We start from the raw sequence: 131845 nt of genomic DNA, 5'->3' as shown, positions 1-131845 counted from the left end.
ATTATTATTATTATGTTTTACAGATTAAAGATAATATGCAGCAGAGAGGGTTCGGGTGATCCTGGCACAGTCAGGCTGGTAAGGCTCATCATCAGCTCAGGGCCCTTGCCCCCTCTACACGCAGCCCAGACAGCGAATGGGACTTCTCCCAGGAAACGCTGCCTAGTCGAACCCACCAAGAACTTTCCGGAGAATATGAAGGCTCCCCAACACTGCAGCCTTCTGCATTACCCAGAGTGTCAGAAGGGCTGTACTCCCGGTGGAGAACCCGGGCACTCTCCTGATCTGCGCCAAAGAGATCAGGAGGTACCAAACCAAGGGCACCGAGAACAATGGGGAGCCTGACGACAGTGTACTTGGGATGCAAGCGAGACATTTCAAAGGCGAGGTCCGCATATTTATCATGCTTTTCCTTGATCTTGTCAATCACATTCCTGTCAAAGGGACAGAAAATTCAATGATATATATAAATTCATTGGCTTTATCAAAAAGGACAAGATCAGGTTTGTTGGCTGGAATTCTTCTGAGGCTGTATATGGGCCTATTCCACAGAAGTTTGAAAGCATCATTTTCCATGACGCCCTGGACATGTTCAGGGTCGTACCATGGATGGACCTCGGAGTCAAAGCCACAGGCATGTCGGAGACGGTAGTAAAAGCAACGAGCCATGCCATCATGTCGTTTAAGATATGCTGTTTGTGCCAAGGAAGGGCATCCACTGACAAGGTGTTGGACAGTCTCTGTGAATTCATTGCAAAGTCGACATTTCATATTAATATTCTCTTTAAGAATCACATTTAGGCGATTACGAGTGGGAAGTGACTGGTCCTGAGCAGCAAAAAGGAAGCCCTCAGTTTCACATTTAAGACCAGCCGACTTCATCCAGGCGAAGGAGTCGGAGGGATTGCTATTCTGTTCCACACACTGCATGTACACACGATGCAATGGCTTCTCAGAAAGCTTCTCCACAAAGACCGACTCTGGGCAGACTTGGTGAAGGACTTCACCTGGTTTACTCCCATCGCTGTACCGTCCAGCAGTACATCGCCATCAGCAAAGTCAACCTCAAATTTCAGATTCTGTCCAACAACCTTGGCACGCTTAAAATAGCTGTGGAATTCCTTGCTTTCATCATGAGTCTTCACATGCATCACCAGAGGATCATCCGATAAATAAATATGTGCAAAAGTACACAATAAAATTCTGTCATGAAGAGCCTCCACATTAATCAAACCCGACCTCCAGAATTGATTGGCATATATACACGGTTAAAGAGAGGAACGAGGGTGGTGGGCTCTGTTATCAGACATGATCCTTCTGGTCAGGCGGTCAAGACTCTGGATGTCTTGTTTCGTCCAATCAACTACTCCAAAGGAATAGGAGAGGACTGGCACAGCAAAAGTATTGGTGGCTTTGACCTTGTTTCGAGCATTTAGCTCTGAGCTCCAGATTTTCTTTAAACGAGATTTGTACTCGGCCCGAAGTTTGTCTTGAATCTGGGCATTCTGGAGCTTATCTCGAACTTGCATTCAAGATAGGTGTAGGCCTGATCTTCCACAAGATGCTCAATAACTCCTCCCCCTTGTAACTTGACCGATCCATCATTAGTTACCTTGCCACGTTTCAAATGAAGAGTATTACATTTGTCGAGTCCAAATGTCATGCCAATATCATTCGAAAAGGACTCGACAAGGAGAACCTGCTCTTTCAAATTGGTATCTCCTTTGGCAAGGAGCTCGATATCATCCATGTAAAGGAGATGAGTAAGAGGTGTTGGGGATCTGTGCTGAGGAGGTCCGGGATGGTAACCCTCCTCTTTATTGAGCAGAAAGCTCAAAGGATTTAAAGACAGACAAAAAAGCAAAGGACTAAAGGAATCCCCCTGAAATATTCCCCTTCTGATTGGAATAGATTCCGAAGTCTGCACCTGCCCCAGCGAGTACATCTCAAGTTGAGTCGACCAGCAACTCATTAAAGACTTGAGTAAATCAAGTAGTCGCTCAGGGAGGTCAATACAATGAAGAGACTTCAGAATCCATTCGTGAGGGACAGAGTCATATGCTTTTTTGTAGTCAATCCAGCACATGGAGAGGTTGCGGTGATATGTTTTAGCCTCTTCCAAAATCATTTTCTGTACAAGAAGTTGATCCTTGCACCCCCAACATCCCTTTCTTGCTCCCTTCTGCTCTCTGTAAATTATATCATTGGAAGAGCAGTAAGATGACACGAGGTTTGTCAAACACCCTGTGAATATTTTGTATTGTGTATTCAAACATGTGATAGGGCGGAAGTTTTTGGGATCAGTCAAGTCTCCTTTCTTGGGGAGAAGTATTGTGCGACCTTTGCAGAACCATGGAGGAACATCACCTGTGTCCACAAGAGTATTGAAACAGTGTAGTAATGGTGTTTGGACACAGGGGAACAGTTTCCAATACCGATTTCGAATGCCATCAGGCCCTGGAGCTGTATTTGATTTGGACTTTTTTATAACACTTTTCAGGCAATCTGGTGAGATGTAACAGACAAACGACCTAGTTACCTTCTCATGCATTGCATGGTCATAATCACGGACCCATGGTGCCTCAAGGTTACAGTTGCCGGGTACAGACCACAACTGTTTCCAGAACCTTTCATTGGCATCCATGGGAGGCCGTTTGTCATGTTCACCATCACCCTTTGCTTTCAGTTGCCTGTAGAAGTGCTTTTCATTGTTTCTAAACAGTTTATTTTGTTTGATGAATTTATTTTTCTTTTCCCATTTTTTCTTTCTTTCAGTCCAAACCTTTATTTTGGCCTTAAGGGAATCGACAATTTGGAGAAGTATCTTTTCTTTCGTTGTTTTATATTTCAGTTTTAATTTTCTCCAAATTGCCTTTTGTCTTTTTGACATTGGACTGCCTGATGATCTTAACTTCAGGCACAGCTCTATCCAGGAAATGTATTTTCTAGTTTCCGTTAGTTTTACTTGAAACCGGTTTTTCTTTGGTGTAGTCTTCTTAGTATTGGATGTGTTTTCTTTGGAAACTGTGTGAAGTTCCTCCAAGGTTCGAGCGGCAGCATAGACACAACAATTAACTTCATGTAATGAACAGTCCGATGAAAGTTTCATAGAAATAATATCATTTAATAAATTAATTTCATTTTTGGGAAAAGATTCATTTGTTTGTTTAATAGGCCTCCGATTTTCTAAAGGTATGCCAGATATTTCATCATAAATAGAATGAAACAAAATATACACAGGATTTTCAGAAAGATCTGCAACTGAGGAAGAGGAAGAGTGAGGGTCTGAAATTTCGGGGCCAATTGGCTCTATGCCGGAAGAGTTTCCATCAGCAAGAGGAAAGAGGTTGACACGGACGTCCATTCGAAGTTTTGGGTCTGCTGCCACTTGAGCATTCTGTTCATGCAAAGGTTCCTGACGGGCACCAGTTGTGGGTTGAACTGGCTCACGGGGCAAGAGATTTTTTAAGCCGCCGGAATTGATCTCGGAGATTTTGCTCCGTCAGGTAAGCATACATGGGCATGGCATTGTCCCAATGCAGCTTCAGCGACTTGCCATTGATACGTGGATTTTCAGGCCATCCTGTCGCTCTCGCACACTCAAGTAGTGTGGTTTTAAGGTGGTTTGACCAAGATATTCTTGGTCGGGTTCTGTGCCTTCCCCTGGGGCAAGTCCCATCTCCAGTATGGTTGGTTTCACTACCGGAGGAAGGCTGACTGGGCTGCGGAAGTGAATCTAAACTTTCCTTTTGGCTGTCTGTAACCCAGTGAAAAACCAGCTTCGGGGGGTCAGCCCTAACTGGGTGATGCACGTTTGGTTCAGGGAATATAATTCCCCTATCTAGGCCCACCACGGAGAGGCGTACATCATCAGGCCCTTATTATTATTATGTTTTACAGATTAAAGATAATATGCAGCAGAGAGGGTTCGGGTGATCCTGGCACAGTCAGGCTGGTAAGGCTCATCATCAGCTCAGGGCCCTTGCCCCCCTCTACACGCAGCCCAGACAGCGAATGGGACTTCTCCCAGGAAACGCTGCCTAGTCGAACCCACCAAGAACTTTCCGGAGAATATGAAGGCTCCCCAACACTGCAGCCTTCTGCATTACCCAGAGTGTCAGAAGGGCTGTACTCCCGGTGGAGAACCCGGGCACTCTCCTGATCTGTGCCAAAAGATCAGGAGGTACCAAACCAAGGGCACCGAGAACAATGGGGAGCCTGACGACAGTGTACTTGGGATGCAAGCGAGACATTTCAAAGGCGAGGTCCGCATATTTATCATGCTTTTCCTTGATCTTGTCAATCACATTCCTGTCAAAAGGGACAGAAAATTCAATGATATATATAAATTCATTGGCTTTATCAAAAAGGACAAGATCAGGTTTGTTGGCAGGAATTCTTCTGAGGCTGTATATGGGCCTATTCCACAGAAGTTTGAAAGCATCATTTTCCATGACGCCCTGGACATGTTCAGGGTCGTACCATGGATGGACCTCGGAGTCAAAGCCACAGGCATGTCGGAGACGGTAGTAAAAGCAGCGAGCCATGCCATCATGTCGTTTAAGATATTTATTATTATGTTTTACAGATTAAAGATAAAATGCAGCAGATTATTATTATTATTATTATTTTTTACAGATTAAAAATTGTATGCAGCAGAGAGGGTTCGGGTGATCCTGGCACAGTCAGGCTGGTAAGGCTCATCATCAGCTCAGGGCCCTTGCCCCCTCTACACGCAGCCCAGACAGTGAATGGGACTTCTCCCAGGAAACGCTGCCTAGTCGAACCCACCAAGAACTTTCCGGAGAATATGAAGGCTCCCCAACACTGCAGCCTTCTGCATTACCCAGAGTGTCAGAAGGGCTGTGCTCCCGGTGGAGAACCCGGGCACTCTCCTGATCTGTGCCAAGAGATCAGGAGGTACCAAACCAAGGGCACCGAGAACAATGGGGAGCCTGACGACAGTGTACTTGGGATGCAAGCGAGACATTTCAAAGGCGAGGTCCGCATATTTATCATGCTTTTCCTTGATCTTGTCAATCACATTCCTGTCAAAGGGACAGAAAATTCAATGATATATATAAATTCATTGGCTTTATCAAAAAGGACAAGATCAGGTTTGTTAGCTGGAATTCTTCTGAGGCTGTATATGGGCCTATTCCACAGAAGTTTGAAAGCATCATTTTCCATGACGCCCTGGACATGTTCAGGGTCGTACCATGGATGGACCTCAGAGTCAAAGCCACAGGCATGTCGGAGACGGTAGTAAAAGCAGCGAGCCATGCCATCATGTCGTTTAAGATATGCTGTTTGTGCCAAGGAAGGGCATCCACTGACAAGGTGTTGGACAGTCTCTGTGAATTCATTGCAAAGTCGACATTTCATATTGATATTTTCTTTAAGAATCACATTTAGGCGATTACGAGTGGGAAGTGACTGGTCCTGAGCAGCAAAAAGGAAGCCCTCAGTTTCACATTTAAGACCAGCCGACTTCATCCAGGCGAAGGAGTCAGAGGGATTGCTATTCTGTTCCACACACTGCATGTACACACGATGCAATGGCTTCTCAGAAAGCTTATCCACAAAAGACCGACTCTGGGCAGACTTGGTAAAGGACTTCACCTGGTTTACTCCCATCGCTGTACCGTCCAGCAGTACATTGCCTTCAACAAAGTCAACCTCAAATTTCAGATTCTGTCCAACAACCTTGGCACGCTTAAAATAGCTGTGGAATTCCTTGCTTTCATCATGAGTCTTCACATGCATCACCAGAGGATCATCCGATAAATAAATATGTGCAAAAGTACACAATAAAATTCTGTCATGAAGAGCCTCCACATTAATCAAACCCCGACCTCCAGAATTGATTGGCATGTATAAACGGTTAAGAGAGGAACGAGGGTGGTGGGCTCTGTTATCAGACATGATCCTTCTGGTCAGACGGTCAAGACTCTGGATGTCTTGTTTTGTCCAATCAACTACTCCAAAGGAATAGGAGAGGACTGGCACAGCAAAAGTATTGGTGGCTTTGACCTTGTTACGAGCATTTAGCTCTGAGCTCCAGATTTTCTTTAAACGAGATTTATACTCGGCCCAAGTTTGTCTTGAATCTGGGCATTCTGGAGCTTGTCTCGAACTTGCATTCTAAGATAGGTGTAGGCCTGATCTTCCACAAGATGCTCAATAACTCCTCCCCCTTGTAACCTGACCGATCCATCATTAGTTACCTTGCCACGTTTCAAATGAAGAGTATTACATTTGTCGAGTCCAAATGTCATGCCAATATCATTCGAAAAGGACTCGACAAGGAGAACCTGCTCTTTCAAATTGGAATCTCCTTTGGCAAGGAGTTCGATGTCATCCATGTAAAGGAGATGAGTAAGAGGTGTTGGGGATCTGTGCTGAGGAGGTCCGGGATGGTAACCCTCCTCTTTATTGAGCAGAAAGCTCAAAGGATTTAGAGAAAGACAAAAAAGCAAAGGACTAAAGGAATCCCCCTGAAATATTCCCCTTCTGATTGGAATAGATTCCGAAGTCTGCACCTGCCCTTGTGAGTACATCTCAAGTTGAGTCGACCAGCAACTCATTAAAGACTTGAGTAAATCAAGTAGTCGCTCAGGGAGGTCAATACAATGAAGAGACTTCAGAATCCATTCGTGAGGGACAGAGTCATATGCTTTTTTGTAGTCAATCCAGCACATGGAGAGGTTGCGGTGATATGTTTTAGCCTCTTCCAAAATCATTTTCTGTACAAGAAGTTGATCCTTGCACCCCAACATCCCTTTCTTGCCCCTTCTGCTCTCTGTAAATTATATCATTGGAAGAGCAGTAAGATGACACGAGGTTTGTCAAACACCCTGTGAATATTTTGTATTGTGTATTCAAACATGTGATAGGGCGGAAGTTTTGGGATCAGTCAAGTCTCCTTTCTTGGGGAGAAGTATTGTGCGACCTTTGCAGAACCATGGAGGAACATCACCTGTGTCCACGAGAGTATTGAAACAGTGCAGTAATGGTGTTTGGACACAGGGGAACAGTTTCCAATACCGATTTCGAATGCCATCAGGCCCTGGAGCTGTATTAGATTTGGACTTTTTTATAACACTTTTCAGGCAATCTGGTGAGATGTAACAGACAAACGACCTAGTTACCTTCTCATGCATTGCATGGTCATAATCACGGACCCATGGTGCCTCAAGGTTACAGTTGCCGGGTACAGACCACAACTGTTTCCAGAACCTTTCATTGGCATCCATGGGAGGCCGTTTGTCATGTTCACCATCACCTTTTGTTTTCAGTTGCCTGTAGAAGTGTTTTCATCATTATTTTGTTTGATGAATTTATTTTTCTTTTCCCATTTTTTCTTTCTTTCAGTCCAAACCTTTATTTTGGCCTTAAGGGAATCGACAATTTGGAGAAGTATCTTTTCTTTTGTTGTCTTGTATTGTAATTTTAATTTTCTCCAAATTGACTTTTGCCGTTTTGACATTGGACTCCCTGATGATCTTAACTTCAGGCACAGTTCTATCCAGGAAATGTATTTTCTAGTTTCCGTTAGTTTTACTTGAAACCGGTTTTCTTTGGTGTATTGTTCTTAGTGTTAGATGTTTTTCTTTGGAAACTGTGTGAAGTTCCTCCAAGGTTCGAGCAGCAGCGTAGACACAACAATTAACTTCATGTAATGAACAGTCCGATGAAAGTTTCATAGAAATAATATCATTTAATAAATTGATTTCATTTTTGGGAAAAGATTCATTTGTTTGTTTAATTGGCCTTCGATTTTCTAAAGGTATGCCAGATATTTCATCATAAATAGAATGAAACAAAATATACACAGGGTTTTCGGAAAGATCTGCAACTGAAGAAGAGGAAGAGTGAGGGTCTGAAATTTCGGGGCCAATTAGCTCTTTGTCGGAAGAGTTTCCATCAGCAAGAGGAAAGAGGTTGACACGGACGTCCATTAGAAGTTTTGGGTCTGCTGCCACTTGAGCATTCTGTTCATGCAAAGGTTCCTGACGGGCACCAGTTGTGGGTTGAACTGGCTCACGGGGCAAGAGATTTTTAAGCCGCCGGAATTGGTCGTGGAGATTTTGCTCCGTCAGGTAAGCATACATGGGCATGGCATTGTCCCAATGCAGCTTCAGCGACTTGCCATTGATTCGTGGATTTTCAGGCCATCCTGTCGCTCTCGCACACTCAAGTAGTGTGGTTTTAAGGTGGTTTGACCAAGATATTCTTGGTCGGGTTCTGTGCCTTCCCCTGGGGCAAGTCCCATCTCCAGTGTGGTTGGTGTCACTACCGGAGGAAGACTGACTGGGCTGCGGAAGTGAATTTAAACTTTCCTTTTGGCTGTCTGTAACCCAGTGAAAAACCAGCTTCGGGGGGTCAGCCCTAACTGGGTGATGCACGTTTGGTTCAGGGAATATAATTCCCCTATCTAGGCCCACCACGGAGAGGCGTACATCATTATTATTATTATGTTTTACAGATTAAAGATAATATGCAGCAGAGAGGGTTTGGGTGATCCTGGCACAGTCAGGCTGGTAAGGCTCATCATCAGCTCAGGGCCCTTGCCCCCTCTACACGCAGCCCAGACAGCGAATGGGACTTCTCCCAGGAAACGCTGCCTAGTCGAACCCACCAAGAACTTTCCGGAGAATATGAAGGCTCCCCAACACTGCAGCCTTCTGCATTACCCAGAGTGTCAGAAGGGCTGTGCTCCCGGTGGAGAACCCGGGCACTCTCCTGATCTGTGCCAAAAGATCAGGAGGTACCAAACCAAGGGCACCGAGAACAATGGGGAGCCTGACGACAGTGTACTTGGGATGCAAGCGAGACATTTCAAAGGCGAGGTCCGCATATTTATCATGCTTTTCCTTGATCTTGTCAATCACATTCCTGTCAAAAGGGACAGAAAATTCAATGATATATATAAATTCATTGGCTTTATCAAAAAGGACAAGATCAGGTTTGTTAGCTGGAATTCTTCTGAGGCTGTATATGGGCCTATTCCACAGAAGTTTGAAAGCATCATTTTCCATGACGCCCTGGACATGTTCAGGGTCGTACCATGGATGGACCTCGGAGTCAAAGCCACAGGCATGTCGGAGACGGTAGTAAAAGCAGCGAGCCATGCCATCATGTCGTTTAAGATATTTATTATTATGTTTTACAGATTAAAGATAAAATGCAGCAGATTATTATTATTATTATTTTTCACAGATTAAAAATTGTATGCAGCAGAGAGGGTTCGGGTGATCCTGGCACAGTCAGGCTGGTAAGGCTCATCATCAGCTCAGGGCCCTTGCCCCCTCTACACGCAGTCCAGACAGTGAATGGGACTTCTCCCAGGAAACGCTGCCTAGTCGAACCCACCAAGAACTTTCCGGAGAATATGAAGGCTCCCCAACACTGCAGCCTTCTGCATGACCCAGAGTGTCAGAAGGGCTGTGCTCCCGGTGGAGAACCCGGGCACTCTCCTGATCTGTGCCAAGAGATCAGGAGGTACCAAACCAAGGGCACCGAGAACAATGGGGAGCCTGACGACAGTGTACTTGGGATGCAAGCGAGACATTTCAAAGGCGAGGTCCGCATATTTATCATGCTTTTCCTTGATCTTGTCAATCACATTCCTGTCAAAAGGGACAGAAAATTCAATGATATATATAAATTCATTGGCTTTATCAAAAAGGACAAGATCAGGTTTGTTAGCTGGAATTCTTCTGAGGCTGTATATGGGCCTATTCCACAGAAGTTTGAAAGCATCATTTTCCATGACGCCCTGGACATGTTCAGGGTCGTACCATGGATGGACCTCGGAGTCAAAGCCACAGGCATGTCGGAGACGGTAGTAAAAGCAACGAGCCATGCCATCATGTCGTTTAAGATATGCTGTTTGTGCCAAGGAAGGGCATCCACTGACAAGGTGTTGGACAGTCTCTGTGAATTCATTGCAAAGTCGACATTTCATATTGATATTTTCTTTAAGAATCACATTTAGGCGATTACGAGTGGGAAGTGACTGGTCCTGAGCAGCAAAAAGGAAGCCCTCAGTTTCACATTTAAGACCAGCCGACTTCATCCAGGCGAAGGAGTCGGTGGGATTGCTATTCTGTTCCACACACTGCATGTACACACGATGCAATGGCTTCTCAGAAAGCTTCTCCACAAAAGACCGACTCTGGGCAGACTTGGTAAAGGACTTCACCTGGTTTACTCCCATCGCTGTACCGTCCAGCAGTACATTGCCATCAACAAAGTCAACCTCAAATTTCAGATTCTGTCCAACAACCTTGGCACGCTTAAAATAGCTGTGGAATTCCTTGCTTTCATCATGAGTCTTCACATGCATCACCAGAGGATCATCCGATAAATAAATATGTACAAAAGTACACAATAAAATTCTGTCATGAAGAGCCTCCACATTAATCAAACCCCGACCTCCAGAATTGATTGGCATGTATAAACGGTTAAGAGAGGAACGAGGGTGGTGGGCTCTGTTATCAGACATGATCCTTCTGGTCAGACGGTCAAGACTCTGGATGTCTTGTTTTGTCCAATCAACTACTCCAAAGGAATAGGAGAGGACTGGCACAGCAAAAGTATTGGTGGCTTTGACCTTGTTACGAGCATTTAGCTCTGAGCTCCAGATTTTCTTTAAACGAGATTTATACTCGGCCCGAAGTTTGTCTTGAATCTGGGCATTCTGGAGCTTGTCTCGAACTTGCATTCCAAGATAGGTGTAGGCCTGATCTTCCACAAGATGCTCAATAACTCCTCCCCCCTTGTAACCTGACCGATCCATCATTAGTTACCTTGCCACGTTTCAAATGAAGAGTATTACATTTGTCGAGTCCAAATGTCATGCCAATATCATTCGAAAAGGACTCGACAAGGAGAACCTGCTCTTTCAAATTGGAATCTCCTTTGGCAAGGAGCTCGATGTCATCCATGTAAAGGAGATGAGTAAGAGGTGTTGGGGATCTGTGCTGAGGAGGTCCGGGATGGTAACCCTCCTCTTTATTGAGCAGAAAGCTCAAAGGATTTAGAGAAAGACAAAAAAGCAAAGGACTAAAGGAATCCCCCCTGAAATATTCCCCTTCTGATTGGAATAGATTCCGAAGTCTGCACCTGCCCTTGTGAGTACATCTCAAGTTGAGTCGACCAGCAACTCATTAAAGACTTGAGTAAATCAAGTAGTCGCTCAGGGAGGTCAATACAATGAAGAGACTTCAGAATCCATTCGTGAGGGACAGAGTCGTATGCTTTTTTGTAGTCAATCCAGCACATGGAGAGGTTGCGGTGATATGTTTTAGCCTCTTCCAAAATCATTTTCTGTACAAGAAGTTGATCCTTGCACCCCCAACATCCCTTTCTTGCTCCCTTCTGCTCTCTGTAAATTATATCATTGGAAGAGCAGTAAGATGACACGAGGTTTGTCAAACACCCTGTGAATATTTTGTATTGTGTATTCAAACATGTGATAGGGCGGAAGTTTTTGGGATCAGTCAAGTCTCCTTTCTTGGGGAGAAGTATTGTGCGACCTTTGCAGAACCATGGAGGAACATCACCTGTGTCCACGAGAGTATTGAAACAGTGCAGTAATGGTGTTTGGACACAGGGAACAGTTTCAATACCGGTTTCGAATGCCATCAGGCCCTGGAGCTGTATTAGATTTGGACTTTTTTATAACACTTTTCAGGCAATCTGGTGAGATGTAACAGACAAACGACCTAGTTACCTTCTCATGCATTGCATGGTCATAATCACGGACCCATGGTGCCTCAAGGTTACAGTTGCCGGGTACAGACCACAACTGTTTCCAGAACCTTTCATTGGCATCCATGGGAGGCCGTTTGTCATGTTCACCATCACCTTTTGTTTTCAGTTGCCTGTAGAAGTGTTTTTCATTATTTCTAAAAAGTTTATTTTGTTTGATGAATTTATTTTTTCTTTTCCCATTTTTTCTTTCTTTCAGTCCAAACCTTTATTTTGGCCTTAAGGGAATCGACAATTTGGAGAAGTATCTTTTCTTTTGTTGTCTTGTATTGTAATTTTAATTTTCTCCAAATTGACTTTTGCCGTTTTGACATTGGACTCCCTGATGATCTTAACTTCAGGCACAGTTCTATCCAGGAAATGTATTTTCTAGTTTCCGTTAGTTTTACTTGAAACCGGTTTTTCTTTGGTGTATTGTTCTTAGTGTTAGATGTTTTTTCTTTGGAAACTGTGTGAAGTTCCTCCAAGGTTCGAGCAGCAGCATAGACACAACAATTAACTTCATGTAATGAACAGTCCGATGAAAGTTTCATAGAAATAATATCATTTAATAAATTGATTTCATTTTTGGGAAAAGATTCATTTGTTTGTTTAATTGGCCTCCGATTTTCTAAAGGTATGCCAGATATTTCATCATAAATAGAATGAAACAAAATATACACAGGGTTTTCGGAAAGATCTGCAACTGAAGAAGAGGAAGAGTGAGGGTCTGAAATTTCGGGGCCAATTAGCTCTTTGTCGGAAGAGTTTCCATCAGCAAGAGGAAAGAGGTTGACACGGACGTCCATTAGAAGTTTTGGGTCTGCTGCCACTTGAGCATTCTGTTCATGCAAAGGTTCCTGACGGGCACCAGTTGTGGGTTGAACTGGCTCATGGGGCAAGAGATTTTTAAGCCGCCGGAATTGGTCGTGGAGATTTTGCTCCGTCAGGTAAGCATACATGGGCATGGCATTGTCCCAATGCAGCTTCAGCGACTTGCCATTGATTCGTGGATTTTCAGGCCATCCTGTCGCTCTCGCACACTCAAGTAGTGTGGTTTTAAGGTGGTTTGACCAAGATATTCTTGGTCGGGTTCTGTGCCTTCCCCTGGGGCAAGTCCCATCTCCAGTGTGGTTAGTGTCACTACCGGAGGAAGGCTGACTGGGCTGCGGAAGTGAATTTAAACTTTCCTTTTGGCTGTCTGTAACCCAGTGAAAAACCAGCTTCGGGGGGGTCAGCCCTAACTGGGTGATGCACGTTTGGTTCAGGGAATATAATTCCCCTATCTAGGCCCACCACGGAGAGGCGTACATCATTATTATTATTATGTTTTACAGATTAAAGATAATATGCAGCAGAGAGGGTTTGGGTGATCCTGGCACAGTCAGGCTGGTAAGGCTCATCATCAGCTCAGGGCCCTTGCCCCCTCTACACGCAGCCCAGACAGCGAATGGGACTTCTCCCAGGAAACGCTGCCTAGTCGAACCCACCAAGAACTTTCCGGAGAATATGAAGGCTCCCCAACACTGCAGCCTTCTGCATTACCCAGAGTGTCAGAAGGGCTGTACTCCCGGTGGAGAACCCGGGCACTCTCCTGATCTGTGCCAAAAGATCAGGAGGTACCAAACCAAGGGCACCGAGAACAATGGGGAGCCTGACGACAGTGTACTTGGGATGCAAGCAAGACATTTCAAAGGCGAGGTCCGCATATTTATCATGCTTTTTCCTTGATCTTGTCAATCACATTCCTGTCAAAGGGACAGAAAATTCAATGATATATATAAATTCATTGGCTTTATCAAAAAGGACAAGATCAGGTTTGTTGGCAGGAACTCTTCTGAGGCTGTATATGGGCCTATTCCACAGAAGTTTGAAAGCATCATTTTCCATGACGCCCTGGACATGTTCAGGGTCGTACCATGGATGGACCTCGGAGTCAAAGCCACAGGCATGTCGGAGACGGTAGTAAAAGCAGCGAGCCATGCCATCATGTCGTTTAAGATATGCTGTTTGTGCCAAGGAAGGGCATCCACTGACAAGGTGTTGGACAGTCTCTGTGAATTCATTGCAAAGTCGACATTTCATGTTAATATTCTCTTTAAGAATCACATTTAGGCGATTACGAGTGGGAAGTGACTGGTCCTGAGCAGCAAAAAGGAAGCCCTCAGTTTCACATTTAAGACCAGCCGACTTCATCCAGGCGAAGGAGTCGGAGGGATTGCTATTCTGTTCCACACACTGCATGTACACACGATGCAATGGCTTCTCAGAAAGCTTCTCCACAAAAGACCGACTCTGGGCAGACTTGGTGAAGGACTTCACCTGGTTTACTCCCATCGCTGTACCGTCCAGCAGTACATCGCCATCAGCAACCTCAACCTCAAATTTCAGATTCTGTCCAACAACCTTGGCACGCTTAAAATAGCTGTGGAATTCCTTGCTTTCATCATGAGTCTTCACATGCATCACCAGAGGATCATCCGATAAATAAATATGTGCAAAAGTACACAATAAAATTCTATCATGAAGAACCTCCACATTAATCAAACCCCGACCTCCAGAATTGATTGGCATATATACACGGTTAAGAGAAGAACGAGGGTGGTGGGCTCTGTTATCAGACATGATCCTTCTGGTCAGGTGGTCAAGACTCTGGATGTCTTGTTTTGTCCAATCAACTACTCCAAAGGAATAGGAGAGGACTGGCACAGCAAAAGTATTGGTGGCTTTGACCTTGTTTCGAGCATTTAGCTCTGAGCTCCAGATTTTCTTTAAACGAGATTTGTACTCGGCCCGAAGTTTGTCTTGAATCTGGGCATTCTGGAGCTTATCTCGAACTTGCATTCCAAGATAGGTGTAGGCCTGATCTTCCACAAGATGCTCAATAACTCCTCCCCCTTGTAACTTGACCGATCCATCATTAGTTACCTTGCCACGTTTCAAATGAAGAGTATTACATTTGTCGAGTCCAAATGTCATGCCAATATCATTCGAAAAGGACTCGACAAGGAGAACCTGCTCTTTCAAATTGGTATCTCCTTTGGCAAGGAGCTCGATATCATCCATGTAAAGGAGATGAGTAAGAGGTGTTGGGGATCTGTGCTGAGGAGGTCCGGGATGGTAACCCTCCTCTTTATTGAGCAGAAAGCTCAAAGGATTTAGAGAAAGACAAAAAAGCAAAGGACTAAAGGAATCCCCCTGAAATATTCCCCTTCTGATTGGAATAGATTCCGAAGTCTGCACCTGCCCTTGTGAGTACATCTAAAGTTGAGTCGACCAGCAACTCATTAAAGACTTGAGTAAATCAAGTAGTCGCTCAGGGAGGTCAATGCAATGAAGAGACTTCAGAATCCATTCGTGAGGGACAGAGTCATATGCTTTTTTGTAGTCAATCCAGCACATGGAGAGGTTGCGGTGATATGTTTTAGCCTCTTCCAAAATCATTTTCTGTACAAGAAGTTGATCCTTGCACCCCCAACATCCCTTTCTTGCTCCCTTCTGCTCTCTGTAAATGATATCATTGGAAGAGCAGTAAGATGACACGAGGTTTGTCAAACACCCTGTGAATATTTTGTTTTTGTGTATTCAAACATGTGATAGGGCGGAAGTTTTTGGGATCAGTCAAGTCTCCTTTCTTGGGGAGAAGTATTGTGCGACCTTTGCAGAACCATGGAGGAACATCACCTGTGTCCACAAGAGTATTGAAACAGTGTAGTAATGGTGTTTGGACACAGGGGAACAGTTTCCAATACCGATTTCGAATGCCATCAGGCCCTGGAGCTGTATTAGATTTGGACTTTTTTATAACACTTTTCAGGCAATCTGGTGAGATGTAACAGACAAACGACCTAGTTACCTTCTCATGCATTGCATGGTCATAATCACGGACCCACGGTGCCTCAAGGTTACAGTTGCCGGGTACAGACCACAACTGTTTCCAGAACCTTTCATTGGCATCCATGGGAGGCCGTTTGTCATGTTCACCACCACCCTTTCCTTTCAGTTGCCTGTAGAAGTGCTTTTCATTGTTTCTAAACAGTTTATTTTGTTCGATGAATTTGTTTTTCTTTTCCCATTTTTTCTTTCTTTCAGTCCAAACCTTTATTTTGGCCTTAAGGGAATCGACAATTTGGAGAAGTATCTTTTCTTTCGTTGTTTTACATTTCAGTTTTAATTTTCTCCAAATTGCCTTTTGTCTTTTTGACATTGGACTGCCTGATGATCTTAACTTCAGGCACAGTTCTATCCAGGAAATGTATTTTCTAGTTTCCGTTAGTTTTACTTGAAACCGGTTTTTCTTTGGTGTAGTCTTCTTAGTATTGGATGTGTTTTCTTTGGAAAATGTGTGAAGTTCCTCCAAGGTTCGAGCGGCAGCATAGACACAACAATTAACTTCATGTAATGAACAGTCTGATGAAAGTTTCATAGAAATAATATCATTTAATAAATTAATTTCATTTTTGGGAAAAGATTCATTTGTTTGTTTGATAGGCCTCCGATTTTCTAAAGGTATGCCAGATATTTCATCATAAATAGAATGAAACAAAATATACACAGGGTTTTCAGAAAGATCTCCAACTGAAGAAGAGGAAGAGTGAGGGTCTGAAATTTCGGGGCCAATTGGCTCTATGCCGGAAGAGTTTCCATCAGCAAGAGGAAAGAGGTTGACATGGACGTCCATTCGAAGTTTTGGGTCTGCTGCCACTTGAGCATTCTGTTCATGCAAAGGTTCCTGACGGGCACCAGTTGTGGGTTGAACTGGCTCACGGGGCAAGAGATTTTAAGCGCCGGAATTGATCTCGAGAGATTTTGCTCCGTCAGGTAAGCATACATGGGCATGGCATTGTCCCAATGCAGCTTCAGCGACTTGCCATTGATTCGTGGATTTTCAGGCCATCCTGTCGCTCTCTCTCGCACACTCAAGTAGTGTGGTTTTAAGGTGGTTTGACCAAGATATTCTTGGTCGGGTTCTGTGCCTTCCCCTGGGGCAAGTCCCATCTCCAGTATGGTTGGTTTCACTACCGGAGGAAGGCTGACTGGGCTGCGGAAGTGAATCTAAACTTTCCTTTTGGCTGTCTGTAACCCAGTGAAAAACCAGCTTCGGGGGGTCAGCCCTAACTGGGTGATGCATGTTTGGTTCAGGGAATATAATTCCCCTATCTAGGCCCACCACGGAGAGGCGTACATCATCAGGCCCTTATTATTATTATTATTATTATGTTTTACAGATTAAAGATAATATGCAGCAGAGAGGGTTTGGGTGATCCTGGCACAGTCAGGCTGGTAAGGCTCATCATCAGCTCAGGGCCCTTGCCCCCTCTACACGCAGCCCAGACAGCGAATGGGACTTCTCCCAGGAAACGCTGCCTAGTCGAACCCACCAAGAACTTTCCGGAGAATATGAAGGCTCCCCAACACTGCAGCCTTCTGCATTACCCAGAGTGTCAGAAGAGCTGTACTCGGTGTGGAGAACCGGGCACTCTCCTGATCTGTGCCAAAGAGATCAGGAGGTACCAAACCAAGGGCACCGAGAACAATGGGGAGCCTGACGACAGTGTACTTGGGATGCAAGCGAGACATTTCAAAGGCGAGGTCCGCATATTTATCATGCTTTTCCTTGATCTTGTCAATCACATTCCTGTCAAAGGGACAGAAAATTCAATGATATATATAAATTCATTGGCTTTATCAAAAGAACAAGATCAGGTTTGTTGGCAGGAATTCTTCTGAGGCTGTATTATTATGTTTTACAGATTAAAGATAATATGCAGCAGAGAGGGTTTGGGTGACCCTGGCACAGTCAGGCTGGTAAGGCTCATCATCAGCTCAGGGCCCTCGCCCCCTCTACACGCAGTCCAGACAGCGAATGGGACTTCTCCCAGGAAACGCTGCCTAGTCGAACCCACCAAGAACTTTCCGGAGAATATGAAGGCTCCCCAACACTGCAGCCTTCTGCATTACCCAGAGTGTCAGAAGAGCTGTACTCCCGGTGGAGAACCGGGCACTCTCCTGATCTGTGCCAAAAGATCAGGAGGTACCAAACCAAGGGCACCGAGAACAATGGGGGAGCCTGGGAGACTGACGACAGTGTACTTGGGATGCAAGCGAGACATTTCAAAGGCGAGTCCGTATTATTATTATTATTATTATTATTATTTTGTTATTCATTGATGTGTCAAGATATTGTACACAAACATGTTTTTGATCTGCTTATGTCAAATTCTGTAATGATTTGATTACAGTGCCTATCTAATTTGGATATGTACTGACGTTTGTTTTGCTTCTGAGTATGTTAACATGCCCAAAGACCCTCCATGATTACGTTATGAAGTAATATGCCGACACCAAAACTCAGCTTCAAGATATTCTATAGGAGTCACCTGGCGTATCTTTGACAACAGATATCTGGACCAGCTTTGCCACCCACGGTTTAATACATCACCGTCACAGGGCATTACATCACAGACGAGTGGGATCTAAAATCATGTGTTCCTACCATTAGACGCGTGGACGATCGTCCATGATGCACTTTGTTACAATGTGCAATCTTTTCAAAGAAACTCACATTTGATATTGGTTAAACGAAATGTGCTTTAATAAATGTTCTGATTTTGACAATGGTTCGTTTTTTCTGAATTTAGTTCTCTGCATTGTGGGTTGAACCTCATTGTTACCCCAGTCTCAAAGCTTTTCAAACCCTCGATTTTTGTGTATTCATAACCACGTGTTGCGACACGTGACGCTATACCTCACATGAACCGGTTTCTGCTGTGGGCTGTTTGCGCCAGTGCTCAGTTGAAGAATGTGGCCCTGCATTGACCGATGCTAGTCAAATCATGAGTTTAGGTTTGTGTTTCGTCAAATTGATAACCACGTGTTTTAAGGAAAGATTTCGTGTAAGTTTTCAATTTATTCTTGCGTGAAATTCCATTGAAAACTACCTAAAACAAACACATAGCTCCCACTAACATTTACACTATAAGTTTCGGGTACTCGAGTCCGGGTAGGGTTTTATTCCCCGGGTACTCGAGTCCGATGTTTGCTACCCCGTCAGAGCCCTAGCTTCCTTCCCACTACTTCCTGAGATCTAAGACAGGCGGAGGACAGCGCCACCTAGTTTTCGCTACTGGCCAAGTCCGACAAGTTCTTCCGACTGTGGGACAACTTCCAGGCCGCTAACCTCACCGTGTCCTAGCTACTGAGGGAGTTTTCCAAGCTGAATGGACCGATGGTAACTGAGTAAATCAGATTGTGAAACGGGCTGTTATCTGCTATCTGTTGTTACCTGTTGTTACTGTTCAGAAATATATTAAATCATCTCTCTTGCCATAACACTGTTGTCTGTCTTTTTCGTTTTACGACGCTTCATTTTTATTACACCACAGAACCAAAGTCACACAGTGACAATATTTTCGTATTACTGAAAACAAAAGAACAACAAAACCCCTACATTATCACATGATTATTATCAAAACAATTAAATATACAAATACAAATACATTTATACAAATAAACGAGTCTAGACAAGATACGGGAAAATATTCGTTCACTCTTCAATCACACTTTTCTTGTCCTTAGCTGTCCTTAGTTTCGTATCACTGAAAACAAAGCATAACAACTTCGTTATACACAATCCAAGTAATTTTCAAAATTAGTATGTTTACAACATATAATTATTCAATTTTTTATACACGTCTACGAAATCACCGTGTACGAACCAATCTGGGCTACGAATCCACCGCGTCTACGAACTGGTTCAGCCTACGAAAACACCGTGATTTACCCGTGATCGTTAATACCAATTCAGATGCAAAATCAATTGCCTATACAACAGGATATAGCAAGCGAAAATTCAGTAAGATCAGTCGTCTGCTTGTGACAGGCAATATACACGTAGTTGACTCATATAGACTTATTCATGTAATTTCTAATTGGTCGTTTACATTTAGAACTTCGTGGAATAACAAAGTTCTTCAGTTAATCTCTGAATGGAATCCTCCTGTTTCTAGTCTTTTTACTATTTCCAAATCTGAATTTCAGAAAGCAAAGTTTTGTCTATTAATGTTGGATCATCAAGAATGGCTTACTCAATTATGGAACGATAGAGGCCAGCCAAATGGAAATAAACTTCGTAAATACCGCCAATTTAAGCATAATCTCAGTACTGAGCCATATGTTAGTACTACCATAGATCGACATCAACGCAGTCATCTGAGTAAACTGCGGTGTGGGACCCTCCCCTTACAGGTAGAGTTAGGAAGGTTTGCTCGTCCCAAGGTTGCTTTAGAAGAGAGATTTTGTCTTATGACCTCAAGTGTATTATGCAAGCCGCTTGCCTCACTTATAACTCAAATGTTTTGACGTAGACAAAATGTTATTAAACCCAAGTCGCGTTCTCTTTTGTCCCGCAGATAACAGATCACCATATTTCACTCCTTCTTATTGTGTGCTATTTTAATCATATAATGTGTATTTTAAGGACAATAATCAGTGCCTCGTAGGCCTTGATGGCCGGATGCTCACTTTTACTATATGTGCAATATATTTTATGTACTTTTATTGACGATTTTATTGTAGAGCATGTGACACTGAAATAAAATCTTCTTCTTCTTCTTCTATACTGATGGTAAAATTTGACCTGATTGAATGATATAAATGAAACCATTCAAATGAATACATTGAATGAATAACAGTTTTCCGTGGCCTTCGTGTTTGTCTCTCCAGTTCAGAAAACAATATGCACGTGCATTACATGTTTTGCCCGTGCATGAAGGTAAAATGCTTGCATGTACACATTTCACAATACGTTGTTTCGAGAGTAGTACTGTGCGAGTTGATGATTCAGTAATATGGCTCGCAACCAGTAATCTGAGGCTACAAAATGGCAAACTGTAGGCATGAGAGAAGATGACATGTCCTTGCGGCAGATTGCAAGACGCGTTAACGTCTGTCACAGCGTCATCAGCAAGTTGCTGAAGAAACACTGCAGGAGAGTTGAAGTCAAGGTTGCCGCTGGTCGAGGTCGACTCAAGAAGACTGATTTGATGGATGATAGACGGCTGCTACGATTGGCACATCAGGAACCATTTTGGTCTTCAAATCAATTCCGTCAATGGTGGCATCAAACGACGGGAGGGAATGTGTCACTGGAGCTGGTCAACGCTGAATGCAGAGAAGTATGGCCATGACATCATCGAGAAGACTCTGCTTCCTTTTCTGCATGCCAATCCTCATGTTGCGCACATCTACCAGCACGCCCTTATAGTGCTAGGATCATTACCGACCCTAAGAAGCAGCACAACATTGAATCCCTCAATTGGCCAAGTGTAACTCCAGATCTTAATCCGATCGAACACGTGTGGTGCGCGATTGGTAGGCATATTTCCGACAGGAACCAGCCCGTGGCCAACATTCCAGAACTCAGGCAGGCCGTGCTGGATGCATGGAACAATCTGCCCCTGCTTTTTGTTCGTACACTCATGCTAAAATGAGGAGACGCTGTCAAGAGGTGATTCAGGATGGCGGATACATGCACTACTGATGACCCAGTTAATTGTTTCAAATGTCAATTTTAGTGGATTCCATTTCAAGAAGTTCTATTGTTCCACAAAACATAACAGAGTTGGCAAGATGAAGACATTTTTTTATCAAAATATGAATACCTTTTGGTAGGTCCATTTTGGGGGAATTACCACTATATTTCTCCAATGGAATAAATGATCTTGATTTCAAAAACATACTGTGTTGTGTCGCTGCAGTTACTTTCCAGATAGCGTAGAATGAATTCACTTACCATTTTTGAAGGTCACGTTGCATTTTGCGTACCAAACATGCATCTGCAAGCTTTCGTAGCTTCAAATTTTAGGTGTGGCTTCAAATTTTACCATCAGTATATATAAATAGGAAGCCACGTTATCACAACACTCCCTCGAAGTGCGGCGCAAAAAGTATGGCTCATCGTCGAAAACCCATACGAAATCCCCGGATGTTGAGAGCGGCAACGGTTTCACCAATAGGATGTCATCAACGCTATTTTTGTAGGAAAGACTTGATAGTTTTGTGTGAAATAGATGAATATATCCTTAATCACGCAAGGTAAGTAAAATAAAAAGTTTAAATAACATTAAACAGAAATATTACGTTTTTGTCTTACATCGTCGAAAACCCCTGACACCGGGATCTTTCTTTGGCAAATAACGGACACTTTTTACAAGGTATAACATGCATATGACTTTCATATTTGTCCCTGCAACTAGACATTTTCGAGGTTATCCGATATTGCTGAATATGGCCACAACACAAACCTCTGTAACTACAATACACCGCTGTCAAATATAATTGATGGTGTCCAACCCACACCGCTGTCAAATATAATTGATGGTGTCCAACCCATACTCCTATTTCAGCATTGGTTAGCCCAAACTCGCATAATCGTAATACTGTGTAGTGTGTACTGTATTGTGAGTGTAGTCATTAGTGAGTATAGTCATTCTGGTCAACCATTTCCTGATTTGCCTCCTCGCATTAATAAATGCACGCATTTTCGTTTTGAGGTTTGCACTCGCATTATTTAATACACGCATTAGTTTGTTGATTTACAGTATTATTGAAGGGCTTTGCTCTAGTCTGATCCCTACAGCATTTTTAAACGAGAAATATGGATACAGCGTATGTCAAGGGGTATAGTTTAGAGCACTTGTTGATGGTCATCCCAGGGATAATCTACAGCGTCTTCTATTCTCCCTGGTCACACCACCTGACAGGTTAAGCTTGGTGGAAATCATGTAAGTCTATTGGCGGAGCAAGCTACTGCTTTCACCTTACGTTAACTTATAATCTAACTGTTCAGATAGGAACAACCCAAGATAGTCATGACTATCAACAATTTCATGTTCCACTTACAGATGGTATTCTACAATGTATAACTCTATTTACTGTCATTTCGTTCTTAACACAACATGAAATCACAATACCATATATTACAAAACATTTTCGTTGTCTGCTAAAAATACAACATCATTGGCATATGCTAAGATACCAACTTTGATATCACCAAAAGATACACCCAGCGAAAGTTTATTCACAGCAGAGATAATAAAAATTATGATAGGAACTTCACACAGTTTCCAAAGAAAAAAACATGAAATAGTAAGAACAAAACACCAAACAAAACCGGTTTCTCGTGAAACGTAATGAGAAGAAAATAATTCCTGTATTGAGCTGTGCCTTAAAATAAGATCATCAGGGAACCCAATGTCTAAAAGACAAAAGAAAGAAAAGGTTCTTCTTCAGGTTGTCGATTCCCTAAAGGCAAAATTAAATGTTTGGACTGAAAGAAAGAAAAAATGGGAAAAGAAGAATACATTTATAAAGTAATATACACTATAGAAATAATGAAAAGCACTTTTACAGGCAACTGAAAACAAAGGGTGATGGTGAACATGATAAGCGGCCTCCCACGGATGCCAATGAAAGGTTCTGAAAAACCTTCCGCCCTATCACGTTTGAACACATAATATAAAATATTCACAGGGAGTTTGACAAACCTCGTGTCATCTTACTGCTCTTTCAATGATATAATGTATAGAGAGCAGAAAAGAGCAAGGAGGGGGTGTTGGGGGAGCAAGGATCAACTTCTTGTACAAAATATGATTTTGGAAGAAGGTGAAACATATCACCGCAACCTCTCCTAAGGGCAGGTGCAGAGTTCGGAATCTTTTCCAATTAGAAGGGGAATATTCCAGGGGGATTCAATTAGTCCTTTGTTGTTGTTTTTTGTCTTTAAATCCTTTGAGCTTTCTGTTCTATAAAGAGCAGAGTTACCATCCCTTTCCTATTCCTTTGGAATAGTTGATTGGACAAAACAAGATATCCAGAGTCTGGACCGCCTGACCAGAAGGATCATGTCTGATAACAGAGCCCACCATCCTCGTTCCTCTCTTAATCATTTATATATACCAATCAATTCTGGAGGTTAGTGTTTGATTAATGTGTAGGCTCTTGGTGCATGTCAAGACTCAAGGAATTCCACAGCCATTTTGAGTGTGCCAAGGAATCTGAAATTTGAAGTTGATTTTGTTGACGGCAATGTACTGCTGGATAGTACAGCGATGGGAGTAAACCAGGTCCTTCACCAAGTCTGCCCAGAGTCATTGCGGAGAAGCTTTCTGAGAAGCCATTGCATTGTGTGAACATGCAGTGTCTGGAACAGAATAGCAATCCAAACGACTTCTTCGCCTGGATGAAGTCAGCTGGTCTTAAATGTGAAACAGAGGGATTCTTTATTGCCAGTCACTGAGAACCTGGATCGTTAGTTTAGTTTAAACATATTTTATTCAGAATGTGAAAAGGATCGGGGACAAATTCTTACAACTTATATGACCCCTCTCCAATGATATTTTCAAAAACTAATTACATCACAAGCAATTATTAACAACAAACAGAGGAAGATTGACAGTTCAGGGGAAATGTTATCATACAAAAGGTGTGTAGAAAGAAGACTACTGGAATCGTTTAGATTTTGCATAATTACTGATGTACATTTTTTAATATAATTCCATTTTTATGATATGTCAGATCTGCAAATGTCGTTTAAAATTACAGATAGTGTAATCACGTGCACAGAATTACTCGCACATACATCTTGAATAGCTTTAAGCATGATCTTTCTATGTTGATTATATAAAGAACATTCTAAGAAATAGTGATGAGCATTTTCGCACGGGTTTCCACATGCGCAGGATGGATCAATGATTAGCCCTACTCTGTATGATCGTAACTTAATCTGCTAGCTTCATGATGACGTTGAGTATGTAATATGTTAAATTTTCTAATACCGTAAGAAAAGTACAGTGGAGCTGAGTTATATGATGTTATAATGCTCGATTTAAATTTTGATAGTGAAGTACAATTTCTTACCACTGTAGATAAATAGTTCCACAATCTAATAGTCGATGGGAAGAACAACTCGTGAGAAATTTTTATTCGTGTTCTTGGCAAGCAGATATTGCCTGAATTTCTTAAATAATTATGACTCCTGGAGTAAACGTACTGAGGAATTATTTCTTTTAGGTAGAATGGTCTTTTGTTGTTTTGAATATTATAGAACAAAGACAATTTTCTTATTCTTCTACGCTCTGATAGTGCTTTCAAGCCTGTTTCATAATAAAGTGAATTAAAAGAAGAATATTTGGGAAGTCCTGTAATAATTCTCGCAGCTTCCATCTGGAGCCTTTCCAATGTTAAACTTAGTTCTTTTCCGCAGCCATCCCAGACTTCGCATGCATACTCAAACCTGGATCGTTTCTGATCAGGAGCCTTGAAACCTAGTGTGCTGAGACCATTGTCAGGTCATTATTCTTAGTTTCAACATTTAGCGATTTACTGGCAAACAAGGATAACTTGGACAGGCGCAGAGAACGCTTAAGAGAAGTAGGCAGTGCACGGCAATGTGCAAACCCAGTTGGTTTGTTAAAGGTAGAGCAGATGTAGGCTAGTGCACATGCAGTGCATGACCATGACCATGAAACTGATTCCGCGCATAGCTGCACATGCCTTGCTCATAAGACTCTCACGTGGTCGGTGTAGTACTACACTTGATCGTGGACCTGAGCCCCTTTGCTCAAAATGGCAAGCGCCAGTGTGTGGCACTCCTACATGCAAATACTGGTCAATTGTCATGTCGGTGCTCAACTTATCCTTGTTTGCCAGTAGCTGTCACATGGATCTTGACCCCAAGACTTTAACAGGTAACTTGGAATAAAGTGAATGTTACTTACTCTGTCTAACCCATTCAAAGTGTCTTTGAATGTAAAGTATTATATTGCCCCGAAAGCAGATCTTCACCACTCACTCTTGTACTGCTATCCGATCCTAAAGCTGTAGGTCTAATTACGAAGGTAAGTCACAGCTGCACTAATCATATCAACTCACTGATTTATCTGAATGCTTACAAACCATGCAGTTTTGCCTTTGTTGCAGGAAGATCATGATAAACGTTATATTTCCCAAGAAAAACTCTCTCGAAATAAGAGGTTTCTATGAAAACCTGATCGTTGGATCAACAGAACAAACCCCACAGTACACAACGGAGGCTATCTTTGGTAAGTACAAAAGTCACGATATGGATATTCAAGGATTTTAAAAAACGGTGCAGTAAAGGATGTTTCTAATCTTACCCAGTCAGTAGTATACACAATGGGGCTACGGGACCAGGTCTCTCCCCCCCCCCACCCCCAAGGGCTCAATTCAAAAATTAAGCCTTTCATAAGAATCTCATTTTCGCTAAGGCTACCCATTTTTTCAGCAACCACCAACCCCATTTTCGACCCGATACCAAGACAGGTATGCAAAGAAATTGGCACCAAGGTTGCTCGAACTTCCAATTAGACATATGGAGTTGCTACAGTATACAGGATACACTCCGACAACAACAACTATGGCAAAACAAATCGCAGCAACTTTCCAAGAAATGGGCATTCGATGCAGCAAATCAATCGCACACCACCTCCTACTGGAAAACACGCACAACAACAACCTCATGTCCGATATCTCGACGGTAAACTATCTAGCCGGAAATCTCGGGGAAACCCACCTGCAACCACTCTCCGGTCTTCCAGGCTTTGTCGACGACCTCTACGTGTTTGGCTATCTATCTCACAAAGACATCGTGCAGCACAAAGGAAGCGTCCAGTGTATAAACGGAGAGCACGGCCACTCGAAAAAGATCTTTTGACAACTCCACTGGATACTACACGCCACCTACAAAGAGCATACCGAAGCAACCAAAATGTATGCGACACTTCTCCACATGGTGCAAAAGACGAGTGCAGGAGCTATTGCCAGCACGATCCAAAAGATCGAAAGCGAAACCCGGCAGAAATCGCTACGAGCATGGAAAGCCCAAAACGACGAAACACCTTTTGCAGTCTTCATGGTCAAAGTGGACGTCTCCGAAATCGCAATCGACCAACTCTAAGAGAAATTCTAGAAACAAAACTACATGGCAACAGACTAGGGATCTTCAGCATCGATTTCACCCGAGACTATTCCGGTGTCCTAGACCGCATACAGCTCGTGCAATTCCTCTGTAGCCAACATGGATTTGTCGAACAAGGCGATCTCGTGGAAGCTATTGAAAACAGAAAACCCACCATCCTGTACAGCACCCACTCGGTCGGCAACCATGTTTGCACGTGGGTAGAGACAACAAAGTCTGGCAAAACGATGTGCACCAAGCTGTACAACAAAGTCGTTTGCAACTTCGAAGCCAGAGAAATCCGAGAACCAATTGGCGGCTATCTTGCCAACTATGTGGATTGTCCAAAGGAGCATCTCCGGAAAACCTTTCTCCACCCAGACGTACAACAACAAGGTTGCACTCGCATAGAAGTGTCCCTGTATGCCTGCCAAGACACCGACATGTCCACCAACAGAGCAGAAAACGTTTGCAAGACGTGTTGGAGCGGGTTTCGCCGGCAGGCCACGGTCTATTCGTAGTACAACCACCACCAGCGCAGTGGCTTCATCTTGTAGAAAAGATAGACCGCTGTTTGGTCCTAGCCAACATCCATCTGGCATGGATCCAGACATATTTCTCCCGACAACTCCACACATCAAATGGCAATGGAGACAGAAAAAATGCCAAAACCTGGGCAGAGAAAGATCCGACCAACCTTTCCAAGAAATGCCGAACATAGCGGCCAATCGCAAATTTCTACTCTGTCTACACAAACACGAGGAAGGTCATTGCTGGAGCTACTGGAGTCCGAGAAGAGCCAAAAAGGCACTACAAAAGGAAATACAAATCCATGAAGAACGAGCAGAACTACGCAAAAAGGAGATCGAAGCTCTGCAAGACAGTTTCGCAGAAGCCACAGCATACATCCAAAAACGAAGACAATCCCAACTGCTTGTGGAAAATGCTCTCCGCAATACGGATACAAAGTAGGGGCAATAGCCGGCCGATACGGCATTCTTGGCTTCCGAACCACCAACCGTTCCATACACATCGTCCTCCAATCGCCAACAGGCAAAACGAGCACTGTTTGGACTACTGACGGGCTAGAAAGAGTACTACGACAACACGACTCCTACTTCGAGAGAACGAAGACAGACTGTTTCGAGCAACAACCGTATTGGTTGGTAGAAAAGGATTTCTCTCGAGATGAAGTGTACAAACACACCCTGCAAATCAAGATCGAATCCTCCGAAAGATCGTTCTTTGACAAAACCGGCAAAGAGATTCATTGGAAGAAAATACAGGTAGTGGCATCTCCTATAGGAAAGGAGTACCTGGACGAGCGCAGGAAAATAGAGGAAATAGAGAACATATCGGGAATACGAAGAATATCTAGAACTACAGAGGGCTACGAAATCCATCGCCCAGGTATTGCCGCCCAAAACGCTCGCCATCCAGAAATGTGTAGACTTTCCAGAAGGGATCTATGCCATCCACAGGTTTGCAAACAGATGTATCGTGGGACCGAGCGAACTATCCTGTATCTACAAGCACTGGACGAAAAAGGGGGAGCACCAAAAGACGATATAGACATTCCCGTACACGGACATTGGATGGACAGTGCTGTAGCGGATATAGATCTGTTGACAAAGCAAAGCCCAGCTTTGTGTAGTCTAGGGCCGATTCGCACAACGCCAAACAAAAAGAAGTCTAGTCTTGCCCTAATTGTATAGTTTTCTAGACAGACCCTCCAAAAGCTCGCCTAGTATTTTTGCAGATGCAGTCGCGGGCTTGGGGTTGCAAAGGACGAATGGAGTCATAGACTTATCTAGGCCTGTTTTCGTATTCCAACTGCTTTTCGTGGGATTCGTGGTACGGAAAGTAGGGCACACGCCCGGACGAAAAAAACAAACGCTTGGTTCGTATACCCTACTACAATACTTTTTTTCCAAATAGGCTGCATTCCACACATCGACTTCTCTACTCCATATAGTGGGGATCCCCGGGTTTGGCCTAGGAAACTGGTTTGGGCGTTTCTGTCTTCTCGTCGACCGGCATGTGGGCTGGCGTGCTAGCCGGTGTGCTGTGCTTCCAGGTCTTGTGGACGACCTTCCAGAGAAACACGGCAGCTAGTGAAAGGTAGGTCCACTTTTGGGCCGATTCTACCATCTGCCGCACCTTCTCGATATCCAGGGGCGGTGGGGTAGCCCAGTGGTTCAAGCGTTGGCTCGTCACGCCGAAGACCCGGGTTCCATTTTCCCACATGGGCACAATGTGTTAAGCCCATTTCTGGTGTCCCCCGCCGTGATATTGCTGGAATATTGCTAAAAGCGGCGTGAAACTAAACTCAGTCAGTCAGTCAGTCTCGATATCCAGACGGGTCTCTTCTTGTTCCTCCTCGAAGCTTTCTATTATGCCGTTATTCTTTGTCCTCGTCGTCCTTGTCTAGCCTAGACAAGATGTCCACCAACAACTTTGTGGTTTGCTCCACACGAGCCGACAACATTGTCGCGGTTTGCTCCACACGAGCTGACAACATCGTCGTGGGTTGTTCCACACGAGCCTCAAGCCTCCCCAAGCGGTCGTAGAAGTCCTGGACGGTGGGCACAGTCGACGGTTCTGCAGCAGGCAATACGGTTGTGCTGGAGGTAGACGTCGGATTTGGAGCTATCTCGCCAGCCGGCAAGGAGGTGTTGGTAGACGGTTCTGCGGTTGGCAATACGGATGTGCTGGAGTTCGGATTTGTAGCGGGGTGAGGAAGAAATGGGCTTTGTAGCTATTTGCATATCTTTTGTATTCCATATTTTGCGTAGTCGATTGGAACCGGTTCCAAATCGTTGTTTCGTTTCTTGTGCAGAGATTTTTTCCGTGCATGGAAAACTAGGTAGACTAGTTTGCCTAGGTTCTACCTAGTTTGCCTAGGTTCTGCCTAGTTCGCACCTAGTTTGTACCTAGTTTGCCTAGTCCGCCTAGGTTCTGCCTAGTTTTCCATATAGACAATTGTGCGAATGCAGATACATAGTACAAACACAATGCCTCCGAAAAGACAACTATCGCAAGACCAAGTGGAGGATATTCGCAAGATGCGATGATAAATCTCTGCACAAGAAACGAAACAACGATTTTGAATCTACCCACGTGCAAACCAGGTTGCCGACAGAGTGGGTGATGTACAGGATGGTGGGTTTTCCGCTTTCGATAGCTTCCACAAGATCGCCTTGTTCGACAAATCCATGTTGGCTTCAGAGGAATTGCATGAGCTGTTTACGGTACAGGAAACCGGAATAGTCTCGGGTGAAGTCGATGCTGTAGATCCCTAGTCCGTTGCCTTGTAGTTTTGTTTCTAGATTGGGCAATTTCTCTTGGAGTTGGTCGATTGCGATTCACGAAGACTGCAAAAGGTGTTTCGTCGTTTTGGGCTTTCCATGCTCGTAGCGATTTCTGCCGGGTTTCGCTTTCGATCTTTTGGATCGTGCTGGCAATAGCTCCTGCACTCGTCTTTTGCACCATGTGGAGAAGTGTCGCATACATTTTGGTTGCTTCGGTATGCTCTTTGTAGGTGGTGCGTAGTATCCAGTGGAGTATTCAGAAGATTTTTTTCAAGTGGCCGTGCTCTCCCGTTATACACTAGACGCTTCCCTTGTACTACACGATGTCTTTTTGAGATAGATAGCCATACACGTAGAGGTCGTCGACAAAGGCTGGAAGACCGGAGAGTGGTTGCAGGTGGGTTTCCCCGAGATTTCCGGCTAGATAGTCTACCGTCGAGATATCGGACATGAGGTTGTTGTCGTGCATGTTTTCCAGTAGGAGGTCGTGTGCGATCGATTTGCTGCATCATATGCCCATCACACATATCTACATTATTGTGCGATATAACAATTTGGCGACATTTGTATATCTCATAAATACTGTCAAGTGTAGTTTGTCCTGTAATATAAGAATGTGGTTGTAAATCATCAAGCCGTAATGGTACCAGTGTTGTGGGAATAAACATAAGAGTATCCTGCCCCCTGGTGGCACCCGAAAAGTGATCAATTGTTTACTTGAAGAAATGCTGGACGTTTCCTTACAGACTTAAAGGTCACATAAACCCTAGGGGGTACAAATACATAAATCACTAACTGGCATCGTTATAAATGAAACCCCGTCATTAAAACTACTCATTTCGACTTTTAATTGACTTAAATCGACCTTTTTGACAACAGTGCACAATTCTCACCTGCGAACGAAATTTCAACCAATCAGAGCGGCGCGTCTCTGTGACGTCATATGAGGAATAGCTTTGAGGGCCGATGCAGAATTCATCTACATTTTAGGGGGTAAATTATCTTGTTTACAGGCTTGTATAAACCTGAAATCGTGACAATTGTGGTGGAAAATGAAAGCTATATGTTCTCACAATCTACTGTCATTTAATTTTGTCTCCTGCTTTGCCTAGTTTCCGAGTTACAACTTGTTTTCACAGACGATTCTGTCAAAATCGATTGGTGTCGTTAGGCCCTATTTGTATAATGACTGATCCAAATTGATCCCATTTCTGTGTTTTTACCCTCGATATTTAATCATGTCATGTAAAAAATCTGTTTGTATTCTCAAAACAGTGTCGGCCCATAAGTTTTCACATGCAATACAGCAATTAATACTCCCTTGTTGTAATCCGTGTTAGGTGGTATAAACCTACACATGTTATTTGTCATCATTCACTTGATGGTCAGTTAATGAATTTAGGACAGGTATAATTAGTGGTAACACACTTAGATTACCCGACAGAGGTTCCCATTTGGCATTTCTTGTGTCTGGAGTAAATATTCAACATTATAAACATCTATCAAAGGATTAACCGATAACACGCTGATTGATTAATTACTTTTATCTTATACAGCGTAATTGTCAAAAGGTAGTGTTTATGTATGTAGATTTACTAATCTATACTGAATACACTCTGTCGTGTCGGTGTCTGCGTAAAAACAACGTCCTTCTTTCAAAGGATTAACCGGCAATACATTGATTGATTGCCCATTATTGGCTAACTAATTTACTGTTTTTAAAGAAAGGCGGACATTATGCAATTAGTTGCCAGGTGATGCTATCTTGGGTGACCAATGAGACTATACACCAATACCTGAAAAGATTTATCACTTTCTCGTATATCAAACTGTTAAAAGACACATCATTTGGAACAGTTTTGTGGATATTGATGGATACATTCCTCGAACAAGGTAATGGCCTGATATTGTTCTTATAACTTTAATCTGTTTTAATTTTAATATTTGCATTTTGTTTTTATTCATTTGTCGTAGCATTCAACAGAATCATTGTTTTCGCCGTGAAGTGTAATGAGACAGACAACATACACTTGGGTGTGTGTGCGAATTATGATTCACATTGGCAAACTATAAAATGTCTATATATTACAGTTCTGTTATAAATTCACTATAAGTATCAGCAGATCGTCTGCTTTTTATTTAGTTTCGAAATGCATACAAGTATGATAATAAACTAGCTAGGATTATAAGACCAAATATAAAGACTCACACTGACTAGTATTTACATACTGGTGAGTGGACATTAACCATGTGAATGTAGCAAGAAATTTATCGCGCAGTATTGTGACTTCGAACCCCACCTCGCTTCCGTGGAAGAAATCGTTATGTTATAAGTTGTGTCATGCAAAATCCGTTGGGTTATGATTCCAATACATATTTAACTACGAGTAGAAAGTAGTTTTGATTTTCTAACTTGATGAAAACAAACTATAATCTCATTAATTCTAACAGACTTTACGATTTTCAAAAATGGTTATTTAGGTTTGTTTTCACCGAGTTACAAAATCAAAACTACTTTCTACTGGTAGTAAAATATGTATTTTATTGATGGCCAATAGGATTTTGCATGACATAGCGTATAACATAACAATTTCTCTCCTGGCAGCGAGGTGGGTGTCAATATAATACTACTTACAATATTATTGTTACTTCGACCACAACCTCACTTCCGAGGAAGAAATCGTTATGTCACAAGATGTGTCATGGAAAATCTTTATGGTCATCAATTATATACATATTTTACTACAACTAGTAAGATTCTTTAACTTCCGTGAAGCGATCTGAACAAAAGTAAGATATCGTTTCAGGCTTCCACAACGCTCGCTTCGCACTCACAAACATAACCCATTTAGCACGAACTGCGGGGTCCTGTGGAAATCTGTGCATGGTGACACCATCGCCCGACCCCTAGGAGCAATTGACGACAAAGCAACGATTCGGGCGACGATTTCGTTGGCGGGCGAGAGGAAAGCAGGCGACTTTTTGGCCACTTTTAATCGCTCGGTATTAATTAACCACAAGTTTTTAAAGAATAAATTTGGTGTTCCGCATAAGACTAACCACAAATCTTTCATATGTTATGGTTAAAAGAGTAACAAAAAACAAAGTTTATTGGTTCTTTAAATCAGACGTCATTTCGGTCACCAGTGAGATAGATTTAGACTGGTTCTGTCCTCAGAGCAAGAATGACGCCCTTTGAACCATCGAATAGTGACAAACACAAAGGAACACCAGATGCAGTGATTCATATGTACAAAATGACAGGTACATTTTGTGTTGTCAGGTAAACTGGGAAGGGAGATGGGCTTCTGCCTCGGAGCCAACTTTCTCCTCAGTGTTGAGAGTTGAACATACCAGCACCAACCAACACTAAGTCCCAATAACGCAAAATTCTCCTGTAAAATTGGGCCAGTAGAAACTGTAGTCTTAATAGTGACTCACCCACTTTATGTGATGACGTTTTAAACATTTCGGGAAACCCTGAGTCATACAGTACTCAGATTTCTTGCAGTGGATGGGATGATGATGTTTTTTTATCTTGCCAAAGAAAATATAGGTAAATCTTTTGTTGTGGGAGTTCATGTCATAGGGGTGCTTCTACACAAAAGTTGGATCAAGTTTGTTTGACGTCACAAAATAATAAAATACGGAAGGGTCTGCGACTTTGGTAAAATTAGCAAACTTAAATAACACTTTTGTGTTTTGACAATAGATCTTGTTTGATGGGTGATACACAAGGCAGCGTGTACTTGAATGCCTTGAATTTCTCTTGTGACATCATGTCATTTATATAGCTTGTTGCGTCGTAGATTACAGAATTTCCAAACAAGAGGTGTTAGCAGGCGTTCTGAAAACATATACTTAAAGCCATTAAAAATGCAATTTGACATTCATACTTTCTTTACTCACACTAATTTCAACATATACTGAATCAAAAAAGAAACTTCACAAAATGTAATTTGAAAAATAATGAATAATTTTTCTCTGATGATACATCTATGTATCCGAAATGAAAAAACACTTTTAAACCACAGTTCTAACGGTACTTGCAATGTCACGATTGTCAAATGTGCAACGTGAACATGCCGTTGGCATGTTGCAAGCGGGAAAATCAGTTATTGACATCGCAAGAGCAATGGGATGCAGCCGTCGTACTGTGTATGACTTGCAAGGTCGTCTACAATGAGACCTACAGAGAGACTGGAATCGAGTCGTCTTTAGCGATGAATCCAGGTTTACCCTCAGATTCACGGACGGCAGGCATAGAGTCTGGAGACGACGTCGTGAACGGTATGCCCAATGTTGTGTACAGGAAGTCGACAGATTCGGGGGGCGGAAGTTGCATGGTGTGGGGTGCTTTCTGAGGGAACAACCGTTCCCGACTTCTGGTCATCCGTGGAAACCTCACAGCTGCTGCTTACCGACCAGGTGCTCACCCCTGAACTCGTTCCTTTCATGGGGGCTCATGGCCCAGGTCTACAGTTCCAGCATGATAATGCTCGGCTGCACGACACGAAATTTCCTTCAAAACGCTGGAATCAACGTCATGGACTGGCCATCGAGGTCCCCTGACCTTAATCAAATAGAGCACCTTTGGGATGCACTAGGGAGAAGGCTTCGTGGTCTTAGGAACCAACCTCAGAATTTGCAGGAACTTGGCGCTCCCTTGCAAGAGCAATGGCGCAGAATCCCAAACCACGTGTTCACAAGCATCAGGCAGTCGATGAGGAGACGGTGTTTGGCAGTGGTGAATGCGTGGGGCGGCCATACACGATATTGAACTGAGAAATTTCGCATTTTTATTCTTGTGACTTGACATTCTGTATACCCATGTTTTGGAACGGCGGTGTAGCCTAATGGAACTGATTATGGCACTGTCAGTGTATCGAGTACATCACACAGATCTCAGCAATGAAATAATAACAATTTAACCATCTTACCATCTCTTGTTCTTTTATAGTGCCCTGGAGAAAGAATGTAAAGTTTCTTTTTTTGACTCAGTATATATAAACCTAACTGGCAGATATGTTTTAAGTGAACATCTGTGAATAATTTCATCTGAAAATGTCCAGTCAACAACAACATCAGTGACGCAACGACATCACACAAAGGAGGGGTCACTTGCAGTCAATATCGTGTGTGTCCACCGTGCGCTGCAAGACATGCTCGCAGTCTTTGGGGCATTGAAAGACACACATTTCTCAGGAACAGCTGTTGGATGGTCTGCAGCCTCTGATGGTCTGTGGTCTGATCAAGACACCACCCCCTCCAAAACGATCATGTTCAAGGACACAGTTTGGCGCAAGTCTTTCTCCTTTACGTCGATAAATATGTTGACGTCCATCTGCAAAGGATAAGTTAAACCTGGATTCATCTGAAAAAAATGACATCTGGCCATGTCCTGTTGCCAAGATTGACCCCATTTGCTGCCCATCGCTGTCTGGCAAGTCTGTGGCGATGCAATAAGTTTGGACCACGGTACGGGTGATGACACCGGATGTTGAAGGCACCAAGGCGTCCTTGCACCTTTCGGGCGCTGAAATGACGTTGACTTGTCCCAATTGTCCTCCTTGCCTAATCATCATCAGCTGTTTGGAACCGATTTCGCAAGTGTGAAACTCGGATATTTCGGTTTTGTCGAGCTGTTATCACAGGTGGTGCACCAGGTCGCGAACGATCAGCAACTCTTCCGGTAGCCCGAAAACGTTGTCTGAGTCGACTTACAGTGGATTGATGCACATTAAAGTGCCTGGCAATCATCAAATCTGAAGCACCTTGGCTGACCATACCGATAACCTGATTACTTTCGTCTTGTGTCAAGTGTGGCATTTCCAAAATTCCTTGTGCTTTTACAGGGCCTGGGTGCAGGTAATGCATGTGCACAACGTGTTTCATGAATTTAGTTGTGTTTACGAGAAATGTCAAAGGTTCAGTTTTCAGTATCAAAGTTCATGTGAGAGGAATGCTCCGGGACTCGAACTCGAAATGGGCCAGAATAACAGCCTTTTATCCCTACATCCTCTGTATCACAGGAAAAAATCTGCAATAGAACTTTTGTAAGTTTCAGGACAACAAATACCAATTGCGTTTTTAATGGCTTACAGTATATATAGAGACGCTGATATAACGGCTAGCGTCCTCAGAGTACGCACCTAAAACCATCTGTCATCAAGGCCACCACTTAAGCTCCTGGGCCTAGATTTTCGAAGCTGTCTTAGGGCTAATATAGTCGTAAGTGCCATACATTAACATTAACTTATGACGATCTTAGCGCTAAGAGAGATTCGAAAATCTAGGCCCTGAGTGTTGCTGCTTAGTGTCCATCAGAGACCCTTAATGTGATGAAACCTTGCTACGGAGGGAGTTTCTGAAGAAAATGAAGATAACATTCTGCTGCTATTGAGAGTTTGAGACAAGGGTGATTTAGGTGCCAGTTTTGTATTCAACTGCCAGGCAGTGATTAAGTCATCTCCCTTGTATTCGTCTCCAAAATCGTTTGTGTGACCATCACCAGCATGTTGTAATTTAATCACTGTGTGTGTATATGTCAATTACAATCTCTGCACAATAATGCTTCATATTTGCTTATTTAATCTTAAATTTATCTTAAATCCAGCAGTTCATACTCATCGTTAGTGTGCTTATGGTTTACCAAATGGTTATCCTAAGTGTAGTAATAATTAGTATTGTTTAAAGTGCGACCACGTAGATGTCCTTAAAATATACGGCGGGAATTTTGGTCCTGTAGATTTGGCCCTGTTTTGTTGTATTCCAACATGTGTTTTTAGAATCATGCATCTCGATTGGTCTACCATAGGTGTAAAATGTCCGTTTCACGATGATCTTGACTGCATTACCACGAAATGATACACATATATTCAGGGTTACTTCTTACAACCAGTACCTTGGGCTATCTCAAATTTTAGCGTTGTTATTTTTGTTCCATGTCAGTGTTCATTTTCTGTCTCATATTTAAAAATGTACAGCTTCGACATCTGAAAAACTTGACACTGTCGTGTTGTTGTAAAGAAAATCCGCCATTTTGTTTTTTTAAGGACACACCTGGGTGACCTAATTAAACACCTGTGTCACCTCATTACCCAGAGGTTAGGAATCATCTCGAAGCATGACCTCATAACGTAGGTCACAGCCCCTGATCCAGGCATACACTGGCGGTCCAGGAGTACTGGACCACATCCTGATCCCGGAGGAACTATGGGAACTTATTAGAGAGGCAAGAGTAAGAGAAGACAACCCACTTAATGTGTCTGACCACCATCCTGTGGTTTGCTCACTTAAACTACCTCTACCTCCTTCAGAAGCTGACTCGCAAATCTACCAGAAATATGCCTGGGATAAAGCAGTAGAGAATGGAACAATTACAGACTATACCTACACTGTTTCACATACTCTTTGGCCGACCAACCTACAAATCAAACCAAACGGTGAAGATATTGAGAACCTCTACAACAATATTGTAGAAACACTATTCCTATCCAGTGACATATGCATACCAAAGAAACATTTTAAGAAATTTCTCCAACCTTATAGGAAGGAACCTGTTAAAACTAACCACAAGATCATGATGCAGAGAAGAAGCAGGTAGACCTAGAGGATTGGAACACAAAACCTTCCGACTGCATAAAGAGGCGAAAGATATATTCAGAAACACTCTTAGAATTGAAGCTGCTACTTATGAAAAAGACTACTTCAGAGGTATTGACAGCGCCGGGAATATAGACCAAAAACGATTCTTGTCAATGTTAAGTCAAGGAAAGAAGAAGAAACACATTGCATGCCTTGAAGTAGATGGTACGAGGATAAGGGAGCCACAAGACATATGCAACGGAATGGTTGATCATCTGAAAAAGGTTTACAAAGACCAAGGTGAACTGCATTTTAATAACGTATTTAAAGGAAAAATAGAATCAGAAATAGAAGACGTGAGGAACAAACTTCATCTGATAGACCACAACATAGAGGAAATGAAATCCATCTGTAAGAGCTTAAAGTCTAACAAAGCTGCTGGGTTAGACAGCATCACCCATGAACACTTGGAGTACGGAGGAGAGCATTTGTACTATTGAATCACTGAAGAATGCCAGTAAGTCCACAAGCACAAAGAGTCGTCAAGAGTACTACCTACTGATCAAGTATGAGATCATGCAGGGTGGAGAAGCTGATCAGAAAGTGCCAGACGTGTCTGGCCAAAACTAGCACTTGTACATGGTAAACCATGCCATCAAGGTTCAGTTGAAAGGACGACATTAAAGACATGCTGGTAGTGTGGATGAGTGATAACAAGACTAAAGACTGGCCCATGGGCATCAGATTTGTCCAATTTTCCCAAAACGCTCACCATTCTGGTATAAACCGCACACCCTATGCTGCACTGTTTGGGACCAAAACCCGCATAGGTCCTAATTCCACCTCCCTGCTGCAATAAGTTATCAGCCGACTTGAATCAGAACAAGATCTGCTCGATCTCACAACACTAACTGACACATTGCCTGAAGCTGAAACAGCCCCATCTACATCAGAATCGAAACTAGGTGATCTGATTCAGGACAACACTGAACTGGACAAGCGACAGGAGCTTATTGCCACACACCGTGAAGGAGCCCAAGATTCCCAAGCTTCCCAGGCAGAAAGAATGGTGAAGAGAAGCCGAACTGAACTGAAGGCAGGACAAGAGGGTGACAATGTTGCTGTGCCCATCCCACTTGTGGACCATTGAAAGGGAGATCCAAGAAACATTCTCGGTGTCATAGTAGACAGAGAGGACAATGACATGTATTTCATCGCCACTAAGCCTGGAATCCTCAAGGGAAAATATTCCCGTAACCAGTTCGTTCTCTGTCCCCAGAAACTGCTGACAGAGACAGATGTGAACACAGAGAAAAATGTTTCTGTGAGAGAAGCTGTGACCCAGTCATGTATGTATGGTGGACAGGGGTTTGTGAGGTGTGGCTGCTCTGGACACAGCAAGTGTCAAACAAACAGGTGTAAATGCTTCAAAGCCAAGCTGAAGTCCAATAGTCGTTGCCACAATAGTTTTAACTGTTAAAATAAGGAATGCTGAAATTTGTGATCATCTTTTGTACATTAAGTTATTAAGTGATGTTCAAGTTATGGTCCCATTAATTATGTGACATAACATGTAATTTCGTGAATTATTATGTCAATAAAGCTTGTTATCAAATACTTGTCTGTTATTAGTTACTTGTATTTTCACAACACCATTTCAGTCATTTCATGAAATGACTGGAAAGGTTAGTCATTTCACGAAATGACTGATTCCACAATCAGACTGTAACATATATAAAGGATTACAACTGCCTGAATCTTGCTTAACATGCTCGTGTGTATGTAGGGGAAGGTAGCCTATTCGTTCAAACGTTAGCTCATATCATCATTTTGATTGGGTTCCATTGCCCACAGGTGTCCAAATGGGTGAAGCTACTTTCGAGTATTGCTAGATATTGATAGAATAGTGTTTAATGTTGTTTATAACCTCCCTTCATTTCACTGACAATGTCTCTTTCTTTGTAATGTCCTGACCACACTGAAGCCTTGGTTTCTATTATATATAAAAAATCATTTAACACAAACGACCCTCATGAGACTTGTCCAGATATTGCTTAGGGATGAAAGATAGCAACTTAAACACAACACTAAAATCAAAGTTATCATTGCCTCTTTCAGATAGCAACTTCTTATGTCTTTAGTGTAGACAAGGTAACTGCTGAAAGGTGCGTTTTGCGATTTAGGTAAAAAACACTTCTAGTTTTTGTTCTTTTCTGGAATTAGTTTCAAATTAGGGAAGAGTTTGTGTCCTATAACAAACTTATGAGCTGGAAGCTCTTTTGGGATTTGGGGGAAATTATGCTCCTGGCCCATTTATATTTCAAGAGCATAGATCTAAAATGTCTCTGTATTGCTTCAGGGGTAATTTGCACAAATCTCACAGGCCGGGTTCGAGTGAAGATAATTTCTCGTTCATGGGCATGAATGTTTATAACACAACAAGAACCCTTCATGCTTTATACATATGTATTTTCAGTAGATAAAACACACCTTTAAATGCACTTACTTCTAGCATGTCTGACAACTGATAGTCACCAAACTGTAAGACTGAAGCACCCTTGTGACAAATTTCAGATGAACACAAACACTGCAAAACAGGTCTACCATGATTATTGGAGAAAGATATTCTTGTATAATTCCTTCTTGTAGTTCACACTGCTGCATCACCTTCAGTTTTCTCCAAAAGACCCTGAATCACAACGCAAAACGACCACGTCATGTTAAACCCTCTATCTTACTGGCCCGCGTCTCTTTTGTGTGATAAAATAACATACCAGAACAGATTTTATCTGCTTTACTCCTGTTGACAGTGACTTCCATGACATACAGTTCATAGATTTCCCCAATCATAGCAGCTGTGACAGTGGTTATCTGTGAAAGTTTTCTTAGTGAGATGTCGAAGATCTGAAAACTGCAGAGGATAAACAGGTTCTGTAACAAGATAATTGAGGCTGTTCATGTGCTAGTCCCTCGCCTTGCCTGACCACACATCAACAGCCTTCTCAGGGGCTTACTGCAATCAGATGATACTGCAATGGGATGAGATCAGATTTCTCCTTGTTGACCATCCACTGACCAGGGCAGTTGGAAGAGTGTTAATAGCAAGGGCCCCAAGCTGACTTGTCTGGCTCATAATAGAAGCTAGAGTGATTGAGCGAGTTTAATTTTACGCCGCACTCAGCAATATTCCAGCTATATGGCAGCGGTCTGTAAATAATCGAGTCTGGACCAGATAATCCAGTGATCAACAGCATGAGCATGTATCTGTGCAATTGGGAACCGATGACATGTATCAACCAAGTCAGCGAGCCTGACCACCCGATCCCGTTAGTCGCCTCTTACGACAAGCATGGATCAATATTCTAACCTGGACCTTCACGGGTCATAGAAGCTAAAGATGTTAAGACATGTATCAGTAACATGGTGGCATTTCCAGATGAGCAGCAAAGTTAATATACTTTTGCCATCTTAATGGCTTCAATAGATGAACGTTTGACAATATGAATCTTGTAGAAAGGTTGCATGTTGAAAGTCACAAAAAAACAGATCAATCCTTGAATGACATATATCATCATCCACTGCAAAAATAACCTTACATGTCATGTCAGAAATATTCTCCACAGATATACAAGAGGTACCTCAAGTATCAATACAGTCATCCCTCGCAATAACGCTCTTCGCGATACCGCGGATTCGGTTAAACCGCGGGGTAATCCGTGGCTCCCATAAAAACAAGTTGCCCAGTGATCACACATATTCACGTCATCGAAAATAGCACATCAACAAATCCGCTGTTGAGCTCTGGTTAATCACGTAGTAAACTAGTGAAATTCAGTGCGTATTGCAATTAACAGTGTTTATCGTATATATCCATGTTTTTTAAGATGCTTAAAACATACAGGGTCTTTTTCAATAATAATTGATGAACAGCGAAACATCGTAATAACTTTATCATAAAGACATGCCATCAGCCGAGTACTTACAACGGTTGCTATGATGCAACACACCGCGTAATTGCGCGGGTATACACCGCCATCCGAGAATGTATGATGTCAGAAAACACATTTTATTTGATTAAATTCAATCCCATTTTCATTCATTAAAACTGTTTACAATAACAACGGAGAAACCGTGAGTAAAATGGCATTACCTCATTCCATACAACACCCGCTTACCACATTCGTGAGGGTCCGTTTTTCGCGCATACATGAGCACCAATTTCACAGTTTTCTCAGCAATCACGAACAGATTACAGCCTTGTCATCCATTGACCCCAAGACCAGCGTTATTGACTCGTTGAAGTCATATTTGACAATTAATTGCCAACATTTTGTTTTACAATCAAAGTGGCACGCATCAGCTGGAAGTCAGCGGTGACTTGTCAAACTGTCTCCCTCGTAAAAATGTATCCAGCCAGGTAACCCAAAGTGCTTAGCAATGCTTATTATTATGTTAAATATGTTCGTAGAAAACATGCATTATACTTATCTGATAGCAATATATAAGATCTCTGTTAGAATAACTGCTTGACATATCAATTATTCTGATAATGGAATAGAAATTCTTGAATGTTATATTTTCGGATTGTTTTTAAATGAATCACCGGTACATTGGACCAAAACATCGATGTGTGCCCAGCTGATTGCTATTTCCGGCTTAGTTGAATAACAGGTAGCGTGACAGGAACAACAATTGAATTATCATGTCTTGTGATGTTTGATTGCAAGTTTCATGTACATACATCTATTTTTTATTTACAAAGTTTTTTCACCTCCAACAATACGATATAGTTTTGACTGGGCACAATACACGAAATAGCAGTTTTGTTATGTCCATGGAAAATACGATTTTACTTGGCCTTTGTTCCGCGTTATGTAATCGTTACTTATAACGCGGGTGTCTAATAACGCGGGGGGTCATCCATGGACCCCAAGACCCGCGTTATGGCGAGGGATGCCTGTATTTCATAAATATGTTGTTGAGAAAGCCTGACACAAGCTCATACTGAGAAAGTTTGCTTGGATTTGTGCTTGAAAAGACACAGGGTATGAACTTAGACCCTAACTGTTTTGAGCAGGAAACCTTGTGGGGGAAAGAGACATTTCAAATTATTGTTTTGGGTTCTTCAAAGAGTTATCTGAACATGTTCTACTTTTACAGTGCTAGTTTGATTCATTTTTTAGCATACATTCAAGTAAGGAGATACTCCAGTCTGCAAGCTCTAGGAAGAACATCAAACAATTGCCCACATCATTCTGAGGTGCCCAAAAACTTGATGAAACAAGGACATTTACTAACATCACACTGAAAGAAGTCTTCAACAACAACACATCATGAAAAGATAATTATTAAAGATGGAAGAGAGAGGATTCATGCAAGGGCCACAGCTGCCAGATGCATGTCACCACAACAATAACCAGTAACTTTTACAAATTCTGCTAGCTACAGGTTACTGATGTGCACAATCCAACAACAACAGTTTGTTTTGAAGGATGTTCCTTCTTTAATGACTACATCAACATAAGAACTGAAGTACACAATGACTATGACAATGTACAGATTACATTTCATACAGTTAAAACATCTTGGATCTCATTGACGAAACATTACATTCACCATGACATGAGATATCAATGATTTTCCAACATAAATGATAATGTAGTAATATCGATAATCGATTTTGACAATACATGCCACCTTTAAACTTCTCTATAGCCATGATAGTTACTTTACAATTTCTTCCTGCAGCTACAGATTTCATACCTTGGAAACATCAGCCCGATTCCTTGACAGCGAAGTATGAAACATTTGCAATAGCATACACACATTTGACATTTTGTCAACAGATTTCATGACTCGTAAAACTGTAAAACCAAAAGGCATTTCTTGACATATATGGATTCATCACATTGCTGGGATAACTAAAGATGACACAATGTCAGCATTAATTTTGTAGACAAAGTCAATGATAAACATGTTAAGCAATATTTTGAGATTTTTCCTCCAGGTAGATGCACAGCAATCACACTGTTTGCCAGCAGTGAAGCCTATTAACAATGCCATAAATACACCCTATCACTTCAAATGATTTTGAAATAACATGCCACTTCATTTATGTGCAATGTTTCACAGTATATACTAGTAAAATATGTATGTTGGTGAATCAGAGGTCACTCAAGTCTTCTGCATTAAGCCTTGTTCTCACAGTATATAAGGGAGGCTGCTTTTTCTGACACACTGAAATAGCACTTTCCTTTATCTTTTGTGTAAGTGAACTTTATAAATATATGAAGAGAAGGACACTGTGCTAATGGTAAATATTATGTAGAAATGACTGATGGATGTACAATTACAAACTGATGATGGAGGACTCCTCCTCCACGCTGCTGTGTAATGCTTCAAATGGGTCAGCGTGAGGCTGCCTGAAACATACAAACCAACAACAATTATCCTTTTTTTGGATGGCACTTGTTGGCTTTGCTACTACATGTATATATATAGAAAAGGGATCAGTAAATTAGAAATCAACATCCTAAACATTTATATATAGTTTCAGAACACATTCCAAGCTTTTCAATGTCCTTGTCATCAAAAACAACCTTGACTGAACAACATAGATACTGCTGCATAACATATCCAGCATGTTACCTAGTATAAGTTAAACTACAAAAAATGCATGAAATAAAACATTTTATTTTAAAAATGAAGACCTGGTACACAGATTTGGAACTGACTAGCTTTTTGGAAATTATTATTTCACTGAAAGCAATGAGACACATCACATAGTGTAAGAGCTGCTAACAGATCACAGCAGGCTAGCATCATGAAGTAATAAGTCATACAAAAATCTGTTATTCGTCAAGCGATATATTAGGATTCAAATATTAGGAAAATATAAATATAGAATATTAGTTTCACCATGTTCTTGCAATAGCTTAGAGAAAGACTCCAGTCAAAAGTATTAAAAACTCATCTCACAGACATACTATTCAAAATGGTACAAGTTATGACAACATAGTTAGGGCTCCATGCCTCCAGGCAAGGAGACCTATTGTAATCGTTCGGATTATTAGTGTTGTACAGATTAAAAATAGTATGCAGTAGAGAGGGTTCGGGTGATCCTGGCACAGTCAGGCTGGTAAGGCTCATCATCAGCTCAGGACCCTTGTCCCCTCTACATGGAGCCCATACTGCGAATGGGACTTCTCCCAGGAAACACTGCCTAGTCGAACCCACCAAGAACTTTCCGGAGAATATGTAGACTTCCCAACACTGCAGCCTTCTGCATTACCCAGAGTGTCAGAAGGGCTGTGCTCCCAGTGGAGAACCCGGGCACTCTCCTAATCAAATTTGTGTGGTTTTCAGATGATTTGAACAAGATATTCTTTGCCGGGTTCTGTGCCATTACTGGAGGAAGGCTGACTGGGCTGCAGAATTATTATTATTACTTATTCCGCCGATTTTGTACCAAACATTTGGCTCCAAATCACTTACAAAAAATCACCCAGATGCCCACGGAGGTGAAGATATTCCCCTTAAAAATCTCTAGGCTCTTGGCCCAATAGGAAAGGGCAGATAATTCAAAATTAATTCCAAAAGTTCAAAGTTTGACAGTAAATATCTCAAGAACTAATTGTTCCAACTAGTGGTGGTCCGATTAATTGAAATAATCGAAGATTGGTCGCAATGACTAAACAACCAAGCAATCGATCATGTTTTCTCATAATCAAACACAAAACAATTCTGGATTACTAGTTTGCTTTAACAATATTTTTCACAAGGTTGGTTTTGTCTGTTACATTTCATAAGCACTGCAAGCTAGTTCCAAGTCATGATTGAATTTATCTTAAAGACTCCAGGACATTTATGTTCCTAACATGCTAGTCATCCTTTAAAGATGTAAAATTTGCAAAACACTCCAAAGAACTACATGTTTTGTCTTTGTTTTTGGTGCATTAACAAACTAACCAGGAAACTTTGATAAATGATGCTAACCAATTTTGGCGATGATTTATCGGTTGTAATGAACCAATCATCAATTATGAGATTTTAACCAAATCCCAACACTAGTTCCAACACTTCCAAATCTCTTGTGCAGATGCATAATCAAATTCCCAACAAGTTTGCCTGGTGGGTCAAGTTGCTAAAATGTACCGTTTGGCAGCTATTTTTGTTTTCAGTGTTTGGCCATGTTCTTCAACATTTTTCTGAGTAGTTTGCCCCCAAAACGGATGATCAGCTGCAGAGCTTCTAAACTTTCCATATCTAATGTCCAATAACCATTGTGCAAATTGTGCACAGAAAGTGCCAGGATGTGCCTTCGATGGCCGCCATACTGAGTGCTACTTCCGGGCCAAAGTTCTCTTCAAAAACTTTCCAAGACTTCTTCACGATTCTTTGAAAAGCAAACTTACCAAGTGCAAACTGAAAATAACTTCTAAGGAAACAATTTCGGGTATGTGTATGATAGCGGAGTTCCTGGTGATTTCAGAACACTAATTGTTTTGACTGTAGACCCAAGAACAACTGAAATACAGCCTGTTAAAGAGGGAACTATTTCTTCTCCAGACCTATTTAAAAGACACATGACCCCGCGACCTTGGCTTTATTTCTGAGATCCGCTCTAGAGTCCAAAACGTGTTCTGTGTGTGCTTTCGACAATTTCTTGACCTCAAATACACTTGAAACATCTCTAATTTCAAACCAACCGTCCGACAAAACTTTGTGTATACATTTGAACTACCAATACCGAACACCCAACTCCCAAACACCCCAACCCCCCTAATTGCATCAATATAGCTCCAAAGACAGAGGGACAAGTAAAATTCGATTTTCCTTACTACAGTTGCTATCTTTATCGGTTCTCTACAGAGCACAATCAAAGTTAGCTGTATCGCAAACGTTTGCTGATCATTTTCTGTTCTGTGGTGCATGTTAAAAATTATCACTGTTTCGTACATATCTTTTCCATGATTGTTAGTGGTAATTGAGATAGCCGATGGAAGCGATAGTAAAATCTACCAACAGCCCCATTTTGCCCGCTTTACAATGCCGAAAGATAGTTAAACTGATTAAATAGTCATTGAAACAGAAGTAGTTGTTACTAGTTTTATCGGTCATTATTAAAACAATCAATTAACCAATATCAGTTCGAGTGTAGAAATGGATGAATATTTAGGTCTATTTTACACCAGTTAAACCACCGATGAATGGTGGGTGCCACAGTAGGGCAGGACACGTTCATCACTCATTTTCAGTTTATTACAACATCGATTTTCCCTTTACATCAAATGAGTGAGTGAGTGTGTAAGTTAATTTTATGCCGCACTCAGCAATATTTCAGCCATATGGCAGCAGTCAGTAAATAATCGGATCTGGACCAGACAATTCAGTGATCAACAGCATGACCATCAATTTGCGCAATATTGGGAATCAACATGCTGAATTCTTCAGTGTTGCTGTGACCTTGAAAATTTTGTGAAGGTTACCAAAATCGACTTGGCCCTGTGCCTTCCCTATATGAAGCTTGGTCCCAAATATGAAGAAAATCCAGTGAACGGTTCTTGAGATATCTCGCTCACAAAGGTAAAACATTAAAGTCCCATTGTGACCTTGAAATGAAGGTCAAGGTCACCTAACCTGACTGGGACCTTTCTTGTACCATGATGAACCTAGGTACCAAGTATGAAAAGAATCTAGTCAATGGTTCTTAAGATATTCCAATTTGTACGCACGTATACGGGACAGACCAACCCTAATACTATTTCCCCTGCTTCGCCTAAACGTGCGACGGGGGATAAAAATGTCCTGGCCCCGATTTCTTGAAACAAACTTAATTTCAAACTGAGTTAAAACAGCTGAATTTTTAACTCAACTGCATTTTTTAAATAAAAAAGCCCAAACAACTTAAGTAATCTATCCACCAAACTCAAATTGTCTACTATGTTTGAGTTTAATATCGATTTTAGTTCATTATGGGAAATGCATTTTTTCAAATTTGAGAAGAAACTCTAACTTAAGTCGAAACTCAGACTTAAGTTTCTTTCGAGAAATCAGGGCCTGAGCTCATTACCACAGTCAGTCCTACTTAGTGAGAACTTCCTTCATGACAATGATGCAGCCTTAGATTATTGGCGCCATTCCCTCATAATAGGCAACAGCACCTCAGATAAGCAATATATCAATTTCATTGCCACTTCAGATCAAGAAATTTGTGGATTATATCAATTTTTATGATAAAATTAATATTTTATACCATCTTCAGATCAAGAAATACCGCATTTGTGGACCAAATAAAATGTAATTTTAGCTATGATAAAAGTTAATATTTTATACTGTATCCTGACTCATGATTATTTGCTTTCTCATCCTCTCTTCGAACGGTCAAGTGGAAACTTGAATCCTTTCAATTCCCTTGAAGCGAACGTACAATCACTCACCCTTTATTACCTCCCCTGGTTTCCCTCCAAAACCTGGCACGTGACCTCCCATGCCTTGGTCCTCACTCACTCCGAAATATGCCCCACTCAGGTCTACAGGGAAACCCGTGTGGTGAGAGGGGACGGTTGGGAGGGCTTCATCTCATGAGTCCGGGTAAGTATAAAATATTAATTTTATCATAAAAATTACATATTTTTCCTTATCCTGACTCATGATTATTTGCTTTCTAAATCCGACGGATAGGTGGTGGGTCAGCCACCTACGGGATTCCCTGCATGATTGTATTCACGTCAGCGTTCACTCGATTTACCCCCTGGGAATTTTCTTCATCTGCGGCTAACTTCAATATTATCTTGATGTTAATTGGGGGACCACCTTCTTATACATTCGTATTAGAAGTAAACTTCTTAAGTTTTGTGGATTTAGTATACTAGACGTTGTTTTGTCTAGATATTCTGCAACGATCCAATATGTTTACAGTAAGAACATTACCGAAACTGGTATCGCAACCCATCTGTTAAGGCAAGAACATTACCATAACTGAGTCTATGTATCACTCATGCGCTGTTTTATCTAGTAAAACAGGGGAACATGGACTCTTAGCCGATGGCAATGGAACAGTTGCCTGGCGTCAACGAGTCTGAGTGACAAGGGTGAGATTCTTCATCGTCTGGCAGGCATAGTGAGTTGCTGCACTACGACTAGAGGTCCGAATTGATGTATACCAAATTCATCTTCCGTGGAGATGTCTCTCAGGTAGTGGTTAGCGAAGACAGTGTCTGACTTCCAAAAACAGCCTTCCATTATAGATGATATTGAGCAGTTTCCATGTAGGGCGAGTGTCGAGGCCAATGCTCTTACTTCATGAGGGTTAGATGCTCTTGGAGGTTCTAACCCTGCTGCTTTGTAGGCCCTTAAGATCACCGCTCTGATCCAAAAGGAGACCGTAGTACGGGAGACTTCTACCGTCGTAGCGAGTGATAGCGGGATAAATAGATGCTTGAACTTCCTCCTTCTCGTAGCAGATTTCTGCAAGTAGATTTTCAGCGTTCTGACCGGACATAGTGATAGATCTTGAGTGTCCTGTGGACCCAAGATAGTTGATAATGCTGGAACGTAAAATTGATGATCCGGTTGTCCCGGCAGCTGATTCTTGGCTATAAAGTCCCATCTAAGGCCTAGATGGACTGCTTCCCTTCTTCCTGTGTCGAATTTCGTACGTCTGAAGTCAAGGGCGTGTATCTCAGACATCCGAGCTGCAGTAGTCAAGGTGAGGAGGAATATCGTCTTTTGAGTTAATAACTCAAATGTCGTCTCTGTCAGGGGCTCATATACCTCACTTATGAAGTGCTGTAGTACTATATTGAGGTCCCAAGCTGGTGCCCTGAACTTCTGTTGTTGATTTTCTAACTTGAATGATCTCAGCAGGGCTATAAGTTCAGGCACTTTGGTCAATTTCACCCCTGTCTTTATGGTGATGACCGAACTGATCGCTGCAAGATAAGTAGACAATGTGGAACCCTTCAGATGTCTAGTGGACCTCAAATGACACAAGTAATCTGCTACTTGTGGATTAGTCGCTCTTCTGGCCGTGAACTTATGTTGAGCAGCATACTGTTCAAAACTTCTCCACTTGTCCTCATATAGATTACGTGTAGATCTAAGTAGAGCTAAGGTTACTGCCTTGGCTGCTCTAGTGGAATATCCTCGACCCTTCAAGCAGTATGTGATATGTTCCATACGTGTAGCTGGAACGCTTTTGGGTTGCCGTGTCGCTGCTTGGTGTGAGGATGGACGAGTAGATTCGGTCAGTCTGGGAGTCGTAGTACAGGTTTGCCGTGAAGATCTATGAGGTCTGGGAACCATAGTCTTGCTGGCCAGTAAGGCGCTACCAAGGTCAGTTGTAGGACCCTCGTCAGGTTGATCTTGCGAAGTACTTGTGGTAACAGGATCGGTGGAGGGAAGGCGTAAGCCTTCATCCCTTCCCATGATATGGCTAAGGCGTCGACAGCCCATGCCAGCGGGTCTGGCACTGGCGAGACAAATGTTGTCACCTGATTGTTGAAGCGAGTCGCAACCAGGTCTATGTGAGGACAGCCTAGTTGGGCTGTTATCCACTGGAACACCTCCGGATGTAACTTCCACTCTGTGGGAGATGGCCGTACTGGTCTGGATGGAGCGTCTGCTAAGATGTTCTTTGCCCCTGGGATGTGGCAGGCCCTCATCTTCAGGTTGATTTTGTCTGCGATGTCGAATAGCTGGAACGTCAGTTGAAGCAGCGGCGCTGATCTTGTGGGCCCTTGCAGATTTATGTAAAAGGCCACCGTGGAGTTGTCTGTGTGTATCATCAGTACCTGATTCTTTAATTGCGCCGCCCAATGTAGTACTGCTTCTATTACTGCTTTCAGTTCCAGCTGATTGATGTGCAGACCCTTCTCTGTTTGTGACCACCGCCCTGCCATAACTTCGTCGTTGAGATGTGCCCCCCAACCTTGGAGGGAAGCATCCACGTAGAGATGTCTGTTGTAATTTGGCTCTCTCAAATAGGTTCCACCGCAAACATTCGACTTTATTGTCCACCAAAGCAAGGCTTGCTTTAGATGTTGTGGGATGGCAAACTTCTGGACATCGTCTAGATGCGCTATCAGGAACCGTTGTAGCGGACGAAGTTGTAATCTTCCTCTGCGGGTGAGAGCCTGTGCCGATGTCAATAGACCCAAGATTCGCTGCCACGTTCTCAAGTCTAGTGGATTGTTGAGAGCATCTGGTATGCACGACTGGATGCTCTGCCATCGGTCGTCTGGCACCAGAATGTGATTTTCTGACGTCAGGAATCTGATGCCTAAGAATTGTAGATCTTGGGGCGGCTCCAACTCCGACTTTTGATGATTCACCAGCCAGCCCAACTGTGTCAATAGGTTGATCGTAAACTGCAGTTGTAGTTTGAGTTGATCTGCATCTTGATGTGCCTGGATGCCGTCGTCTAGGTAGAAGGCACTTCGTACGCCCCTCTGATGGAGATAAACGACAATCGGTTTGGTTATTCGCGTAAATAACCATGGGGCCAACGAAATTCCAAACGGCAGTACCTTCCATTGGTAATGACGACCTTCGAACAGGAATCTCTAGTATTTCCGTGATTCTGGATGTATTGGTATATGCAGATAGGCATCTTGCAGATCTATGCTGGCCATGAAGTCGTTTGGTCAGATAAGATGTCTCAGCTGAGGCAGAAGTAACATCTTGAACTTCTCTGGTTTCAACAGGTAATGCTTGTTGAAGCTCTTCATATTGAAGATTAGACGGAACTTCTCTTGGGAGTTCTTCTTTGGTACCAGGAAAATGGGAGAATAATACCCGGGCGTCAGTCCGCGTTGATCGACTACCTCTACTGCATCTTTTACCACCAACATCTCGATAGCTTCGGTGAGCTTGTCTCGCTGTAGTTGCAGGTACTTGAAGACCCACGGTTGATCTGTCAACGGTGGTGTCGACTGCAACTGGATGCTGTAGCCCTCTCGTAAGACTTCTGCGATGTAATCATCCTGTAGTATTCTCCAATTTTCCCAGTATAGTCCCAGACGTCCATCCACGGATGACGGTTGTAGCGGAACGGCTGGGGCGGGACCTGTCGCTCCGAACCTTCTCTTCAGTAACGGGATCTTCTGCCACTGCTGGAGATCCTGCCTGACCTGAGTAACTTCTGACGTTACTGGGACGACGAAAAGATCCCATGTTGCCTCCACGTGAAGTCGCAAACTTCTTCTCTTTGGCTCTCTGAATACCAGAGAAACGGGATCTTAGTTGACTACGCTGAGTTGATTGACGCACCATGGTGTTCATCAGCTGTACGGACTTGATCAACATCAAGTCTTTGGAGTCTTGAGATACTTCATGTGAAAACTGCCGGATGCCGCCGTCAAACAGGGTAGGCACTGCCAAAGGCTTCCTTAGTAAAGGTTTGGTGTAGACATCTGGCCACGTACTGGAACTCAGCAACCCTTGTCGACGTAAAACGGTGATGCCCGCCGATGTAGAAGCCAAGTGATCAGAGATAAATTCATGATCTTTGCGCTGGACCACTAAGGTAGACTTGATCATCTTTTCTTCTTCCGTCTTAGGATTCTTGAAAGCGTACATCAATGCTTCGTTGATGGCTCTAGATCTTGCTAACCCGTAGAAGGCTCTACGGGTTGTCGTATCAAGTTGCGCCATTCTCTTATCTTCCACCTTGTAACTGCGAGACTTCGAGTCAGTGACCAGATATAAATCTTCGTCAACTTCTGGCGCCTTGTCGAACTGACTCCTATTGTGATGTCGGAATCGTTTAGGGTTAAACTGCGGAGTATGTTGCCCCTGTGTCTTCGAGGCCTTCTCGAAGGCTGCTTTCAGGTTGTCTGAAACCTGCGCAATGGGCTTCATTGGCGGGATAGTAATTGATTCGTAGTCATCATCCTTCATACAGTTCATCTCCGCTGGATTAGCGTCTCTAGCCGGGGACGATAACGGGAGACCATCAGCCACCCACGCCAGTACCTCAGCTTCAGTGAAGATGGCATCATCTTCTTCAGTATGCTGTACTACATCTGCCAGGCCTTGATGTGACATGTCTACGTTGACTGCTGACGACGTAGTAAATGACCGGTCTGCCATCATCTCTTCTACTGCAACGCTGCTCTCAAGAGCCGTCTGCTTCTTCTCCCGGTCTAGCCTCATCTCCATGGCCTGCATCACCCTACAGGTGATTGTATCAGCAAAGTCTTCAGCGTTGACCACCGGATGCTGCTGCGGGATTACTGCAACTGTCTCGCCTGTCGGCCTCGTAGACGGGTTAGCGTTCACAAACACTAACGGGTTCCCGCCTGACTTTTGCTGTCTCTGGTTCTGCAACGGCTTCAATAGATTGCTTGCGTGAAAGTGAGTAACTTTCGATAGTCTATCTGCATCACTGCTCTCGGTAGACTGCAATGATGACATCGGCGATGTCATGCTTCTAATCTGCGCTGACAGTATCTCAGGACTGGAAGATCTCTGCGACGCTGAAAGGAAAATCTCCGGCTGCAACACTGGAGGACTGCCGAAGCTGGAACCATCTGCTTCAGCGCCAGGCACATCAATATCTGTTGATAGACGCTGCATAGACGTACGTAGCGCCAATTTACCAGATTGGGACGATCTAGATGAGCGCCTGGATGATGATGACTGCTTCCCTGAAGCAGTCGTCTTGCTCTTCTTATGTTGTGATGCCTTCTCTGCCGGAGGGGACTTCCTTTTACTTACAGTGTGTGGAGATACCTTCTCCCGTACGGGTGACGTCGCAGACTTAGGCTGGGTTGACATCATATATCAGCACAGCTCAAGCCGTAGTCACAGCAACTCACAATTCTCACGACTGTATCACCTTCTCACGCAGTCTGGTTAACTGTACCAACAGGTTGTGAAATATTAGAATCAAATTCGCAATCACATGTTAAAACATTTACAAGTAAATTTTCACAATTCAATTAATATATAAGGTCATAAATTCAATATATACACATATGATTATACAGAATAATCAACATCAAGACATATTCAACTCATAAACCAGACAAGAAGAACACCAGAGTGTAATTCAAGCGTAGAGACGTGCTGAATCACTGTTTACACTTGCAAACTGTAAGCAAACAGATGTCTGAAAACGGAGTAAAACGTGAATTAATTTGACATGAAATGTACAAATTTTGTTAATAATATGATGAATAATATATTACTAAACACATTCACGGCAGAATGTGTGTTATAATTCCAAAACTTTTTAAGTTATACGCCGCGAAAGGACCCTGAAGTGACCGCCCAACCGTCTGCTAGGGCGATAGAGGAGAGAGTGAGGACCAAGGCATGGGAGGTCGTGCCAGGTTTTAGCGGGAAACCAGGGGAGGTAATAAAGGGTGAGTGATTGTACGTTCGCTTCAAGGGAATTGAAAGGATTCAAGTTTCCACTTGACTGTTCCGAAGAGAGAGGATGAGAAAGCAAATAATCAGGAGTCAGGATAAGGAAAAATATCAATAGATCAGATTTATATCCCCACTTTTAATGGCAAGACTGCCTGAGGCAAAAGATGATTCCTTCGTTATCATTTAACCAATTGCCCCCCCCCTCACTGCTCATTCTGAAGTAGCAGGTGGTAGGACCCTCTCAAAAGCGCTTAAGAATCCATCCCTACAATAGCAAATTTAGTTACACTGACAGCCACTCTATCTTTGAAATTGACTGACCAACCTTTCATAAATACAGTTAACACTGACAATCAGAAAACAGACAATGACATTAGGGATTATGATTACGCAGTGCCATTTAGAAAGTGGTCAAATACAACATATGTTGGATTTGGGATTACACTTTCTTAGTAAAGTACAAATTCTGGTTCTTTTTGGGGCTGAGTCTCATCCGGGATTTGAACCCACACCCTCAGAGTCAGGCACCAAATAGCCAGCACACAAAGTTAGCTGAGTGGGTTATGTTGCACTAGGGATTATGTCAAAATTGCTCAAGATTTAGGATTTCACTTGACCAAGACACAACTGATGCCAGACCAACAACAAAGACTTCTTAGATTTTTAGGACAAAACAGAGACATGTTTTAAAACAAGCCTTGCAGATTTAGGAAAAACTTACATGCACAAACATGTCATTGACACTGGCGACCATCCCCCCTGTTAAGTGTAGGCCTTATTGTCAATCTCTTCATCTCCAAAATGTGTGAAGCCCATTTCTGGTGTCCCCTGCTGTGATATTGCTGTAATATTGCTACAAGCGGCGTAAAACTCAATACAAAGTGTGATTGTGATTTTGAATGTTTTATTCTTTTAAGAATTAAAGCAATATGACTAGGAAAGTATTGGTCGATATGTTTTCAAATTTGTCTAAAGGAGAGGTGCAGTGCAATTCTGGGTTCCAATTTTCTGGTTACAAGAGTTATATCAATTAACATTGCAGAAATTAAAAAAACCCATGGGAATTTTTGTTCAACAATAACTTGAACATAATTAAATGGATTGTTTTCAGATTTGGGCATCCCCTTTCCACAGCTATAGTAGAGGTACATTGCAAAGTTTTATTATGATATTTATTATTTATCAAGAACTATCACACGTTAAAGTTTTGAACTGGGGAAAACTTTCTACAGCAAATTTGTTAACTGATTTTTAAACAAAATTTAATGGATTGTTTACAGAGTAAGTAATGACTTCTTTGTTTATAGCAAAGGTGCTTTGCAAAGTTTGATATAGACATTGTCAATTTTTAAACTTATCCTATCTCATGACTTGCACCCCTCTTACACTGAGTGGAACAACTGAAAACTTCCATAGGCCTCCTTGTCCATTCATCTGTGTACTCCATAATTCTTGAAAGAATAAAACAATCAAAATCACAACCACAATTTGTATTGCACCTCTCCTTCAGCCGAAGGAGGTGACCTCCACATTGGAGAACAATACAACTAACAGTTCTCCAGGTATTGGTTGAACAAAGATGTCTTTGGACAGAAGCAATGGTATAACTATTTACCTCCTACCTAATCAAAAAAATATATTTTCTTCAACTGAAGTACATCCTCCTACCAAGACAAAGCAAACGAAAATGTGTATCTGGGGAGGTCATGTGATCAGGTCACACCGGATTCAAGTGGCGTTCAACCCATTGTTTATGGTTTAAGATCACAATTGTGATTACTGTTTGTTTTTTGTAGCTGGAAACTCTGTTTGGATTTTTTCCTCACCAGGTTATGAAATACTTAATGTAACAAAGAATCAGTTCCAAAACAGCTATTTATAACCAGTAATTTTTATACAAAAAATAATATAGATCATAGGCAGATCCAGGAATTTTCAAAGGGGTGTGTGGGTTGTGTGTGGGTGGTCGAACACACGCACGCATGCACACACACACACCTGGATCCGCCAGTGAAGATTTGGTATCGTCTGTGAGTGGATTCAACATGCACATTATGGGTTTCCGTGACCTTGTTTTGACTAACCTCATCAATTGTCTCAAAAAGCATATACTTGCCTCTGTACACATGAGTCTGTACACTTTTCTTTTTAAATTATAGGAATAAGGGAGCTCAGAGTGTTGGATGCGTGTTTCCCTTTATAACAACATATATTATATTTTCTTTAATTCACTAGAGTTTAGTGTCTGAGCAGAAAACATCCATATCAATGTTCAGTGGTCATCTTTGGTTTTTCAATGGTTCACTACATATCCAGGTGAGATACAATGCTTAGTAAGTATTGTTTTCAGTATAAGTGACACTGGCACCAATTTCAACTGTCTCAAAAGCACTGTACAGTTTTAAAGGGTTTACAACCTAGTCAAACAAGATCACAATACCAGGCACTCACCAATGCTTAGTAATTATGAACAACAACATACCCGAAAACTCGAAGTATTCTTTGACGCCTCTGATAATTCTTCCAAAAGTAATAAGCAGCAGCCACTAAGATAACAGCCCCACAAATGCCGAAGATGACCCCCAGTGATATGTCAACAGTTGACATCTGTGTCAGTCCTTTCTCTTCGAGGACTATAGGGGTGCTGTACACTTCCCTGTCGGACTCTGCCACCTCAACAAACATAGACTGATTCATGTCTAGCTAAAGACACAAAGACCCTGTAACAAAACATTGTGGATTTACTTAACTAGCAGCTACAAGATTCAACTGTTACTCAAGTTTGTTTAAAAAGGTGATAATTTTAACAAGAAAAGTATCGACATTAAATTAAACACTAAAAATGATTGTGTACATCACTATGATTATTAAAATGACTTCAGTCATCAGAAAGCTATCTTGTGAGAGTACTGTAATACCTGGTTCGGTTGTTATGATGGAATGGAGTTGTTGGTCAACTAAAATGTATGTTGGAAACAGAAATGCAGATCCTTTCCAACCTGGGACAAGAATATAGTATGACAGGCTACATCTGCTGAAGTTGTGATATCCTGGTACTGTTTCTATCAGTTGCAAGCAGGTTCCTGTGATGCAGTATTCACAAGCTGGCAGTTGTTTGGATAATACCAAGCCACTATCATTCTCCTCTGCAAAACAAAATACCTTCAGAATCCTTAGGAGGAACTGGAAAAGGGCCAACCATCAGAGTCCCAGAAACTTGATTCACCACTTCCCCCAAGGAAATGGATTCACCATCCCTGCGATGTTTAATGTTATCTCCTGTAAAATATATGCTAGAGCGTATATGCAATGAAACACATAAAACAATACGTGCGACAAATAAATATAAATCTCTTATAATGAAATTTCCAATAAAATATTGTTTCAAAGCATCAAACTACCTTTTTCCAATTCCATTTGGTGAAAATAATAGAATTCTGTATACACTTTCTGCAAACAGTTGTTCGTAGAGAAAAATCCACTGTGATCTTTTACACTGGCAATAACTAATGTAATAAAGAGTCAAACTTGGCTCGTGAGCAATGATATTTCAACGGTAAATTTGACTGCAGAGAGATAAGTGGGCCTTAAAAGTATTATGAATCATTCACAATTCCGGTCCATAATAGATGTATAAGTACACAATAACCTAAAATACTGACTCGACACAAATCTTTTAATATCTCAGTTGTACCCGAAGCGCCTCATCTGACAGCCTCACACACCTGTTCTCGCGCCATCTTTGTTTACAGCGCACAGGCATTGACTTGAGAATCGCGCATTCAAAGTACAACGCTAGTCAAATTGGCTGACTGGTTTTCCAGTCCATGGCCCAGGGTATTCTGCTTTCCGGCTCCCGCACGCTGAAGCTTGGAGCCAGTTATACTAACAACGAGTCTCTGAAATGAACACATTTTACAGAAAAAAACAGTACATAATAATAAAAATAAACATAATGAAAAGGATCCCTGAGACTTACTTTATTTTGTTTTATATGTACCATGCCACAATGCATACCTCATAAATACATGCAGAGACCATATAATTATATTATATGGTCTCTGATACATGGAAGACCCACTAATGCCCAAAAAGACAGAGAGATTATGTACATGTACATATATAATAAATATATCCTTACGATATAACATCCTATTTTAGTTAAAAATTGCATGTCGCCAGCGACGGTGTATAAATTTATTGCATCAAAAATAACACTAGTGATAGTGCATGTTATCTGTGATCTGAAAGCTGGTTTGTATGTATATATACTGAACAGAAAAAGAAACGCAAGTTTCCAAAAAATGATATCTCATCAAGGTAAGCGTTCATGTTTATGGAACGTTCATGGTAAAGTGACGTAATGATCCCAGATGAGATGATGTCATGCAATTTGACGTCCATACGAACCATTCGCACCAACACACCAACAGTGCAGCAAAACCATAATTTTAGCACGTGCATCGACGGTTCTGGACGGACAGCATGCATTTCACTCTGAGGTATCCTTTATAAACGTTTGTGTCAAAAAACAGTTCAGTATTAACGCGAGTAGGTGTACACGCCACACAAACGATGCCTAGACTAACGACTGAGCAGAGGGGAATGACCATTGGAAAGTTGCACGGAGATAGCTCTGCATCCGCTGTAGCTAAACAAGTGGGACGTCTTCTTACCACCATTGCACGACTTGCTCAACGTCGTCAGCAAACCGGGGTTGCTGCTGATCGTCCCCGTACCGGACGGCAACTAGTGACAACTCATGCGCAAGATCGGTTCAGCCGGGTCACTCATCTAAGGAACCGAACTCAAGCAGCAACAGTAACAGCAGCCATAGTTCATGGGTCAAGGGGAGCAGTGCCAAGCGATACGATCAGCCGTCGCCTTCGGGCTGCTGGAATCCACTGCCGAAGGCCATATGTGGTGCCAATTTTGACACGTCAACAACGCCAGCCACGTTTACAGCACTCACACAGCAAGGGTGTCGATGGATTATCTGGCTCAGAACAACATTAACGGTTTTCCAGGGCCGTCTCTTTCCCCGGATATGGCTCCTATTGAACATTCTGGGGCGAAATTGGACGGAGGATTGCTGCAGGTTAACAGCAGCTCACACTTGCACCATTGGAATAGAGATTGGTGTTTGAGCGGAGCCAATTGCCTCATGGACTAAACTTCTCCAAAACATAAGTATAATCTCACATGTACTATATAACATGAACTAAAGTCAGTAAGATATCGCTGTAATGGCTGGTATACGCAGAGTTGAATTCATTGAGTCTCAGAGAGGAACCCCACAAGTATTTTTTGATGGCTTCACCTACTCTAAGAATAGAACCAGAGGCCAGACCACACACTGGAGATGTATCATCAAGACATGAGGGAAATGTTCCACTGTTGGGGACTTCCTGAAAGATTTCTCGGACCACTGCCATCCACCTAGAGACCCGAGTCAAGTCCAGTTTGTTAGCAGTTTGCGGAAACGGGCCAGATATAAAAGCTATACCTTTCCAGGCTATCTACAATGCAGATTCTCAACCGACCCTTGTCACCAGCTACTGTGCAGACAGGCTTTGAGATGGCTGCCATTCGAGCAGTCGAGGGTGAGTTCCCCACAACAGACATCAAGAGGTGTTTCTTCCACTATACCCAGGCTATTTGGAGGAAAACGCAAGATCTAGGCTTAACTCTCCAGTACAAGGATTCGAAGAGCGGCTGGACTTCCCCTACTTCCTCTTCCTGGTGTACAAGAAGCCTGGTTGGAGACTATGGAGGCAACACCTGAAATTGCAAGGTCCTAAGACTTCAATGACTACATGGGTTGACGACGACGCCCGTTTTCCTCTATCCGAGGATAGAGGACAAACAACAATTTGTAAGGGATTTCATGCTCGTGTGAACAGAAGTCTACCATATCAGCACCCAAACCTGTACTGATTTGTGGACCTGATCCAAGGCATAGAGACATCGGAGGGCGCTAAGCTAACGCAGATTGACTTTGGTGCCGCTCCCCCACCCAGGAAGAAGGTGCACATAGAGTCTGAGGGGAAACTGCTCCGGTTGAAAGAGAACCTGACAAGTGGCCATGCAGAAGACATCTGTTCAATTCCTGGATGCTGTTGGACACCTAATGAAACTGGGCTGACAATATTGAACTCTACTAATATAATCAGTTCTGGCTGATTTCATACTGATTTGCTTACTTGTACTGGATGTGATCAATATTTTTATTGTTATTATCATTATTATTAAAAAGCTTTCCCTGATTTCTTACATTTCTGATTTCTGTTATTTGTTTTATGGGCAATTCCTATTTCATTAGGGTGAGGAGAGTGGAAGGTCGCGGGTTCGAAATATTCTCCAGCGCGACGTTAAACCCAATTTCACCTCACCTCACCTCATTTAGGTGAGGTGAGGTGAAATTGGGTTTTACGTCGTACTTGAGAATATTTCGCTCATATGACGACGTGCATGCGTATGTGTATGTGCGGCTGCTTGTACTAGCCCAGCCTGAAGCTGGGTTTATAGTGCTAGCCCACTGAGATACCATACCGCAGTGAAGCACGAATACCCCACTCAGACACATTATACTGACTCCGAGCCGACCAGTCCTTGTTGTACCCATTAATGCCGAGCGCCAGGCAGGGACCAACAAGTACCATATTTTAACGTCTTTTGGTATGACGCGGTCGGGAATCGAACCCGCGACCTTCCGCTCTCCTCTCCGGGATGACGCTCTAACCACTACACCACGGAGGCGGTCACTATTTCAGTAAGAGGTAACAGGCAGGGTATTAGCTGTGCACTCAACCAGATAGTTTGTTAACGTTGTTTTAACCTGTCTGACAAATGGCACGTCTGACAAATGGGAGGATACGCCCATGCATCTTAATACCCTGCTCATGATGTGTTGTTTGTAAAAGAGATCAAACATTAAGTGCGCTTCACCAATGTCTCTGTGTTTGTTTGTATACCTTTTTCTAATTACAATAAACACTTACCTTACTACTCACCCACCTTAATTGACTGCATCAACAACGAAAAAACAATGGAAGACTTTTTTAAGTCTGTTGGTGCCACTATTAGACTGAACTAAAACAATGAAGTACTGAAACTGTCAGCAAAAAAAACCCAATGGTTAAATGTATTAGAATGAAGAACGAAGTTCTATTCATGTTTAACTATCAATGTGCTATGTTATATGCTATTTCTGTGTAGTTTAATAAAATAATAATATCATATCATTTATATCATGTTGTATTAATATTGTGGGCAAAGTTCCTCCCTTGTATGAATTGTTGTGGGGAAAGCTCCTTGTTGGCAAAGTTCCTGTGGGCAAAGTTCCGTACAACAAGGAAAACACATATAGTATGACCAGAAATTATTGAGAATTTTAGGAATATGTTTAATTGGATTTCTAGTATAAACAACCTTGACCAGCTATCAAGTGCTTGGTTCCATTCAAGAGAGACAACTCCGTTAATCTTTTTTCATTAGTTTGTGAAGAGTTATCGCCCTTTGTTTACTTGCTAGCATGTATGGATGATTTAGAGAAGAGGAAGTTGATTTTAGAGTATTATAACAAGGACATCAGATCAGCTAAAGTGATTTCAAGTAGAACAGGCATCCCTTTGTCCACTGTTTATCGTGTTTAGAAAAATATTGCAAATGGATATGGCATTGAGCACCAGGGAGGCGCAGGTAGGCCCAGAAAATTGACTGTCGGTGACAGGAGGCGGCTTGTTATTCTTGTTTCTAAAATCAAACGAAGGAGTTTAGAAAACTTAAGGCTAGAAATGATTGATAGAGGAACTGTGTCTGTCTGTAAGGAGACAATTAGAACTGAGCTGCATGCAATGGGTTGGCAGAAAAGTCGAGGAATTCCATCACCGATCATGAAACCTGAACAAAAGAGCGAAGGTTGAACTGGTGCGTATAGCATAGAAATTTTAACTGGGACAATGTGATTTTCTCAGATGAAGGTTCTGTGTGGCTGTTTCCTAATACACTGAAATTTTGGACCAAACAAACTGAAAAACCATTGTATCAGCGCCCAAAGTACAGTCCGAAATTTAACGTGTGGGGTGGCATATCTGTGTTAGGGGCAACGCCCCTCTGTGTATTTGAAGGGAATATGAACAGTGAGCGGTACACATATATTCTCGAGGGACATTTACTTCCATCTGCTCACGTGCTCTATGGAAATGTTTTGATTTTCCAGCAGGACAACGACCCAAAACATCTTTCAAAGCATTCAATATTGCTGAAATGAAAGAAGAGGTGGTCCGATATTGGGACAGCATGGACCACGACTTTCTAACTTCTTTGATCAGTAGTATGCCCCGCCGCACTGAAGCCTGCATTGCTGCCCATGGTGACTTGACAAAATACTAACTGTTTACCTGTCTTTGAATCTGGAGTAATGTTCTGCTAATATGCACATTTAATACGTAAGTAATGAGTGAAAAACTTTAAAAAAATTACAATCTTTAAATTCTCAATAATTTCTGGTTGTACTGTAACAAGACGGTGTCTTTTCTACGGGACTCTCGGTATGTAGTCATTGTTTTTTTAATCGTTCACTATACATTTTCAATCAAACTATGACCCGTGAAGATCCGGGGTAGAGTAGGTCTTCAGCAACCCATGCTTGCCACAAAAGGCGACTATGCTTGTCGTAAGAGGCGACTAACGGGATCAGGTGGTCAGGATCGCTGACTTGGTTGACTCATGCCATTGGTTCCCAATTGCGCAGATCGATGCTCATGCTGTTGATCACTGGATTGTCTGGTCCAGACTCGATTATTTACAGACCGCCGCCATATATAGCGGGAATATTTGCTGAGTGCGACGTAGACCTAAACTCACTCACTCAATCAATCAAACTATACATTTGTGGCAGGCAGGTAATGTATCTACCCAAATGTGCAGATTTCGTTTTAATATTCTGCAATCCATTTTTAGTAGTACCCGACACGGCCTGACTTTTCTTTTATCCCGACTTTTAGGCCACCCCTCTGAATATATAATTTTGATTGTAAATAAACCCATTTAAATTGAAATGGAGCCCCAGGGAGAGCAAACTGGGGAAATCTAGATTTGCTTCATTAAGGCAAAGACGTATAAGCGTCTTTGATTAAGGGCTTTAACATCGCAGGGAGGGCAAGGCTGTAGGGAAAATAATATGGTTCAGGGACTGTGAGACAATCTAGAAGGGAGGTTGCAACTTTAGCAGGTTCCAAGCTCCCAACATTGCGTCGCATAGATCGCCTAAGGTTTGGACTTAACCGGGAGCAGTACTATCACAGTTTCTGTCGTATCCCAGTTCTGGTCGCTACAAGCCTTAGTGCTGTGCGGAGCGCAAGCGCTCTAAGAGATGTAAACCAGTCTGATCCAGCGATTTACATGGGACGTAACTCTAGCAGAATTATAAGCTTATTTTGCACTGAGAACGAACCCATTGCTTCTTATTTTGTTTCGTAAGGAGTTCGCACCGATATTATTTATAATTTTGTAGGCACTGAAATCACGCTAATTGCTTCCTTGAGTGCGGCATATGTTGGCTCAGCTAAATTGGCCCAGGAATCAGTCACAGATCCTAAGGATCATCATTCGCGATCGGTACTGAGTCGCAAAACAGAAATCCAGTTTCCAATTAACCTTCAGTGAAATATTTATATTTGTCCAATGTGGTAACTACCTAGATGTGAAATGCAATCAGTTATTGGTAAGATTACAGAATACCGGATACCTTCCGCCATCTTTGAAAGCACGCGAGTTTACTTTTGGTTAGGGTTAGGGTTAGGGTAAGGTTTAGGGTTAGGGTTAGGGTAAGGGTTAGGGTAAGGTTTAGGGTAAGGTTTAGGGTTAGGGTTAGGTTTAGGGTTAGGGTGACATCACACTAAACAATATGGCTGGTAGGTATCCGATATTCTGTAAGTGTACCCAGTTATTTTTCTTATAGGCGCTAAGTCAAACTTGCATGATGATCACCGTCAAATTTTCATTTTGCATAGATATATTTGTAGCTCCGTGATTTCAACAATTGGAACTGATCTTTGGTTATTGTGTACTGTACAATGTCACAATCCACAGTCACATTCTGATACAGCAGAAACAGTGGCAACACAGTATAGGTACAGTGTACAGTGGTAGGACAATAGGCCCACAAGGACATATAAAGCGCCCAGAGAAAACACCCCATGGCAAAACAAACCCCAAAAAACCTCAATGCGTGGAAAAAAGGTCCGCAATGAAAAGATGTAACAGAATACCAACAAATCTTTTTGCAGCTTTAACATTAGCAACATGATGATGCATATATAACAGCACATAATGCAGTTCCTACATCATAGTACATGCATTACAGTTCATACAAGTCTGATATTGTGTCCAATTCTGGTCAGAAACTCTGCCAATGACTTGTCACCATGGTTGAAGTCTGAGCACAGATTCACAGTCTGTCTTTGTGCATGTCTCTCTTTCTTCTCACACGCTTTGGCACTGGTCGAACATCCCACCTACCGAGTCGGTGACTTTGGCTAAAGCCAGAAGCTGACGTAAAACTTGTAAATTCGTTCGTTCATCCGAGTCTGTGTGAGCTTGAAGATGTTAAACTGCGTCAAGGTATCTGATAAGACTAGCATTGTTTAACTTGTTTCATTTGGGATGAATAGCTAGAAAGGACACACACACAAACACACACACACACACAATAAAACATACCATTGTTCAAAATTCCATTATTGAAAAGTATTTATAAACCAAACATCTCAAACACCAACACAACATAATTTCTTCTGTAACTGCAGTGCAATGGTGACAAGTTGACTGTAAATGATGTTTTTTATTGTCATTAATGTTTTCTTTGTCTAGAAAAATAACAAGTCTGGACTGAAGAAATCAAGACCTCAGAGGCAGCAACAAGACAAGATGGGCATTTTACTGGGGAAAACCATGGATGAGAATTTAAAGAAGCAGCAGGAATTTATGTTGAAAACATCAGTGATTCAGGTGATGTCAGTGTCAAAAATACATTGATATAGTTTACATCAGTAGTCGTGGATGATGCTGGGGTATGGTGTTGTCCATCTTATTTTATCTTACATCATAGACAATACGATGGCTGTGGGTGTTAAGATCTGAGAACAACTCCAAAGAAGGTCATGTCAGATTAACTTTCAAAATAACCAATCCATTTTTAGGCTTCTGAAGTAATGAGTGAGCAAAGCATATAAACATAATTCCATTGAAAACCTCACCGGTATTATATCACAACCTTCACATTATGTTGGCTGTTATCACATACTTAAGTCTTTAAATTCTCCTCTTTAATGTCAGTTGTCTGATAATTCATATGGAAGATACATTGCCAACAAAAGAACAAGGTAACTAATCTATTCGGAATCTAGCTACTGTTGAGTTGTATAATTTACAATACCATTATTTTAGATAACATCTAACCACAATGAAATTTCACATCGTGAATGAACAGTTAGTGATGGACATGCACACACAAAGCAAAGTGTGTGTACATAGTAGGTAACTCACAAATCACTAATGCAAGAAAGCTTAGCTTATGCTTAAGAATTCTCAGTGAACAAAGAAAATGGCCAATTGTTTGAATGATAAAGGGTAGAGTCAGGGTGGCAAATACCGTACACGTTTTGACACGAACCAGATTGAGTGACACTGGCTTGAATACAAAACTGTACGGTATTTGCCACCCAGACTCTATGTCAACATAAATATAAATTGACCAAATGTTTTGAGAAACAAAAGATGTAATTTCTCAAATGTGGGACAAGTCTCATGTAATGGATATAGGGATGCAATGAAATCTGAGTGTGGCAGGTCTGAAACAGATCACCAAGACAGCATTGTCTCTGAGCTTAATTCCGCTTTGTGCAAGATTAAAAACTCCAACCTGCTAATGGTTAATTGTTCAGGTAACAGACTTCATAGGAATCGCATATATTGAAAGTTACCTTCCAGTGAGTGTATGAAATTCTGCTGTTGATAATTTAAGCAGATGCGTGCCAGACAAAGGTTTAGCCTCTGATGCATAGATGGCAGAGAATATTGGTGGCATGATGGCGACCGCTCTGCCAGGGCCCCGTTCCTGAAAGCGATCGTAGCTCTAAGATGACCGTAACTCCCTTACTTTAACATAGACTTACGACTGGACTTGGACAACAATTCCTGATCATGATCAGTATGGGGGCAATACTGTTGCAGTTTTAGGCAGTATCACGGCAGGCAAACTGGTTTGGTTATTGTGAATAGAAAGTTGACTAGCCAGTGGTGTGGTGTGTTGACATTTTGAGTTTAGTCTTTGTTCCAGTGACAATAAATATTGGCAGAAATTTTGGACTGCAAGAAGACATGGTGAGGTGAGGTGAAATTGGGTTTAATGTCGTACTTGAGAATATTTCGCTCATATGACGACGTGCATGTGTGTGTATGTGTATGTGCGGCTGCTTGTACTAGCCCAGCCTGAAGCTGGTTTTATAGTGCTAGCCCACTGAGATACCATACCGCAGTGAAGCATGAATACCCCACTCAGACACATTATACTGACTCCGAGCCGACCAGTCCTTGTACCCATTAATGCCGAGCGCCAGGCAGGGACCAACAAGTACCATATTTTAACGTCTTTTGGTATGACGCAGTCGGGGATCGAACCCGTGACCTTCTGCTCTCCGGGCGGACGCTCTAACCACTACACCACGGAGGCGGGCGCATGCAGACAAAACCTGACCACATTATATACTACTGGAATAAAGTAACTGCCTTATTTTATGTTATACCATTTTTTTATGCAAAAAAAATATTAACATGATTTGTGGTGTTGTCCTTAATCACTGTTTAACTGTTGACAGGATAATATCGAAATCTGTATGATTTGACACTAGGCATCATGATATGCCCATGAAGAGATGTGGTGTCAAAAGTCAGTTCACAATTTCAGCATGGTGTGTGTCCACAATTGGCATTGATGCAGGCTTGGCAACGACTACACATAGTTAACACTAAGTAATTAAAGAAAGCTTGGGGAATGTGTTTCCATAATTGAACTAACTCTTATCCCAATTCAGCTAATGTCAATGGCTGATTCTGGGCTTGACATAAATGTCGCACCATTTCATCCCAAGCGTGCTCGATAAGGGACAGGTTCAGAGAAACAGCTGGCCAGGGGAGTTCCGGAATGTTCTTCTGTCTCAGGAAATCTGTCACAACATGAGGACGGGCATGTGGACGGGCATTATCTTGCTGAAGCGTGAAGTTACATCTCTGTCCCTGAATGAACGGCTTCATATGAGGCGCAATGATCTCATCCCTGTATCGCAGACCTCTCAGATTACGATTGACAATGACAAGTTGTGTCCAACTATGACTCCCCATACCATAATGCCGCTGCTGCCACCAAACTGTTGACGTTGAACACCATTGCCCTGCCATCTGAGCTGTCCAGATGTAAACTCAACTCGTCAGTGAACAAAACACTGTCCCAGTCTTGACTCCAGTATCGTAGATGCTGTCTATATTAGGTGACACTAGAACAAAACTGGAAGTATTTCAGGCCGTCGGGGCTGGATGTTGTGCTCCCTCAGTCGTTTCCGTACAGTCGTGGAACTGATTGGATGTAAGCCAGGAATGGTCCGAGCAGTCAAACTGGCAGTCTGGAATCGATTCCTTGTGGTTGTCTTGCTGACGTAACATCACGCGTGGATGGCGGATCTGAGGCAAATCTCTCTTGATCCCATTATGTTGAAAACGTCTCCATAGAAATGAGATCGTGTTTCGATGGACATCAAAATGCCTGGCCACTTCATTTTGGGCCATTCTAGTCTCCAGCACACCCACGGCGAGGAGACACTGATTATCTGTAAGCCATGGCTTACGCACAGTTTAGGTTAAAAATTAACCTTTTCCACAACATTCAGAGGCTAGAGAATAATCAACCGTTATTCAATTTTCAATATCAGGTGTGTGAACTTCAGGTGTAAAAAAAGCACACGTGATACGTGACAACAAATTCAAGTGCTTTGCTACATGTTTATTTAGGGTTATTTTTATAACTTTTCACCTAACTTTCATTTTAGGCAATCTTATGTTATGCACAGTTACTTTTTTTCCTGTGAATACACAGTGCCATTTAGAAAGTGGTCAAATATGTTATATTTGGGATTACACTTTCTTAGTAAAGTACAGATTTGAACCCACAGGAGTCAGGCACCTAATCACCAGCACACAAAGTCAGCCACTTAACCCGCTCGGCCACTGTGGTGACAGAATGATTTCAGGTCTGCACCTTGAATTCCACCATACAGGCTCATGGGTGTTCCTTCTCATTCAAGCAGCCAGGTGACCCATCCTGAGATAACTTTTTTCATGAACCAGCCAGGAAAGAGTTCAACCCATTTGGAAAGGAACCCTCGCAAGTCTTTACTGTCTCAGAGATTTTTCAACAACAACCTGACTCATTTTGTTTCTCTAAATCTAAGTGACAAGGAACCAGGAGGAGGATGGAATCCCATCTTCTTGCTGCAAACTCCAGGTTCTCTTCATCTACCTTGAAGCTGTTGCTAGATCCTGGAGACAACCATCTTCCCTCCTGAACAACACATGACCAGTTGTCGAGATTACAGTACCTCCAACTGGCATCTAGATCTTCAACATTTCAAGTGGGGGTAAAATCACTTTTTTCATGTGTATGCTAGATTCAACTTGAGCTTTTTCTACTGAGTTTACTACTAGTATATCCCGAGCACTTAGGTTTTTGTAGTTAACTGATATTCAGCTAGTTGAAAATGTTGGTCATTTGTGTTCGTAAGTATATTCTTCCAAAAAGAAACTAAACATGCTGTTTTGGAGTTTACTTATTGAGTTGCTGATATGAATTATTTCTGTAAGTAGGCCATCGGCCCATGTACAATCATAGGATACAAATTTCATTTTAGACAAGGCAATATACAAGGTTACACATTATTTACACACATTTGATCTGATCACAAGGGCATGCTTAATAAACTGCACAGTTTTTAGAAGACTACTGGTATCATTACATTGCATTACGTTTTTAAACTTAATGATAGTTGGCAATTGGTCAAAATTTGGTAAAAATACACTACGTAACATAACATATGCATCACAGACAAAAAGAAAATGTAATTCATCTTCTGGGATATTATTGTTACACATTTTACATATTGTTGAGGCATAATTATCATCTTTTCCTCTTACATTACAAAGAAGGGGTAGGTGATGAAGTCTAAGTAAGCATAAAAAAAAAATTTACTGAGTGCATAGAACTGATTTAAACATGACATCATTGCTCAATTACAGTAAACTCATCACTTTACAAATTTTCAAAACATGATTATCCAGAAAGTGTTGGGTAAAACCACAGAGGACCGTTAAAGCCACTTGGTCAGAGTAAAATGTCAGTGTCTGGTGTGACCACCATGAGCATCAATAACAGCTTGGCAGCGGTGACCCATAGAAGAAAGGCGATGCCGAATGCTGTCTTGAGGAATGTTTTTGATACTCTTGCTGAAGTGCTGTGTGCAGTTCTTATAGTGTCTGAGGTGGCGGATTACGCTGGCGCAAGCATCGATCAAGAGTATCCCATAGATGTTCAATGGGGGACAAATCGAATGATCGAGAAGGCCAAGGTAACTCCTGAACATTGTTTTGCTGGAGGAAGTCCTGTCAAACACGCTCAACATGAGGTCGAGCATTGTCATGCTCCAAAGATCAACCGTTGACATTGATGAAGGGAACGACGTGATGTTGAACAGGTCTTCTGGCAAAAAGTCTTCCCATAGCCATTTGCACACTGTCTGGTCAGGGATTCAGCGCATTCCAGGGATTTGGATTGTTGTGGATGATGCGGCCTTGGTTTTTGAACGAAGATATCTCAACTGGATGTAGCGATCCTGGGCGGCAGTGGTAACTCTAGGTCGACGTGACCTGGGTCTGTCATTAACACTATCTGTATTGTTGTATCGGGTCTATAGGTTTGAGATAGTCTGTCTGGACACGCTGAAGTGCCTTGCCACCTCATGTTGTGATGCCTGACTTTGTAAACAGCCGATGGCGTTGTGTTGTTGAGCTTCTGTCAGTCTTTTCATTTCTATAGTGGCTTAAAGCAATGCATGTGGAGTACCATTGATGTGGCTTTTTAAAGCCTACAGTCATAGGTTACAGCTCAGGGTGATACAGAATTTCGTGATGCTTGTGCATTTCATGTAGGGTGCGTTTTAGCGATTCAATACAGACGTGAGTGTAACGTTACGCTTTTGTACGCTTATTTCAAACGTTTTGTCGTCGGCAACCATCCCCCCACATGCTGGGATTCAGCATGGATTGGTTTGTGTCAAATATTTTCCTGAAATTCAAATTTTTCCTTTGTATAGTTGCTTTTTTTAAGAGTATATAATAAGATTTAGGATGTACATGTTTGTATAGTCAGTGATTTGATTTTTGTCCCTTGCTGCCATTCTTGCTCACAAAGCAGGACACTTGTTATCCCTCTGTACAGTTCCATGGTTGTCCTCTGATTTATATCTCTAGAATTTCATATGTGTCAGTCGGTTTTGGACAGTTTGCATTCTCAGGAAAATAATGGTTGTCCATCAATAGGTTTTTCCTCTATTTCACGCCATCATGTTTGCGACACCAGAGACGTAATGATAATGATGTCCGTGCACGTGCCACAAAAGGTATGGTTGATTAAATACTGAAGGTCAGGTTTGTCTCTGTCATTCTTGGCATGTTCCCTATCAATATCGATTACAGGTCGAAGCAGGAAATACGTAACATCCTTGACCTCACTAATGTGGAGCTTTGACCAATTTGCTGTAATCAAGATATCTCAGTACAATCTGTTTGTATTTATTTGTTCAAAGCAAATAGATGCAAGCAGTGACAATTAATTCTTTCTTATTCAAATATGTGCCTCTGTATCAGTTACACAAAATGGTTGTTTTTGTTCAGGATAATACCGGTAATTAGTTTGTTCCTGTAAACATATAACGTTACTGGTATATTTATCACATGAGGATGTGATAAGTCATTCCAGATCTGTCTTATGTGTTTCATTGTGGTGAAAAAGTAGAGCTTATTTCTTCACAAATCAGGTTGGATATATATAAAAATAAAATGGAAAAGATATGATATTTGATTTTAGAAAGAGGGAAAAGCCTCTAGAACCTGTTAATATGAGTGATACTCATGTTGAAATTGTGTCTGTATATAAGTATCTTGGTACTATTATTGATGATAAACTGCATTGGAATAGTAATACTGAAGCTCTGTAAAAAAAAGTGCCAACAGAGATTATATTTTATGAGAAAATTATGATCTTTTGATGTTGATGTGAAATTTGATGTCTTCACTGATAAAGTTGTTTTTTCTTGTTCGTTCACGCAAAATAATACAATGATGTTTTCTTACTGGTGATCAGAAAGAAAGTTTGACGAAAGTGTTACCCGCAGATATGTCAACCCCCTTCTACAGGCTGCTTCTGTTGGTCTTCAGAATTCGGCTGATCTACAGTAATATATGGCTTTGGAGGAATTACGTTAATGAAGTGGGTCCTTCTCGAATTCCAATGGATTTCGTTGCTACTAAGTCATTGGACATATCGTTGCCAAAGCTGTTGTAAAGAGCGCGGGTCATTTGATGCCGTTCGGAACTGAACGTTAAAATATTGAGCTTTCCGAGTCATTTTCCCTTTTATCTCTTAGTGATGGTGTCTGTGGTGATGGTCTCAAAGCTGGGGCGAGCCAGATTCAGGTTAAAAGTCTGTAATTTACTGAGGCCTTCTGTAAATTGTGACTAGGCGTGCTTTGCTCGACAAAGTTGCATCCTTTCGTCTCATATGATGGCTGCGGCCGAACACCTCACTTGGGAACGCCCATCTCCCTGTGTGTCGTTGTGCTTGGTAGACCATGGGGTTTTGGAGAACCCATCACAAGCATAGGAATTGCTAGTTTCGTAACAGGCCTCCTTTGTGCAACGCTATATTCGGTTGACTTCAGGCTACACAGTGTTTGCTGTTCACACTGTCCTGACTATGGTAATCTGTGACCTGCCGTCTGACCGTGACATAAGTACAAGACATGAGATAGGATTAGTTTAAAATTTTTGAAATTTTAACTATAAATTGTATATTTATATACTTATCCTATCTCACGCGATGAATGACCGCCCGGCCTCCCCACTACTCCGATTATTTTTGTTGCTCCAAGAACGAGGATGACTAAGGATAGATGGTCACGTGAGCAGGTAGTGGTGCATGGAGTTACCCCAGGTGTGTTTATAAAAGAGTCAGCATAGAGTGCATGGGCGTATGGACAAGTGAGGCCTAGGATTATATTTGCAGTTTGTTTCTACTCAGCATGTAGAATTGAAGAAAGAGAGAGTATAAGACATGAGATAGGATAAGTATATAAATATACAATTTATAGTCTTTAATTTTTCCTTATCCTGACTCATGCTCTTTTGCTTGTCTTCTTCTTCTTGCGAACATAGTGGAACACTTGTATCTCCTTAATTGAAGCTCCCTTCAATGTAAAATCACTAATTGGTACTCAGCAAGAGTTGCCTCCCTTGCCCTTTTGGCGGGAACAGGTGTCGCCACCCTCTGGCCTCATGCTTCACTCTCTCCTTCTTCGCCCAGTGAGCAGGATGTGAGAGCGCCTGTGTCTCCTTACACACTATATCCTTTGGTTTTTCTTAGTTAGTTACCTCCTATAGGTTACTATAGAGGTATAGCTAGTATCCTTCATTAATTTGCATTGATAATTAATCGTATTTCTACTGTTTATTCACGTGAGTTCGTGATTGTTCAGCTAGTATTACGTTGATGAAAATCTGTACTATTTGCAGTTTACGTTTTTCTGTTGCTGACCCGCATGTATTATGCCCTAGTTGTGCTACGCCTTGTGCGTTTGATTCACGTTGCAGTTACTGCATTAATCTATCTAATTCTGCTTTTCATAAATATCTTTGCGTCGTGAGACGTACTGCAGATAGGTCACGCAAACAAGGGTTAGACATGGCCGATACATCGGATTCCCCATCCAGTCAGCTGCTGTCGATCGACCCCCTCCCGTCTGGTGTTCCGCTAGAGACTCCGTCGGAAGATGGGCGTGACCCCCAGGGCAGCGTCGACCTCCAAGGGGAAGTCTACGAAGTCGTCAAGAACTTTCTCAGCCGAGATCATTCCAGCCGCCTAACTGGGCCTCTACGATGATCAGCCGATCATCATCCCTGACGTACGCCACAAGAAGCGACTGGTGACAGCTACAGTGACATCAGCAGAGATCGCCATGCAGCCTGATGTCTCTACACTGATGTCAGACGACTTCCCTGAGGGCTCAGCAGCTGTCATCGCAGAGAGGGCACCGACCACTTCGTCGCAGACCATCCCAGACGAGCTGTTGCGGCAGATCATTACCATGATGGAGGGCCACTACAGGCGGGAGAAGCAGCCAGCCCAGGGCCTGAGCAGCGCAGGCGACACCCCAGAGGCACCCCCAGTCAGCGTAGCAGCCACGACGAAGCAGCCTTCGAGAAGGAAGTCACAGACCACCTCGACGAAGGACCCAGATGTACAGTCTTCGCGAAGGAGAGATCGTCACCGTCCTCGGCCTCATCCTCAGATGCGGACTCAGACCACCAGACATCACGGAAGCCGTCACGGAGGTCAAGGCGCCGCTCCCCAGGTCCGGACGCAGAGGAAGCTGCACGAAGGCCGTGACACAGATCGTCATCGTCCAGAAGGACGTCGAGGGACTACTCAAGAGCTTCGCGAAGCTATCAACATTCTCCTCGCAGATCTCCGAGAAGGTCATCCCATAGGCGCCAGATCACCTAGAGCGATCTCCACGCCCGTTCACCACGCCCGATCTCCACGTACATCACCTCGCAGGTCACCACACAAGTCGGCACACAAGTCTACAGTCAGGTCTCCCCAAGCGTCACCCGACATAGAGATAGCAGCCCACAGTTCACCATCAGAAGAGCATCAACCTCTCATCACCGATGCTGGTACAGAAGATGATGGAGGCATCATCTTCTCAGGCGCTGAGATAAGATATTGGATGGTAAACAACCTAGATTTATCTTCACCGTCCAAGAGTGGCAACTTAAGCGCCAGACATACCTGATGAAGGAAGAGCGATGCAGGCGTCGTCACCCTACCTCCGATCGACCCGATTGCTGCGGTGCCACAGAATCTAGATACAGCCTTCCATAAAGCCACGAAAGTTCAGACACCACATCTGCCGAACTTTCACGCTAAGAAGTTCTCCACGCTGTAACATGGACCCCTTCCTGAAGGCACAAGACATCAATGACAACTACAAGCTGATCAGCGATGTTAAGAACAAGAACTACAAGATTGGCGATGCGCAAGCTGGTGCAGATAGAAACCATGGCGAGAAGCATGTTTTGGCCTAAATAGATCTAGAGCGATCAATGAGACACTTATCACCAGATTTAAGTATCGACCTCTGAAGATGATAGGATGATCTACTTTCGGCCCTACTGATGCTAAAGAAGGACCAGCAGTTCCTTACAGATCATCTCACATCTGTCTCAGCAGCTGACCTTAGCTCGTCGTCAAGGCCTCCTTGCTTCCTGCAGCTGGGGTGAGAACTTTACAGCTCCACTCTATACAGCCCTGTGGTCTTCCCCATCCATCTTTGGCGGAGGGAATAGACAAAGTCTCCAAGGGAAGTCACTAAGGACTCCAGAGAAGTCCTTATGATCAAGTCGATGGACACGCTAGCCAGCGTCATCAGGCAGACTTCACAAAGATACTCAGGGAGATCTAAGTTCTGGGGCTACAGAAAGCGGGATAGGAAGATAGCCAGCCAGGGAAAAGATTCTTTTAAATTAAGCCCATATGGCAACTATAGAGGAGGGTCAGGAAGAGGCAGGACACCCAGAGGTTCCGCAACTATAAGCGCTGAAAGACAGGTTCGGACGACTGGAGTCTTCGACCCCAGCCGTTCCAGTACAACCGTCACAAGTGGGTGGGCGCCTCCAACTACACTGGGAGAACTGGGGAATGTTACAAGACCCTTATGTCTCCAACATTCTTCAACCAGTTTAAGTATCCCACTACAGGCCACGCCTCGGCTGACAGTCAACCCTCACAAGTTAGACTTACAGGCACAACAACTACCAAAGTTAAGAGAGGCTGTTACATCACTCATAACCAAGCAGGCCATAGAAGTACTAGATCAAGCAAACATCGAACCAGGCTTCTACTCCCCAGTTTTCCTAGTACCCAAGAAAAACTCCAAGGAGAAATACAGACTCATTTACAACATGAGCTTTTCAACAGGAATTATCTCGCAAACCACCAAAGTTTCGCGCATGATACACCTACCTCAGTTACGGCAGTTGATTAAGCCCCATGCATTACATGGCCAGTATAGATCTGCAAGGCGCATATCTACACATCCGATACATCCCGAATCCAGGAAATATCTAAGATTTACACTAGAGGGGCTACATTACCAATGGAAAGTACTCCCATTCGAATATCATCAGCCCCCTGGCTATTCCACGAGGATAACGAAACCTATTGTCACCTATCTACATGCGTCTAGGGGCTCGCCCAGCGAGCGTTCTACCTCGACGACGGGATACAAGTAGATCAAGATCCACAGCGTCTCAAACTACAGTTAAACTACATCATAAAGCTACTAACACAGCTAGGATGGTTAGTAAACTTACTCAAAGTCGGACCTAGTACCATCGCCAAGATCTGCAGTTTCAAGGCATTCGATTTATCCGCGAATCTCAACCGTATCGTCGTACCAGAAGACCGTTGGCTCAAGATCCAACAGACCATTCCGCCAGCTCTACTCTCTCCATTACCACTACGACAATGGCAGAGCTTGTTGGGTCTCCTCACATCAGCCCAAGACATGACAGTCTCAGGCAGATTACAGTTACGCCCATTACAGGTCTTCATCAGTGCACATCTCGACGACCTACAACCATTCAGTCTACCGAAACATCTCAGACCCCATCTACTATGGTGGACCAGGAGGTCGAATGTCTGCGAAGGTATTTGTTTAGAAGAGCAGGAATTCAAAACCCATCTATATATATGTAGGCCAGCGTTGCTCCAAGGTTGGGGAGCTCATCTCGCCAACCCGGACTGACATCAGGGTTATGGAATCAGCAAGAAAAGCAAGCTCCATATAAACATGTTAGAGATGAAAGCTGTAATCAGCGCCATACTTCATTGGAGCACCATTCTACAGAATCGCGCCAATGATTCATACCAACAACTTCGACAGTGGCGTTCTATGTGAACAAACAAGGCTCAAGCGAGATCACTGAACCTATTGACTTTAAGCTTTCAACTGTTCGATCTAATCCACGATCTAAACCTACATGTCAGAGCATGTCACATTCCCGGAGCCAAGAATGTACTAGCAGACGCGCTCTCGGCCACATCAACCGTCACCGACAGAATGGATGCTCAATACAGAAATATTCGCACAGATAATCAAGCAAATAGGGCGCCGCTAGTAGATCTATTAAGCCACCGCTTCAACAATCAGCTACCGACATTACGTGTCACCAGTCCCAGACCCACAAGCATGGGCAGCGGGCGCTCTAAGCATATCTTGGGAAGGCCTCAATGCGTGCAGCGTTTCCGCCGCCAGCAATAATACCTCAAGTGTTACAGAAAATCAGACAAACACAGAGCCTCCAACTCACTTTGGTCAGCCCTACTGGCGGCCAGAGCGTGGTTTCCCATTCTAATTCAAGAAATCGGTCAACCAACACTAGAGCTACCCAAAGCTCAAATCTATTAATACATCCACACACCAGACAGGTGCGGAAGCCCAGAAGTATTCCAACTTCGCGTATGGACTGTATTAAAATGTGTTTAAACAAGAGGATATTCTACCAGGGCGGCAAAAGCGGTCAACGCATTACGCCAATTCTACCGCGTGGCAATGCGGCGACAAGTGGCACAGTTTTGAAAATTACGCAGCAAATAAAGGGATTTACAGCGAGAGATGCTACTCATCCACAAGTGGCAGATTATTTGTGTTACTTACGGCAAAACAAACATTTAAAAGGCTTCGACATTGTCAACATATCTTGCAGCGCTTAGTTCTGTGATTACTATGAGAGCGGGTGTAAAATTGACTAAAACACCAGAGTTACTGGCCTTACTCGTGCTTTCCGATTGGAGGACCAAAAGCAGAAGTTCCACGCCCCAGCTTGGGATCTGAATATAGTGTTACAACACCTCACAAGTGAGGCTTATGAACCGTTGGAATCGACAAACTTTGAATTTCTCTCACAGAAAACGCTTTTCCTGTTATCTCTAGCCACAGCAGCCAGGATGTCGGAAATTCACGCACTAGATTATGAGAGGATACAGTTTGATGACAATCAAAACACAGCACACCTGGGACTAAGATGGGATTTCATCGCCAAAAATCAACTACCAGGTCAACCAGACAGGTTATTCCATATCCCTGCACTATCCTCGATTCTCGGATCTCAAGATACACTGGACTTATCTCTATGCCCAGTCAGAGCTCTCAAAATCTATTTCTGACGTTCCAAAACAAAGGCGAAGATTTCTCAAATGATTATTCATTCCCTTGTCGGCAACAACTCAGACAGAAGTCTCTCGTACCACCATATCTATATGGATAAGAATTGTCATACCAGGCCTACAAGGCAGCAGGACTGGACCCTCCAACAGCATCAAATCCCCATGAGATCAGGGCATTGGCTTCCACTCTGCGCCCTACGGTCACTGTTCATTGAATACAATTATGGAAGGATGCTTTTGGAAATCTAACATGGTGTTTGCTAATCACTATCTGAGAGATATTACCACGAGGGCGTCTCAGGTATTCACCATTTCGGTCCCTTGGTCCTCGCACAGCAGTTGACAGTCCCTGAAATGTAGCGTTAACACGTAGTCTTACGAGATTAATATGCATAATTGATACATGCATTATCTAGCTTATAACTCTCGGAGTTCTAGCACTATGTATATACTTAGCTTAGGTCTACTCACCCTTAAGCTTTTACTGATGATTATGTTCAGTTGTATAGCTTCTCTATCAGAGTTAAACTTTGATATTGTTATTTGATAATATCACAGTATATTATTATTGTAAATACCCCAGTATGGCAAATATAACCTATGGCTTATAATAGAGGAAATATCCTAAGTCTATGCCTTTATGAAGTTCCGTAAGGGGTTATTACAGTTATATCTATATAAATCACTAATTCTATAAATCCAAAGTATTCTGTTTTGCCCACCTCCGTTTCCGTAGGATTCTACAAGCAAAAGAGCATGAGTCAGGATAAGGAAAAATATGTAATTTTTAGAGTAAAATTGATATTTTATACTGATCCTGACTCATGAGGTTAGCCCTCCCATCCTCCCCACATAACACTTTGGATTTCCCTGTAAATTCAAGTGTTGGGCTCGCAAAATCAGGAGCGAGTGAAGCATGAGGCCAGAGGGTGGTGACACCTGTTCCCGCCAAAAGGGCAAGGGAGGCAACTCTTGCTGAGTACCAATTAGTGATTTTACAGTGAAGGGAGCTTCAATTAAGGAGATACAAGTGTTCCACTATGTTCGCAAGAAGAAGAAGACAAGCAAAAGAGCATGAGTCAGGATAAGTATAAAATATCAATTTTACTCTAAAAATTACATTTTTCTTTTGAATTTAACAAATCTTTGGTGTGCTAATGAGTGTTGTTCCTCCATGTTGTTAATCTGTTTTATGAATAAACGAAAATATAAAAGAAATAAAGTCAACAAAATATAAACATAATCTTAAGGAAAATCTAAACGAAAAGGGAAAGCATAAAACAAACACTGGTTGTTAATGAAGGTTAAGGGGGAATATGTAATTAGGACAGAAATGTATTGAATACAGAACCCAAAACAACTAGAACCAGAAGTGTGGTTGTACAAAAGTTAAGGCTGAAGACTATAACATATTTAAATAAATTATCAAGAATTTTCTCTTGACTAAAAATGTCAACAAAAATGTCATACAAATTTTCAAATAAGAAGCTTTTTAAAAAAAAATCATATATCCTTTTCTTCCTGCTGTAGATGGAACGCCAGATACAGATGCAAAACCAGATGCGAGAGCGGATGATGGCCATGCAGATTGCAAGAGCACGGGACATATTTGCCTGGTTTGGTTCCTTCTATGCACTGGCCTCTCTCGGAATGATTGCAGGGTTTGTATGAAATAAATTATTTATCTGGTAGTCTCCTTGGAAGTGAAAAACCTTGTGTGTTTTTAATCTAGATGTTTTGATCTTTGATTTAATGCCTGTAAATTTATTAGTTTTTATTATCCTGAATTATACTAATTACTCATCTCATTTCCATATGGTAGTGGAAACTTCAGTGCCACTCTTCCCCAAGAACAGAAAAACATTATAGTCCATTTGGCTCAAAAGCGGACCAATGAATTGCAATTAAACTCGAAACTAATAAACATAAAATACTCAATGAAACGCTGATCATAATGAAAACATCATACCAACTCTGTGAGGTTCTTGCAGAATTTTGGTCCTTAAAATAAGAAAGTTGTTTAACAAACTATCATCAAAAAAATTGACACAGTTCACTATTTGTTACGAGGGAGGTGTGCTGAGAAAGGGACAGCCAGGTGTGCGAGAAAGGGTGGAGATGGCACAGCAAAGGTTAATGAATAAACAACTTCGTCGGCACTTGTGCACGTTCTTCTCGAACACCTGGCTGTCCCTTTCTCTGCACTCCTCCCCCGTAACAAACAGTGAACAGTGTCAATATTTTGATGGTAGTTTGTTAAACAACTTTCTTATTTTAAGGACCAAAATTCTGCAAGAACCTCACAGAGTTGGTATGATGTTTTCATTATGATCAGCGTTTCATTGAGTATTTTTGTTAATTTAACATGTCCAAGTTAGGGAAGCATGGGCAAATTGTTCATTCTCAGGCAAGGGAGTTAGCCTACAATGTTATTATTTATATGGAAAAGATGTGTGCAACCAAAGTAGACGCTATGTCAAAAAGTAGCCTGGCTACTGGTCTTTCCGAGGCAACTTTAAAACATATGAAAGCGGAAGGTGATAGGGGTGCGAGTAGGCCTACTTTTATTAGTCCAACCAAGTTGCGCAAACCCAAAACTTCCAAGAACAAACTTGATGATTTTGACAGGTGTGCAGTCCGTCAATTTGTACAAAGTTTATATGGAGTAAATAAAAATTATCTTTTTTTAAAAAGAAAAAAAGTTTATATGGAGTACAAAAGAAACTGCCTACTCTAGATATGAGATATGATATATGATATGGCAAGAAGCCAACTGCATTATCAGGGTTCAAAGGAAAGTTTTCGAAAAAGTCTGAAAGACATGGGGTTTAGGTGTTGAAAAACGCAGTCAAATTGTAAGATTTTTCCTTATCCTGACTCATGCTTATTGCTTGTCTCCTTCCTCTTGCGAACGTTAGTGGAACACTTGTATCTTCTATTGAAGCTCCCTTCAATAAAAACAGATGTAAAATCACTACTCACCATGAGTTATCTGTCTGGCCGTTTTGGCGGGAAAAGTGGCGCCACCGCTCCCACATGCTTCACTCTCTCCATCTTCGCCCTAGTGGACGGTTGGGAGAGCGCCTGTGTCTTCTATACGGCACTATATCCTTTTATTTATTAGTTATTACCCTATACATTACCTTTATAGGGGTTTAGGGAGTATCCTTCAACAATATGGTTTGAAAATTATTCGTATTTTTCACTGTTTATTCACAGTTTTGTCCGTGTTTGTTCAGTTGTTTACATTTCATGAAAACCTGTTTTCGTTGTAGGTTTAGGTTCTCTGCTGCAGACCCGCATTTATTGTGCCCTAGCTCCCCAACACCATGTACTTCCAGCTCTCGCTGCAACCTTTGTCAGCATTTAACCAATATTGAATTTAATAAATATATTGTCTGTGTACTTAGGCGTGCTAAAGACAAATCCAGGCAACTTTTTCAAGTCATGGATAAGCCGGCTGAGTCCCTCACGTGTCAACTGCTGTCAGACGACCCTCTTCCTTCCAGTGATCCGCTGGAGATGTCCTCGGAGGATGGGCGTGGGACGTTGTCCGCCACTTCGAAGAAGAGGGCTGCCGCCGGACATCCCTTCATCGCCCAGGCGAAGAAGAAGAAGCCATCCTCTCATGAAGGCCACACACCCCTAAGACGGCAAGCAGCTCTACGGGGACGTCTGTGCAGACGACTAGGACTTTCTCGGCCGAGATTGTCCCGATGGAGGAAAGAGGACTCTATGATGAGTCGCTGCTCATCATCCCGGAGAGACATCGCCCCAGGAAGAAGCAGGCCTCAGCAGCGGTAACATCAAGCGCAGTTATCTACGCCAGTCGAGGTATCTACACTGACGGCAGATGAGTTATCCCTGGACCATATCGCTACCAACGCAGAGAGGGCAGCTCATCTATCACCGCAGACATTCAACCCAGGGGCCTTCATGCAGCAGTTCTCGCAGCAGATAATGGAGATGATGGAGAGGCGCTTTGCACAGGAAAGAGATGGACAACCAGCCCTGGACACCACCCACAGAGAGGACCCGGACCTGCACAAAGGACCCACCGCCACCGACACATCGGAGAGGTCTTCCATTGACGACTCAGATGAACGGCCTTCGAGAAGGTCTGCGGAGACAGCCTCAAGGACGTCATCAACATCTCACAGATCGTCAAGGGATTCGCCGAGGCATTCACGAACCAAGAGATGCCCGCCTCCACAAAGGTCGCCCTACAGACGCAGCTCTACAGGCTCATCTCCACGCAGATAGCCACGCAGGTCTCCGCGCAGGTCTCCACACAAGATCCCCAGCGGAGGATGATGAACGATCCCAGATCAACGCCCCTGAAACAGAGGACGAAGACGGTTTTATCTTCTTGGACGAGATAAAATATTGGATGGCCAACGGACTGGAGTTAGCATCACCCTCTAAGGAAGAGAATGAAGCACTCACGTACCTGATGAAGGACGATGATGTCGACACGATCACTCTACCGCCAATTGATCCCATCTCGGAAGTTCCAGAGAACTTGGACGCAGCCTTCAGGAAGGCAACGAAATCCCAGGCGCCGAATATTCCACAGTTCAACGCTAAGAAGTTCTCTCTACACAATATGGACCCCTTCATGAAGGCACAAGAGATCGATGATAACTACAAGGTCATCAACGGTGCCTGGACCAAGTCTTATAAGATTGACGACAAAAAGCTGGCGCAGATAGAGACGATGTCCAGAAGGATGTTCTTCGGCCTGAACAGGTCCAGGGCAGTGAATGAGACGCTCATCGCCAAGTTCAGGGACACTACCGCAGAGGAGGACCGGATGATCTACTCTGCTCTACTCATGCAGAAGAAGGACCAGCAGTTTATGACGGACCATCTATCATCCATTTCAGCAGCGTTGACGTTGGCGAGACGACAAGGACTACTGGCATCCTGCAACTGGAGTGAGCGGCTTCCGCGAAGTCGCTGTACAGAGCCCCATGGTCGACATCATCCATCTTCGCGGGGAGATTGGCGGCGCCGCCAAAGAAGTTACCAAAGACTCCAGAGAAGTCCTCATGATAAAGTCCATTGATACACTAGCCAGTGTCATCAGGCAGACGTCCCAGCGCTTTCGGGCAAGTCGAAGTTCGCAGGGCATCCAGAAGGCAAGAGACCAGAAATTGAGCACCTTCAGAGGAGGGAAGGACTCTTTTAAAATTAAGCCCAGCCGGCAACTATAGAGGGCGACCGGATGAGGCAGGGCACCCAGAGCGCCAAGGATCAGAGGCGATGAAGGAGGGGTTTGGAACGACTGGAGTCTTCCACCCACAGCCGTTCCTGTACAACCTTCACAAGTGGGTGGACGTCTACAAAACTACTGGGAGAACTGGGGAATTCTTCAAGATCCATTTGTATCCAGCATCCTAAGAGACGGATATCGCATACAACTACAAGCAACTCCGCCATTGACAGGCCGAACCTCAGAATTCAACTTCGACGACCCATCGGACAGAGAGAGCTACGAGAAGCGGTCACATCTCTACTAGAAGGAGCCATAGATAGAAGGGTGGACCAGGACCAGCTCTCACCAGGATTCTACTCCCCAGTTTTCCTAGTGCCAAAGAAAACTCCAAAGAAAAGTTCCGACTCATCTACAACATGAGGGCCTTCAACAGAGATTATCTACGCAGACCACCAAAGTTCAGCATGATACATCTACCACAACTCCTACACCTCATCCGTCCGATGGACTACATGGCCAGCAGAGATCTACAGGACGCCTACCTGCATATTCCTGTACATCCGGACTCAAGGAAGTACCTGAGGTTTATACTGGACGGACGACATTACCAATGGAAGGTCCTGCCATTTGGAATATCATCGGCCCCCTGGTTGTTTACAAGGGTGCCGAAGCCCATAGTCACATACCTACATCATCGAGGTCTACGCAGTGCATTCTACATAGACGACAGGATTCAAGTACATCAAGATCCCAAGCATCTCAGACTACAACTGGACTTCACCATCAGACTGCTTACACAACTGGGGTGGCTAGTGAATCTCCTCAAGTCGGACCTAGAACCTACACAGGACCTGCAGTTCCTAGGAATCCGGTTCATCACAACACAGAACCGCATAGTGGTACCAGAGGACTGATGGCTCAAGATACAACAGATGATCTCGCAAGCTCTACTCTCTGCGTGGCCACTACGACAATGGCAGAGTCTGTTGGGTCTCCTCACGTCAGCGCAAGACATGACAGCCAGAGGGAGACTACAACTACACCCTCTACAGGTCTTCGTCAATGCTCATCGTGGACGACCCGGAACCCTTCGGACTCCCGGACGCACTAAGCCCATATCTACTATGGTGGACCCAGAGATCGAATGTTTGCGGAGGCACCTATTTAGCAGAGCCGGAGTGCAAGACGCATCTCTACGTGGACGCATCGCTCCAAGGTTGGGGAGCACATCTCGACGATGAAGTGTCAGCTGGGACATGGACCAAAGAGGAGAAAGATCTGCACATCAACATGCTGGAAATGAAAGCAGTACTAAACGCCATACTCCACTGGACAAACATTCTGGAGAATGCTCATCTGTTGGTGCATACAGACAACTCCACTGTGGCGTTCTACATAAACAGGCAAGGATCAACAAGGTCGGCGAACCTCCTGGACCTCTGCTTTTAACTGTTCAGCATAACAGACAACCTGAACATCCACATAAGAGCATGCCACATTCCAGGAGCCAAGAATGTGATAGCAGACGCACTATCCCATCCAACGCAGCCATCCCCAACAGAATGGATGCTACATCCAGAGATCTTCAAGCAGATCATACATGAGATTGGAGCACCACTAATAGACCTCTTCGCCACAAGATTCAACAATCAACTGATAACATTCGTCACACCAATACCAGATCCATGAGCATGGGCAACGGAGGCTCTAAGCATCTCCTGGGAAGGACTAAACGCTTACGCGTTTCCACCACCAGCTCTAATACAGTGGGTGTTGCAGAAAATCAGCCAGACGAAGGACCTACAACTGATTTTGGTCGCGCCTTACTGGCCAGCGAGAATATGGTTCCCCATTCTCATACAAGAATAAGGACAACCTCAACTGCAACTACCAGAGTGGGCCGAATCTACTAGTACATCCTCACACAAAGCAGGCGACGGCAACCCAGAGGTGTTCCGGCTGCGTGTGGACTGTATCAAGGTGCTTGAACAAGAGGATATTCCGCCAGGGCAGCGAAAGCAGTCACACTAGCTCTACGCAAGTCTACACGCACCTTGTACGACGACAAGTGGCGAAGTTTCGAGACATACGCTGCGAGGACCGGCTTTACAGCCATAAAGGCGACACACCCTCAAGTGGCGGACTACCTTTGTCACCTACGACAAACGAAGCGGTTAAAAGGGTCAACACTCTCAACATACCTAGCGGCATTGAGCTCAGTCATCACCATGAGGGCGAGTGCAAAACTGGACGAAAGTACCAGAGTTACTGGCCTTACTACGCTCTTTTTAAATTGGAGGACCAACAACAGAGATTCAAAGCTCCGGCTTGGGACCTCAACGTAGTTCTCTGAGATCTCACCAGTGGCGTCTACGAACCATTAGAGAGGACATCCTTCGAGTTCTTGGCCTTGAAGGCGCTGTTCCTGATCGACTTAGCAACAGCAGCAAGGATGTCGGAAATACATGCTCTGGACTTGAGAGAACGCGATTTGATGAAAATCAAAACACCGTGCATATGGGACTGAGATGGGACTTCATCGCCAAAGAATCAACTGCCAGGTCAACCGGACAGACAATTCCACGTCCACCACTATCATCAGTCCTTGGACCACAGGATACGCAGGGACCTATCCTTGTGCCCAGTAAGAGCATTGAAAGTCTACCTACAAAGATCCAGGACCAGGAGGCGAAAATTCAAAGCGTCTTTTCGTCCCGATATCGACAGCGACACAGGCGGAGGTCTCCGCACTACGATATCAATCTGGATCAGAACTGTCATACTACGGGCCTACAAAGCAGCAGGACTGGATCCTCCAAGAGCCTCCAACCCACATGAAGTTAGAGCTCTGGCGTCAACACTCGCTCTACATGGGAATTGCTCTATCAGGACGATAATGGAGGGCTGCTTCTGGAAATCAGACATGGTGTTTGCCAACCATTACCTGAGGGACATCGCCACCGAGGATGTCTCCGGCATTCACCATTTCGGCCCGCTGGTTGTTGCACAACAGTTGACAGTCCCTCAAAGGCGCTGAGACGAAGTCTCGCCCTTTTATCACATGACTTGCAAAAGCCTACACTGTCATATATTCGACTCGAAGGTTTGTTTACAGTAGTTGTCTCGTCGCATGGGTGACGTCATAAAGCGTGACGTCACGACTTTGTGGGTAGGTTTTAAACGTGAGTGAGAGAATAAAAGATGGCGAACTACACCAACGCTTTGCTTGTCTGTGATCCCCAAAACAAGGGCGTGCAGCAAGGCCAGAAATCCCCCATACCTATTATACGCTTGTAGGGCGTCAATCCTACATGGTGGAGATGCAAAGGTAAACCTTACACTCGGAAAAGTCGTTTCAAATATGAATATTCTCGTCATTAAACCGTGACCTTGATTGTCCTTGGCATTCGGCGTGTCTCAATCCTATGACTGGTTCAACCAAATCTTCAGCGATTTGGATCCGTGATACAAAATGTCTCAAGTCAACCGTCACTACTTTCTTACATCTGGAAAACTACCCTGTTCCAAGAACTGAATTAATAGATCTACTTGGACCCTAAATTGGCTGCAAAATCCGACGGCAAAATACAGCTGTGAATCTTTCTTGGAATTTCTGTAACGGAGATTTAACATCCTATGGTCACCACAACTCACAGCTCGCCTTGTACCACATGCATCCTGTTCAATCATTATGGTCTTGTGTAGATATCCGACAGAAAAGAACTCAGATGTAATCCAAAATTTTGCTGTTAACAAGATTTCTATCAGGATATCAAAATGGCAGTTGAGTATAAACATTATCAGTTGAGGAAATTTACTGGTCTATCTTCTGAGGATGGGGAAAAGTATCTGAATGACTTTGAAGCTTACTCTACTTTGGCTCAACTTCAGGGGCCAGCTAATGATGCACGTAAGGTTGCTGCATTTCAACTCCATTTAGATGGTCCTGCTGCCACATGGTTTATGTCCCTACCACAAACAGGCAGATTCAACTGGTACAATGTTTGTTCTGCCTTTCACACCAAGTATATTGATTTTGACATGAATGACAACCCTGCTATCATTGCCGAGGCCGAACTTTTTGCAAACATGAAATTAAAAGAAGGTCAGCCTATAGAAGTTTTCCATTCAGAAATTCTTGAAAAGGGAAGGAGATTAAACAAGTCTAACAGGGACATATTGGCTAAATGTGTTGAGGGCCTACCAGAAAGATTGGCTTTCTATGTACGAGCTGGACACCCTATCAGTCACCAGGCAGCCCTTAATTCAGCCAAAATGGGAGAGGTTTATGGTTACCGTTCTGATACAACAATCTTCCCACAGTATCCAACTAGCCTCAATAAACATCCAGCCAATGCAGGTGATAGCACTCAGGCTATGGTTTTTCAGCCAACCCTACCATATGTTGCTTCAGTTGGAAGATCAGAAATGGATACACTAAGGGAAGAAATACAGAAGCTGTCTCAGACTGTACATGAACTTCAAGTTAGTACACAATTACAACCAAACTCAGCTCTTCACTTTCGGCCAAGAGCTGGATTAACAAATCAGACACCCAGCACTGATAGCTGTTTCAAGTGTGAAGGAACTGTCCACACTAAATCACAGTGTAACTCACCAGACAATCTCAGGGGACGATCGGATCTCTCTTGCCAGGTTTGTCACCAAAATGGTCACTCAGCAAGGAAGTGCAGGCTTGTGACTGTCAAAGACATGGGACAGGGAAACTAGACACTCCCAAGGAAGCAACTAAGGCGCGCACCCTTGGGATCTGTGAAAGCTCCAATTCTAATCATGTTAAGTCAGACTCTATTTATTCTAGCAACAGTCAGAATTCAGATAAGTTGTCCAAGAATCAGCCAACAGTTCAGAAAAAGACAATTGCTATTCTTCTCGGTCAGAGCAATGTGACAGTGATGCAGAAGAAAATGAACCCATCCATAAGACTTTCATGTTTATGCCTGTTCATTTTTCCTCCCTTGAAGTTTCAGCCTTGCTTGACTCTGGAAGTGATATTAACATTGTGTCAAAGGAGTGTTATGATCTCATCCCAGATTGTGACAAGAAACCAATAACCCCAGCCGGTTTTGAATCAGTAGTTCTTGCCAGCAACCAGAAAGTTCAAGTATTGGGGACATCGAGATTGAAGATTTCAACTCCTCATGGCAAACATTTTGTAACTGTTCATGTGTTATTACAGATTTCTCATCCAATCATATTGGGAACAGGCTATCTCATATCAAAGGGCATTGTACTTGACTTCAGCCAATGCAAAATGAGGAAATCAAGTGCCAAGATCAGATGTAGAAAGTCATTTACAGTTCCAGCAAACTCAGAAATTGTGACCCATGGTAAATTACCTGCTACTATTGGTTATGGTGTACAGGGCATATGCACACCAACAAAAACTATTTTAGGAAAGGACCTCCTAGTTGCAAAGACAGTTGTTTGTTGTCCTTTGAACCACAAGGTACCAGTGAAGTTGATTAATGTCACAGATAGTGCTATTTCTGTTGACAAAGGTCAGACTCTAGCACTATTTACAGCTTTTGACAGTACTTTTGAGATCAAATCTACCGAAGAGGAGAGCCCTTCTTGTGCACATGCTACTTTATGCAGCCCACCAGAGCAGACAAATACTGACATCAATAAACAAATACAGCCAAAGGGGAGTTACTTATCTGAGCTAGATAACTTTATCTCAAATTTTGAGCTGCCCAAGGATCTTGCTGATGGACAGACAAAACAGCTTGCAGAATGCCTATACGATTACCAGGACATCTTTGTGACACCTAGGAATTCTTCTTTGGGATTGACTCACTTAGTTGAACATAAAATTCACTTAAAACCTGATTATGTTCCAAAGCATCAGCGGCCTTACCGCTTACCTCCAGATAAGAGAGAAGTGCTGAGACATCAGCTAGATGAACTAGTTCAGCAAAATATTATAAGATTTGTGGATGAAACACAAGATCTTCCTTTTACCAGTCCTATAGTGTTAGTAACTAAGACGAACAAATCTAAGAAAGGACTTGTTCCGGGCACAAAGGAAGCAAGTTTAGCTCTGTACAGATTTTGTTGTGACTTCCGCTACTTGAATTCTCAGACACAAGATTTCAGGTACTCAATTCCAGATCTTCAAGAATTGACTGAATCATTTACAGAACGGAAACCAAATTTCATAACTACCTTGGATATGTCATCTGGATTCTTTCAGATGAAGATTTCTCCTGACTCTGAAAAATACACAGCCTTCAGTACTTGTTTTGGTACATATCAGTTCCAAAGGTTACCAATGGGACTTTCTACTGCCCCAAACAGTTTCCAGTTACTTATGGACAAAGTTTTGAGAGGTTTAACCTTTAAGTCTGTACTGTGTTATCTTGATGATGCTGTCATCTACTCTGATACTTTTGATAGTCATATATCTGATCTGAAAGAAGTCTTCAACCGTTTCCGATCAGCAGGACTTAAACTTGGACCAAAAAAGTGTACTTTTGCTCAGCACCAATGTATATACCTAGGTCACGAGATATCTAAGGATGGGATCTGTCCACCCCCAGAAAGACTGAAAGCTGTAGAAAACTATCCTGTTCCCAGAAATGCTAGCGAAGTGAGGCGTGCTCTTGGCCTATTCAACTGGTTCAGGAAATACATTCCTAAATACAGTATCTTGGCTGCTCCACTTAACAAACTCATGAAGAAGAGTTTGAATGGACTGCTCTGCACCAAAGAGCCTTTGATGACATTAAGCAATCACTCTTGAAATCACCAGCTCTTGCCTTTCCAAGGTTTGACTTGCCATTTCAACTTGCTGTGGATACCTCTAGTAGGGTATAGGATACATGTTGTATCAGATTCATCCAGCTAATGAATTTCCAAGTGACACTTCAGAGAAAGAAAGAGTTAAAACAGTGCGTTTTGGTTCTAAAGCTTTGTCCCCATGGCAGAGTGCTTATGGACCCACCAAACTAGAACTTCTTGGACTTGTCACCAGCATCCTTGATTGTGCCTCATTTCTCAGAGGTAGAAGATTTAAGGTTAAATGTGATCACCAGGCCCTGAAGCCATTGTTTCAGAAACAGATGAAGGGAGCCATATACGAACGATGGCTTGCCATTCTACAGCAGTTCAGCTTTGACATTGAGTATAAACCAGCTCAGCAGATGGTGGTACCTGATGCTCTTCCAAGATGTTTTCCAAATGATGCTGACGGCACATTTCACTCAAGCCCAGAAGAATCAGATCCTTATTTTCCATATGTACCAGATGATGCTGGAAAAATGACATTTCCAGATGGACAGGATTTACGAGATTTACTACAGCATCCAGAAGTGAATCATGTAGCAGCACCCTCCATCAGCAAACTTCTACCATTGGTTCATTCACAGGACGAGTATGATGCAGATACTGAGGACCTTGACTATATCAAAGTTCCCATAACACACACAAGATACAAGAAATCAATGCTTAGAAGATTGGTAAAGTGTCCTAAACCCAAGTCTGTTGAGAGTGATGGAAATGGTAAGGAAAACTTCACAAAATCTGTAGACAGCAGTGCTGCAGTGGTTGAGCGTAGAAGTGGGTTTAATTCAGATGAGTTGATAAACAAACCTTCCAGCACCATAGAGAGTGACCAGTCCAGCTCTGATGATCAAAGATGCCCAGATAGTGATATAGTTTTAGATAAGGACAGCAAAACTTGTATCAATGTATCAACATCTTTTGTGTCATCTGAAATCTCTACCCAGACTGAGACTGAAGAGCCATCTACTTGTGTCAGGAACGTTGATGAACTTCTTACAAAAAGTATTGAACTGTTTGATCATTGGCTAATCACTGAAAATACATTAGCTGAACTACAAGCTAATGACCCAGATTTGAAGCCAATTATCAGACATCTAACAGAGGGATGGTTGCCTGACTCCCAGAAACAAGCCCGTAAGTTGCTGCTAGAAGTTGCAGACTACAACATGATCTCTAATCTTCTATTCCACTCTCAGACAGCAAAGAGTAAGAGAGAAAGAAATCCCCAGCACTACCAGCTTGTTATTCCAAGAATTCTTCAGAATCCTGTTGTTGAACTACACCATGACTCTCCACTAGCAGGCCATGGAGGTATTGTTGACACAGTGGATCGACTGAAAGACAAGTATTATTTCAAGAGACTTGGCCAGATTGTTGCAGATTATGTTAAGTCCTGCCATGCTTGTCAAGCTCGTAAATCAACAAAGATGCCAACGCATGCTGGTGTTGTCCCACTTCCTACTCCAAGTGCTCCTTTCCAGGTTTGGGAGGTTGATTTATATGGACCACTTCCCCTTACACCTCTGGGAAATACTTACCCGGTATGTGTTCACAGCCATAGACATGTTCATCAAGTTTGTAGTTACCATACCGATGGCCAACAAGGATGCCCTGACTGTAGCAAGTGCTCTGTTCCAGTTGTTTACTAGATATGGTGTGTGTGATACTCTGGTCTCTGACCAAGGTAGTGAGTTCATATCCAGAATAACTAAGAAAGTTGTTAGACTTCTGTGTGTACCTCAGCAGTTTACTCCAAGCTTTACTCATCATTGTCTTGGTGCAGTTGAGAGAAGTCACTGAACTCTTGCTGAAAGATTGACCCCTTATGTCAAAAACAACAAAAGAAATTGGGAAGAGTTCCTGCCAGCTGTAACCTTCTCAATGAACAACAGTGTAAACTCATCTTTAAAGTACTCACCTCATGAAATTGTATTTGGAAGCAGACCAAACTTCCCACTGTGTTTTCCCAAGAACACAAACTTCGATTCTGTGCCTGTAGATTCACATGTCTACATCAAGAAACTTCTGAAAACTCTTGATGAAATCAGAGATAATGTGAAAACAAACATTACTGCAGCAAAAGAGAAAATGGTAGAACTCACCAGAAATAAGGAAAACCCACTAAAACTTTCACCAGGTGACTAGGTGTACTTATCTAAAGACCCTGTGGGTTCTGGCAGGAAAATTCAAGATCGGTTTTCTGGACCATATGTGGTTGATAGTATATCAAGCCCACATTTAGTGAACATTAAGTGATCCACAGACAAAGCATAAGCAATCACTAGTTGTTCATATCAACCGACTGAAGATGGCCTATGTTCGAGAACCTCATCCATCACCATACTTTCTTGATGGAGTAGTCACCAAGGCTGTATCAAGAATGGATTCAAACCAGATCCAGACCACAGATAAGGACACTCAAGTGTGTATCAGGGACCTTGTTCAGCAGCATGGGAGAACAGTCTTGAAGCTGTTCGTCCCATTAGTGTCAGGCTTAAACCGTCGAGATACAGAGACTTGGATCATGTTGACCCTCTAGAAATTAGTGGCTTTAGTACTGTGGACAGTGACAGTAAAGGCTACCATAAAGTCAAAAGGGTTTTGGGTCAGAGACTTGTAAACAATCAGAAGCAGTATTTAGTGCATTTAGTTGGAGAACCAGCCAACCAGTCCATTTGGGTTTCTAAAGCAAACCCTAAATGCTAAAGCCTTAAAGTCCATCACTGAGAGACCACCTCCTGTGATTTGATGTGGTACATCCAGCAACTAAAGCCAGAGACATTGCTGAAATATTCAGTTAAATATTAGCTAAATGAAATAATCTGCACCACTTGTTAACCAGTTCAGTTCTATTCACAGTTAAAACAAAATCAGTATTATAGTTCAGTCAAATGGAAAGGTGTTCCTAATCTGTCAGAATGGTATTCTTTTCATGTTTCAGGTTATCTGTATGAATGTTACTCATGTTATATTTTTAACACCCATGTTAGTGTCACATCACAATGTAGATGGTTTTCCTACTTATACTGACAGTCCTTAACTTACTTGATCTTAGTAACTCTGAAGATGTCCTTTATACATGATAGAAATTTAACCCAGTTCTATGAGGTAGTAGCACATGTGATATGTTGTGTTTGGAACATCCTATTCTGCTTGTACAAGTGTGTATGTATGGAGTGTGTTAGTAGGTCCTATCTTAGCTAAATAGTTCCATTGTGTGAATGGGTTTGACAGATAGGATATGTCTAGACTGCATTCATCATTTTTACAGACAAAATCAGATAGAACAAAGTCAATAAGTGTAGGGTTACACTGCTATCTACTTTTGCCATTGTAATAAATGTATTGGTTATGGCATTATGTTGTGGGACCATACTATGATGTAGTTATGTAGTACAGTATGTTATCAGGACACTCGTCACAAGTATATTGGTGCCATCATGCATAAGAGTCTAAGACTAACATAATGTACATAGTTTCACACTTATCAATTTGAAGTTGTTTGTTTGTAGTTTGTTTGTTATTTTCACTCCCTTTGTCAAGTTGCAGTTATTGCAGGTATCATACAATGTCTTTGCTGCCATCGAAACATACAAAACAAACTATTTGTTGTATTACAATCAGCAAGTAATGTACCAGATCAGTTTTTATTACTTTCCGCAAGTAATGTTACATTTCAGCTGTGTGCAGTTACACTCGGCATGGGTGATATTTGTAAACCTCATTACTTTTGGGCCAGTGATATTATCTGTAATTGTTCAGTTACACTCAGCATTAAGTAATGCCTGTCAGTTTACCCATATTCTAGGCGGTAATTCAAACATTTGGCCTACATTTGTTTTGTTTTAATTGTCCATTTTTAATGTTTACCATTATACTTATCTTCATCTGTTCCAAAGATGTCATACCTGTTAAAGTTATTTCACAATTTGTTCAGTAAAATCAGTTCCTCCATTACAAGGGTGTTACTGAGTAGTCTCACTCCAAGACATGGGTCTTAACGAGTAGTCTCCCTTGTATCAGTGCTAGACCATAGTCTGAATATTTGTGTTAGAGGACATGAATGTGTGTGTTGAATTATTAGCCAGTTTACCAGTTCCTGTTTCTGAGCATTCTCCACTTGATGCTTGCATCAAGAGATGGAGTTGCAAAATCCACATAAAATGTTAACAGAAGCCAGGACCAAAAGTTAACAATTGTGGTCCCCCCATCAGAGACAGCTGGAAGTAAAGGGTTACAGCAGCAGCAGAGACTAGCAGTAAAATAGAAGTGCCAACAAGAAGTTCCCATAGGGGGGTATATAAGACGTAAATCACTACATGAAATCCAGAAGTAGCTTGACCCACCACCAAATCCGACGGATTCTACAAGCAATAAGCATGAGTCAGGATAAGGAAAAATATGTAATTTTCTGAATAAAATTGATATTTTATACTTACCCTGACTCATGAGGTAAGCCCTCCCAACCTCCCCACTAGACACTCTGGATTTCCCCGCAAATTAAAGTGTCGGGCTCATAATTCGGAGAGAGTGAAGCATGTGGGAGCGGTGGCGCCACTTTTCCCGCCAAAACGGCCAGACAGATAACTCATGGTGAGTAGTGATTTTACGTCTGTTTTTATTGAAGGGAGCTTCAATAGAAGATACAAGTGTTCCACTAACGTTCGCAAGAGGAAGGAGACAAGCAATAAGCATGAGTCAAGATAAGTATAAAATATCAATTTTATTCAGAAAATTACATGTTTTATTGGAACGAAAAGACATCGTTGCAAAGCTCATGCAATACTTACGTGCAATAAAAACTTGTTGAGATGAAAAGCGAACAATCATCTTTATCGATGAAACATGGTTGCATGTACCAGTACACCACATTGTCCCAAAATGTTGGCAGCTTGATGGTGAGGTTGTGATAAATGGGGTTCAGCCTCCGTCCGGTACCGAAACCTCAGCTTATTGTTGTTCATGCAGGGTCCGAAAATCAGCAGATTATCATGACAAGATGAATTTTGATAATGTTTTCCAAATGACTGGAGGAAAAATTGATCCCACATATTCCACCCCACTCCGTCATTGTTATGGATAATGCGCCATACCACAGCAAGCAAGTGGACAAATGTTCAACAACGGCTAACAGAAAAGATGATATCAAAATTTGGTAACAAAAGCACAATATTGCATTTGACGATAAAATGCTCAAAGCCGAACTGTTGTGTCTGGCAAAATCCATCAAATCTGGCCCTGTCTATAGAGTAGACACTATGTTGAAACAACATGGCCATGATGTACTACGTCTTCCTCCTTACCACGCAGAATTGAACCCAATTGAGTTGATTTGGGCCAATGTAAAAAATTATGTTGCTAAACAAAACTTGCAGTTCACCAAAACTTTGCTAAGAGTTGCCATAATCGAGAGAATGTCTGCAATCGGTGCCAAGGAATGGTCCGAATGTTGTCAACATGTTAAAACCATTGAAGATGGCTACTGGCAACAGGAAATTGCAGTAGAAAAAGAAATTGAGAGAATAGTGATCGATGTAGGACTGGCAAGTGATTCAGACACCAAGACCGATTCAGAAAGTGACGACTAAGGCCCGAACTACACCTAAATCAGTAAATTCCATAATGGATCTATTCGGTATTTGACCCCTGTGTGGAGAGGATGCACCAGAATATATGCCGATTATGCATCCGTTTGTAAACATAACAAATGTTTCTTTTCTCTAGCACCTGTGTGGGGTGTTTTGTAAATAAAGTTATATTTGTCTTGGTTCAGTTTCTAAGGATCTTACCTGTACACATACTTAGTATGATATAACAATCAAAACACGATTCGCACGAGGAAAATTGAACTTTTCAAGTTTTAGATGACAACCTGTTTCCCTCATTTTTCAAATGGAATGTTCTAGAGGGCGTTCCCATATAATTATGTAAATTTGGGTCATTTGTCAGGTCGTAGCTCAACTAATAGTAGTACATGAGTAGAGTTAGACTTACTTTTTTCAGGAGGTTCTGGGCTATATGCCGTCTGCATGTTTCAGATCAGAATCCCCATCTGAATTGTTCTACATCCATCTTGCAGATGTGCTTAAAGCATACTAGATGCTCACACTGCTCTTCCTTGGGGGATGAAGAATTTCAAGGATACTTGTTCATGGTAGAATGTAAATTGTTTTTTAAAAAATGACACACAGTCGTCTTCAACTGATACCAATCCAGCTAAAAGGCCTTCCGAAGGTGGCCCTCTGAAGATGTGGTGGGATTGTCTTCTCTTCTGAGAAGGGGCGGTGGGGTAGCCTAATGGTTAAAGCGTTGGCTCGTCACGCCGAAGACCCGGGTTCGAATCCCCACATGGGCACAATGTGTGAAGCCCATTTCTGGTGTCCCCCGCCGTGATATTGCTGGAATATTGCTAAAAGCGGCGTAAAACCAAACTCAGTCAGTCAGTCAGTCAGTCTTCTGAGAAGCCCTTCTCTGTGTCATTGTCTGCCACAGACATTGAGTAGAGTAAGGTGAAGAAGATTATGAAGAAGAGTAGCAATTTGTAGACATCTTTAAGATCGACAGCAGTGTCTAAGGTCAGCTGTTTGACGGGGCCCTCTTCAGGAAGCCTTCAGAAGTCCCCCTTGTGGAGCAGAAAAAAGATGTCTGCCAGAAGGTCTGAGAAGTCGACTTCACAGTCACAGAAGTCCAGCACCTGCACAAAGCCCTCGACCTCCACGCAAACCCCATCATTGTTAGACCTATCACAGGTTGCTCATCCTGCTGGACCAAAGAATTAACCCTCTTCCCAGCACCAGGAAGTCCCAACAAGTCCAGGGCTTCGTGCAGCCCATGGCGTTCGCGCACCCTGCTTATTATCAGTCTAAGGACCAGATGCTAATAAAATCAGTTCAGACAGTCCACACAGAGAACTAGCTATAAAAGCAGATTCTCCGGTATTCAGAAATAGGAAAAGGATAAGAAATACTCTAGCAAGAAAAGAACCATTTCAGTAACTGTACAAAAAATCAAAGGACCAATCTTCCCATAGCCAGGGCAGGGTTAGAACTTAACTTTTTTAACCACAAGCAAAAGACCGCTCCTGAATATTTAAGCTACAAGCAAAATGAAATTTCAATAAACGAAAACCTTAAAAATAGTACCCAAATCAGTAACCTTTATATTTCACAACCTTAACTAAATGTGTTAAATGATGACACAAGTCAAATGTCAAGTCAAAACTTTAAACTTTAAACTAATACTGTTAACATTTTACATGTCTTTCTGACATGTTTCACTCTCTCTCTGAACTGAGCAAAAAAAGTTATTTTAATTAGTGGTCACCAGTCTAATAATTTACTTCGACTAATATTTATGTTTGGCTATATTATTGAAAACCAAAATTTGTAAGAAATTTGTTAATTGTTTTTTTTAGAAATAATTTCAGCATTGTAAAATCTTCAATATGATTGTGAAGCTGTTTTTTTATTTAGAAATTATGACACCTAATTACAGAATTGGATCGGATCTATTTGTATATTCCCAGCACACTGAGATGATATATCCCGATACAACTTAAATACTACTTAAAGTTGTAAGGAGAATTTATATAGTCTGTAGTATCTTCTTTTAATTGGTGTCCAATTTGAATATTTAGCTCTTTTTGCCATTTTTTCCAAGGTCTTCAACTGACACGTAACACCTACCCTGCCTACCGCTTTACTAGATTTCTCGACGTGACCACCGTCAGTTTTCTTTTTGTCACCACTTTCTTCTTCACACTTCCGTCTTAGGTGGTTTGTTGTCATATTATTTGTAATGATGTTCCATCGTACAAGCCAAATTTGACAAATGCACATAGTTGCTAAAGTTCACCAATACTGAATCAGAAAATCTCGATGTTATACTAAGCATGTGATTGGCTATACGTTCCGTGGATTTTATATTCGGAATCCCTTGTCAGTTGTCGTCAATAAAAAAGAGGGAAGTAACTCCAAACACAGTATGAGAATGTTTTTATACAACCATTTTCATAGTTTTTCTGATTTTAGTCAACAAAAACACGGAACACTAAAAAGGTTGGCCTTTATTAAACAATTGAACGCTATTAGGAATTTTTAAACGTATTTAGCATACCGTATATTACCGTAGATAAGCCAAATTTTGAAGACCTAAAAAAGAAGCCTGTTGAAGGGAGTCGGCTTATTTATGGGTAACACTTTCGCAAACTTTTTATCTGGCGACCAGTAAGAAAATGACATCTTATCGTTTCACGTGAACAAACAAAAGAAAATGACTTTGTCAGTGAAGACATCAAATTTGCAATTAACCATCACTAGACAAGATTATTTACCTTTTCAGTTCTAATTTGTTTTTGCTGGGCATTGTAGGGATTGCAGGGATTAAGATTACTGTGTGTATTTGTCTCGTATATAGAGCCGGAAATAGCAATCAGCTGTGCACACGTCTCCCGGCAATCTACCGGTGATTTAGTTAAAACATACACACTAATATAACAGTATGAATTCTGACGCAGTGATCAGTAAAATATAATGCCTAAAACTATTATTTCACCAAAAGAAATATATCCTAGCATTGTGTAATTTTATTCACAGGTTTTGCTCTATAAATGTCAAATATGTTTAATCAACACTAAGGTTATACAGACCCTCATGAACGTGGTAAGCGGAAGTTGTACGTGCATGGAATGAGGTGAATTTGCATGCCATTTTTAAATTCACACACGTTTTCACTGATGTTGCTGTAAACTAGCGGTCCATGGATAACGAGGCGGTAATCAGTTCATGATTGTTGATAATATGATGTGAAATTGGTGCTATCGCAGTTGGAGCGAAAAACGTACCCACACGGACATGGTAAGTGGTAGTTGTATGCACATGGAATGGGGTAAAATAAGCAAGTCAGTTTGTTGACATGTGCAGCTGCAATAAATATATTTAGTGAAACAAAATATATTATCCATTTTCTGTCAACTACACTTCATTTTGAGGCGTGAGTAGGCACAAAATGATTCTGAATTCTGTGAATAATGCAGATAGAAGTTAAAATTAACTGCCCGTTGTCTATGGTTTGAGTTGGCCGCGATTAGGACCCCATTGCAGGTGGTCGGCTTATGTACGAAACATACCATTTTGATACTGATTTTAAGGGTCAAATTAGAGGGTTGGCTTATCTACGGTATTAGCATCCGCTAATTTCGACCTTCGCAGGGCAGAGAAGGGGCCCACTTGGGTAATTGGGAACACCTTAAGGGATGAATATATCACCACCACTCACACTTTACCCTCTACAAATACACTACGCAGAAACACAACTACCCAAATTGACAGAAGCAATAGAATCCCTTCTATCCAAAGAAGCAATAGAAATTAAGACTCAAGAGGCTGTCTGGGAAGTTATTCATCAGAAAAGTTCCGACTCTTTTACGACATGAAGAAATTCAACTTAATGAATCCGGAGATGTTCCCGAATGCTCCACCTACCTCAGTTGAAGCGAATGATAAGATGATGAGACAAAACGACTTTTTGGCAAGCATAGATCTGAGAGATGCCTACCTGCATATACCAATCCACCCAGGCTCCAGGAAGGATCTATGATTCGTTTAGCATTTCCATGGCCTCATGGTTATTCACACAGGTAACCAAGCCCATAGTGAGCTTCCTGCAAAACACAGGAATGAGATGCACCTTCTACTTAGACACCAACACCCAAGCACATCAACAAGCCACTATACTCAAACAGCAACTGAACTTCACTCTACAACTGTTGTCCCAACTGAGGTAGAGTATCAATGACCAGAAATCGGACCTTCGACAAACACAGTTTCTTTGTTATTCTGTAAGATCATGTCTGACTACAAGAAAAACAAAAAATGGAGAATTTCCTTCATTGTTTTTTTAATGGATATGGCACAATACACAAATCATCTATTTTGGGCTCGAAATGATAACTGTTACTCGTATGGAGCTGGAGAGAAGATCAGGCAACATGGCGTGCATGACATGAGACAAAACCGTTTATTTGTATCCAATACTGACGGTGTACAGTTACAGCTAGTGTACCCTCCATGTGCTTGGATAACTGATCCAACAACATCCAAGGTGTCATTGAGGGCACCTCAGGGAACAGGCTGCACAGGGCTCACAGAATAAGTTCTGGAGGGGGACCATTCTTCATCAGGACAGCAAAAGCAATCCCAAGAGTCCATCCAGAGGATATGTTTAAGAGTTTTCCCAGCCAAGAAAGATGGTAAGTCTGGACCTAAATCAAGTTGACTCTTTATAAATCTCCCAGTCAGCTGAAGGTAAGGGTATGGCAGAGTAGGGTGGATCCAGTAAGGGTAGGGTGGATCCTCAAGGTCATCACAGAGGGATATCATCTTCAGTCTGCCAAACGACCTTCTTTGATGACACATCCAATAGGTCATCACAGATTGATATCATCTTCAGTCTGCCAAAAGACCTCCTTTGATGACACATCCAATAGGTCATCACTGTCAGCTTCGGGATCCCAAGTTTTCAGCAGTAATGAAACTGATAGACAAGCCCTTGGACAAGAAAGCTGTCATGGGATTGAACCCATTGCACCCGGGGTTAGGATTTTCCCCTCTGGTATTTCTGGTCCTCTAAAAGGATTCAACAGACCTCAGAATGATTGAATATCATAAGATCCTCAACAGACAACCAAGTTTTGGATGGAGTCCATATGAAACCTCAGACAGACAATTTCTATAAGGGACTCTATGACCAAATGTCTAAGATTTGCTGTCAACAGAAGAATATTCCAGTTGAAAGTCTCTCACACTAAATGGATGTCACTATTAGGAGCTCTCACATCTGTGCAGGATCTTACATTCAGAGGCAGACTACATCTAAGATTTGTTCAAAATTTAATCAGTCAGCAGCAACCAGGGAAACAGCTAGAGTCTGTCATATATAGTACCTACATATCCAGTGTTCAAGGACCTCGCGTGGGGGAACAATCACAACATCACATGGGAATCCAGATCTTCATCTCTTCACAGAGGCCTCAGTCAAAGCATGGGGAGCTCATCAAGGAGACAATACAGCATCAGCTCTCTCGGAGCACATCAACATCCTGGAGATGAGAGTTGTATTATTAGCTATCCAGCACTGGGCTCTAATCTTCAGGAATTCCTCCCTACTAGTTGCCACAGACAACCCTACTGCAGTTGCCTATACAGGGCTACAGATAAGGGGCGTACAGGCGTAATGTACACCTAAAAATCAATGAAGTACGACATGATATAAGATTTCAAGTGTATCATGCATGCACATAAATACCTTTGTACGTCTAACATTTAATTTCCATGCTTATTGTGCAAATGGAATTCTATTTTGGATCAATACTTGTTGTGAAGGGTTTCTTTAGCAAAACGCAATTTGACACACGGAAACCCCAGCAGTGGGAATCCCTTGCGTTGCCTATATGCGTAACTATTTTTCGATTGGCTAAAAACTACACTTTTCCTATTGATATCCAGTCGGACCAGACATTTCACGCATCACATGGTCGCTCAGTTATTTCTCTCTCGTCTTCAAATACATTTACACTAAGCTAAAATCTCAGTTTGTTACTGAGAACTGCGCATACAGTGTGCCGTATTATTGCATGCAAGGCAGTAACATATACCATTAGAACATTTACAATTCATTTGAACAGTAATAGACAAAAACAACAGAAATCTATAAATTGTGCAAAACTGAAGTAGGATGAAACGTCGAGGCATTGTTTGTGTGGCGTGTACACCTCCTGAACCTCCTCCTCCTGTCAATACTGAACTGATTTTTGACACAAACCTTTATAAAGGATACCTCAGAGTAAAATGCATGCTTTCCATCCTGAACCATCAATGTTCATGCTGAAATTATGGTTTTGCTGCACTGTGTTTGTGTTTGTGCAAATGTTTTGTATGGACGTCAATCTGCATGACATCATCTCATCTGGAATCATTACTTTACCATGAACGTTTCATAAATATGAACGCTTATTTTATGAGATTTCATTTTTTCGAAACTTGCATTTCTTTTGCTGTTTAGTATATTTAATTCTTTCATATTTGTTATTTGAACAGTATTGTATTTCCTGCAAAAATATTAATTCTTGTCAGGTCTTTCGTCTGTCATTCGGCCTCCCTTGCCGATCTTTGGAATACCCAAGCCAGTTCTTCATGACTGGCTCTGTTTCAGCAGTTGTGGCCGCTGGCAGGTTTTTTCGAAAAGGTCCTGATTTTTTTTTTTTTAAAAACTCATGAATACAATCATGCTTCACCCATAACAGTTATCAATGTCAATTAACTTCCTTCATCAAACTGTCAGATATCATCATTTCGGACACGAAATATATCGTAAAAGTGTTGTACGATGTATGAATGGTTTTCTTACTGTCGTCTGCTAAGCAGCCTATGCACATGCGCTGGGTGCAGGCATGTGTGATTAATGACTGAGCGAGAGTTGGACGTGATGTGCTTCAGTACATTATCACGCTTGCAACATGACCTGTGAGTAGTGACTATCACTATGTTGTCGACATGTGGAATAAAGGTGTAAACCTAAACTCTGCCTTCTTTTCAAAAGGACATAGTATTTTGACGTTATGTTTTATTTGGATATGACTTATGACAACTATACACCGCCTCCTTGGTGAAGTGGTTAGAGTGTCCGCCCGGAGAACGGAAGGTCGCGGGTTCTGTCATACCAAAAGACGTTAAAATATGGTACTTGTTGGTCCCTGCCTGGCACTCGGCATTAATGGGTACAACAAGGACTGGTCGGCTCGGAGTCAGTATAATGTGTCTGAGTGGGCTATTCATGCTTCACTGCGGCGTGGTATCTCAGTGGGCTAGCACTATAAAACCAGCCAAAGTCTGGGCTAGTACAAGCAGCCGCACATACACATACACACGCATGCACATCGTCATATGATTGAAATATTCTCAAGCACGACGTTAAACCCAATTTCACCTTATGACAACTATACCTGTGACACATATATCTGGTATGATGATACTTAGCAATTATTGATTGTAATGATGAATGATAGAGAGAGCTGTATATGGAAACGGGAGTGTAACTGACAGGCACGTTATTCAACCAGACAGTGCTAAATGTTACTAGTTACTAAGCATCATGGTTTTACTAACTTACTGATCATGACATCCTTGATGAGCAATAAGCTAAAGGCCGCCTTCCTCCCCTTTTCTCACCCAATTGTACTTTGTGAAGAGAGTATGGCCCAGCATGTTTCATCATTTGGATGACGACATCTGGGATGCTTGTTCCGGCAATTGAACTGAGATGACCACACTGAAACACAACAATAATGGAATATCACTGAAAGAGTCTCCATTTTTAAAACTGTTTCATGTGTGGTTTAGGAGCTGAAACATCATAAAACAATAAATTCAAATAATGTAAAATGAAATGATAAGATTTATCAATATAGTTAGAACAGGCTATCTAAAGTAAAAAGTCAATTAATTTATTTATCTACTCAATCAATTGCCTTTCAATACAGTATCAGTCAGTTTCTGTAACAAAAATGGTGATTTGAACCAGTTGTTTCACAATACATTCACAATTCAGTATCACAGAACTAACAATGCATATTTACCAATTGAAGGCCTCTAGAAATGTTGTGTTGTCTGCTCTTTGAATATCAGGTGAAGCTATCAATGATGACAAGTTTGGTATTCAAATTCAAGAATAAAACTTGTGTCATAGTTGAAAGACAGAGAAATATATTCTTTCATTTTTTCTGTGTAATTATTTCAACTTTCATAAAAATCTTAACATGAATACATGGCTAAAAATGTCTATTGGCTCATTAGCATATCTATTTATGGCCAACGTTGGGCCAGTGTTGAACCATCTTTGTGAAATAGATATGAGGGAAAATAGGCTGAGTTTTTCAAATGTTGGCCCAAAGTGTCCAGAGCCACCGTTACTTTTAGGTCATTAAGATAACTTTGGGCCAATGTTGTCAAACCGTTGGCCAACCCACCAACCATACACCAATATTGGCCCAACAAACCTTTGCTATCTGGGTTCTTCTGAGGAGACCCTGAGAAGAGAATAAATCCTTCCTCTTTTTCACCACCTTTCTTTAGTTCATATTTTCATAAGACTTTTTAATAAGAAATATTACTGACAAATTTTGCAGTGATGAGATCTGGCATTCTGACATCCTTTCTCCTTTTCACTTTCTGTTCCACCATATACATCACTGCAGAATCGTCATCCACCAAAGTGTTGTCCATAACCTCTTGGCTGTGAATGGTTCCCTTGACTTTTGTAACCTCCCTGGTCTAATCTACCTGCTCAACTATGTGTCTTGTGTGAAGATTCTTCATTGATTGTATGGAGAGTTTCAACTGTTATTTCGGATACTGGGATCATCTTCTTTTCTCCTGATAGAGATTGTTTCGTACTAAAATGTTTCATCGAAACACTCATATGATTGAATAGCGTTGGGTTGTTAGTAATATTTCATACAGAGGGATATAGTAGCTTGTCTGTCCATCTGTCTGTCTCTAATCATTTTTGTCTGGATCATATCTATAAAACCAACAGGTATTTTCTTCTTTGAGTGGCTTTTTAGAAGTTGGAACATACAATATTGAACAAACTTTATGGATAACAACTTCTTTTATTTCGTGAGCGTGACATTTCGATACAGATTTTTGTACCGTTGCCAAGCAGGAATGTAACATGAAGAGAAGGGGATGTATATATCCTGAACATAACAAATAACACAACATAATTAACACAATTCGCTTGTTAGTAAGCTGATAAAGCCAGTGAGTTGACAAACATCCTGACTCGTCAACACCCAAATGAAAGAACATCAGACTTCCGTTACCAATTCAGACACAAATCAGCCATCTCAGCTTACTGCCAAGCCAATAGCTTTCATAGGCCGATGGTATGTAGTACCTTTGGTCAGTGTTTAACATTTTCTTTTCGGGAAATCCCGATTCTTGGTGGATAGGATGTTAACTAAACACCCACATAGTAGTTATATAATGATGGTTCTGGACCACTTGCTCTTATAGGCTTATTTCTATGTAATTCTGCTCCCAGCGCCTAGTATAAAATAGTGATTTTCGAGCAGAGACATCATTCGATGTACAGCCGAGCTCGCCAGCCTAGACCCTCATTTCATTTTCACTAGGGCTACCCATTTTTTTCAGCAACTACAAATCAACTACTGACTAGACCTGCCGAGTGGAGTTTCCTTTATTGGGGGTCTCGGAAACTCCCAACGCGTTGAGGTCTAATCAGTGGTTTATGCGCGTGTGTCCATACGCATAAGTCGTGACGCCGTCGATGGCAATCCACCGTTTGGTATCCACGGGCGACAAGGAGGTCTTGTTGAGAGTGATTCCATAGATGTTGTGTTTGTCGCTTCTCAGCGCATTCATTCGGTGTTTGAAAGTTTTATTCTTGAACAGAGCTTCTTTGAAGAGGGCGTGCTTGATGTGTTGTTTCACCACATATTTCGGATCTCACCGTTGTTTCGAACAGGTAGCCTATCTCGAAGTTGTCGGGGATGGCCATAATGTTCTTCGGATTAAAATGCTCGCTATTAACCCACTCGAATCCGCCTGTAGGCAAATACTGACTCATAGCCCAGCCATACAGGTTGTTGGCGTCGAGATAGAGGAGATGATTGGCGGGCTTGTTCGATACCGATAAAATCAAACCCTTAATTGACAGTAAACTTCGTGAAGAATTAAACGATTTGAAAAGCATCAAATACCAACTGACGATGAAAATGATGCTCCAAATACCTCAGTTGGACAGCAGTACCGAGTCCATCGTGCCCTATTTCAGAGGCAAACAGGAAGTCCTAACTCAACCAGAATCGATTAAATCCTCCATCTAAGCGTCGTTCCAAAAAATACAAGAATCGTTGGAGAAATATACCCACATGGGCTCTGGATGGGTGGTAGACAAAATCAACCCCATCTACTTGGACCTAGTGAATTACATGCCGTTCAAAGGCGGATCCTACATAGACTTACCTCTGTACTTTAAGAATAAAAAGGCTATCGCTAACCCCAAAAGAAAGGCGATAATTGTTTACCGGTGGCGGTAATAGCTGCCGAGTATCCAGCGACCCATCATCCCGATAGACTTTCCAGCTATCCCTCGATCGAGGAATCTGGCCTCGACTTTACAGGTATAGACATGCCTACCCCCATCTCCCAAATCGCTCAAGTGGAAAAACAAAATCCTTTGGCTATCAACGTCTTCAGCCACGAAGGCAATAGGGTTATTGTGCACAGGATAAGCTCTGTGAGTGATAAAACCGTGCGCAGAATCAATTTATTTCTCGTTGAAAAAAGACAGCAAGTACCACTATGCAGCGATTAAAAGTCTGAGCCTATTGTTGTATGACCAATCCAAAAACGCCAGAAAGAAACATTTCTGCAAATGGTGCCTGCATGGGTATTCTAGCGCTGATTTATTAGAATCGCACCGGGAGGATTGCCGAGGCGTGGGAGAGACGGCAATCAGTAATCGATATGCCTCGAGAAAATAAAAACATCTTAAAATTCATCAACCACAAACATCAAATGCCCGTGCCATACATCATCTACGCCGAGAAAAACGAGCCACGAGCGACTTCGCGAGAAACCTCTACAAACTCATGAACAATTTGGTATTCGGCAAAACCATGGAAAACTTGCAAAAAAGGGTCAACGTGAAACTAGTGAGATCGAACCAGGAGGAAAAACTCAGAAAACTGATTGCCAGCCCGGCATTCAACCGAAGCAAGCTATTCGATAACGACTTGGCAGCGCTGCACATGAACAAAAGCCATATCAAACTCAACCGGCCCGTCTACGTGGCGATGAGCATTCTCGACCTCTCCAAACATCTCATGTACGATTTCTATTACAACCGACTGAAGCAACAGTACGGCGATCGATGTGAGCTGCTGTACACAGACACCGATTCCTTGTTGTTGAATATATGCACCGAGGACGTGTACGAGGACATGGCGAAACACAGCCACTTGTACGATACCAGCACTTACCCCCAAGACAACGCCCTACACAGCACGACCAATAAAAAGGTCCTCGGCAAGATGAAGGACGAATGCGCGGGCACACCCATCGCGGAATACGTCGGGTTAAGACCCAAGATGTATTCCATCCTGAAAGCCGACAACGGTGAGATCCGAAAAGGCGAAAGGTTTCAAGAAATATGTGGTGAAACAACACATCAAGCACGCCCTCTTCAAACAAGCTCTGTTCAAGAATAAAACGTTCAAACACCGAATGAATGTGCTGAGAAGCGACAAACACAACATCTATGGAATCACTCTCAACAAGACCTCCTTGTCGCCCGTGGATACCAAACGGTGGATTGCCATCGACGGCGTCACGACTTATGCGTACGGACACACGCGCATAAACCACTGATTAGACCTCAACGCGTTGGGAGTTTCCGAGACCCCCAATAAAGGAAACTCCACTCGGCAGGTCTAGTCAGTAGTTGATTTGTAGTTGCTGAAAAAATGGGTAGCCCTAGTGAAAATGAGATGAGGGTCTAGGCTGGCGAGCTCGGTTGTACATCGAATGATGTCTCTGCTCGAAAATCACTATTTTATACTAGGCGCGCTGGGAGCGGAATTACGTAGTCTGTCTTCCACATGCACTAGGCTGTTGTGTTTGGGCGTTTGAATCAAACATGGTGCTGGTGTGTTTCAGCATCCTTGCTTTTCGCTGTATTTAACAATGTTTCATTTCACTCAGTTGCTTCACTGCATGTTCCAACATGTCATTTAAAGTGCCTATTAAGCACACAAAAAGTTGCATTTACCTTAGAGTATAAATGACCTCACCACGTTTCAGTTTATATACGACTATCAAATTTTAGGGTGTTCCGTTATTTTTTGTTTGTAGTATATTTCCTTAGGATAATATAACAATAATTTTAGGGCCAAGATTGTTTTGAATATTTCGGACTTGAGATACAAATATCTAGTTCCGAATCTTAATACCATAGTATTGTTACACCAGCTAAATAACTACCGTACACTTGTTTATGGACAGACAAGTCTGTGACAAAGTCCTCCATGATCAATCTTCTAAATCAATCAGTGTGTCCTGTCATCTGTTAATACACACTGTCCATTAACTGGATGAATGGTGTGTTTTTTATCTGATCCAGCAACAGCTAATTCACAGATCGTACCTTTGGTTTACAGCAGTGACAAAGTTGAAGCAAGTCTCTTGTACTCATGCGTTGTCTACTCACTCCACACTAGGTCAAAATGCTCCCATTCAAGGGATTTGTTTCATACCTTCTCATTACAATCTGTTTTTATCATGGTAAGGGTGTGGTTTTTTCAAGCTAAATGAAAGTTCATAAAACTTTGGCAACTGCTTCTTTCAAGAAGGGTGAAACTCGGTAGTTGTAGTTCTTATAATGGGTGAGGTTTCATGTGAACTTCATAAGATAAATGTACCTGTACTGTATTGATAAGGTATGCAACGTTTGCTGGAGCAGTAACTCTTGTTTTCAAATGGAAATAATAATATTGCGGGTCCTTCATTGATTTGGAACTTTCTTTTTGAGGTTGCCAGAGGCATTAGTGGATTAAAAGGTGTCTTGAATAACACTTACACTTTTTTAAATCCATGAGTTAAGTTGGTGTATATGTGTAACTCATTTATAAATAATTAGTGGAATAGGAACTGCATTAATTTGTTATGAAGCCACCTGGAGGCACAGTTTTAGGGCTTTCAGAAAAAAAAGATGATGGGGGTTGCTTTTCTTTTTTTTATTGACACATTGATGAGGAAGAACTACATGAATGTTCAAACTAATGTCCTGTTGCACTCACATCTTGTTTATCAAAAATTGGAGAGAAATGTGTATTTAAATATGTATACAGCTTCCTAAGAGATAACGATTTACAAATTTACAATCAGGATTTATGCCAGGAGATTCCACATCAAATCAGTTAACCTATTTGTATAATTTCATAGCTAAAGTTCTTGACAAAGGAAAAGAAGATAGAACAGTCTTCTGCAACATAATGAAAGCCTTTGATAAGGTCCAGCATAGAGAAAATATTTATAAACTGAAAACTTATGGTATCCAAGGCGAACTATTAAAATGGTTTGAAAGTTATTTAGAAAATAGAGTACAACAGGTAGCAATTAACGGGTATAAATCTGACAAGAAAGCTGTACTAGCTGGAGTACCTAAGGGCTCAGTCCTTGGACCACTTCTTTTTCTGATATACATTAATGATATTGTTTGTGATATTGACAGTAACATTCGTCTCTTTGCCTATGACTCTTCATTATATGTTCTCATTGAAGATCCATCAGTTGCTCCTATCTGTCTTAAAGATGATCTCAATAAAATTTCACAATGGGCCCATTTCACCCTAATAAAACAGAAACTACTCAGTTCTCACCTAAAGCTAAATCGTCTCTACTACCGAACCTACTCATGGACAGAACAGTCATAAAAGAAGTCAAAAGTCATAAACATTTAGGACTAACACTCCAAAGCGACATGGAATGACCACACTAACGATATTGTACATATAAAAGTTTGCCCTATGATCAGTTGTCTGAGGAGTTTTAAATACATACCAATTATCATGTAAAACCTTGGATACTACACTGTATGTATAAGTCCTATATCTTGCCAATATTTGATTATTGTTCGCACATTTGGGATAACTGTACATCTGAGCAATCATGTATATTAGAAAACTTAAATCTTGATGCTCTGAGAACTATATGGGGTGCCTTTCATGGCACAAATCCTAACAAACTTTATAATGAAACCAAATCTTCAGTCCTTGCAAGATAGAAAGTACTGCCCAAAACTAACTTTTTACTTTAAAATGTACAATAATCAATTCCCAAACTGTCTCTGTGATTTGATCCCAAACTCCATTTCTGGAACTACTAGCTATAGAAATAATAGTCTATAAAATTACATGTCCAAGATATTTTTATGGATTAAACTTCTTTTTTAATTTCTCTCACGACGTTTCGAGACCATTCCAGGTCCCTTCATCAGGTCCCTTACAGTCAAACTGCCTCTTGTGCCACATCCTTTTTACCAGACACAATAAATTTATGGAATGCTCAACCAAATTCCAAAGAGCCATGAAGTCTCTCAGAATGTAAAAACCTAATTACAAATCTGAAAATATGACATAATTTGACCTCAGTTATGGCACTCGATTTTGTCAAATCGTTCACTGCCGCCTCAGGCTTGGTTGTTTGCGACCTAAATGCAGATAAGTGAGGTGAGGTGAGGTGAAATTGGGTTTAACGTCGCGCTGGAGAATATTTCGCTCATATGATGACGTGCATGCATGTGTATGTGTATGTGCGGCTGCTTGTACTAGCCCAGACTTAAGCTGGTTTATAGTGCTAGCCCACTGAGATACCATGCCGCAGTGAAGCATGAATACCCCACTCAGACACATTATACAGACTCCGAGCCGACCAGTCCTTGTTGTACCCATTAATGCCGAGTGCCAGGCAGGGACCAACAAGTACCATATTTTAACGTCTTTTTGGTCTGACGCGGTCGGGGATCGAACCCGCGACCTTCCGCTCTCCGGGCGGACGCTCTAACCACTACACCACGGAGGCAGATAAGTATAACAGACATTTAGATAGACAGTTCATGTTGCTCTTATGGATATCAGAGTAAAAACACCCTACATTATTTTACTTACAGTAACTGTACTCAGATAAGACTTAATGTATTTTTATACTATCGGTTATAACCTGGATACGGTTATGAACGGAAAAATGTACTTACTGTGAAAACTAGAAAACAGTTGAATCTGTCCATCATTTTATCATCAAGATGCAACACTTTAAATTTCCAAAGGAAAATAATCAAATTAACTAAACAACCTTCTCATAATTGATTTATACTTTTACAAATGGCTTGTAAGAAACACAAAACCGTAACTCTCTATTTATTTTTACATACAGAATATTTGTATTTGATGTAATATGTATACATATATTATTTATATAATAGTCAATATTGATGACGTCACATCCTTCATTTCATTTTGTATTATATGTTGTATGGGAGCAGTGTTACCATAAGCTGTAAAGCTTGTTCACCAATCCCAATTCATTTTCATGAACAAAAATATGTTTAAACCATATGTAAAGTGGCTACTGATTTCATGGATGGTGAGAGACATGTAAGATGTGAGAAGTAAAGTTTTAAAAAAAAACTGACTCTGTCATGGCATTTCAAGTCCACAATATGTTTATTCCAGTCCGAATTCACATGGACGAGGGAATTTATGTAATGCCTTATAACTACAGGTTCAGCAAGCAGCGGAAACCAGCAGCCCTGGCCCCGGCACTACCATTGACTTTCCTACTGGCCTACCAGTATGATCTGGCATATGGCAATAAGATGAACAGAATGAGGGGTATGTTCTGTTATGTATATATGCTACAAACAAAAAGTATGGGAACACCCTGTCCTGAAATTTGATTGTCATATATAAACTTAAATGTGGTGAGGTCATTTATACTCTTAAGGTAAATGCAACTTTTGTGTGCTTAATTAGCTGTATATCACTCTGCTGTGTTCACACCTCTTTATCTTCATTGTTTGTATCAACTGGCTTTACCTTATCCCAATTATCATTATTTTTATAACTGTTTTTATTATCAGTCTCTGATTGCTTGTATATACATGTACATCTCTGGCTTCCTGTAAATCTCTTATATATCATATGTTTTCTACATCTGTCTTTAATCACCTGAAGAAAGGGCAAAAAGTAGCCCAGAAACGTAGTGCTATACAATAAAGAAGAAGTTGCCATCCATATACTTGTCTTACATAGGCTGTTATGTTTGGGCTTTTGAATCAAACATGGTGCCGGTGTGTTTCAGCACCTTTGTTTTTCGCTGTTTTTGACAATGTTTTATTTCACTCAAATTCAACGTACATTGAATCTGTTGTTCCACTGCATGTTCCAACATGTCATTTAAAGTCCCCCTTAAGCACACAAATAGTTGCATTTACCTTAGAGTACAAATGTCCTCAACAGGTTTAAGTTTATATATGACTACTAGTATCAAATTTTTGGGTGTTCCCATACTGAGCTTTTTGTTTGTATATAGAATCTTACTACCTGATCATTAAAGTTAGTTTTTATTGTATCAGATGATAATATTTTTGTCAAATGAAGTCAAATGAGCAGATGTTGTGAAAATTTTGCATGAATGAATGATTATGACAATTCAAATACTACGCCAAAATAATAGGAAATACTTTGAATCATCAAGACACATCTTCTGATCCATCTTGCACTGGCAGATGGAAATTATATGTTCATATCTGCTAGGGAAGTTCTGGACAAAGTGACACCCACGGCATGCTGTTTGAAAAATTGGATAAAAATCCTTGCAGGATAAATACGTGAATTATCATCTTGAAAAGTGAGATGTTGCCCAATATGCTGGGCAATGGCACCGATGTGGTGAAATAATATTTTTTGATAGTACAGAGCTACAGATAACTTTTTGGGTCATTGAGTTATGTACTCGCTTGTGTTCATCTCAATTGGGTATCCTAATTTTCCTTTGAGTAACCAAATAAATTGTACTCATCTCACTCAAACTCAATTGGGTATTTTGCCATTTTCCAATAATTTAAAAATATAATAAAGTTTAAATTTGAGTGTTTTTTATTTGTATTTGATCTGTAATATGAGAAGCGATAAGAAAAACTGCAAGTTGTCAAGTTCATATCCTGAAATAGAACCTCTCAGTATACCTCAGTTATAGTATCTATCCACCGGTACACAAACTAAGATTTGACATTTTTGTGTGTACGCGTGTAAGATCACATTTATTGAGTATTTACACAAATTCAAGCGTACTTGTACGCAATAGACTTAATAGGAATTGAGTTTTCACATAAATATTTGCGTAATTTACGCAGATACGCAGCTTATCTGTACCTCTGTAGTATTGAACTTTGACTCTGCAAATTGAGTGATAATATGGCGTGCAGTTCATCCAGTCATTATGATACCGCCCCATACTATGAGAACACTCCTTGCTCTTTCTTCACCCTTTGTGAAGCTTGCCAGCCACTGTCTCCATCAGCTTTTGAGAAGTGTGCTCTGGTCATTAAAAAGAAGATGAAGATGAAGAAGAAACTGCACTCCAGAACTATTGTCAAGGTGCCTGCAGACACCCCATCCATCTATCTCTCTGGCTGTTAAACCAACATTGTTACTGAGGAACCCTTTTGGAAATTTGATAAAAGATCTAGCAGATCAAATTTCAACACTATCTCAAGAAAGGATAGATGTTCATGATCCTCCTCGTCCTCATAAGAGAGCCAGGTTGGAACCTTAGACTTGGAATGGAGAATTTTACAAATGCTTCAAAGAATCCAGATTTTTAATCTATGGACTTGAGAATGAAATCCTCAGACCACAGGTCAGCCAGATACACATTGCAGACATGGTGGATGCACTAGATGTCCTATAAGCAGAATCAATGTCACCTCTACCTGATCAAGAGGACTTTGCCACAGAAATTCAGAGGCTCCTCTCTCCAATATCAGAGCTCAGTGCCAGTTATCTCAGTCATCTTTCCACTCTGAGATCATCAAGAATGTCTTCACTTTAGAAAGGATTTCAAGGATATGCAGTTAAAATACCTGAACATTTATCCATCAAGGAAGGAGAATGTCTCCACTTTAGAAAGGATTTCAAGGATATGCAGTTAAAATACCTGAACATTTATCCATCAAGGAAGGAGAATGTCTTCACTTTAGAAAGGATTTCAAGGATATGCAGTTAAAATACCTGAACATTTATCCATCAAGGAAGGAGAATGTCTCCACTTTAGAAAGGATTTCAAGGATATGCAGTTAAAATACCTGAACATTTATCCATCAAGGAAGGAGAATGTCTTCACTTTAGAAAGGATTTCAAGGATATGCAGTTAAAATACCTGAACATTTATCCATCAAGGAAGGAGAATGTCTCCACTTTAGAAAGGATTTCAAGGATATGCAGTTAAAATACCTGAACATTTATCCATCAAGGAAGGAGAATGTCTCCACTTTAGAAAGGATTTCAAGGATATGCAGTTAAAATACCTGAACATTTATCCATCAAGGAAGGAGAATGTCTTCACTTTAGAAAGGATTTCAAGGATATGCAGTTAAAATACCTGAACATTTATCCATCAAGGAAGGAGAATGTCTCCACTTTAGAAAGGATTTCAAGGATATGCAGTTAAAATACCTGAACATTTATCCATCAAGGAAGGAGAATCACGATTTTATGCTGAAAGAGTTCATCTTATAAACAGTTTTCAGAGACTAAACTATTGATGTTTGACAGCTACCAATATGTCTTAACAAAAATATCCAAATTCCAACATTCTCAACACACTTTGAGGCAATAGATGTCACTATTGAAAATGATATCTCACATTCAAAGGTCAACTGCATCTCCAGCACTTTCAGAATTGTATAAATCATCATTGAGGCCAACAGCTAAACTCTATCACCTATAGACCTAGTGTTCAGGGACCTGTGTTCAGGGACCTTGCCTGGTGGAGGAATTCCAAAATGTCATACACAGGAAGTCTCACTTACAGGCAGGATAGCTCATCCTGGAGACATGAAGGCATCAAGCATCATTGGGAGCTACAAACACTAGTTCATATCAACATACTGGAGCATACTGAGAGCAGTGATATTAGCAATCAGGCAGTGGAAATCGATACTCAGGAATTCCATATTACTAGTTGCTTCAGACAACACCACAGTAGTGGCCTACATAAACAGATTTTGGAGGCACCCACTCTGAAGACCTTATGGGAACTTTACAATCTGGTAGACAGTCTGCAGGGCCACATAGCAGACAGATATATCTCAGGGATGGAAATATATTCTTGCAGAAGCGTTATCTCGCCCGGACAAGATTTTGTCAACAGTCAGTATTTTTGCAACCTAGAAAATAGAAACGTTTTGAGCAAATCAATTAATAAGATTGTCACGGATAACAATGATGAAATTACTGACAGCTATACTATCTTAAATAATGTAAAATATTTTAAGTTTTTTTTTACTCTTCTGGCAGGAAATACAAGGATGATACTTGTTTACAAGATGTAGTAACACCCACTTTAAGTGACCATCTTACTATGATCTAAGAGAAAAATTAGAAAAAGACATTGACATGGAAGAAATAACATTGGCAATTAAAAATATGAAAAATAACAAAAGTCTTGGAACAGATGGATTTCCAACAGATTTCCAACAATCACTTGTATTCTTATGTGAAACAAAGTGATTTTTTTTTTATTAGTTGATATCAATGTTTGAAAATAAACACTCATTTTTCTTACAATGAAAGGATAACCCGCAAAATAAGTGCTGAAATGTTATGCCATTATGAGGCCTTTCCACGCTAAACAGGCCAGAGTTACCGTCCTTTGATTATGACGGAATTGGTGCCACTTGATTTTAGACTGGTCTCCTGTCTAGTCCCAAATCAAACGATATTAATACTGAAAATAATTACGTGAAATAAGTTTGTGATAATACGAAAGAATCATAAGAAATGAAAATGTAAGGCAGCAGGATAGATTGATGGTGTGTATTTTCATTCATAACCTCACCGCAATGAAAATATCAAATATGTATAACAATGTTGACGTACATATAACATCACTATCGGGACGCGACTTTTTCAAATGACATGTTCACTATCAGGAGTACGCAGGATTTTTCGAAGGAAACTTTTGTTGTTTCAAGCCAAGTATATACATAAATGTGAGTAAGTAAATGTAAGTAGTCCGAAACATTCTGACAATCTGGTTGTTATTTTCTTTTTGTTTTCATTGTAAGCAAGGGAAAATAGTGAGAAACGAAGAGAAGTACCATGTGTCAACCATGTGTCAGTCATGGCGTCATGCTTTCAGAAACTATAATATGTTACGATGAATCTAGGAAATCATTGGAATACACCTATTTTATGTAACTATCGCTTACTACGATACCTTTCCCATGCATGTTCTAAAACAAATGAGCAAGTGTATGCAACAAGTAGGCGAATGGATACACAGTGTAAAATCTGAGATTGACTTTGTTTACATTTCAAACAAGTGGTCCTTTCCCAGCGCGGCATCTGATATATTTCGTTAGGTTTCACTGAAACAATTGGTATTGATGATAAAGTCTAATTGTCAGTTTATTTTGAACTGTATGAGGAATTCAGGGATTTGTGTAAGGAAGGTGGTGTTATGGCTGAACATTCACTTTGACGTTAATATTGTGTTTGCGTATTTTCCAAAACATTCTCGGTTCATCGACAATGTTTGAGAACGAGCATTGGTGATTCGATCAAACAACAACAACAAAAATACCAATGATCACAATGATGTTTTTTTCGTTTTAAATTCAATTCTCCCAGTAAAATTTTCAATTTGAATTAAGACATACTATAAATTACGCAAAACGCAGTGAATGGTGATTTTGTAATGTGTCAAAACTGGCGAGATTTACGATGCATGTATTTTTCAGTATATTTGCCCTACAATGAGCGGATGATATCATAGAAAAAACGAATTTCAAACAGAATTCAAAACTGCAAATTGCATTTATCTGCGTGATCTATTTGGATATGGTATCGATGTCAAAGTGAAAGTCGTAAAAGAAGGACATGTATCATACGATTTATGTAGGAATTAAGAAGCCAACATAGAATGCCAGCACATTCACCAATGGCAAGCTAGATGTAGTGCATATATATATATATATATATATACATGTTAGTTTTTGTGAAACAAGATACTGTTGGAAATACGACCGACTCAGGTTGAATGTTATACAATTTGGTCACGTAGTAACACTTTTTGTTCAATGTATATGTTTTTTCAAACTGCAACATTTTTACAGTGTGGAGCTGACCACATGGCCAGCTGACGGCAAGGCAACAGGTTGATTAAAACAGTAGCCTGCGCATCCACACCTATACCTGCACCGCGTGAAATGGGTCTAATAAGGTCTAACAACGTCATTCGTTTATCGGTTAGGCACCAATGACATTATTTCCAAGGGACATAAGCCATGGTGTGTTTATTGTGGACATAGAACTCTCGGTAAATGTAGAATTTTTGGGGGGATATAACGCAAAACATAAATTAGTTACTTATGATATAGGTTTGGCTATAAAACTACTTGACAAACACTTTTTATGATGAAAAAGTCCAAGACAAAAAGGTTATTCTTTTTCAGAAGTCCTCCTTGGGGTACATATAAGCATTTAAATGTCCATTTAAAATCCCACGACAGTTGTAACTATATTTTTTAATAAAATATTTACAAAACAAAAACTCTAGCCGTCAACCTGGCACCTCACTTTTCATGCTGTCGTTCTTCTGGAAAGACGTGCGTGTGTTCCATTGAAGTTTTGTGCTTCTTCCCTTCGGATATGAGTGATAAAGAGTCAAATACTGTATGTATGGTTCCTTTTCTTCCGTACGGGCTCTAGATGGAATTTATAGGCTGACTTTTTCATTCATAAATTGTTATAACTTTGCCAGTCGGTTCCCATCTCCAGCCTTACAAATGGCAGGCAAGATGGCGGACCATGTGGCTTACATTCGTCCCAAGCGTGTGTTAGGCTTGGTGCCTGCACAGCTTGGATGTTTTGTGTGTATATGTTTACCATAATGCTAGGCTGCCTTATCCTATTTTCGCTTTCAGTGAAATACGGTAAGTCGATGTTGGTAATTTAGCATATACTACTGTATCTGTGGTATATTACGCTGTTGTATGTTAGCACACATAGCTTGCTTTTTTTTCTCCGCTTGTTCATGATACATGTTAAGCTGGTTTAAATTGCTGTAGCGGTTTGGCAAATATTTGTTATCGTCCGTGCGGTTTCCTTTTTTGCTATCTTTGTGTGTAAATATGTGTATATATCTACATTTTTACTGGGCAACAGTTACCATTATCTGGTCCTGTTTGTTACAGTTCCGGCCTTGCATTTCATGCGGCATTAACATTCCGCCCAAAGACCCCCATATGGTCTGTCTATGCTGCCTTGCTGAGGAGCATCATGACGCCCAGGAGTGTCACAAGTGCCAGGCCTTCTCCCCTAAAACTATTAAGAAGCGCTCTCCGGACTTTTTGTTCTACACGAACTTGCTGCAGGGCTTTGGACCCGCCCTCCCAAAACCTAAAGGCAAAAAGGGTGCTTCTCCGGTGGTTAAGGTTGGCGGTAAGCGGGCCAAGTCGGTGGATAAAACCCCCCTCTTCCCCTTCCCCTTCTACTTCTGGACTCCACTCCTGCACCGTTTACTTTGTCAGATGTGTCCTCTCTATTGCAGCAGCAGATGACTTCAGTACGTTCACTGATCACGGATGCAATGTCCGGTCTCCGGCAGGAGATCGGTATCCATTCGGGGTTGAGTGGCAGGCTGGGGTCGTCTGCCGGAGGCACCCCTACCTCGAGCTTAGGCTCCGGGACGGGGGTCGTCTGCCGGAGGCACCCCTACCTCGAGCTTAGGCTCCAGGACAGGGGTGACCTCTGCCGGAGGCACCCCTACCTCGAGCTTAGGCTCCGGGACAGGTACTACCTCCGGGGGAGCGCTTAAACCGAGCCTCGGCTCTGGTGACGGCCTCCCCGCTCTTTCAGCCGTGTCTGACCCGAGCCTCGGCTCTGGTACAGTACAGCTTACCGGCGCTGGTCCATCAGGTGTTGCACCGATGGCTCCCGGCACCCATGCTGTGGGTTTTCGAGCACCGGCACCGCCGGTTCCCTTGATACCTTCCGGCGCTCTGGGGAATCCCGCCGTGGCGAGCTCTTCCCTCGGATCTCGGCACCCAGGCTCGGCCTTGAGCCTAGGGTCGGTCGAGCCAGGTTTCTCGGCGCTTCTCAATCCCCTGTGGTTGTCCTTGGCCCCTTCTTCTGTTCCTTCGGAGCCGACTCTCGATGTAGAGAGCTCTTGCTTGGAGGAGCGGGAGGAGGAAGCCATGGATGAGGATTAGGGTCGGGAGCGGCTGGGAGAAGCTAGCTTCTCGCTTGGCTCGTCCCTGAGGCAGGTGCGCGAACACATCGCCGCTCTACTGCCTCAGGTGGTTGTCACCTCGGACGACCCCGACCCTGCGGAGTTCCGGCTTCCCGGTGAATCTTTCGCTTCCCAGTAAGCTATCCTTGGTGGTCTTGATGCAAGCAGTTGCTACACTGTCGACCGTCGGGATTCACTGCCTTTTACCCGACGTCCTGTAGGCGGTTGACTGACTCTTTTCCTACAGGAATGGGAGAAAGTCACCTCAAATCCCTGGGTCCTATCCACACTCAGGGATGGCCACATGCCACAGATGAAGCGAGGCCCTCCTCCTTTCTCCGGGTTTCGTTTCACTCCGGTGCCGAACTCTCAGGAGAAGGCAGATATACTCCGTGCCGAGGTCCAGTCGTTGCTGGACAAGGCAGCCATCGAAATGGTTCTGGTGGGCCAGGAAAACCTGGGCTTTTCTCCACTTATTTCCTGGTCTCAATCTCAAAGGTCTGAACAATTTAATAGAGGTGCCGTCTTTCAAGATGGAGACACTGCGTTCAGTGATCTCATCTGTAGAGGCAGGGGATTGGCTCACGTCAATCAACCTCAAAGACGCATACCTCCATGTACCGATGCACCCCCAGTTTTGGAAATACCTCCGGTTTTCTTTCGACGGAAGTGTTATCAGTTTCGTGTGCTCCCCTTCGGCATCTCCACGGCACCAAGGGTGTTCACCAAACTCATGCTGTAGCCAGCTCAGATCGCCAGGGCACAGGGCAACTTTTGTTACCCACACCTGGACGACTTGCTTCTCAGGGCACTTGCTACCCACTTGAGTCGGCATTCCACACAGTCAGTGATGGATACTCTCACCAAGTTGGGTTGGATTATCAACCTCAATAAATCAGAACTGGTTCCCACCCAGGATCTGGTTTTCTTGGGGGCGAGATTCGAGACAAAACAGGGCATAGTCTCTCTGTCTCGGGACCGCATTCCCAAAGTCCAGGGGATTCTGTTTCAATTCCTCCAATCCCCCAGGGCCTCAGCTCGAACTTGGCTTCAGTTGCTAGGCAACATGGCGGCGACAGTGGACATAGTTTGGCATGCGCGCCTGAGGATGCGACCTGTTCAGCAAGCGCTAGAACAGCTGTGGTCTCACTCAGAGAGTTACGAGAAGATTCTGGTAACTCCGGAGTGGCTCATTCCTCACTTACAGTGGTGGACCGACACCGAGAATCTATCCAAGGGTTTACCGTTGGAAACCCCGGTGCCGACGCTCACAATTCACACGGACGCTTCCCTCACAGGCTGGGGGGGGGTGTCCTGGGTGACCTCACAGCTTCAGGCCTTTGGTCCATGCTGGAATTGAGAGCAGTCCGGTTGGTGTTTGAATCAGGTTCCTGGATCAGGTTCGGAACCTTACGGTTCGTCAAGAGATGGACAACCAAACGTCGATGTCCTATATCCTGAAGTAGGGCGGTACGGTGTCTCCGTCACTCCTTCAGGAGGCGTGGCAGTTTCTACTATGGTGCGATCAGTTCAGCATACGGGTTATGCCTGTTTATCTCCCAGGGGTGGACAGCGTTCGTGCAGATGCGCTCTCATGTCGTATCCTAGCTCCTCACGAGTGGTTACTCGACCGGGAGATATTCGGTATTATCTCCCAGTTGTTCGGGTCGTTCCAGGTGGATCTGTTTGCCTCTGGGGTGACGAACCAAACTCTGGTGTTCTGCTCACGGATCTCGGATCCGAGAGCAATCGCCTCTGATGCCTTCCAGCTCGATTGTACAGACAGGGTTCTGTGGGCCTTCCCACCAATACCGCTGATCTCCAGGGTCCTATCGCAGCTAGCCACCCAACCAGCCCAACTACTAGTGCTTCTCGCACCTCTGTGGTCATCTCAGCGCGCTGGTTGCCGGTAATACTCAGGTTGCTCGTCCAGCCTCCTGTACTATTACCAATGCGGCCGGACCTACTATTCCAGGAAGGCGCACCACACCCAAATCCCAGGATTCAGTGGGTGGCTTGGCCTTTGTCCGGAATCGCCTACAAGTGAGCGGAATTCCTATACCAGTTGCAGAGACAATTCTGGCTTCGCAGAGGGATTCGACTCACATACAGTATGAGGATAGGTGGGCCTGTTATGCGCGCTGGTGTGGAAATAGAGGGATTCTCGATCCCTTTTCTTCGACTGTAGTTGAGGTGTTGGAGTTTTTACAGTCTCGGTTAGAGTCCGGCTTAGCTGCGTCTACTATCCGAGGCTACTACACGGCTATTTCAGCCTTCCACATTCCCATCGAGGGTGCCCTCTTAGGGAAACACCCTCTGGTGCAGCGCTTCCTAGCAGACGTGGACAGACTGCGTCCGGTCGTCCGTTGGTCCAGTCCCACATGGGATGTCCAGTCCTCTCCTCTCTTTTAAGATTTGGCGAATTTGACTCTCCAGCTGCTGAGTTGGAAAACGGCATTTTTAGTAGCGGTTACATCTGGTAGATACATGCTATGACATCGGACCCGGAGCTTGCCGTGTTTCATAAGGATCGTGTAAGTATCCGCTTACCAGATTCGTACCGCCCTAAGATCGATAGTGCGTTTCATATTACGGCACCTATAGATCTTCCCGCTTCCTGCGTTGTCTGGTAACACTAACCGTAAGGTTCATGTGTTAGACGTCCGCAAGACATTAAAAGCGTATATTAAGAGAACGGCGTCCATCCGTAAGAATAGACAGCTATTCTGCTGCTACAGCGGCGGCAAGGCTGCTCATCCGGCGAATACACAAACCTTGTCAAGGTGGATTGTGTCTGCTATCTGTATGTCTTACATACACAAGGGCTTATTCTTCCCCCCCACCCCCCACCCCCGAGGGGTTGAAAGCTCATTCGGTGCGTGCAGTAGCTACCTCCAAAGCTTATGCTGCTGTTCTGCCCATTGAGGAGATCTGCTCAGCGGCTATTTGGAGTACGTTCATCCGTCATTATCAGCTGGACAAACACTCACGTGAGCGTGCTCGGTTTGGCCAAACGGTTCTCCGCAGTGGACAGAGTAGCACCTCTCAAGCCGATTGAGCTTTCCAGATTTTTACTCTGACCATTTCTGCACTTGGTGTTGAGTTTCTATCATCCCCTTTTTATCGGTGACGGTATTTGGTGGTGGTTTTTAGTCCTGATATCCGTTGGTGATCGGTGCCTTGACCTTTACTTTCCATTTTCCACGCTTGACGAGCTGTGCACTATGGACAGTAGTTTGGTTTGGCGAGTTCCTGGTTTTTGCACCCCTCCGAACTTAGGTCGGGGGGTTGGGTTTGATTGGGGATGTAATATCCGATCAGCCAATCGGCATATAGGCTATGACAGTAGGGGTCCACGCCTAAGTCACGCCGCCCGCCTTGATTGACATCAGCGGTCAGGTGACTAGGTGAGTGTAATTTTCTCTATTTCCATACGGTTGTAGACTGTTACTATCTATGGATCACTTTGTCAGACAGAATACCACTCCCGGCTTCTTTGTCTTTGGGAGTCTGTTTAATGCTTATATTCTGAAAAAGAATTATACAAACCTGTAGCAGTTATGAATTCTTTGAAGATTAGTCCTCCTTGGGGTACAGCCACCCGCCTCCCCTCATTCTGTCTGATATGTTCAGCATGAAAAGCGTGGTGCGAGGTTGACGGCTAGAGTTACCTGCTCTTGGCTGTAGGGGGCCCCCGAGGGGGCCCTGTAGGGGTGGTCTCACATGACAAAAATGAGTTTTTGTTTTGTAAATATTTTATTATAAAAAATAGTTACAACTGTCGTGGGATTTTAAATGGACATTTAAATGCTTATATGTACCCCAAGGAGGACTTTCTTCAAAGAATTCATAACCTCTACAGGTTTGTATAAATTTTTGTGTAAACTTGCCCTTTAAATATTGCATCTATAAATTTAGTAAAGATATTTCTGATAAAAATCAAATGTCTTTTACAATGAAAAGAGGTGTCATTACTTGTATACCTAAGCCAAACAAAAACAGAACCCTTTTAAAAAAATGGAGACCAATAACTTTATTGAATTCATTGAATAAGATAGTAAGCACTTTCTAATCACTTAAAAACAACTTTGTATTTTCTTATACATGAAAATCAGACTGGCTTTATACCTGCTACAAATATAAGTGAAAACACAAGATTACAGTATGACATTATGTTTGAGACATTCCAGGTTTATCAATTTTGAACAATTTTGAAAAGGCATATGATACTGTTTCTGAAGATTTTATTAATTTGGTATTAAAAAAGTTTGGCTTTGGTCCCCAAATTATCCGCTGAATAAATATTTTAACCTATAATACAACATCTTGTGTTATTCAAAATGGACATCGCTCAGATTTCTTTTCAAATGAATGGGGTTGTAGACAAAGGGATGCGCTATCATCATATCTTCTCCTTTTTGTAGCTGAAATCCTTGGATGCATGATAAGGCAAAATGAAAATATGTCACGGGTGTTGTAATTGATGATAAAGAGTATAAATTAGGACAATATGCAGATGATACTGAACTGTTTTCAGATGGTACAGAAAAATGTCTTTATGCTACTATTGATACAATTAATACATTTTATAAGATGTCAGGACTAAAAATAAATATTGATAAAAGTAAAGCAATCTGGATTAGATCAAAATCAGCTTGTGGAGATAAACTATGTCAGGATTTGAATATTGAATGGCCAAAAATGAATTTGATGTTCTGGGAATTAATTTTAATGCTGAACTGAAGGATCTATGGATCATCAATACAAAGAAAAATACTAGAGCAAATTAATAGATTATTGGTGGTGTGGGAAAAAAAGACATTTAACACTAATCCGCAAATGTACTGTTATGAAGACACTAGCTATTTCAAAATTAGTTCATATTTTCAATACTTTACCAAACCCACCACAATATTTTATTACATCCCTTGAAAAATATTGTACAAATTTATTTGGAATAATAATAATAATAATAATAATAATAGTGGATTTGTATTGCACTTTTCCATACTTGGATATTATGCTCAAAGCGCAGTGAGATTTGATCAGAAGAAAGCTTGGCGGAAAAGATGGGTTTTGATAGCTGTTTTGAAGGCAGAACAGGTTTGACACTGGCGGACATCAAGGGGAAGATTGTACCAGGCAGTGGCTGCAGCATATGCAAACGATTTCTTCCCATAACTAGAGAGTTTCACTTTTGGAACAATAAACAGATGTTTGAATTCAGACCGAAGGGTTCTGCTGGGACAGTACAATGGAAGTAAGTCACAGAGATACTGTGGGGCTGTTTGAGAGTAGCATTGTAGGAATGACAAAATTAAGTACATTGAAAAAAGATTATAAACATGGGGGATTAAGAACCATCGGCATAAAAACATTTATCAATGCCTTGAAACTATCTACTATAAGACTTTATTTAAGAAAATCCTCAATATGGAATCCATGCAATTTTCCTTTACATAATATTATGAAATTTGGTGCTAATTTCCATTATATTGCTGAAATTGATAATCCATACTGGAAAGATGTTTTAAAAGCATGGAATATGTCTTGTATGAAATTACCATAGATGAAAAGACCATTGATGAAATTTTATCACAGCCATTATGGCTTAATAATAATTTTAAAAACCCAAATCATTATCAGACATTGGGCAAATAAAGGACTATTAACCATCAAAGACATGTGTGATGAAGAAGGTTTGATGTCTCTTGAATCTTTGAAAAAAACAAATGTAATAAAAGGGACAGAATTAGATCATAGATATGTTCTAAATATTTACCTGAATCATGGAAACATACAATAACAAATTACAGGTATATACGTAACTATGACATGAACCTAACTTCTTATCAAAAGAATTTATTGAAATCGTTACATGGCTCAAGATTATTTTATGATATATTGTTATTTAACAATAATAACCTCATGTGTCATAAATGGGACAATGTGTTTGATGATACTGATTTTGATTGGCCAATGATTTTTAAGTCTTACAGTCAAGACATTAATGATGTAAAACTCTTAGATTTCAATTAAAATTTTAACATGGTATTTTCTATACCAAAAGAGAACTCTTAAAACTGAACCTTATCCAAAGTGTCTCATTCAGATTTTGTACAGATGATGATGATGATGATGATGATGATGAAAACTTATGTCATGTTTACTGGGAATGTAGTGAAACTAAGAAGTTTTGGAATGATTTTAAAATTTGCATTAACAACTATGTGATTCTAAAATTTAATTTGACAAAATGTTTGGTGTATTTTGGTACCTTAAGTAAGAACAGATTACTTAATCATATAATCATTTCAGCTAAAAGACATATTTATGTCAGTTCTATGAAAAACAACATTCCAAAATTTGATAAGTTTATAAAGATTTTAAAAGATATTTTTTCTGTTGAAAGCTTCATTGCCAAAAGGAAGAATGAAATGAATAAATTTGCAAATAAATGGCATCCATTATTTCCAGTATTCAAACCTGACCTGTGTATGCAGCAACCGCTTTTGTAAAATCTTGATCTGATTACCCTTTTGAAAAATTATCTTTGTTTAGTTATATATTAATTAGTTAGTTTACATATTTGTATATGCACTGATGCAACATTGGGAACATATAATAATAATAAAAGAAAGAAAGATTTTGTTAACAGAATGGATGCTGGAACCTATAGACAAACCATCACCATGATCACTATCTCATCTTGCTTGGAAAACTGCATCCCTCAAGCCCTGGCTACAACCTCAAGGCTGTCCGAGCAACATGCACTGGATATCAGATCCATTACATTCCTGAAGAATCCCCGCTCCAGTCAAAATCAGAGCATTACCTGAATTCCTGTACAATAATCAGAAGCTGGCTTTGGACCTCCAGAGCGAGTCTTTCTATTCCTTCTCTAGTGCCTAAGCTAGACAGAAGTTTACCAAACAGACTTTTATGCCTAATAAGAGTTTTTATAGGCACAATGTATTTCTCTCAATAATACTAACTATCAGCCCTCAGGGAAACTACCATATAATTTATTCCAAAAATAGTTAAGTATTTAGATTACAATATTAAATTAAAAAGTTCGAATGAATTGATGCAAAGTTGCATTGAATTGATTCTAACGCCCTCTACCAGCCTAATTTTATCTCAAGCGAACCTCATAGAGTAATGTCACTTGGAATGCTTTTGATGAATATCCTATACACAACTTGTGATTGAAACCAGTTTGGCAAACACTGACAACACCGCGTGCGACAGTTTTCCATGTACAGAGCAATCGTTTAGATTCCATATATGGCAAGTATTATCAGTTTGGAAGTTGTTCACCTCAAAGTTTCAACTATCGATTTCAGTTAATTCGTAAGGAATAATAAGTCTTTTATTGCATCAATAGGAAGCTAAAAAGGAGTGCATATCCCCCAATATATAAAATACAGACCAAAATAGTGTCGAAAATGTGTGACATTGTGCCTTTAAGGTTCATTTTCCACTAAAGTTGCACATTGAGTAAATGACCAAAATATAACCTCTGAATTGTTTCATTATTATTCAACACAATTAATCTATTAGTTTCAATGGTAATGCAGCCAAGTTTATGCACGCTAGGCGTGATATGTCCAAAGACACAACATAATAAAGTCAACCTATCCATTTTCGATGAAACCAGATACGTTACTCAATGTACACTACTGGAATGAAGTAACTGTGCATTATTTGATGTTGTGCCATTTTTTAATGCAAAAAGATAATAACATGATTTGTGATGTTTTCCTTAATCATTGTTTAATTGTTGAGAGGATATATTAGGCATCGTGACAGCCCTTGAAGAGATGTGGTGTCAAAAGTCAGTTCACAAATTCAGTATTGTGTGTATCCGCCATTATTGTTAATGACAACCATGACACATAGACAACGCTAAGCGATTGGAGAAAGTTTGGGGAATGTTGTTCCGTGTCTGAACTAACACTTGTCCCAATACAGCTAACGTCAATGGCTGAATCTGGGCTTGACATAAACATTGCTCCATTTCATCCGAAGGGGAACAGGTCAAAAGGGCAGCATGACAAAAGGGACGCAAAACGGAAAAGTCAACAGGGCCACAAACCCCTAGTCAAAAGGGCCGCATCAAAAAGTCAAAAGGGCCCCATATAAAAAAATAATAAAAATAACATCTTTTTTTAAGTGTATTATAGTAAAAAGGTTACACGTCAATACAATGTATATTTTATGCATACTAGTCCTGGTGCTCGATAAGGGACAGGTCCAGAGACTCAGCTGGCCAGGGGTGTACTGAAATGTTCTGTTGTCTCAGGAAATCAAGTGGCATTGTGGGTATTATTTTATTGTGATAATAAAAGAAATAGTTAACATTTGAATTAAATTGTTTATGGTTGCATGTTTACTGTTATTATGGACTAGTTAAAAGTCCCTTGTGACTTGAAAAGAACATACATTACCTTAATTTTGGTTACTTTTGTTTTGTTGAAAGAAGATGTTTTTCTCCCATGATCACATAGACTCATAGAAGTATTTGATGATGTAAAGATTAGAGTGAGTGAGATTAGTTTTACGCCACTCTCAGTAATATTCCCGCTATATGGCAGCGGTCTGTAAATAATTGAGTCTGGACCAGACAATCCAGTGATCAACAGCATGAGCATCGATCTACACAGTTGGGATACGATGACATGTGTAAACCAAGTCAGCAAACCTGACCACCCGATCCTGTTAGTCGCCTCTTATGACAAGCATGGGTTACTGAAGATCAAATCTAACCCGGATCTTCACAGGTGTCTATAGATTAGATGAAGCTGGTCGTATATCTTGGGCAGCGTATATATAAAGAACATTCTCTTCAAATATGGATTTGGCTACGCCTTGATAATACAAGATGCAGGAAATCCGCAAATATTTTTCATTTCACAATTCAAATAACATAACATGGACTGTGGTCAACAATGTTGGATTGAAAACATATCTCAAAAATCGAAACATACAACATTCAACTTTCAAATCAGTACAAGATACAGAACCTTACCTTCAGCAAGTAGTTAAGAAGACCTATCAAGAAACGTTAACAAGATTCCGCTGCAGCTGCCATTAGCTTATGATCAACACTGGATGTCATACAAATACAGAAGCCAAAAGATGATGCCCACAATGATTAGGTTAATATTCATCGAAAATTAATATAATTTCTTTATTTATATGTAATTCATATTCAGCATTACGGCTATATTTTATCGATAAATATTTCTACACTAATCCATCATATGGAAAATTTGTACATCTTATGTCTTCTAAATGTGAATACACTGTTACACAACTCTTGAAATATCGTTTCCATGCTTTTGAATTAAGAGGGTCAGTCAGTAATCACTGATGTTATTTCCATTACCTATTCATGTATATTTGTATTACATTTGTATTATGTATGTTCTATCATAGAAGTCAGGTTACTGTTCATGCCCTACTTGTTTTACTATGTAATTCAGAGCATGAGTGACATGATTCAGATATGTTTATAACCTATCCTTAACATATGGATGGTCTTAAGTCTTGATAATCATATTATGTGCAAGTCTTATAAATACCCAAAATTGTTATGACTTACTTCTTCTTGCTCATCAAGATTCAAGAAGATTGGATGTTCCCTTGGGGTTTATATGAACAGTACAAAAATTCAAAATTAGGTGGCTGCTCACCACCTACTGACAGATTCAAGCAAGTAGTTTGAGTCAGGATAACGTAAAATATGTATTTTTTAGAGTTAAAATCAGATTTTGAACTTACCTTGACTCGCTGACTCATATGTGACACCACCAACCCCACCGCAATAATTCTTATGATTTGGAAACTACATGATTGGAGGAGAGTGATGGTTACTGGCTCTTTAGGTTGAAGGCAGTGGTTGGATGTTTTCACTGTTCTTGGGGAACAACACTGATGTTTCCACAGTATTTCGGTTTAGGGGCGGTGGGGTAGCCTAGTGGTTAAAGTGTTGGCTCGTCACGCCGAAGACCCGGGTTTGAATCCCCACATGGGTACAATTTGTGAAGCCCATTTCTGGTGTCCCCCGCCGTGATGTTGCTGGAATATTGCTTAAAGCGGCGTAAAACCAAATTCAGTCAGTCAGTCGGGTTAAGGGAGGGAGAAGCAAATAGTAGGGAGTCTAATATTTGGCATTCTTATGAAATCACATTCAATCTCCAAGAACAATTATTTCCTTCTTTGGCTTGTATACAGAGATAATAATAAAATAATCCTCTACTTTGACATGTCATCTGTATTTACATCATGTCATCATCCATATAATGTCTGTCACACCAGTCTAGCAATATTCAAAAACAGATAAACATTGGAGTCTGAAATATTTGTCTCATGTACACGTCACTTAAACAGTGCTCCCAATAATAATAATGTTGCTGTGAATTTTACTTTGATTTGGCCTGTACTCTTTTAACCATGCCATGAAATTCTCTCAAAAGGTATTCCCTCCTCTAAAAACATCTTCTATGAAACTGACTGACAACACTGAAATTTGCCCAATTAAGAGGATTATAGTTGGTTTAATATTTCAGTTTTACAGTACTGTTTTAATGAATTTCAGGAGAGGCTGATCGCATCATGGACACAGAAGGTATTATGTTGGCATTGCCACATGGCCTACCAACACTTTCCAGTATTGAAGCAGCTCGCCTGGACCAGGACACCAAAGACAGACCATCTTAAAAACCATTCTGTGTACACAGAGTGTTAGTGTATTTTCTTGTAATATTGTAGCCTTGAATGCATTCAGTAATTAGAATGTTTTACAATGGCCTCACAAGAGATCCACCATCCAACATAGAGGAGGCTCCATCTTATTTGTTTCCAGGCATAGAACATCGGATTTGTAGATGTAGTTCACTTTGTTCATAGTCAAGAACACACTTCTGAATCCTTACAGTGTTTGTCACTTCAGGGAGTGTCACCCCTTTTGATATATAAATATATACATATCAGTGTCACATCAATCATGTCAATGAAGAATATTGTGTTTTATCAGGTATGTAATGTGGAAATGAGGTTGTAAAATGTTCTTTAATAAATAAAAATGATCAAAGCTTAAATCAGAAAAGTTTTTTAAACAGATTCGATAACTCTCATAAGCTGGTATCTTGTCACTAGCGTATGTATATATCAATTTAAAAAAAATATATCACTCTGCCTAATAATGCAATTGAATCAACTTTAGTAGCTGGGATCAACATGATAATTAAAATTTTGACCTTGTAAATAATTTACCACCCGGGTCACATGTCTTATACCTAACATAAATTCATAGAACCGAAATAATGAACCATACTTACAAGTTTATATTGTTTCTTCAATCAAGACAAAATCGCTCCTTGTAATAAGGCTTTGTGTTACATTGTCAATGATTGGTGCATTTAGGCAGATGAGTTTGCATCAGTCATGCTTACGGAAACTATAATATGTTAGGAACGACAAGTCTTTATGTATAATCAACTTCTTTATTGTGCATAATGCTTGAACACGGTATAAGTATCTATACAGACACATCACTATTGCACAATAAAGAAGTTGATGTTCCATAAAGGCTTATTACTATTACTTACAACTTCTAGAACGCCTCTCAAACAGTTCTATAATATGTTGTGTTATATCTTGGAAATCATTGGAATACACCTATTTTTATTTCCTTATTTCTTGCTACAATAATCTTCCCATGCATGTTCTAAATCTTATGAACAAGTATGTGCAACGAATAGGTGAACGGATCTCTCACAGTATGAGAAAATGATACACTGTAAAATCTGAGCTTGCCTTTCAAACAAGTGGTCCTTTCCCAGCGTGGCCTTCATTTTCACATCTGATATATTTCTCTAGATTTCATTGAGACACTTGGTAGTGGTGACCATTTGCCATTTGACTTTGAACTGATTCAGGAATTAATGTAGGGATAAGCTGATTTTGAAATATAGTTGTGATGTAATGGGTGAAACATAACCAACATTTGTGTGATGAAATTTTATAAACACTCTGCAATATATGGCAGAAAGTTCACTTTGATATTCTTGTTTTCAAAAACATTCTCAGCGATTCTCGGTTGATCGACGATGTTTCAGAATGACCATTGGTGATTTGATCAAACAACAACAAAGATACCAGTGATCACAATAAAACATGGTTTTTTTTAACAATTCAATTCTCCCAGTAAAATCTGACATTTAAATTAAGACATATATCTACACTGAATTATGCAAAAACAATGTGAATGGTGATGTAGTAATTTGTCAAAACTGGTGAGATTTATGATGTATGTAATGAGCAGATGATAGCGTAGAAAAGCGAATTTCTAACAGAATTCAAAACTGAAGTGCATTTATCTTCATGATGTATTTGGATATGGTTTTGCCATCAAAGTGAGGGTTGAAGAGGAGGGACATATATTGTACAATTTATGTAGAAATTAAGTAGCAAACTTAGAATGCCGGCACATTCACAGATAGTTATCAGTTTATCAGTTTGGCACCAATGACGTCATATTGCATGGGACTTAAGCCATGGTGTGTTTTTTTGTGGACAGTTTTGTGAGAGAACAACTATTTGTAAATGTGCAAAATATAAATCAATACAATGCAACAAATAAATTAACTTGTGATATCTGTACTGTTTTGGCTAAAAAAGTACTTGACAAACACTTTTTATGCTGAAAATGTGCAAGACAAATGTAAATTTTTGTGTAAATGCCCTTTAAGATCAACAGGGATTTACCTTGACTACTGAACCTTGTTTCTGATCCCCAGGTTTAATTGAATATAACATTTTAAAAATCCATTGAGTTGTGTTGTACTTCCTCCTAGCGGTCTTTACAAGGAAGGAGTTGTCTCCCCTGACAAGTGTGGGATACTCATAAGTTTTCCTGTGGGGCACATGATGAAAATTTCCCAGGAATAATTTTTCTGTTTTGATCATATAATGAGTAAAGGCTTTAAGTAGATCTCTTCCTCACCTTCTGCATTATAAAAATATGCTAAATGTCTCATCATGATTACCATGTTTGGAGTGCGTAGATTTGCCATGTTGCTTTGTCACCAAAAG

At 41.7% G+C, this 131845-nt stretch overlaps 1 protein-coding gene and 1 long non-coding RNA gene across 4 annotated transcripts; one reads left to right on the top strand and one right to left on the bottom strand.

Annotated features, from left to right (window-relative positions):
* Positions 1-43111: 43111 nt before the first annotated feature.
* LOC124286400 lies at positions 43112-57781 on the bottom strand. The gene is made up of 4 exons (XR_006901029.1): positions 57672-57781; positions 56928-57288; positions 56492-56729; positions 43112-44054 (listed from the first exon to the last, which is right to left on the bottom strand). It is a non-coding gene; the product is annotated as an uncharacterized LOC124286400 (long non-coding RNA).
* Positions 57782-63385: 5604 nt separating this feature from the next.
* Positions 63386-129688, top strand: LOC124286383 (plasminogen receptor (KT)-like). Of its 3 annotated transcripts, none has more exons than XM_046722745.1 (5): positions 63386-63488; positions 64885-65022; positions 79154-79284; positions 111011-111120; positions 129348-129688. In XM_046722745.1, exons 2-5 carry the CDS (start codon positions 64942-64944, stop codon positions 129467-129469), a joined length of 444 nt encoding a protein of 147 aa, XP_046578701.1. In that variant the 5' UTR covers positions 63386-63488; positions 64885-64941; the 3' UTR covers positions 129470-129688. The 3 variants fall into 3 exon arrangements, with proteins under 3 accessions (XP_046578701.1, XP_046578711.1, XP_046578717.1); XM_046722755.1 differs by lacking the exon at positions 63386-63488 and adding an exon at positions 63496-63630; XM_046722761.1 differs by lacking the exon at positions 63386-63488 and adding an exon at positions 64062-64145.
* The last annotated feature ends 2157 nt before the right edge of the window (positions 129689-131845 follow it).

The sequence above is a fragment of the Haliotis rubra genome, unplaced genomic scaffold (assembly GCF_003918875.1).
Source record: "Haliotis rubra isolate DU_JTF1 unplaced genomic scaffold, ASM391887v1 Scf110, whole genome shotgun sequence".
In the NCBI taxonomy this organism is placed as follows: domain Eukaryota; kingdom Metazoa; phylum Mollusca; class Gastropoda; order Lepetellida; family Haliotidae; genus Haliotis; species Haliotis rubra.
Note: the sequence above shows the minus strand (reverse complement) of the source record. Positions and strands in the feature narration are given on the sequence as shown.

What these genes read in the sequence shown, in the direction of transcription:
- LOC124286383 (XM_046722745.1), top strand. Translation starts at nt 64,942, where the DNA reads ATGGGCATTTTACTGGGGAAAACCATGGATGAGAATTTAAAGAAGCAG. An exon ending in TGAAAACATCAGTGATTCAG is followed by an intron (nt 65,023 to 79,153) that starts GTGATGTCAGTG and finishes TTCCTGCTGTAG; the next exon opens with ATGGAACGCCAGATACAGAT. An exon ending in TAAGATGAACAGAATGAGGG is followed by an intron (nt 111,121 to 129,347) that starts GTATGTTCTGTT and finishes AATGAATTTCAG; the next exon opens with GAGAGGCTGATCGCATCATG.